The 144,179-nt window shown below is 41.7% G+C and overlaps 1 protein-coding gene, 1 long non-coding RNA gene and 22 other non-coding genes across 25 annotated transcripts; 9 read left to right on the top strand and 15 right to left on the bottom strand.

Moving 5' to 3' along the window:
* Positions 1–20,873: 20,873 nt before the first annotated feature.
* trnae-uuc (transfer RNA glutamic acid (anticodon UUC)) lies at positions 20,874–20,945 on the bottom strand. The gene has a single exon. It is a non-coding gene; the product is annotated as a tRNA-Glu (tRNA).
* Positions 20,946–21,416: 471 nt separating this feature from the next.
* trnaa-ugc (transfer RNA alanine (anticodon UGC)) lies at positions 21,417–21,488 on the top strand. The gene has a single exon. It is a non-coding gene; the product is annotated as a tRNA-Ala (tRNA).
* Positions 21,489–24,644: 3,156 nt separating this feature from the next.
* Positions 24,645–24,717, bottom strand: trnak-uuu (transfer RNA lysine (anticodon UUU)). Its single transcript has one exon. It is a non-coding gene; the product is annotated as a tRNA-Lys (tRNA).
* Positions 24,718–25,959: 1,242 nt separating this feature from the next.
* trnak-uuu (transfer RNA lysine (anticodon UUU)) lies at positions 25,960–26,032 on the bottom strand. Its single transcript has one exon. It is a non-coding gene; the product is annotated as a tRNA-Lys (tRNA).
* An 812-nt stretch (positions 26,033–26,844) lies between these two features.
* trnay-gua (transfer RNA tyrosine (anticodon GUA)) lies at positions 26,845–26,932 on the bottom strand. Its single transcript is given in 2 exon segments — positions 26,845–26,880; positions 26,896–26,932. It is a non-coding gene; the product is annotated as a tRNA-Tyr (tRNA).
* A 7,236-nt stretch (positions 26,933–34,168) lies between these two features.
* On the top strand, positions 34,169–34,250 carry trnal-aag (transfer RNA leucine (anticodon AAG)). Its single transcript has one exon. It is a non-coding gene; the product is annotated as a tRNA-Leu (tRNA).
* A 16,851-nt stretch (positions 34,251–51,101) lies between these two features.
* trnae-uuc (transfer RNA glutamic acid (anticodon UUC)) lies at positions 51,102–51,173 on the bottom strand. The gene has a single exon. It is a non-coding gene; the product is annotated as a tRNA-Glu (tRNA).
* A 2,644-nt stretch (positions 51,174–53,817) lies between these two features.
* trnay-gua (transfer RNA tyrosine (anticodon GUA)) lies at positions 53,818–53,905 on the top strand. Its single transcript is given in 2 exon segments — positions 53,818–53,854; positions 53,870–53,905. It is a non-coding gene; the product is annotated as a tRNA-Tyr (tRNA).
* A 29,131-nt stretch (positions 53,906–83,036) lies between these two features.
* On the bottom strand, positions 83,037–87,263 carry LOC116675839 (mannose-binding protein C). Its single transcript, XM_032507385.1, has 5 exons — positions 87,229–87,263; positions 86,416–86,581; positions 84,791–84,841; positions 83,585–83,641; positions 83,037–83,475 (listed from the first exon to the last, which is right to left on the bottom strand). The coding sequence occupies exons 1-5, from the start codon at positions 87,235–87,237 to the stop codon at positions 83,093–83,095; spliced, it is 666 nt and encodes a 221-aa protein (XP_032363276.1). The 5' UTR covers positions 87,238–87,263; the 3' UTR covers positions 83,037–83,092.
* Positions 87,264–89,590: 2,327 nt separating this feature from the next.
* LOC116675840 (uncharacterized) lies at positions 89,591–92,779 on the bottom strand. 2 transcript variants are annotated; one of them, XR_004328559.1, is made up of 4 exons: positions 92,704–92,765; positions 92,095–92,172; positions 90,726–90,984; positions 89,591–89,836 (listed from the first exon to the last, which is right to left on the bottom strand). It is a non-coding gene; the product is annotated as an uncharacterized LOC116675840 (long non-coding RNA). The 2 variants fall into 2 exon arrangements; XR_004328558.1 differs by lacking the exon at positions 92,095–92,172 and having other exon boundaries at positions 92,704–92,779.
* Positions 92,780–105,044: 12,265 nt separating this feature from the next.
* On the top strand, positions 105,045–105,132 carry trnay-gua (transfer RNA tyrosine (anticodon GUA)). The gene is given in 2 exon segments: positions 105,045–105,081; positions 105,097–105,132. It is a non-coding gene; the product is annotated as a tRNA-Tyr (tRNA).
* Positions 105,133–106,623: 1,491 nt separating this feature from the next.
* Positions 106,624–106,706, bottom strand: trnal-cag (transfer RNA leucine (anticodon CAG)). Its single transcript has one exon. It is a non-coding gene; the product is annotated as a tRNA-Leu (tRNA).
* Positions 106,707–107,325: 619 nt separating this feature from the next.
* On the top strand, positions 107,326–107,398 carry trnaa-agc (transfer RNA alanine (anticodon AGC)). Its single transcript has one exon. It is a non-coding gene; the product is annotated as a tRNA-Ala (tRNA).
* A 12,330-nt stretch (positions 107,399–119,728) lies between these two features.
* Positions 119,729–119,810, top strand: trnas-aga (transfer RNA serine (anticodon AGA)). The gene has a single exon. It is a non-coding gene; the product is annotated as a tRNA-Ser (tRNA).
* A 1,857-nt stretch (positions 119,811–121,667) lies between these two features.
* On the bottom strand, positions 121,668–121,749 carry trnas-uga (transfer RNA serine (anticodon UGA)). The gene has a single exon. It is a non-coding gene; the product is annotated as a tRNA-Ser (tRNA).
* Positions 121,750–122,567: 818 nt separating this feature from the next.
* trnat-cgu (transfer RNA threonine (anticodon CGU)) lies at positions 122,568–122,641 on the bottom strand. Its single transcript has one exon. It is a non-coding gene; the product is annotated as a tRNA-Thr (tRNA).
* A 223-nt stretch (positions 122,642–122,864) lies between these two features.
* trnaq-uug (transfer RNA glutamine (anticodon UUG)) lies at positions 122,865–122,936 on the bottom strand. Its single transcript has one exon. It is a non-coding gene; the product is annotated as a tRNA-Gln (tRNA).
* Positions 122,937–124,421: 1,485 nt separating this feature from the next.
* trnaf-aaa (transfer RNA phenylalanine (anticodon AAA)) lies at positions 124,422–124,503 on the bottom strand. The gene has a single exon. It is a non-coding gene; the product is annotated as a tRNA-Phe (tRNA).
* Positions 124,504–124,688: 185 nt separating this feature from the next.
* Positions 124,689–124,760, top strand: trnaa-ugc (transfer RNA alanine (anticodon UGC)). Its single transcript has one exon. It is a non-coding gene; the product is annotated as a tRNA-Ala (tRNA).
* A 2,060-nt stretch (positions 124,761–126,820) lies between these two features.
* On the bottom strand, positions 126,821–126,892 carry trnaa-cgc (transfer RNA alanine (anticodon CGC)). The gene has a single exon. It is a non-coding gene; the product is annotated as a tRNA-Ala (tRNA).
* A 470-nt stretch (positions 126,893–127,362) lies between these two features.
* trnae-uuc (transfer RNA glutamic acid (anticodon UUC)) lies at positions 127,363–127,434 on the top strand. Its single transcript has one exon. It is a non-coding gene; the product is annotated as a tRNA-Glu (tRNA).
* Positions 127,435–128,382: 948 nt separating this feature from the next.
* Positions 128,383–128,454, top strand: trnaq-cug (transfer RNA glutamine (anticodon CUG)). The gene has a single exon. It is a non-coding gene; the product is annotated as a tRNA-Gln (tRNA).
* A 4,733-nt stretch (positions 128,455–133,187) lies between these two features.
* Positions 133,188–133,259, bottom strand: trnaa-ugc (transfer RNA alanine (anticodon UGC)). Its single transcript has one exon. It is a non-coding gene; the product is annotated as a tRNA-Ala (tRNA).
* Positions 133,260–133,505: 246 nt separating this feature from the next.
* trnaa-ugc (transfer RNA alanine (anticodon UGC)) lies at positions 133,506–133,577 on the bottom strand. Its single transcript has one exon. It is a non-coding gene; the product is annotated as a tRNA-Ala (tRNA).
* Positions 133,578–144,179: the final 10,602 nt, after the last annotated feature.

Here is a 144,179-nt window from a genome sequence, read left to right as displayed (position 1 = left end):
TTTTGATGCCTATGCAGATAGAGCAAAAAGATTTGGCAGCGTGCTATGAGGGAACCGTGGGACCAGTCCGCCGCCACAGTGGCGCTGTTCCGCCATGGGGTACTAGGGGGATTACCCACAGCAGTTCAGACACAGTTAGGAGGAGTAGTAGGCCTGCAAACAATGACCGCTGCAACATGGGGCGAGAATGTGCGTCATTTCCTGTCAAACAACACCAAAAAGAGCAGAGCAACAAGAAGATGAATTAAAAAGACTACAAACTCAATTGTTGAAGAACAACAACTGGAAGAATTAAACAAGCCCAAGCCCAGCAAAGCTAAACAAATGACAGTCTCTCACAGAACCCCCAACAGTCAGAAGCCCCAGTGTTGGAAGCAGTCACTCAACTCTTACAGAGAGCACAAGCTTCCTGGCCACCACCCCCACAACCACCATGGCCAGCGAACACGAGCCAGCAAAATTGCCCCCACAAGAGGAAGAGGGCGAGGTTTTCAGAGAGGAGGAGGAATGACTAGGTCCAGGCTGGAGGAAGGACCTCTCAGCCCTACTTCCTTTGCTACAACTGTGGTCAGCAGGCCACTATGCAAGAGAATGCCAAGAGCCCCCAGCACAGCCCCCTAGAGGGCCAGGGAGAAATCCCTCACCCCAACCATACCCCGGTGAGCCATGGCCACTGTCCCCCGCTAATCAGGCCCTACAACAGCAATGGTATTGACCAACAGGTCCACAATGAAGTGTCTCCCACTGATTTTCATTTTGGTCTGACCACAGAACCCCTCATTACCCTCACTATTCAAGGTAAACCACATGTAATGCTGGCAGACACAGGAGCAACGTTCTCCTGTCTAAATTCCACCTACTTCCCTCCTTCAGCTCAACTCAGTCAGTTATGGGAGTCAGTGGACCCCTATCTTACAGCACTTCACACAGCCATGTTAACCGAATAACTCACAACACACACACATTCTTTTTTGCTTCCCCTGCATCCCAGTAAATTTATTAGGAAGAGATCTTATGTGTAAATGAATCTGTGCATATGGATGAATGTGGATGGCATTCATGTCACTCCTGTTCCTCCAGTATCCACTCCTGATTCCCCAGTCACCATTCTCTCCCTCACACCAACCCCAGTGTCAGAACTACACAATATTATTTGGTTACGCCTGCTTCCCAAGGCCCTGACCACCCTCCATTCAACATGCATTCAACATCCTGAAACCAGCCATATACAGACTGCACCCCTACATGTCCCCACCCACAAGTACACTGTACTCTACATGTAGCTGACGACCTGGACACCCCATATCAAGATGACTGGGAGACAAACATGCAGGACAGCACCCACTTCTCTTATGCAGAGGCATATATTGTGGTAAAGAAGGGGTGGCTGCTTCTGTGGTCTTAACGCACTCCTCTGAAGACTGGTACACACTCTGGGACTCTCTTCCCACATGTCACACTCGCAGTAGGATTTGGCCAGCAGGCCAGATCCCTGGGCCCTATGATAAAACGTGCACTAACATTTAAATGGCTCCCCACCTCCACACCTGGCCTTCTAAAAGCTGACACTGACCTGAAGACAGTGGTGCTTTAAAGGGCTCACACACAACAGAGAAACATTGCCTGAAGTTCTCCCACTCCCCAGAGAACATGGACTCCCCTGCACTGACCATCCCAGCGCAGCTACCGCCCTACTAACTCTTCCCCAGCATCTGTTCACCACCGGCCCATATGACACTGGACTCTTAGAAACACATCCTGTGACTGTTACAATCAGACCGCAGCACCACACAGTCATTCACAGACCACAGTATAGACTCACCCCTGACCATGTCCAAGGCATAGCTCCAACCATTCAGGGACTCTTAGAAGCTGGTGTCATATATCCCACTCGTTCTCCCTGGAACACTCCCATTTTACCTGTCCCCAAAGCTGGAGGAAAAGGATGGCGCATGGTGCAGGACTTCAGACCCATTAATGACATACTGTCCCAGCTGTGCATCCTGTCCCAGACCCACATGTCTCTTTGACATCACTTAACCCTCCTTCACCCACTTCACAGTGGTTGACCTGGCCAATGCTTTCTTCTCTGTGCCCCTACACCAAGACTCACAGGAGTACTTTGCATTCACTTTCAATGGTCAACAATACACGTATTCCAGTTGCCACAGGGATACAGAGACTCACTGGACTGTTCAACAGGATCCTCAAATCTCATCTTCTGCAGCTGCAACTCCCCACAACTGTGGTCCTCATACAGTATGTGGACGACCTTCTGCTGGCTGCTACAGATCCCCTCACCTGTGTGGAACAGACAATGGCACTGCTGACATTCCTAGCCTCAAAGGCTACAAGGTCAAAGGGACAAAGTACAAGTTGCTAGGGACAAGTCCTCTTTCTGGGCAGACAATTTCACTCAGCAGGCCTTGGGGTGTCCCAGCCATAGACAGCTATTCTGCATCACCCCTTCCCCTCACAGTTGCAGACATGCTGTCTTTTCTGGGCCTCACAGGATACAGCCGCTCACATATCCCTGACTATACCAACAGAACTACATCGCTCAGGGAACTGGTGGCTGCTGCTGGTCATCGCTGTCTCACCGCCCCCCTCCTATGGACAACAGAGGCCGAGGCCGCCTTCTCTGACCTCAAAAGTGCCCTAGCAAGGGCAGAGACACTCACCCCCAGACTACTCACTCCCATTTCATATGGATGTTTCTGAAAACAATGGCTTTCTCAATGCCATTTTATTTCAGAAAAAGGGGGAGACAGACATGTACTGATGTACACACATCAGGCTGGATACAGTGGAAAAAGGACAGACAACCTGTGCCCGCTATGTAGCGGCGCTGGCAAAATCCATTGACAAAACAGCACATATGTATGTGCCATCCAATAACAATCCACACCACACATGGTGTCACAGCTTTTTTGGCCAGCAAGGAATTTGCATACAGTGCCACAAGGAGAACAAAACTGCAGACTGCCTGTACCCAACCGCACATCACCTACTCATCAGAAGGAATAAACATGGCCAACAGTATGAGTAGACAGGGAGTGCCACATGTTTGCGAGGAAGAAGCAGCCCAAGAAAGCAGAATAAGGTCAGATCTGGAAAACGTACCAGACATGTCGGCTGACATGGGCTCTACACAGACGGATGTTGCTACAAACAAAGGATGGGACTAACAAAGCATCATATGCAGTAGTCCAACAACACCCAGATGGAACACATCAGACATTGGAAGCAGGAATAATAAACCAACCAGCGTCAGCACAGAAAGCAGAAATAAAAGCTCTGATCGCAGCCCTTCTGCTAGCCAAAGGAAGAACAGTGAACATTTTTACAGACTCTGCTTATGCTCATGGAACAGCACACTTGGACGCGATCATGTGGAAAAGGCGAGGATACGTCACCTCTGCAGGAATGCCATAAAACATCAGAAGGAGATAATGGAGCTAGTGGAGGCTATTGCCGCTCCACTAAAGGTGTCCATAATGAAATGCAAAGGACATGACGCAGGGCAAGGAAGAGTAAGTGCAGGAAACGAGGCAGCAGATTCTGCAGCAAAAGAGCGGGAGGATACTCCCCAAAACAGATGGTACTATCGAAAGAGATAGAATCACAACCAATGGCACTGGAGCCTAAAGACATTCTAGAAATGCAGAAAAAGGCAGGAGCCTATGAATGGAATCAGTGGCAGCGGAGCGGCGCACAAAAGACAAAGAGTATGGATGGATATGGAGGCGTCCATCAGGAAAGATAGCAGCATCAGCCAAGATGTGCAGAATGTTGCTACCTGAGGCACACAGACCCACACATGAAGGAAGAAACAGACTCTCCTGAATCTGTCTGAGCTGTGGTGGCACCCCATTTGAGGACATGGTGACACATTTTTGTCAGGAATGCAGGGTGTGTGGAGAGCATAATGTTCAGAAACCATACACCACACTAAAAGGAGCGTACCCAGTCCCCACAGCTTGTTTTCAAGATATCAGTATAGATTATACTGATATGGCGCAGAAAATGTGGTAGGGGGAAAAAGGTATCTTCTGGTGATGGTAGACAGGTTCTCTAGGTGGGTAGAAGCCATTCCCACAGAAAAGAGGACGCAAAAACAGTGGTGAAATGGCTCAAAACTGAACTCATCCCGAGGTATGGGTCCCCAGGCAAATAGGTCAGATAATGGCACACATTTAACAACAACTACTAAGAGAAGTAGAACAGGCCCTGGGAATCACTCATGCCTTCGGATCAGTTTATCATCCACAGTCACAGGGAATGGTGGAAAGAGCAAACCAGACATGAAGGCTAAGAAGTATAAGGCATGTGCAGGAAGCAAGTTAACATGGGTAGAAGCGCTCCCATTGGCCCTCATGGCTATGAGGTCCTCAGAAGGACGAGAAACACATTGACCCCACACGAAATAATGACAGGGAGAAAAATGCCAGGACCTCACTAGATGGAGGCCACATGCCAATGTTAGATGTTCAGCAAATAGAAATGACAGACTATATGAAAAAGCTAACATCTCTGGTTTCAGCCCTTTCTACGCAGGTCCAGTTGGCGAACAGGAAACCGCAGGAGGAAGCAACACTACCTGTCAAGGTAGGCGACTGGGTCAGGGTCAAAGTTCACAAGAGGAAGTGGACTGACCCCAGGTGGTCCGGGCCGTACGAAGTGAGGGAGGTTACTTCACACTCGGTCCAGGTTAAAGGAAAAAGGAGCACCTTGGCACCACCTGACACATTGTGCCCCAGCCGCACCTCCTAGCCGCCCATTGGCAGAAATTAGAAAAGCAATCCAAAATGTATAGAGGAAGAGATGTTTTGGCGGGGAACAGCCCCCGCGTAGTACACCCATAACTTGGAAGGCAATGGGTTTTGGAAAAAGACAACAGTTGTCCTAGCAGTAGTAGTAGTAGTGGGAGTTGCAGCATTAATTCTGGGGTTGGAACATCGTATGGGGACCGAGACCACAAAGAACAATCACCCGGTAGTCCAACCACCTCTCAGTAACAAGGAAATGAAACTAGACGAGAGAAAGAAGAGCAGTTTGGGCAGTAGTGAAGCAACACACTAGGGCCCATCCCCAAGGTGCGGTGCCAGATTGACTCCCCTATGTGAGAGACTCAACCACGTCATTTACCTTTGATTTGTGTCAGGCTATAGACTGCGGGGGGATAATAGTTTTCTAAAAACACAGATGTGTACATCTGTGACGACTATCAAAGGTAGAGGACTGTGAAAGGAGCGCTTCCGGACAGGTGAAAGGTAGTCTCTGTAACAGCTGTATGACGCGGGTTGGACAACAGGAGGGTGGAAACCATGGGCGAGGTTGACAGACAAAAGAGATTGGTGGGTACAACAAGATGAATGGGAGATATATCTATACAGCGGGACTATAGTTCAGACCCCACGAAAAATCCATAACCCTGTCAGTAAATAGAGCAATTGGGAGCAGGAACGGTCAGGATGTGTGGATGTTAGCCATAGGGTGTATGGATAGCAGGAAGTGACCAGATAACCCCCTGCAGATAAATATTTTGGATCCCCTCACGCACACACACAGAATGACACTGACATGGCAGAGACTACAGTAAAACCCCCCCTGAAGGGGAAGACGTAATAGTGCAGGACTTCTCTAAAATGAGGGTGGAAGATGTGTTAGAGTTATCAGCAGGTGCAGGCCAGGACATTTATGGATCAGGTGGCTAATACAGAATGCCAAAGAACAACACATGGAAGGGTGCGTGGCCTGTGCCACAGCTAGACCAGTCATGTTCACTAACCCGGCCCCGTTGTTTCCTAATGAGGACCCAGCAGGATATGCATGCATGTTGAACTTCACACACTCTAAGACAGCTTCCCGCAATTGTACTACCCTAGCATCCCTCTTTCCCCCAGGCTTTGAAAAACCAGGGTATTTTACCGCCATAAAGGGGGAGGGTGCAAGATATCTGTTTCAATCTCACCGGATCAAGCAAGCCCACAATCAAACTAGGTGATATACCCCCAGACTGGTGTAATACAACTGTACAAAACAAAACAGCCCTAGGCCCAGTGGCTAGAATAGGACTATTCTACTATTGTGGTGTCTTAGGTTGTACTCCCAGATAAAGTCCCAAATCAAACGTCAGGAGTTGTGCTATGGTTAGATTAGCTATGCCCATATCTTTGGTGGGGAGTAGAGTCCACTATACCCACCATAAGGCTGTGCAACTGACCGTAAAGAGAAGGCGCAGGGCCCGTAGTATGCAAGGCCCGGCTTTTGATCCATGGGCGGGAACCCCAACCTATATAGACAGCATAGGATTCCTAGGGGTGTCCCGAATGAATACAAATTGGCAGATCAAATAGCCGCAGGATTTGAGAGTATACCACTGCTTTCAGCCATCTTCCCCGTCACTCCCAGCAAAAATGTAGATAGGATAATTTTGTGCATTATAATGTTTTACGCTTGAGCAATGCAACTAGGGATGCCATCGAAGGCCTGGCCGAGCAGATGGCCCCAACGTCCCTCATGGCGCTCCAGAATAGGATGGCGCTGGACATGCTGTTGGCTGAAAAAGGAGGAGTCTGTTCCATGTTCGGAGAGATGTGCTGTACGGTCATCCCTAACAACACTGCCCGGATGGGAAGGTCACCAGGGCTTTGAACCAACTTCGAGCCCTTTCCCAGGAGATGCATGACGCCTCAGGTGTATCAAATCCATTGGAGGGGTGGATGACAACCTTTTTTGGCAAATGGAAGAATCTTATCACTGCTTGTTTGACATCTATTGCTGTTTTTCTCGCTATTCTAGTTACCTGTGGGTGTTGCTGTGCCCTGCCTGCGGACCATGATATCCCGCTCATCACCACTGCCTTGTCCAAAGAAAAAGCGCCGCCTCCCTATTCCGCTGGGATGCTGCCATTACTCACCATGCCTGAGGACGGGGAGGACGTTGAGGCACTGCAGTTAGTGTAAAAAGTGTTCGCACCTAGTAGGTGCGAAAAGGGGGAATTGTGGGGAAAATAATACAATGACTGAGGTGGTGATGAACAGGGCACTCAGGAACGGCACGTAAAAGCTGGCTTAAAGTATATACTGAATTACCAAAGACTAAATAAGAGTGTTGTGTGTGTGACATATTATACATTATGCTTTGCAGCTGGGGTACAGCTAGGAGGGAGAGAACAGGAGGGCTATCTTAGTCAGATAAGCTACAGTGAGCACGAGAGAGGAGATGGTGAGGCCAAGGACTGAAGTTCGAGGACGGTCTGATAACTCAGAGAACAGGACGTACAAACTAAGAAGGGAGTGAACATAGCTGTCTTGTGAAGTAAATGATAACTGAAAATAATAGACAGGCAAGAAGGAAGAGGGAAGAGGCAGAGCAGGGAGTGTGCCCCAGCAACAGTATAGCTGACCAATCAGGCCCCACAAGGGGAACCAAATAACCCTGAGCACGCTATTGTTAAAGTGCCTTTTGGGGAACCTCTGTACTAGACAAGTTTCCATCAGGTCCGTGCACGTAAAACTGCCCGGAAACGCATTTCATTGTTGACCACAAGAATAAACGCTGTGTTAATTCATCATGGAGTCAGTTGTCAGTTTATAGAAGGATTTCTCCAACATTAGTAATAAGAATAATATATATTATATATATATATTATTTTGTATTATAATATTATATATATATATATATAATTATATTACCTTGTATTACAGAATATAAAGTAAGAAAAATAAAAATTCAATAAATATGGAAAAACTGAGTACCATATAGAATATTGGCAGTGTGGAAACTTTATAAGAATAGTAAGAATAAGTATGTGTAGACTAAATAGTATGAAGAGCAGTAGAATATGGATATGTATAGATGTATCTTACCAGTTAATTTACAATTAAAAAAATAGGACATAGAAATTACAAGTAAACCTCATATAGCAAAAATATTTTAAGCTTAAAAAATAAGAGGAAGGATGGATCCCCTATTTTTTTTTAACATCAGTACTTTAATAAGAAATATGAAGATAACAAATCTGATTAAACCATAAAACAACACATATAAACACATCCAACAATGAAAAATTTAATTAATTCAATAAATTGTTCCATGTGTTAGTCTTAATTGTATAAAGTGCTTGACCATGCAGTATGACAATCTTTTTTTGTAATTGTAGTATGCTTCAAGGGACCAGATGTCCCCGGCACACCCTGTTCCCCAGTTAATGGATGCAACAACTGGGGTGATGACAGTGGTGCCGGGAACATCGGCTGAGAAGGGCTGCCGAGAGCCGGGAGCGGTGGCTCCAAAAACAACTGGAGCGTTGTAAGAGGAGAAGGAGGCGGCTGAGAGGAAGGTGCAACAACTCCAGCAGGAGTTGGAGTTGTTGCACCTTGCTGCAGCCTTCAATAGAGATGGTAAGTGTTTAGTTGCGCTGCATTGTCACAGCTATTACTGTGATAGTATGGGTGTGAAATACAGGATCTGGAGCTCACCGACCATTTAGCACATGTAGTGTGTGAAATACAATGTTTTTGTTAATAGGGTTATTAGAAGATTATTTTGTACACAAAGCATACTTTATATTTATCCTTTTTCTTGCAGATGCAGCAATGCAGGCAGAAGAAGAGGAAGCAGAGGAGGAGGCAGAGTAGGGACAGGAAAGAGAACAGGATGGCAATTAATTTTTTTTTTTAAGTTTTCTTTTCTATTTTTTAAAAATCACTTTTTTTTAAATAAAGGTTTTATTGATGATGAGTTTCACATGTATTGTTTTGGTTGAAATTGAGGTTGTTGTCTCAAACTAGCATCATACTGTGTATCAAATTAACTACAAACCTTTTTCTTAGAGAAAATACAAACACTCAGCCTTTTTTATTATTAACAAATAAAATTACAAACATTCAGATATCACAATTCAAAACATAAAGTTATAGTAAGCAAACTGCAACTTATATAACATAAGATCAGGTATCCACGGTAAAAAAAACAACATATAAAACAAAACCATGAGGTAGACAGCGTAGTAATAATAAAAAGAAATATAATGGAAATAAATGTGACAGATTTGCAACCACGTATATACATATATATATATATATATATTATATATATAATATATATATATATATATATATATAGCTAGACATATAGACAGATAGACAGTATGATAGATCTATTTAGAGAGAGAGAGAGATAGACAGCTATAGCTAGCATACCGGTATAGCTAGCGAGCTAGCTAGCTGTCGGTTAGCTAGCTAGGTAGTAAGGTCGGTACAATTTGTCCGTGTTAGGCGGGCAGATTCATTGTATGCACTGCTGCGTTGCTAAATAAAGGAGATAAATGAAGGAGACTTCCCCACAAACTTGACAATTCCTCATTTGCCCTCTCACGTCTGTCAGGTTTGTGATTATACAGCTGCTGGCCTTCCTCCCTTCCTCATCCCAGTCAGTCGTCGTAGTTCTAGTGCCAGGCTAAGACTTCTCTCCCCAGTGTGACGCCATCGCAGAATTGACTTCATAAACCCGCGAATACCAAAAATGACCAAAAACTAACTTTTAAAACTATTGGAGACATTTTTAAAAATGGTATAATATCTTGAGTGTTTTTGTACCCAATAATCAACAGTGGTGGTTAACTGCAACATGGGCTTTAAGTCCAGTACTTGAGTAAATGTCTCAGTCCTAGTCCACCTCCAACTGATTCATTAAGTGAATGTGGAGCTGTTGTTCCCCTCCTGACTCCAGGCGGCGACTTTTTTCATTTTGAACTTTAATCTGAAAAATCCCTGACTTGGAGAAAACCGGAAGTCTTGTTGCTTCACTGTGATCTCGGGCTGGCGGAGGGAGAGCTGTGTGTTCTTTATTAGTGAGTTTTAAGAAGACAGAGCTCCAGGTGAACCCGCACACACTCAGGTAAACTCTTTAACAACTGCTCTTTACTCGCCAGTGTGTTGTAGCTTTTGTGTGTGTGTTGTAGCTTTTGTGTGTGTATTGTAGCTTGTGTGTAGTGTTGTAGCGTTGTGTGTATTGTAACTTTTGTGTGTGTGTTGCAGCTTTTGTGTGTATGTGACCTGTGTCTGCGTGTTGTAGCTTTTGTGGGTGTTTTAACTTTGGGTGGTGTGTGTGTGGTGTGTGTGTGTGTGTGTGTTGTAGCTTTTGTGTGTGTGTGTGTGTGGTGTGTTGTAGCTTTTGTGTGTGTGTTGTAGCATTTGTGTGTGTGTTGTAGCATTTGTGTGTGTGTGTTGTAGCATTTGTGTGTGTGTTTGTAGCGTTTGTGTGTGTTTTGTAGCTTGTGTGTGTGTGTTGTAGCTTGTGTGTGTGGTGTAGCTTTTGTGTGTGTGTTGTAGCTTGTGTGTGTGTGTTGTAGCTTGTGTGTGTGTGTTTTAGCTTTTGTGTCTGTGTTGTAGCTTGTGTGTGTGTGTTGTAGCTGGTGTGTGTGTGTGTGTGTGTGTGTAGCTTTGGTGTGTGTTGTAGCATTTGTGTAAGTGTGTGTTGTAGCATTTGTGTGTGTGATGTAGAGCTTTTGGTGTGTGTGTTGTAGCTTTTGTTTGTGGTTGAGCAGGGCGAGGGGGGAGGGGCTGGTGGTCTTATTGTAATTGATGTTGAGGGTCGTTGAAGGTGGCAGGCTGGGGGGGGGGGGGGGGGGGGGAGTAGGTTAGGGGAGGTGTGAAAGAGGGGGCTGGGGGGGGGGTTGAAGAAGGCGAGGAGGCAGAGTCCAATCTGTTAAAACCAGATCCAGCTCATCTGCCCAGTCCTGGTCTCCGCTGGCTTGGTCCCCCCCCCCCCCCCCCATCTCTGCTGTGGCCTGAGATGTTCTGCAGCCCTCTCCAGACGTTCCTGGCTTGTTCTGTTCCAGACTCTTTTCTACTTTCCTCCATAGGTGACCTTCCTTCTCCTGATCTGAGTCTTGAGTTCCTTCTGGACTCTGTGCAGCTACAGTAAATCCAAAGTTGTGACGACCCTGGTGTGGCATTTAACATACTGGGTGAGGGGGAGGGGGGGAGCAGAGGACAGGGAAGCATGATTGAAGTCCCCAGAGATGAGGAGGAGGGTATGGGGGTGCTGGTTTTGAAGTTTAGAGACAACAGTCTGAATCTGATATGTAGCTGTAGCAGCAAAAGTTCACACAGCCACGTCTCAGTGAAGCACACGAGGCTGCACCCCCGCTACTCCCTCTGCAGCCGGGTCAGCGCCGTCAGCTCCTCCAGCTTGTGTGTGCGTGTTGTATCTTTTGTGTGTGTGCGTGTTGTATCTTTTGTGTGTGTGTGTGTGTGTTGAACCGTGTGGGCCACCGTAGCAGTGTGAGGGGAAGTGACCTAATAAAGTTGTGTGTGTTAACTCCAAAGTCCATGTTTTCCCTTTAGATTTATTCCCGGTGTAAGCAGCCACAGTGGAGATCTGCTGGACTTCAGGACCAGAGAGGAATGGAGGAGGACAAGCAGGACCAGGAGCAGCGGAGCAACGAGGTCCCCAGAAGACCAGCAGCAGACTGGGCCTCTGATAGCAGCCGTGTTCAGGTCAGTGTTCTCCTATCATATAACCTTACTGGCTTGGCCCTGGTGTCTGCCACTGTTCACCCAAATGCTTGCTCGTGTCAAAACTCCTTAAGTGAAAGAAAAAAAAATGCAAACAATGAAGTGACTTTTAGATATTTATTTTAGTCCTTAAAATGGAAATGTCTCATTCACAGGATCTCAAACATAACATTTTCATTTCATTTCATATATTTATTATACAGGAAAGTTAGAAAAAGTAACATTACATTACAATATAAAAACGGGCCTGACTCAGTTTAAAACTGGTTTTCAGCAGGTTCCTGTTCTGCAGAAACATAAAACATGGTACAGCACGTCAGGACAAACATTAATACAAGACATCAATATAGAAAAATAGATTTCGACAAATTAAATCCACAATACAGTTACATAAGGACAAAAGAAATTTATACAAAACATCAGCAGGGCTGAACAAATACAGTCAGTGCAAACAAGGCTTGGACAATACAAAAACAATTTTTTTAATGTGTGCAAGTGTAACTGTTAAAAAGGAGCTGTTTGTATGCCTTTTTAAAATATGTGATACATGATAGTGTTCTGATGTGATACGGAATGTCATTCCAAATCTTTGTATATGTATAAAAAAAAGATTTCTGACCAAAGTTGTTTTTGTATGAGGGAACTGGGATAAGGGCCTGCGAGACGACCTAGTGAGGTGACCTGGTCTCACGTGTGTCGGAAAAGGTGCAACAAGTGCTGGTAAGGCGGTATTTTGAATCTGAAAATAAAATGCAATTGCGTGGCTGTTTCTAAAGTTTTCATAAGTCAGAGCCTTAGAGCGTTCAAGAGCAATACAATGGTGAGACCACTTTGGAAGGTTACAGTGAATCTTGAGAGCTCGATAGTATAGTCGAGCTATTGGTTCAGTGGTTTCCTTTGTGGTAAGTGACCAAATGGGAAGACAGTAGGACATGGTTGAAAACACAATTGCATGTAAGTAGGTTTCAGAAACAGAAGAAGAAAGATATGATCTGATCTTATTATATACATAAAGTTTTGATTTAACTTTTTAGTTAAATTAGACACATGTTCCCGGTATGTAAGGTGAGAATCAGTAGCACACCAAGATATTTGTAAGTCTTTGAAACAACAAGTTCTTGGTTAGCAACGTTATAGGATCAGTAAAAGAAAGACATTTTCTGGAGATAAAAAATACATACATTCAGTTTTCTGAACAGATGGTTAAATGATTATTTTCAACCAGTCATGTATAAGATGAAGGTCAGATGATAATTTAGAATTTATGATATCAGGATTTGAATCAGAGAGAAAAATAACAGTATGTCAGCATACAGTAGACATTTTGAATGATTACACACTTGAGGGAAATCATTTAATGTACAAAAGAAAAGTAAGGGTCCAAGAATGCTGCCTTGAGGAACGCCCATATCAGAGATTTCAAGTTGTGATTTTGCATGATATATTTTAACAACTTGCATCCTGTTCGTTAGGTAAGACGAAAGCATTTCTATCACAGATGATGACAAATTAAAGAGTGAAGTTTATTAAGCAAAATCTGGTGATTCACTGTGTCAAAAGCTTTACGAAAGACAATAAAAATAGCTCCAGTAATGTGACCTTTTGTTAAGAGAGTATAACATGTAACATTGCTGTTGTTGATCAAGCTAAAATGTTGATTACCCCGGTCACACTAACAGGTAGAGGCTGGTCACCAACCTCAGACATTTTTAGAACATATCGCTGAATGAAATCTGGGTGTTCTGGCTGCCCATCCAGTCTGACCACTGCATGGGCCCTTAGAGTGGGCACAGCCCTCCAGGCAGAGACATTGTGGAGTTGTACAGTAGGACAGGGTGACGGTGGCTGATCCTGCAAGAGATATCACATCATAATGTAGTATTCACTCAGTTACATTGCAGAAATCTACCACAAACATTCATAAAAAGATTTGGTAAAAAAACACACACACACACGTTCTGTGTTGTCATGAAGAAAACTAGGGACAAGAAGATTTGAATCTAGTAAAACATGGTCAGCTAGAATTCACTAACACCTCCCATTAGTTCTTCTAACCCTTGTATCATTATCTCTACATGTTTCCTCCTTGGGTCTACCAAAGGCGTCCTCAGCAGGCGGCAAGCTGGCGACCGGAGCAGTAAAGGAGGAGGAGCCTGCAGAAGCAGTGAAGGAGGAGGAGGAGGAGTATGTGGTGGAGAAGGTTTGGACCGCAGAGTGGTGAAGGGAAGAGTAGAGTTTCTGCTGAACTGGAAGGGGTTCTCAGAGTAAGTATGAGTCTATAATATTAATATGGTGTTCTGGTCCTGAGATATATAATTTATTTACATATTGCAAATAAGTGTCAGCATGGTATCATGCCCTCAAAGTTGAAGGTTTGGTATTTTGACTCTAAGTTGCAGACCCACAAATAACCTTAGAAATACAAAAAAGGAATAATAGAATGATTTTTAGAGTGAGAATGTATTTCCTAAAAAACAAGTGTGAGGAGATGTTCTTCTGTCTGCACTCACCTTTCCAGTGGAGGATAACACACTGGGAGCCACAAGACAACCTGGACCTGGACCTTATCACCGAGTACATGCCGAGACACGAGGAGAGGAGGAGGAGGAGAGGAAGAAGAAGAAGAAGAAGAAGAAGAAGGAGGGCAAGAGGAGAGTGTCAGGGAGGAGGAGTGAGTGAAGGAAAGAGGGTACTCCAGACTGAAGAGTCACAAAAATCTATTCAATCAAATTTATTAACACACAAACACAGCGTAAACCATGGTAAACAGCAGTGGAACTTAGACACAGACATGCTGTGAACAATGCTTCTGGTTTTACTTAGCTCGCTCCACCATGGCGCCTTACAGACTCACTCACTCTGTCTACAAACGCAGATCAATAGACATGCCAGGGATGGTGGGGGGTCGTATTAGGCCACCCCCATTTCCACCAATCATTAATCTTTGTATCCAAAACCTTTACATACAGTTGTGTCAGAATAACAAAAGTGTTTTTAAAGAAGTGAATAATGCTCAAAAATTAGAATAGCTTTAATTCCATAATACAATACATTGGGAACACTGCCCATTCATTTCCAAATCAGAACAAGACCAACATTGATCAATTTGTGTCCTACCTTTACAGGAAGTGAAGACAAAGGAATATTAGCAGTATTTGCATTTTTCTTTACAAACTCAAATGTTACTGTATAAACTGAAAAGTATGTCAGGGTTTGAATCCCTGCACTAAATTTAGTTGCAGAACCATTATTTCTGAGAATTGCTTCATATCTGTGTTGCATGGAGTCACCTGTGAACAGGTATTCCAGCCCAGGACCATTGAAATACATCCCATAATTCCTCGCCTTACGGGTTGGCCTCAGAAACAGCATTTATGATGTCACCTACAAGGTCTCTGGGATTGAGGTCGGGGGTTGGGCTGGCCCCTCCATAACATCCATCTGGTTCATCTGGAACCAAGACTTTGCTCCTTCCTGTTGTGTTTGGGTCTTTGTCTTGTTGAAAGACCCGTTTCAAAGGCATTTCCTCTTCAGCATAAGGCAACATGACCTCTCAAGTATTCTGATGTATTGGAACTGATCCATGATCCCTGGTATGTGATAAACAGGCCCAACACCACAGTATGAGAAATATCCCATAACCAGCATGCTTTGCTGTCTTCACAGTGGACTGGGGCTTGATTTCAGTGCAGGGGGGTCGGAAAGACAAACTGTCTGCTTCTCCTTGACCCAAAAAGAACAGTTTCCCTCTCATCAGTCCCCAGGATGTTGCTCCATTCTCTGTTGGCCAGTCAATGTGTCCTTTGGTTGTTTCCCACGTCGGTCAGGCGTTGGATGCCATTTCAAGGCATTTTAAATCATTTTGGCTGAGCAGCTTATTATCTTCTGCACTTCTTTATATGTTTTCCCTCTCATATCAACTTTTTAATCAAAGTCCTCTGTTCCTCAGAGCAATGTCTGGAACGAGCCATTTTGCTGAGTATTTCAGTGTCAAATGCACTATAACCAGCATGCACAACATGTTCTTCCTTCCTTCCTACCTTCCTTCAATATGTATATATACAGGATATAGATTAATTATTTGCCATAACTGACACCTGTTTCTTCACAGAATCAATCAGCTCACTAATTGAACACAACACTGCTATTATTTTCAACATGCTCCTTTCAATTACAGATTCAATTCCACAGAATGAGCCGCATGCATGTCAAGACTGTTGGTTTTCTAGGACTTTTATTATTATTTAACATGTAGAAATATCACTTTTACCAAAAAACATGATTTATGAGTTAGTGATGTTATTATTTTGAACACAACTGTACATCAAAGCTATTTTTTTAAACATCCATGACCACAACATGTGTTTTTCAGAGAAGTCAGTGATGCTCAGCAGTTTTATTCCAGAGTACAGCAGAAAGCTCTGCTGAGCTTCAGAAATGCTTGAGGAAATGTAGCTTGTGTGGACAATACCACATTACACTACAATATTACTTACTTACACAATACTGCTGGCTATACAAGTTTCATTTAGCAAAAACGACAAAACAGAAAGTCAAAGGTCAACTGGTGCCCCCCATTGCTAATGCCTGTCAGGGACAATGGTTCTAATTTACTTTACTGGAGTTGAGCTGTTTCAGCAACATGAAGACAACACGGTAAGCCCTACGGATAAAAGTGAGAGCTAAAACTCTGTGGGAATATGTTACATTTACAACTTTCCCGGTACTTAAATCCAAGATGATCCCCCATTTGTTACAGGCAGGCAACAAAATATAGGCCACACATAAATTGATCAAAAGTAGTTCATTTATCACAAAGTAACCGACACTGGATATTACATTTCCCATACTGCAACTCCATAATAGTGATGTTCGTAGATAATTAAGAAAGGTAATGCGTCAGTCAAACAATGTTCCATAGACATGCTCTAAATGTTGTTTCTAGTTTAAGATAGAGCTCTACAGCATGGCACCTCACTAACTCACTCTCTTGGTTTTTCTCTGTTGATAGAAACGGAGAGGAAGAGGAGTCAAACGTCACCGCTGTCAGCACTGTGACAAATCCTTCACATCAGGATATTTAAAGATTCATCAGAGAGTTCACACTGGAGAGAAGCCTTACAGCTGTGAACAATGTGGGGAAACATTTTCTCAGAGGGGACACCTTAAAACTCACCAGCGCATTCACACTGGAGAGAAACCGTACAGCTGTGATCAATGTGGGGCAGCTTTCGCACTACAGAGTAACCTAAAAAGCCATCAACGCATTCACACTGGAGAGAAGCCGTACAGCTGTGATCAATGTGGGGAAACATTTTCTCATAGTTTTACCCTTAAAACTCACCAGCGCATTCACACTGGAGAGAAGCCGTACAGCTGTGAACAATGTGGGGAATCGTTTTCTCATAGTAGTAACCTTAAAACTCACCAGCGCATTCACACTGGAGAGAAGCCGTACAGCTGTGAACAATGTGAAAAAAACTTTATTAATAGTAGTACCCTTCAAAGACACCAGCGCATTCACACTGGAGAGAAGCCGTACAGCTGTGAACAATGTGGGGAAACCTTTTCTCATAGTAGTCACCTTAAAACTCACCAGCGCATTCACACTGGAGAGAAGCCGTACTGGTGTGAACAATGTGGGGAAACCTTTTCTCATAGTAGTCACCTTAAAACTCACCAGCGCATTCACACTGGAGAGAAGCCGTACTGGTGGTGAACAATGTGGGAAAACCTTTTCTCAGAGTGGTAACCTTAAAAGACACCAGCGCATTCACTCGGCCTCGTTGTGAACATGTTTCAGAGCCAAGCTGTTTCCTCCTCCTCATGCCCTGATAGCTGTGTTGTTATATTCTGATCTTCTCTCCACATTGAAGGCTGACCAGCAGTAACTTTATCTTCTGATCAACATGTATGTTATTGTGGATCAGCTGGACTGTTTTCTGCCTGTCCTCAGAAACCCTTTACTATTTAGGCACCAGAATCGCTGCCTGAACCCATCCTTTTAAAAATACAGTTTTAAATTTATATATTTTAAAAATGAAGGGCACAAAAAAAGAAAGTCAGCAACATTAAGAATGGCTTGTTTATTGCTATATGGTCCAAAACATTGTTGTTGCTAAATGACAAAAACAACAACTAGATGGAAAAAGGCAAACCAAAATCCCGCTACTATTCGCCGATAGATACCGGGTGTAAGGCACCGGTGCCGTACTAGCACCGGGTTTTGGTACCCAACCCTAACCACAATGTACCCACCGTGGGAAGGAGAAGGCCCAAAGGAGAAAACATTAAGACGTTTAAAGATGTTTTGGTTGGAAAACGTAGACATGTTTGAAACTTTTTTTATTTTGTAAAAACTTCTTCTCATCTCTAGAAACATCCAAGTTTTTTTTGGGGCTGACAGGAAGTCAGTACAATTTAATTTTTGGAATACTTTTTGTCACCCTTGTATATTTCTTAAATCCCAAAAGTTGGCAAAAACTCTAAACTTTGAGCATTGGGAGTTTAGTAAGCGCAAATTCAATATTTGTGTATATTAGTCCAAACAGTTCTCATCATACCAACATACTAGAAGTTGACCATTTTAATTGTGCGCTCTCAAGTTATTTGTGTTTTATAGTTTAACATCATTGTTTCCTACTTTGTGGAATTTCATTTAATAATCTTTGTCTGACATTTATATTTTCTGTGACTGAATGTGGTTTTAAATCTGTTGAGGTCTGTTCAGACTGAAAGTAAAGACACTGATGATGTCATACAAAATCAGAAAATAGAAAGCAAACAGCTGATTTTTTCATCGACTTGTGGAATAACATCAGTGATTGAATTGTTTTAAATGTTTTGCAAGTAGGACTCAAAGTATTTCTGATTCTGAACAATTAAATACAAAATAAAAGAAATAAATGAGGCCTCGTGCTGATTATTTGTGACTTGATTTGGTGGATTTATCCTTACTGCCGTTTCTGTGGTTAAAACTCCTTGATAAGAGAACGTTTCCATCCACTAAAAGTGCTGAAAGACTCAGATTATTATTCTAAGTGTGTGACACCATTATGGGATGGATCCCTACAGAGATAGCGCTTTAGTTAGAGGAGTAAGATCCTTTTAGTTTAACATGAAACAGCCCCGACATCACCATCACCAAACCCACCATGATCAATGCAAATGATCTGGGGTCTCATTTATAAAACTGTGCGTAGGATCCTTAATGAAAGTGTACGGACACCTAAAAGCCTAAAATAAATCAGATTATGAAACCGTGTGCATGCACATCTGTATGTAATGTTCCATTCATAAATCATCAAAGTGTGCATTTGTGAATCAGCCTCTTATCCCTCCCTGTACAGGCCCCAATATTTAAAGTATAACTTGTGTATATTCAACCTGGACTCCATCCCCCCCGTGGTTCTGTGTATGCAGTAGCATTTTGAAATACATTCTTTGAGGGGCAGGAAAACAGAGTAAAGACCTCCGAACTGGAGTGATGTGAACACTGAGTTACAGTTTTTCTCCATTGGTTTGGCTCATTTCTTGAAACAGAAATTACATTCTCAAAACTCTAAGATCATTTGGCAAAACATTCTTTCAGTTTAGCACAACACTATAGCTCACTTGCAAAAGCTCATATCTCTCCCAAAACAGTTCACTCATGCTTCAAAACTAAATTCATTTCTCATGTAAAGAGTCAGTGCCACCAAAATGGCAAAGATCCTTCTCAATTGCTTCGCTCATGTCTCGAAACAGACCGGACGTTCTCCACACTCTTGGTGCTTTTGCCAAAATACGTGGATGGTTCGGCACAACACCATGGTTCACATGCAAAAGCTCCACCTCTCCCAAAAACAGTTCACTCATGTGTCAAAACTAAATTTCCTTCTCATTTCACCAGTCAGTGCCCCAAAATGCTTTGTCCCTTTAGCATTATGTAAGCACTGCAAGTCAGAATGTTTAGATATTTTGTCACTATGGCAGAGGACATGGAAGTATATCACTCATATCCACCTTTCAGTCTTAGCCCAGTCCTTCATTAACAATGGTGACACCCGACAATGCGTGAGCTTAGAATTGTAAGGTTCTATCTCCGTTTAGGGTAGTTCTGAGATATTGAGCATCAAAGTTTTACATCCAGCTGACAAACCGTTATGTAGTATAATCTTCTATTATAGCCTTATCTATTACATGTAATCTTTTTTTTTTCTTTTTTACAAAAATAACACCACACAGGCATTACTGTAATAAACACCTAATGGATCAGATTGTGTCAAAAACTCAATGTCGACCATAAGTGGAGATATAACCTTTAATTCTAAGCTCACGAATGGTTACTGTACAGTTTTTTTGTGCTTACACAATACAATCGTGTATAAAACTGAAAAAAGAAATAGGATTTCACAAAAATATATACTGTAATACAGAATTTTATTATCATTCACACACATACTGTAAAGTAACTTCTATACATCAGAGTAAAAAGAAAATGTATACAGCATAACACTGTAATATAAACACACAAATAAAAAATCAATGAAAATTATATACAGCCTACAGCGCCCTCACCCTCCCTCTCCTGACCTATTCCACCACCACGCACCCTTCCTCCTCCTCCTCCTCCTCCTCTTCCTCCTCTTCCTCCTCTACCTCCTCCTACTCGAGCAGGCAGTTGCTCTTGTTCATTTACCTGGCCAGGTGCCTCCATGTTCAGAAATTGTGCTGGTCTTGCATTGTCAAGATCTTTCTATACATGTTTGGGAGCATTCACAGTCATGGACAGCACCTGTCATGTAACTAAACATACTGTTTGATTGGTCATCTGAGATGTGTAAAACTCCTCCTTCGTTAGTGAAGTTCTAGTTTCACTTGACTGTCAATTGCTGTGAAAAAAAAAAAATTATTATCAAATGTTCCAAGGGATTCATATGTGGTATTCATGGTATTATGTTCTTGACTCATTTTGACAATTGAACAGACTATTGTGCATGTAATGGCTATACAATGAAATGATGCTGACAAGTTTTGGAGGGAACAACCATTAGACCGAGAATCAACAATCAGTTTAGATCAGCAAGATCTATTCACTTGGAAATTGTGCTAAATGTAGGCTACCTGTACTTAATCATTTGCAAAGATGTACTGAGACATTGAGGCATGTACTTAGGCATTTGCAATTTGATGAAATGAATGAGGAACTCATTTCTGTTGTGAACAATTGCCAAGTAGTTTGGAGGTTTGTCCATGTTGTTTTGAGAATGTCATTTCTGTTTCAAGAAATGAGCCAAACCAATGGAGAAAAACTGTAATACATCTTACATATCTTGCTGCAGATCTTCATCGGCTTGATAACAATTCCCATACCGGGAGTTGAACCCGGGCCACCTGGGTGAAAACCAGGAATCCTAACCACTAGACCATATGGGACTGGTTATGTGTTAATAACAGGGATTTCATGAATCAATTCATAGTCTGGCTGGAAACAGGCCTTCTCTTGAACGTGAATTAAGAAGCTTCTTAAGTAAGTTTTATCTTGAAGCTTTATAGTGTTCTTTAGGTTTTTATCTGCTTTATCTATTACCGGACAGCGGGGGCAGAGGTGAGCGGTCGTTAGGGAGGAATCCTCCTCCGTGTTCAGCTCCATTTTGAACCTGTAAGCTCACTTTAAACTAGATGTGGAAAGTTGAAAGGTTGATCATTTTCACCTGTGCTGTGGCTTAAAAACAGGTTCCACTGAGATTTGAACTCAGATCACTGGATTCAAAGTCTAGACTGTTGACCATTACACCATTGAACCTTTTAAAGTGTTGCTAGTGTTTGCTTGGCAGTTTCTGTCATAATAACCACATGTGTGATATTGAAGGCACAAAAAAATCACAACAAATCTGAGTGCATTCAGGGGATGTAGCTCAGTGGTAGAGCGCATGCTTTGCATGTATGAGGTCCCGGGTTCAATCCCCGGCATCTCCAACAGGTGTTATTGTCCTTACTGTAAAAGAGGTAGAAGAGATCTAATTCTGAACGAGAAAATGAAATAATGCAGCAGCAGGAATTACAAAACAATAAAGTGCATTTTTAACTTAAAAAGTGACTACCAATTTTGCATTTTACCCATGTCCTGTTTTACTCAACAATTGAGAAGGATTTGAGCACACTGTATAGCACAGTGTTGTGGGTTGTAGTGACCTCCTTGTGTTTATGGTACTTAATACAAAAATTCCATGTTAACCTGAGGTTCAACGATTGTGGAAACCTTCCTTTCCAGCACTATGGAGTAGAAAATAAATAATCGTGATCTCCATATTTATCAAAATTATCATGATTAGAATCTTGGCCATAATTGTGTAGCCCAAAGAGATCTAATGTTTTATCAAACCAGTTTTGGCAAGTAACCTTTCTGCTGACTTCTTGTAAAATAAAGCAAGAAACACCACTCAAAGAAAGCTACTGCGATGGCTGGGAACACTGGCACTAGCACAAGAATGGAATGGAGTTTGTCATTCTTTGGTTATTTCTGAGATTGATACAATGAAAGGAATTATTTAATGAAAAGGGTTATAGAAGATATGTAGTATGTCCTTGGACACACTATCCAAGCAGGGAGATGAGCCAACAACAAAATAAGTTACCATAGTTATGCGGACGACACACAAATTTACATAACCTTATCGCCAGGAGACTATAGTCCAATACATAAACTGACTAAGTGCATTGAACAAATTAACGGCTGGATGTGCCAGAACTTTCTGAAATTAAATGAAGGAAAAACTGAGATTGTTGTTTTTGGAGCAAAAGAGGAACGATTAAAAGTCTGCGCTCAGCTTCAAACAACAATGTTAAAAACAACAGACAAAGCCAGAAATCTTGGTGTAGTCATGGACTCAGACCTGAATTTTAACAGCCACATTAAGACAATAACAAAGTCAGCCTATATCAAGAGTTAAAGGACTCATGTGTCAACAGGACTTGGAAAAACTTGTCCATGCTTTCATCTTCAGTAGACTTGACTACTGTAACGGGGTCTTTACAGGTCTCCCTAAAAAATCAATCAGACAGCTGCAGCTGATTCAGAACGCTGCTGCTCTGGTCCTCACTAAGACCAAGAGACTGGATCACATCACTCCAGTCCTCACTAAGACCAAGAGACTGGATCACATCACTCCAGTTCTGAAGTCTTTACACTGGCTTCCTGTGTCTCAAAGAAGTTTCCATATCAGAAATTTGGGTTAACACTTTCATTGGATTTGGGAGTTTTGGGTTCCTTTTATAGCATTTGGAGAAAAAACATTTGGTAAAAGAATTTTTTTTTAAGTGTAAAAAAGAGACAAAAATGTCAACAAATGTGAAAAGTGAAGTGCAAAAAAAAAAAAGCTTTAAAAATGTTGGGAAAAACCCACAAAGATTTAAGAAGGAACATCAGAGGGAGAAGACGGGGACAGATCTGTGGGAGAAGATGGGGACAGATCAGAGGGAGAAGACAGGGACAGATCTGTGGGAGAAGACGGGGACAGATCAGAGGGAGAAGACAGGGACAGATCTGTGGGAGAAGAAAGGGACATATCAGAGGGAAAAGACGGGGACATATCAGAAAGAGAAGACGGGGACAGATCCGTGGAAGAAGACGGGACATATCAGAGGGAGAAGATGGGGACAGATCAGAGGGAAAAGACAGGGACATATCAGAGGGAGAAGACGGGGACAGATATGTGGGAGAAGATGGGGACAGATCAGAGGGAGAAGACAGGGACAGATCTGTGGGAGAAGATGGGGACAGATCAGAGGGAGAAGATGGGGACAGATGCGTGGGAGAAGACAGGGACATATCAGAGGGAGAAGACGGGGACACATCAGAGGGAAAAGACGGGGACAGATCCGTGGAAGAAGACGGGACATATCAGAGGGAGAAGATGGGGACATATCAGAGGGAAAAGACAGGGACATATCAGAGGGAGAAGACAGGGACATATCAGAGGGAAAAGACAGGGACAGATCAAAGGGAGAAGACGGGGACAGATCAAAGGGAGAAGACGGGGACTGATCACAGGGAAAAGACGGGGACAGATCAGAGGGAAAAGACGGGGACAGATCAGAGGGAAAAGATGTGGACAGATCCGTGGGAGAAGACGGGGACAGATCAGAGGGAGAAGACAGGGACAGATCAAAGGACCAACACACAGAGACTTTTGTCCTTATTTCTTGTTGGCGAACAGAAGAACTCAGTTTTGTTTTTATTTTCTGTTTGCGTCCGTTTTAAAACCCGAGCACCTTATTTAAGTTTTGTTGCATGAATGTTTTATTTTGAAAGAGTGTAAAACCACTTCCTAATAAAACAGGTTGAACTATCTGAGGTTTATTCATAAAGTGTGTGTGCGTGTGCGTGTGCGTGTGCGTGTGCTTGTGCGTGTGCTTGTGTGTGTGCGTATGCTTGTGTGTGTGTGTGTTTGTCAAAAAAAACAATGATTCATTTTGAAATACATTTTCATCCACAAATTAATTTTAGTCTTCAAAGCCTTGTAGTAACTCATAGTATATAGTACGTCAAAATATTCATAAAAAGTCATAGTATAGTATGTCAAAAAAAGTCATGGTATAGCGTGTCGAAAATTTTGAAAAAACATAGTTTAGTGTGTCAAAAATTCATAAAAGTCACAGTATAATATGACAAAATATTTTATAAAAATTCATAAAATGTCATTAAAAGTCAGAGTTTAGATGAGGAACAGCTGAGTGGATGACGGAACGTAGATGGAAAGCCACGCCTCTAGATCCCCTGGAACGCCCTCACGGCAAGACAGACAGGACACACAGAAGAAAGGGAAGACACAACACAGGTTGGGGAATGCAGCAGACCACAACACTCAGCCCTCGTGACAGGAAAAATCCACCAGATGACCTTCTATCCAAGCAGGGAGATGAGCACAGAGATTTGGGTGCTAGCAAGATGGATGTAGGTTGCCTATTGTTCATTTAGACTTACCAGCAACATTGTTATGATACTAACCTGCTTGAAAAACAGCCACAATTCTTTTTAAAGAATTACACATGGAACACAAGTGATTGGGAAGTATTTTTGAAGCATTCAGGCATGCTAAATGGACAACTCATCTAGCAGAATGTGCAACTCTACGCCTGAACAGGGACTTGAACCCTGGACCCTCAGATTAAAAGTCTGATGCTCTACCGACTGAGCTACCCAGGCTTCTGAAATTGCCACCTGTTGAAAAAACAATCTCCTGAACTACAAAATGAAGTAAGTGGTCACTGTGTCCAAACCCTTGTTATAGAAGTTATATATCATAACTTTAAAGATAATTGCAAATTGTTGACCCAATTTTCAGTTTATTTTTCCATCTGGCAGGGACATTTCTGGATTCAGGTGGACATTGTGGACAGAAACATTGGTGGATCTTGATTCCCACCATAGGATTTAGCCTGTATTGCTCATTGCCTTCACATCCCATGCAATGTATTGCCATTGTCAAGCACAATGCCACCCTGGTGACTTTCTTCCATGTCTCCATGTCTTCATATATTTGGGCTGACAGTTGAGAAACCTTCCCTTGTTAATTATGACATGGATGACTGAGAACCTACTATATCATGACATGTTTAATTTACTATATTATAATTTTTGAGACAGGTCCTACTGAAAATCTGCTGGAGCAGTCAGGATGGCCGAGCGGTCCAAGGCGCTGCGTTCAGGTCGCACACACTCACCACTGATTAAACTGACTACCACCATCATTGAATTATCATTTCTTTTGTTGTGGTCATATTCTTGAATTTCATTCAACCTTTGAACACAGTCTTTTGTCTCCCCTTTTCATGGGGTCATGACAAAGCATCTAGGGTCAATCTTAGCCTTTGTGTGAGTACATATGTTTCCGAAAACATTGTTTTTATTGAGATTACAGATCAAATTGTTCCTATTTCCAAAATTTTCCCAACCATTGCAACAGCTTTCATACCCTCGTTGGCGCAGTAGGCAGCGCGTCAGTCTTATAATTTGAAGGTCTTGAGTTCAACCCTCACACGGGGCATGTGTTTTAAAAAAAAAAAAAAACACAACTGATGCTGAAAATACAGTAACATTCAGGTGGTTGAACACTAGCACATGAATGGAATTTGTCATTCTTTGGTTATTTCTGAGATTGATACAATAAAAGGAATTATTTAAGAGTGGTAGCAAACCAATGCAAAGGGTTATAGAACATATGTGGTATGTCCTTGGACATACTATCCAAGCAGGGAGATGAGTACAGAGATTTGGGTGCTAGCAAGATGGATGTAGGTTGCCCATTGTTCATTTAGACTTACCAGCAACATTGTTATGATACATAACCTGCTTGAAAAACAGCTTTTTTTAAAGAATTGTGCATGGAGCACACATGATATGACTGTGTCTGAAGTGTTCAGGCATGCAGTAGAATGTGCAATTTTACACCTGAACAGGGACTTGAACCCTGGACCCTCAGATTAAAAGTCTGATGCTCTACCGACTGAGCTACCCAGGCTTCTAAACTTGCCACCTGTGGAAAAGACAATCTCCTGACCTACAAAATGAAGTAAGTGGTCACTGTGTCCAAACCTTTGTTATAGAAGTTATATATCATAACTTTAAAGATAATTGCAAATTGTTGACCCAATTTTCAGGACCCAGAGACCGGTCCTACTGAAAAACTGCTGGAGCAGTCAGGATGGCCGAGCGGTCCAAGGCGCTGCGTTCAGGTTACAGACTCCACTGGAGGCGTGGGTTCAAATCCCACTTCTGACAACTATTGTTTTCATTTGGAACTAGCATCTAAGACATGATATTGGGAATAAAGAACATAGCAGTTCTTCGTATTTAAGAGGACATGAATGTGCACGAGAAACACAATTGAAAGTATAGCGTTTTGTGAGCATCTTTATTGTCAACACATGTAAAGTTACTGACTGAAGGTTTTTGGTAAAAGTTATCTTTTGTTTTGTAAAACTTTGGGTTGTGTACAAAACAGGAGAAAAGGGTTCTTTGTTGCATCCAGGTTGTTATGTATAACAGATAAAAAGAGCAAATTGACATCATTCCATCCAATACGGGCCAGACGGGGTTGACAGATAGATTTTAAAATCCACACAGATAAACAGTCATCGTAGCTGTTTGCAGGATTTCTGCCATGAGTGACAAAATGTGTGTGTCCTGAAAAAAGGTTCTTTAACTCTACCTCCCCCACCTCTTTTTTTTGTCTCGGCAAGAAGTATTATGCTTTTGGGTCGCCTGTCCATCTCTACATCAGAATCAGAAATACTTTATAGAACCCCAAAGGAAAACTCTGGAAAAGACTACTCCTTCGAGCCAGATTTGAACCAGCGACCTAAGGATTTCAACTTTATGCCTCTACAGTCCTCCGCTCTACCAACTGAGCTATCGAAGGGAGCGAATACAGTAACTGGTGACCAAGTTCCTTAGGTTAAGAGATGGCTAGGTATTAATGTTATGGAGTAGATCAACCATGTATTAGGATGGGATGGACTGAAGCAGTAGCGTGGGAATTGACAACCCTATATAAAAGGTGGGATTTGTGCTCTTGGGAGGAGAGAGGGAGGTGAGGTTGTGCTGCCAGGAACACGTGCCTGTTATTGCTGCTATTAGTTTAATGTGCCACTGTCTTTAAGTTTGATGGGTTAATTATCTGTGTACTGCAGACCATGGACATAAACTAATCACCTTTGAAAATGTGCAATGTTTGAGTCTGCCTACCTACCACCATCTTAGCCACTCTGGCTAACTCTCCACAAATGTGTAAAACTAAAAAGAAGACACACAAGACCAAAAACATACAAATTAACTACAGCTGTTCTGATATTCCTGACCAGTCTGAAGCCTGTTGGCCAGTAACCCCCCCACATTTCATCAGTGTCCTGTATCAAAACCAACAACAATACACAAGTGCATGAACAGGAATTAATTACAAATGATTGCAATAATACAGTACCAATGCAATAATGAATGGGTAGCTACAACATGAACACAGGATTTAAGAAACGTCTGCTCGTTTTCAGCCCAAAAGTGGATCAGCTGCTGTGTCCTCCTGTGTGATACAAGGCGGTGTATGTAAAGCACGTAACAATGAATCATAGACCGTTAATATTAAAATATATAGTCTATGCGATGTATACAGTCCATTTAAGGCAGAGAAATGTGGGACTGTTGTAAAAATCAATGTTAACGTTAGTGGTTAGCAATTAGCGTTAGCAAAGCAAGCTAGCTATTTTTAAAAAGTTTCAGTTAGGAACATGGTTGCAAGCATGTATGGACAGGACTGTATAGAACACAAAACAAGACTGTCGTACTTTTTAAATCAATTACTTAAGCCGAAAATACCAGAAATGCGTCTCTCTGGTCGATGCGGTAGCCATTGTTAACTGTTGCACCATGTCTATCCTACCCCCTCGGTTTCAAGTAAGTTGGCGTTCTCCCTAGATTTTTTTATTCATTGTCAATGGTTCCTAGGGCCTTACATCCCTTACCCCTCGATCAAAAAAATTATTGGGACAGCACTCGTTCTCACGTGAACGCGCAAGACGTAGGGAAAGGGGTAGGTTATGGAACATAGTGGTAGACCAAGGACTCCTGTGGTAATCTGACTTGAAGGGATTTGGAGCGTAGTGGTAGACTAAGACCTCCTGTGACACAAACTAAGCAGGATGCTCTCCCTTTTATACCTCAAGCTATTGTAGACAGCACAACAAGCACTTTAAACATACACATTTTACATTTACATGTACTGTATTTAGACAGTATTAATGCTCATATTTTTTATGGGTGTTAAAGCGGGTATGAGCACTGTAATTTCCATTTTAATGGATGAAATAAACATAAAGAACATACTCTTCAGCAGGTGGAGGCCTTTCACTTCAGGTACAGATGCATTATTAATTTTCAACAGCCTGGAAGTAGACTTGATACGGAGACAAAGCACAACAATTAGCAGAGGATGGTTTCGATCCATCGACCTCTGGGTTATGGCCCAGCACGCTTCCACTGCGCCAAAGCTGGGGAACGATAGTCTGTAAGGGGGGGGAAGAAGAGGAAAAAAGGGAAGAGGGAGGGAAGAAGGAAAAAGAGGAAAAAGGAGGAAAAAAGAAGAAATTAGAGAAAAGATGAGAAAGATGCTAAATTACACACATAGTGTAAGAGTTTTATAGTTTCTATTAAGTCAGATTTTAATTTAATTGCTGAAATTGGAATGTTTCTGGGAAATAAGGGAAGTTTAACGTAGATTCAAAGGTCACAGGTTCAATCCCCACCTAGCACCAGATCTTAGGTTCAATCCCCACCTAGTGCCAGAAGATCCAATTACACTGTCCACAACTTTATTGTTCTACTAAACAAAGTTTTGGAGGAATAAGATATTAGTAAGGTTGGGAAACAATTTAAACAAATAATTTATAACGTTTAGATTGACTTTTGAACAATATATCTGTTTTTAGTACTGCATACATTTAGTAATCGTGCTATATTTGGTCAATATTAAAAGTTAGTCTTTATAATAAGCATTGTTTAGTAATAATAATTTTCTTTTTCTTTAAACAATGTATGACAGGTAAAACCAAGCATTTTTACTTCTCTTTTCTCTAAAAGCTAGTATTTCTTACAGTAATCATTGCAGGGAAGTAGGGTGTATAAGGCAAGTCATATGCTCAGCAGTGTGTACACTATCATTTGGAATAATCTTGAAATGAAGCCATTAATATAATACATGCCAACTTTATTACATTATTGATCTCAACAAAACAATATGTCTTTAGGTAACGAATAATATTGTTTAGCACAAGAAATGACTGACTATACAAAGGTTTTTACACCAGGGAGGAAAATAAGAGAATCAACAAACTAATTATGTAGAAAGAGTAAAACACACATAACATATAAACCACAATACATCATAGTATTGTATGCATAGTAAAATCTAACTATTTACATTTTCTATTTACATTATACATTTACATTTTTGATTTTTTAATGTGATCCCAATCCCAATTTAACTTTACCTTCTTAGTGTGAAATCCACACGTGCAGACCTGTGCTCCACCAAAAAGAGACATCTGCCCCCGCTGCTGGAGTGGACACTTCTCTATCTGTAATTAACCCAAATTAAAATGCACCAGAATGTTACATGACATTAATTAATTGTTGCTAGTTGTTAAAAAATATATGTAATAAGCTGTACCTTAAGATAGAGCTCATGCCATCTCTTTTGCCTCGGGGCCGGTCTATTCCCAGCATCAGTAGACCAGACCCCTGTAGCGGCAAACGTCCTCAGCCGGGACAGCCATTCATCGTCCCCGATGGCACGATGCCTCTTAGCCTTAGATGCCATCTGAGATTAAAACTCAATAGGACAATAGGGCAATAATGTCAATAGTTAGACACTTAATAAGGTCCCTTTATTGTATCCAAAAAGACAAAACTATAGTATAAGATTTAATCAAATAATTATATATTACAGGCATGACCATGGAATAGCTCATTTCTATCATCTAAATCTATCTACCTTCATCTTATAGTAAAGCATGTTGTAACATTGCTAGTACAGGGGCTTGAGTCATAATTGAGGCTTATATATAATCATTATCAACATTAATATTATTATATACAATTATATTTTATTGTCAACAAATACTACAGTGGACTGAAGTTGGGGTAAACGTTTGAATGCTAATCTTAAAGTAATATAAATTATAAGGGACTGATGTCAATTCAATCAATTTATCAGTTCTCTCTCTCTCTCTCTCTCTCTCTCTCTCTAACGCTACTAAAGATTATAAAATATATTATAATAATAATATTTTAAAATAAAAATTAAATTACAGCTAACGTTAACTTAAGATCCTGACGTTACTTAACATATTGATGTTACTTTATACATAAAGTGATACACGTAACGTAGCCTATCCTGTTGACTACGTTATACTCTCTCAACTAGAAAAGTGCACCGCAACATGACTTCGCAGGCAATAAACACATAGCTACATACATTACGTGAACATGTAACAGGTTTAATGCACAACATGTCACGGTGACGTTTGGCCTAACGTTACCGTAGCGTTAATACACTAGCTACTACTGCTTACAGTAGCATAACGTTATAAGCTTGTTCTTAACTAGCAAAGTGCACAACAACATGACATTGCGGTCAAACAAATACATCAATTACATGAACTTTTGACAAGTTTAATTCATGAGATTTGGTGCCAGTATAACTTACTTTATTTTCCGTGGAAAAATACCGAGATGAGTCGTCTTCTCTTGCGATTGCGGCAAAGCTGCCATCGAAGCAGAAAATGCGTTTTGATTGGTAGGAAATGGAGATGGGCGTTGCCAAGAGAGGCGCTTTTTGATTGGCAAGAAATGGATATGAAGTCTCTCAGGATTGGCAAAAAATGGAAGGGAGCTTTGGTTTGATTGGTAAGAAAAGGAGATGAGAAAGTGGACAAATACGTTCTGGGAGGCGCCAAAGCTGGGGAACGATAGTCTGTAAGGGGGGGGAAGAAGAGGAAAAAGGGGAAGAGGGAGGGAAGAAGGAAAAAGAGGAAAAGGAGAAAAAAGAAGAAATTAGAGAAAAGAGAGAAAGATGCTAAATTACACACATAGTGTAAGAGTTTTATAGTTTCTATTAAGTCAGATTTTAATTTAATTGCTGAAATTGGAATGTTTCTGGGAAATAAGGGAAGTTTTAACGTAGATTCAAAGGTCACAGGTTCAATCCCCACCTAGCACCAGATCTTAGGTTCAATCCCCACCTAGTGCCAGAAGATCCAGTTACACTGTCCACAACTTTATTGTTCTACTAAACAAAGTTTTGGAGGAATAAGATATTAGTAAGGTTGGGAAACAATTTAAACAAATAATTTATCACGTTTAGATTGACTTTTGAACAATATATCTGTTTTTAGCACTGCATACATTTAGTAATCGTGCTATATTTGGTCATATTAAAAGTTAGTCTTTTATACAAGTATTGTTTGTAATAAATAATTTTCTTTTTCTTTAAACAATGTATGACAGGTAAAACCAAGCATTTTTAGTTCTCTTTTCTCTAAAAGCTAGTATGTCTTACAGTAATCATTGCAGGGAAGTAGGTGTATAAAGGCAAGTCATATGCTCAGCAGTGTGCACACTATAATTTGGAATAATATTGAAATGAAGCCAATTAATATAAACATGCCAACTTTATTACATTATTGATCTCAACAAAACAATATGTCTTTAGGTACAAATAAATATTGTTTAGCACAAGAAATTACTGACTATACAAAGGTTTTTACACCAGGGAGGAAAATAAGAGAATCAACAAACTACTTCTGTACAAAGAGTAAAACACACATAACATATAAATCACAATACATCATAGTATTGTATGCATAGTACAATCTAACTATTTATATTTTCTACCGCGATGAGTAATCTTCTCTTGCGATTGCGGCAAAGCTTCCATTGAGCACAAAATGGGTTTTGATTGGTAGGAAATGGAGATGGGCGTTGCCAAGAGGAGGCGCTTTTTTGATTGGCAAGAAATGGATGTAAAGTCTCTCATGATTGGCAGAAAATGGAAGGGAGCTTTGGGTTTGATTGGTAAGAAAAGGAGATGAAAGTGGACAAATACGTTCCGGGTGGCGCCAACGAGGCTATGAAAGCTATCGCAATGGTTGGGAAAGTTTCAGAAATACTAACAATTTGGTCGTCATCTTAATAAAAACAATGTTTGTGGAGACCTATGTATTCACACAAAGGCTAAGACTGACCCTAGATGCTTTGTCATGACCCAGAACATTTGTCCACTTTTCTCATCTTCTTTTCTCACCAATCAAACTCAAAGCTCCCTTCCATTTTTGCCAATCCTGAGAGACTTCAAATCCATTTCTTGTCAATCAAAAAGGCGCCTCCTCTTGGCAACGCCCATCTCCATTTCCTACCAATCCAAACGCATTTTTCTGCTTAAGAGAGACTTTGCATTTATAATTTGGAACTAACGAAGGCAAGGAGGTCTTCTCTGATATTATCTCTGGAAACAATAATAATTCACGTGCTTTGTTTGCTACTGTCGATAGGTTAACAAACCCTCCAGTACCAGTAGCATCTGAACTGTTATCTACCAAGGCCTGCAATGACTTTGCCTCCTTCTTCATAGACAAAATCCAGAAGATTAGACAAATAGTCAGTGCCTCCATATCCAGTACAGGATATGTGTTGTCACAGTGTTCAAGCAAAACTAGTTCCAATATGAAAGAATTTCATACAATCAACCATAAAAACCTGTGAAGCATGCACGCTACCACTGAGCTACATCCCCTAAAGAGTGTCAGATCCAGGGGGGCCCCGTGTTATCACATTCACAGAATGAGAAGTGCGTATGGCTATGGTAGCTCCGTTCGATAGCTCAGTTGGTAGAGCGGGAGGACTGTAGAGGTATAGAACTGAAATTCTTAGGTCGCTGGTTCAAATCCGGCTTGAAGGAGCACCTTTTTTTCCAGAGGCTACCTTCAAGGATCAATAAAGTGTTTTTGATTCTGATGTACAGATGGATGGTTGACCTAAAAGCACAATACTTCTTCCCGAGACATAACAAGAAACAAAAAAGAAAATAGGTGTGGGAGACAGAGTTAAGCCCTGACAGAATAGAGAACTACAGACAAACCATGTGAAATAGTGCCAAGTGTGACCAGAAGAACTGGAAAAAAACTAGAACTAAAGTACAAACCTTTCTTTAAGAAATCTTTATTGTGCTCACAAGGGCCCTTATTTATGAAATGTGCATACGACCTAAAACAGGCGTAGGACGGGGGTACGCCGTTCCTACGCAGAGTACGGCATTTATCAATTTGAACGTGAGCGTGGGCTGCGAAAGAAATCTCACGTCTGGTCCCACCTTCATGAGCCGTCTCTCTGCCTGCATATTTGAGTGGGATGCAGGGGACCTCTCTCTGTTACGAGCAACTAGGAGGGGCAAACGGAAGGGACCTCATGGTGGTTCCACTGCTGGACCAGGTGCGCATGGAGCACATCAAGAAGGGCACTATCAAGAAGGGGGGTGTTGTCCTGACCAAATATGGCTGTGCCAGAGGGTCCACGTCTCTGGAATTCTTTCATTGCCACCTGACCAGGTTCATTCTGTCTAAGTAGTATGTGTTTCATGATTGTACTTTTGTTTTTGAATGGTAGATGAACAACTGTGCTGGAATTTGTAATCAAAAACATGACCTTTCCCATTTTGACAAACTGTTTTGATCACTTGAGGTATTTCAGTGAAGTCTTGGTGTTGGACAGTTACCTTCCAATCTAAAACTGTATATCCTATTGTCTCTGGAACAATAGTTGGCAGTTGGAGGAGTAATGGCTCTTTACAGTGAATATGCAATAGAAGATGTTCACATATTCAGCCCAGGTAAATGCTCAGCCCATGTTCACACAGACCTAAACCTACTCACTTAATGCTGGTTACAAAATTCTAAACTCAACAATGCCAGAGAAAATGACAAAGAGTGACAACATTTTCCAATAAAGTATTGGCTTTTTCCTTGCGAAAGTTTTATTCCAATGACATTGACAAATATACCGTTAGTTACGGTCCATGTGTGTCTCACGATGTGGAGAACTGATACATGCAGGTAGTGTGGCCGAGTGGTCTAAGGCGCTGGATTAAGGCTCCAGTCTCTCTGGAGGCGTGGGTTCAAATCCCACCACTGCCATTTGCTGATGTTACATAGGATGAAGACAAACCATATGTTGACTTGAATTTGTATCAGTTACATTATACTCTTATGACATAGCTTGGTGAAGTGACTAAAGTCATTAGTGACTCCTTGCTGAATCTGTTGTTTTTATCTTTACTGGCAATTCCCTGTTTTTAAATGAACACCCAATCTTAAGTGTTCAATGTGAAATACTCATTCATCAACAAAATTGTCGGTAACTATGACGGGGCGCATACGCTACCAATACCATCCAAAGACTGAGACTGCAGGTATATGTTATATGCCCGTATATGTTTAACGTGTTCATATGTTCTGTTAATTTTCACAATATTTAAAATCTTCAGTTAACCTAGTCATTCTCCATTTCCCCACAGTAATCCCTCAGCTTTCTTGTGCGCACATTTTAACATCTAAAACTACGGTGCCATTCCTCGCCTAAAACAATATGAGTCATTCCATTAAGGGAAAAGGAAACTCACATCTACAAAGATAAATTTGCTATATGTGACTCCCTGATGGTCTAGTGGCTAGGATTCGACACTCTCACCGCCGCAGCCTGGGTTCAATTCCCGGTCAGGGAATGGTCAGGACTTGACAGATACAGATGTAACATTTGAAAGAGAAACCTTTTGGTTAACTTAGATATGTCAAATTCTTCCTCATTAGTTTAACGCTAGAACCCCAACACTTTTAAAGAGTATAATTTCCTTTAAATCAGACCCCCGACAACTGATGTATCCTTTTGTTGTCTTTGATATAAATACTTCATCTGCAATTACATCATAATTCATCTAACAATTATTTTCCTTTTTCAAACAGTAACTAAACCCCTGACCAACATTTTTTACCTGAAAACCAATGTATATGAGTGTCAAGTAAAGTTATTGTTGGATTCAGGTCCAAATGTGGACATTTTAGTGCAATGCAAAGGTGCATAACAGATTTCTACTTACCTGGAGCGATGCAAAGCAGGGGGGGCCAGTCAAGGAACAGCAAGAGACTTGGTATTTAAGACTACAAACTGACTATGTGACAGATGTGTAATCTGTCATCTCCTGCCTTCTGAAGTCAGGCGCCATTCCTCTTCACCATCTACACCACAGACTTCAACTACCACACACACAGAGGGGGACGAGGCTGAGTACAGAGCTGTGGGGGGGGGGACTTTGTCACATGGAGTGAGCAGAACCATCTACAGCTCAACGTGACAAAGACCAAGGAGCTGGTGGTGGATCTAAGGAGAGCCAAGGCAGCAGTGAGCCCTGTTTCCATCCAGGTAGTCAGTGTGGACATTTTAGAGGACTACAAACATCTGGGAGTGCACTGGGACAATAAACTGGACTGGGCCAAGAACACTCAAGCCCTCTACAGGAAGGGCCAAAGCCGTCTCTACTTTCTGAGGAGGCTGAGGTCCTTCAACATCTGCAGGACGATGCTGAGGATGTTTTATGAGTCTGTGGTGGCCAGTGCTATCCTCTTTGCTGTTGCATGCTGGGGCAGCAGGCTGAGGGTAGCGGACGCCAACAGACTCAACAAACTGATTCGCAAGGCCAGTGACGTCGTGGGGTGGATCTGGACTCTCTGTCGGGTGTGTCAGAGAGGACGCTGTCCAAACTACATGCCATCTTGGACAATGTCTCGCACCCACTCCATGGCTTGCTGCTCAATCACAGGAGCACTTTCAGTGACAGACTCATTCTCCCAAAATGCACCACAGAGCGCCACAGGAAGTCATTCCTGCCTGTGGCCATCAAACTTTATAACTCAGAGAGGTTGAAACTGGACAATATTATCTGTATTATCTGTTTTGTGCAATAACACTGGCCTGACATGTGTGCAATACTCAACTGCTACAATTATTATTATTATTATTATTATTATTATTATTATTATTATTATTATTATTATTATTATTATTTTACTTTTCACCATTGCAATTCCTAAATTATGTTAATTACGTAAATAATGTATAGTAACATTCTTTTAACTATGTAAATACCGTACATGTCCACACTCCTTATATTTCTTTGTTTGTATTTCTACTCTGATATTTATACTATTTGTGCAACTGCAACACAGAGTTTCCCTTCGGGGATCAATAAAGTATTTCTGATTCTGAAGGCAATTAAAACTGTTAACATATGGTCTTCATTATCTTTGTAACGGCCTTTAAGCTTCCCCTGGCAACATTGTATTGTATTATGTTTATTATGTTTGTATTATATACTTTTATATGTCATTAATGTTCTGTTTCCTATTTTTGCAATAAAGATGACATGAAAAAAAAACTCACTGCTGAACAGCTTTGTTTTCATAAATCACATGTGTGAACCTGCTGGCTCTGGGAGGCGGGGCTTAGGCTCCCATTGGATGTTCCTATCACGCCATGAACCCTTGGAAAGGGAACGTGATTGGCTACAACTGGCATGATTGACGTGTTGATAGCCAATGAGAGCTGTTTCTAAGATGGCCGCTCAGAGAGATGACGCAGCGTATTGGCGCTCCACAGTGGGAACGCTTGCTGGACGTCGGGGGCTGCCCCGGGGTGAAAACTAAACCGAAAAAGGCGGGGATAGTTTGATTGTGTAGGCAGCAACATGAGGAATACAAACATACCCAGCAACACGGTGCAGGGCGAGGAGACGGAACGAGGTCGGCACGTGAAGTTAGCAGCTAGTTAGCACGGACTCTACAGGACAATACTCCCAACCTGGATGAATTCTTTACACCTGGGGACACTTCCGGACTACAGGAATATTAATAAACCAGGAAAGAACGGGGGGTGAAGGTTTAGGAGCGCCTACAGGTAGGGAAGAGGCATCATTTTCTCATTTTCTCCTTCTTTTCTTCAGTATTATGAGCACTAAGATGATGAATAATGTTCCAGTAAATGAAGTGAATGGTTGAACTGCAGAGAATGGACCAATCAGACTGGAGAGGCTGTAATAATGATAATAATGTAATAATGATAGCCACTGGCCCAGCAGCACGAGGCTTTGAACGCACCTTTGTTCCTTTGATGTTGATCCGGTGTTATGTGCCTTCTGGGTTTTCTCTCAGTAGAACAGGAATCACAGTTTAACAGAGCAAACCGAAATAACTTGTTACCTTGATTTAAGCTTAACTTCATAATTAATTAAATCGTGCACTATAACCTCCTGCTACACCTCTGCGCTATCCATGTGCAAGGACTCGGCATAAATTACACCAGGCAGCACGCAATCGGTCTAAAACAACTGGTTACCCTGGGCTGGAAACGCGAGATCCAGAGGCTCTAAATCAGCTACAACAAGTTTGAATTTATGAGAAGATGCAATATTTCTATTTACGTGGATCAAATGCATACATCTACGTTTCTAATTACAACGTTAGGTTTACGACGGAAAGACGCATTTGAAACCCCTACAATACAAAGTTCTGTTTAAGAAATAATAAAAGGTTGTGCACAACCTTTGAATTGTTGGTGTTGTAGCAAAGGCTATATACTATACTACTTATCCAATATCAGCAAATCCGTTTTTAAAGTGGTGTAAGACGAAAGGTGAACGTTGTTTAACATATTTGTCCTATGAGTGCTCCCGATACTTCACACAGACAGAAGCGTTTACGTTCAGTAACGTTCAGACAAAAATGCAAACAATGAAGTAAGATTCCAATGTTTCATTATTGTCAACGAGGTCGGCAAAACTGCACAACAGAATCCATAGAAATGCAGGAATTTAGTTTGTAACGACAGTAACCACATAACCTGCCCTTTCCTGTATGCTGTCCCATTTACTTGATAGGAAAATAGCGGCCCAGTTCAAACGGGTTGTTGTAGCTGATTGAGAGCTTCGCGATCACACGTTCCAGCCCCAGGTAACCAGTTGTTTTAGACAGATTGTTTCTCAAACCGTGTGCTGCCTGGTGTAATTTAGACGAGTCCTTGCACAGGATAGAGCAGAGGTGTAGCAGGAGTTTATAGTGCACAATTTAATCATGATTTTAAGCTAAATCAAGGTAACAAGTTGTTTCGATTTACGCTGTTAAATGTAATTCCTGTTCTACTGAGAGAAATCAAAGTTGTTTCAGTATAAACGTGACTGATGCGATGGTGTAGTGGACGGTGCAAAGGACTCTTATGTTGTTATTTTTTGCCGAGAGGGTTTGAACCCAGCGCGACACGGATCATCGTAATTTTTTAAACACAATTTTCCCGCTGTACAATGTTATTGTAGTGTCGTGCTCAGATATTCAGTTCAGTACAGTTTATATTGAGGTGTGACATGCAAAGGCCAGTAAAATGTTTATGAATTTGTAGCGAATCTGTCGAAGGGGTAGCCGTTGAGGTTTATACAGCATCTGGACAGCCTCGGAAACCAGTAGGTGGAAAAATTGTTATCATGATTATTTTGATCAATATTGTGATCGCGATTATTATCGCGATTATTTGTTGATTTTGAACTCAAACTAATTTTATTGTCACATAGGGTATTTATAACTGCTTTCACATCCATATAATCCTACATTCTTCTTATGTTGAAGTTAAATATTGTACATGTACAGCTGCAACACATGGAAATAAAAATTATCTGAAATAGCCTAGGATATATTTTAAAAAATATATATCTCTGTGAAAGCTCCTTCACTTGTTTTAAACATAACTGAAACGGCTGACTCATGAAACGGCTGACTCCTTAGGAATGGATGGGGGTGGGGGCGATGGACGTACTCACAGAGAGACGGCGGACTCATTATGACTGGATGGGGGGGGGGGGTGGACGTACTCACAGAGAGACGGCTGACTCATTAGGAATGGATGGGGGGGGGCAATGGACGTACTCACAGAGAGACGACTGACTCATTATGAATGGATGGGGGGGGGATGGACGTACTCACAGAGACGACTGACTCATATGATGGTCCAGCTGGTTTTGTCTCACATGCTGTCCCTCTACGAAGACAGGTTTGTCCCTCATATTTAACAATATACAGCTGTGTTATTTAATAACAGTTAAAACTGTGGACAAATGTCAGAAGCGTGACACCGGCTCTGTTGCCTCTCTGTTGCTGGGGAGCTGTTAGTGAATGGGGGGGGTCTGCGCGGAGAGTAAGAGGAGAGAGAGTAAGAGGAGAGAACCAAACACAGACAAAATGTTGCGTTTACTGGTAAACTGGTAACCTTGAGACCGCCATATAACCGACTGTATCTGTGGAGTTTTCCTCCCGTTACTCTGTCCTCTGTGACTATCTCCATCTAGAAACTAAGCTGCGCGGTGCGGGGAACTACTCTGACTGGCTCATGATCAGACAGTGGTTTACGGAGCGGTAGATGGGCTTTTGCCAAAAACCCGGGGCGTTCTATGAAATGAAAAAAAAATCGCTTGATTACGCAAATTTCATCGTGGGAAGCCAAAATTGTGATCACCTCAAACTTGCCCCAAACGGACCCCACTGTATTCCCTTAAAGAAGCGACCAGGCCTGCCTTGGGTTTAAATATAGTAAAACACAGTCAACTAGAATTCACTCACACCTCCCATTAGTTCTTCTAACCCTTGTATCATTATCTCTGCATGTCCCCCCCCCCCCCATGGGTCTACTAAAGGCACCTTCAGCAGACGGCAAGCTGGCGACCAGAGCAGGAAAGAAGGGCAAGAAGGAGGAGGAGGAGGAAGAGGAAGAGGATTATGTGGTGGAGAAGGTTTTGGACCGCAGAGTGGTGAAGGGAAGAGTAGAGTTTCTGCTGAAATGGAAGGTTTCTCAGAGTAAGTATGAGTCTAGAATATTAATGCTTGGTGTTCTTGGTCCTGAGATATATAATATATTTACATATTGCAAATAAGTGTCAGCATGGTATCATGTCCTCAAAGTTGAAGGTTTGGTATTATGACACTAGGTTGCAGACCCACAAATAACCTTACAAGATGGCAATAGAAAAAAGGAGTAATAGGAATGATAATTAGAGTGAGAATGGATTGTCTAAAAACAAAGTGTGAGGAGATGTTCTTCTGTCTGCACTCACCTTTCCAGTGAGGAGAACACATGGGAGCCACAAGACAACCTGGACCTGGACCTTATCACCGAGTACCTGCAGAAACACGGAGGACGGAGGAGAAGAAGAAGGAGGGCAAGAGGAAAGGTGTCAGGGGGGAGGAGGTGAGTGAAGGAAAGAGGGTACTCCAGACTGAAGAGTCCCAGAAATCTAATCTCAATATTAATGAATGCACACCGAGGGTTTAACAAATGTCTTTTAGGATTTATAGATCATACCGTCATTCCTCAAAGAAAACCGGTAGTCAATTAAACTGCGGCCCTCTGATACGGGTCGGGGGGGGGGTAATACTGATAAAGGCCGGGAAAAATCAGTGTGGATAATCTCCTCGGTGCCTTTCATATAATGTGCAGTCACATTTATCGTAATGTACATTTCTACCAATTTAACTTAACAGATTCAACAATATATTCATGCTTTGTTTTTCTGGATTATGGTTGTAATGTAGAGTATTTTTTGTGATCAAATTTTTATTTTTGATCTAATTAAGAAACAAAGAGTGCCAACCAATCCCCTGAGTCTGAGAGGCTGATGACCCCTACAGATACTAGATCAAGTTCAACTGGGAGTCAAACACTCCCACAAAGAAAAGTTTCCAGCACTACCAATCCCAGACCGTCCCCCGGTTGTTACCGCCTGGCTCATGGCCGCCAACAAAAAGGCCACACAGATATATCAATCCAAACTTTATTAACACACACACACACACACAGAGCGTAACCATGGTAATGCAGCAGGGGAACTTAGACACAGACATGCTGTAAAACGATGCTTCTGGTTTTACTTAGCTCGCTCCACCATGGCGCCTTACTAACTCACTCACTCACTCAGTCTACAAACGCAGATCAATGGACATGCATGTATTGTTGGGGGGGGTGTATCAGGCCACCCCCCTTTCGACCAATCATTACATCTTTGTATGTAAAACCTTTACATCCAGTTGTGTTCTGAATAACAGCAGTGTTTTTAAAGAAGTGAATAATGCTCAAAATTCTTAGAATAGCTTTTAATTCCATAATACCAATGCATTGGGAACACTGGCCATTCATTTCCAAATCAGAACATGACCAACATGGATCAAGTCTGTGTTCTACCTTTACAGGAAATGGAGAAAAAGGAATATTAGCAGTATTTGCATTTTTCTTTACAAACTCAAATGTTTACTGTATAAACTGAAAAATGTGTCAGGGTTTGAATCCCTGCACTGATATTTAGTTGCATAACCATTATTTCTGAGAACTGCTTCAAATCTGTGTTGCATGGAGTCACCTGTGATCAGGTATTCCAGCCCAGGACCATTGAACTACATCCCATAATTCCTCTGCATTACTGGGTTTGGCCTCAGAAACAGCGTTTATGATGTCACCCTACAAGTGTTCTCTGGGATTGAGGTCCGGGGGTTGGGCTGGCCGCACCATAACATCCATCTGGTTCATCTGGAACCAAGACTTTGCTCCTTCCTGGTGTGTTTGGGTCCTTGTCTTGTTGAAAGACCCGTTTCAAAGGCATTTCCTCTTCAGCATAAGGCAACATGACCTCTTCAAGTATTCGGATGTATTGGAACTGATCCATGATCCCTGGTATGTGATAAACCGGCCCAACACCACAGTATGAGAAACATCCCATAACCAGCATGCTTTACTGTCTTCATAGTGGACTGGGGCTTGATTTCAGTGCAGGGGGGTCGGAGGACAAACTGTCTGTGGCCCCTAGACCCAAAAAGAACAATTTCCCTCTCCTCAGTCCCCAGAATGTTGCTCCATTTCTCCGTTGGCCAGTCAGTGTGTCCTTTGGTTGTTTCCCACGTCGGTCAAGCGTTGGATGCCATTTCAAGGCATTTGAAATCATTTTAGCTGAGCAGCTTATAATCTTCTGCACTTCTTTATATGTTTTTCCCTCTCATATCAACTTTTTAATCAAAGTCCTCTGTTCCTCAGAGAAATGTTTGGAACGAGCCATTTTGCTGAGTATTTCAGTGTGAAATGCACTATAACCAGCATGCACAACATGTGCTTCCTTCCTTAAATATACAGTATATAGATTAAATATGGGCCATAACTGACACCTGTTTCTTCACAGAATCAATCAGCTCACTAATTGAATACAACACTGCTATTATTTTGAACATGCTCCTTTCAATGACAGATTCAATTCCACAGAATGAGCAGCATGCATGTCATGACTGTTGTTTTTCTAGGACTCTACAACACTTACTAGTAAATGATTTGCCATGTAGAAATATCACATTTACCAAAAAATATGATTTATGAGTTTACTGATGCTATTATTTTGAACACAACTGTACATCAAAGCTATTTTTTAAACATCCATGACCACGACATTTGCGCCTGTGTTTTTTAGAGGCGTCAGTGATGCTCAGCAGTTTTATTCCAGAGCACAGCAGAAAGCTCTGCTGAGCTTCAGAAATGCTTGAGGAAATGGAGCTTGTATGGAGAATACCACATTACACTACCATATTACTTACTTACACAATACTGTTTGCTATACAAGTTTGATTTAGTAAACACAACCTAAAAAACAAAAGGTCAAAGGTCAACTGGTGCCCCTCATTGCTAATGCCTATCAGGGACGATGGTTCTAATTTACTTTACTGGAGAAGAGCTGTTCCAGCAACCTGAAGACAACACAGTAACCCCTACAGATACCAGTGAGAGCTAAAAATCTGTGGAAAAATGTTACATTTACAACTTTCCCAGTACTAAAATCCCAGATAATCCCCTTCTTACCGGCTGGCTAAAGGGTGGCAACAAAATGGAGGCCACACATAAATTGATCAAAAGTAGTTTATCTCAAACTAACACTGGATGTCATATTTCCCATAATGCAACTCCATAATAGTGATGTTGGCAGCTAATTAAGAAAGTTAATGCATCAGTCAAACAATGTTCCATAGACATGCTCTAAATGTTGTTTCTAGTTTAAGATAGTGAGGTGCCCTGCTGTAGAGCTCTAACTCACTCTCTTGGTTTTTCTCTGTTGATAGAAACGGAGAGGAAGAGGAGTCAGACGTCACCGCTGTCAGCACTGTGACAAATCCTTCACATCACCAGGATATTTAAAGATTCATCAGAGAGTTCACACTGGAGAGAAGCCTTACAGCTGTGATCAATGTGGGGCAGCTTTCACACAACAGAGTACTCTGACAAGACATCAACACATTCACACTGGAGAGAAGCCGTACAGCTGTGAACAATGTGGGAAGACCTTTTCTCGTAGTGGTAACCTTAAAACTCACCAGCGCATTCACACTGGAGAGAAGCCGTACAGCTGTGAACAATGTGGGGAAACCTTTTCTCATAGCGATAGCCTTAAAAAACACCAGCGCATTCACACTGGAGATAAGCCGTACTGGTGTGAACAATGTGGGGAAACCTTTTCTCAGAGTGGTAACCTTAAAACTCACCAGCGCATTCATACTGGAGAGAAGCCGTACTGCTGTGAACAATGTGGGGAAACCTTTTCTCAGCATAGTAGCCTTAAAATGCACCAGCGCATTCACACTGGAGAGAAGCCGTACTGGTGTGAACAATGTGGGGAAACCTTTTCTCATAGTGGTACCCTTAAAAGACACCAGCGCATTCACACTGGAGAGAAGCCGTACTGGTGTGAACAATGTGGGGAAATGTTTTCTAATAGTAGTCACCTTAAAAGACATCAGCGCATTCACACTGCCTCGTTGTGACCATGTTTCAGAGCCAAGCTGTTTCCTCCTCCTCATGCCCTGATAGCTGTGTTGTTATATTCTGATCTTCTCTCCACATTGAAGGCTGACCAGCAGTAACTTTATCTTCTGATCAACATGTATGTTACTGTGGATCAGCTGGACTGTTTTCTGCCTGTCCTCAGAACCCTTTACCATTTAGGGACCAGAGTTGGTGCCTGAACCCATCCTTTTAAAAATATATATTTTTAAATGTATATATAAAAAAAAGGAGCACAAAAAGACAGTTGACATTTAAGAACGGCTTCTCTATTGTTATATGGTCCAAATTAAATGTAAAAAAAAGAAAATGTAATATTTCTCAAGTAAATTGCTGCTTAATGACAAACAACCACTAGATGGAAAAAGGCAGCCCTGGTGTTTCAGTAGCACCAAAATCCCCGTTTCTATTCGGTCCGATAGATACCGGGTGTTAAGGCACCGGTGCCGTACTTGCACCGGGTTTTGGTACCCAACCCTAACCACAATGTACCCACCGTGGGAAGGAGAAGGCCCAAAGGAGAAACATTAAGACGTTTAAAGATGTTTTGGTTGGAAAACGTAGACATAGACATGTTTATTTTCTTCTCATCTCTAGAAACGTGCACATTTTTTTGGCTGACAGGAAGTCAGTGTAATTTTCATTTTAGGAATACATTTTTGTCACCCTTATATATTTCTAAACTCCCAAAAGTTGGCAAAAACTCTAACCTTTGAGCATTGTGAGTTTAAAAAGCGCAAATTTAATATTTGTGTAAATTGGTCCAAACAGTAGAAGTTGGCTATTTTAAATTGTACGCTCCCAAGTTATTGTTGTTTTGTAGTTTAACATTATGTTTTCCTACCTTGTGGAATTTCATATTTTCTGTGACTGAATGTGGTTGCCTAAATGTAAAATTGCCTAAATGTTTTAATAAGGCCAATAAAGTGCAATTTGTGTACCTTGTTATGAGTGAAAGGCTTTTTCCCAGTTAAAAGAAAACAAGGTGCTCTTCTGAAAATGCAAAATCTTAATCGGTTCAGCCGTGACTCTAAGTCGTTATGTGGTTGTGTTTGCAAAATGTAAAGTGATTTCCTCTGGGAGTTCAGAGATATTGCATTCACAAGAATCGGATGGACAGACATGAGGACACAGTCAACTTAAACCTTTGACCTCCAAAATCTCATCAATTGATCTGCAAGTTCCAGTGAAAGGTTTTGCAAAATTTGAAGAAATTCCTTCCTCCCTCGTGTGTTGTCACGTTCACAAGAATGGGAAGTGTATACGTATGTAGAGATGGACGACCCACCCAAAAGCAGAATACTTCTTTGCAAAACACGTCATTTTCACATTACATGGTCTACACAGTTCTCTGCATCATGGACTCTAGACGTCACGGGCGGGGCTTCCAGTACCTGGTGGACTGGGAGGCTGACGGTCCTGAGGAGAGGTGCTGGATACCTCGGCGTCAGATCCTGGGTGCGGACCTACTCTGGGACTTCTGTAGGCTCCATCCTGGTGCTCCTGGCAGTCCGCCCGGTTGCATTCGTCGGAGGGGAGGTACTATCATGACTCCAGCATCATGACTTGGTGTTGCCGGTGTTGTGGGTATCACAGCTGATTCTCTACTACACACACCTGCTGTCACCTGCAGTCTGCACACCTGGTCCTGATCACCACCTCTGCTCCATTTAAGCCATGACTTGACATCCATTCCCTGTCAGATCGTAAGCGTAATCATTTCATCCGTCAACTTCAACTACAGTGGTGTGAAAAAGTGTTTGCCCCCTTCCTCATTTCCTGTTCCTTTGCATGTTTGTCACACTTAAGTGTTTCGGAACATCAAACCAATTTAAACAATAGTCAAGGACAACACAAGTAAACACAAAATGCAATTTGTAAATGAAGGTGTTTATTATTAAAGGTGAAAAAAAATCCTAACCATCATGGCCCTGTGTGAAAAAGTGATTACCCCCCTTGTTAAAACATACTATAACTGTGGTTGTCCACACCTGAGTTCAATTTCTCTAGCCACACCCAGGCCTGATTATTGCCACACCTGTTCACAATCAAGGCATCACTTTAATAGGAGCTGCTTGACACAGTAAGGTCCACCAGAAGATCCTTAAAAGCTACACATCATGCAGAGACCCAAAGAAATTCAGGAACAATTGAGAAAGAAAGTAATTGAGATCTATCAGTCTGGAAAGGGCTTTAAAGCCATTTCCAAAGCTTTGGGAATCCAGCAAACCACAGTGAGAGCAATTATCCACAAATGGTGAAGACATGGAACAGTGGTGAACCTTCCCAGGAGTGGCCGGCCGCCCAAAATTACCCCAAGAGCGCAGCGACGACTCATCCAAGAGGTCACAAAAGACCCCACAACAGCGTCCAAAGAACTGCAGGCCTCACTTGCCTCAGTTAAGGTCAGCGTTCATGCCTCCACCATCAGGAAAAGACTGGGCAAAAATGGCCTGCATGGCAGAGTTCCAAGGAGAAAACCACTGCTGAGCAAAAAGAACATAAAAGCTCATCTCAATTTCTCCACAACACATCTTGATGATCCCCAAGACTTTTGGGACAACATTCTGTGGACCGATGAGACAAAAGTGGAACTCTTTGGAAGGTGTGTGTCCAAGTATATCTGGCGTAGAAGGAACACTGCATTTCATAAAAAGAACATTATACCAACAGTAAAATATGGTGGTGGTAGTGTGATGGTCTGGGGCTGTTTTGCTGCTTCAGGACCTGGAAGACTTGCCGTGATAAAAGGAACTATGAATTCTGCTGTCTACCAAGAGATCCTGAAGGAGAATGTCCGACCATCTGTTTGTGTACTCAAGCTGAAACAAACTTGGTTTCTGCAGCAGGACAACGATCCTAAACACACCAGCAAGTCCACCACCGAATGGCTGATGAAAAACCAAAATGAAGACTTTGGAGTGGCCTAGCCAAAGTCCTGACCTGAATCCTATTGAGATGTTGTGGTATGACCTTAAAAAGGCCGTGCATGCTCGAAAACCCTCTAATGTAACTGAATTAGGACAATTCTGCAAAGATGAGTGGGCCAAAATTCCTCCAGGACGCTGTAAAAGCCTCATTGCACGTTATTGCAAACTCTTGGTTGCAGTTGTTGCTGCTAAGGGGGGCCCAACCAGTTATTAGGTTTAGGGGGCCATCACTTTTTCACACAGGGCCATGATGGTTTGGATTTTTTTTCACCTTTTAATAATAAACACCTTCATTTACAAATTGCATTTCGTGTTTACTTGTGTTGTCCTTGACTATTGTTTAAATTGGTTTGATGTTCCGAAACACTTAAGTGTGACAAACATGCAAAGGAACAGGAAATGAGGAAGGGGGCAAACACTTTTTCACACCACTGTACATTCCTGGACCTGCACTGTCCTCCTACCACCCATTCTATCCACTGCCTACCTTCCGGACTGACCCGTTGCTACACTGCTTTTTTTCAATAAATACTCACCTTATTATTCATAAACACCTTGTCCTGATCTGCTTCTGGGTTCCTGTTTTGACTTATCGTGACAGCATCAATGATCTCTTTCTATTCCACATTCTTCCAACGGCCTAATGCAGGTTTTTAGGCTGCCAAATAGGACACAAGTTACTGCAAATTTGTTTGTAGTAGTAGTTTATTTGAACATGTAAAATATTAAAATAAAAAAATATATATGCATACATTCATGCATACATATATATAATTAAAATGACAGATAAATAAGGCCATGTACTTCTCAGCACAATCTTCCAAAATTGAAAGTCATTCAAACAAAACAATTCCCATGTTCAAAAAGAAGTGGGAAGAAGTTCATAAACAACTTATCAGGTCCGACCCCCTTTCTCTACGTTTATCCTTTAGTAAATACAAAATCTTATGCTTTACTTATTTACACATCATAGACACAGATGCATACATACATACCTTCACACATTTACACGGTTTGTGTTTCTTTTCTTCCCTTCGTCCTTCTTTCTATACCCTCTATCTATAGCAGATTAAATAATAACAATTTCAATCTCCACCTCTGAAAAGTGCAGCTTCTTAGCCGGATTACGTCTGGCATTGTCATTAATTGTAGGGGCTAGGCCTCAAAACCGAGAATATATTGGGGCGTGATATTTAAATTGCATTTATCAATGTACGATCATTCTTACGCTCTGATTGGTGTGATATAAAAGTTTCATGAATCTCACGTGAAGCCTGTCATAAGAGGATTTCTGCGCTCATATCTGCTCTGGTTTCTACGTTAGGTTGATAAATGAGGGCCATTAGCTCTAAGGATGTGCTTCAATACATAACTGAAGTGGACACACTAATGAGTAGCACAATGGTGCAATTTGTTTACCTTGTCATAAGCTAAAGCCTTTTCCAAGACAGAAGAAAACAAGGCGCTCTTCTACAAATGCTCTGCTGGGAGTGCTTGAGAGCACTTTTGCGGTGCAGTGTGAGTTTTGGCTAAGATGCTTCGGGTGGTCAGGACACGTGCTGCAGCAATTTGGATCAGCTGAAGAGTCTTCATGGATTTTTTCGAGCAGCCTGATACTAAAGATTTGCAGTAATCCATCTTAAAGTAACAAATGCATGGACTAGTTTTTCTGCATCAATTTTAGACAGGATATTCCTGATCCGCTCATCGAGAGACGGCGGTGTCTAACTCACACATAGGCGCCCGCGCTTGTCAAAGCCGTTGTCACAGCGAGGAGGTCCTGCGGTGGCGGCACAGTCACAAGGGGCCTAGAGGAGGACGGGGATTCTGAACCGGACACACCAAGGGTGCAAAGCAAAAGGAAGCGGTGTCAGCTCTGTCCAAAAAGAAAGGACCGCAAATCACACATTGCGTGCGGTGGCTGCAAGAGATACATCTCTGCTCTGCTTTCCATGTCTTTTGTAGCAAGGCCAAAAACATACAGTTGTAAGGTTGTCTGCTCAGCAAGTGCAAATATGAGTCACAGGTAACTGATGTGCCTAGCATTCAATCTATTTCCTTTGGCCACCTAATAAGTCTGTCTTTTTACAAACGTTACCTCGCTCCTAATTTTCAGCTAAACCATGGAAATTCAGATTTGGAAATATTATTTTTGCTTTTGAAAACATGTGGCCTAATGGACAAGGCGTCTGACTTCGGATCAGAAGATTGAGTGTTCAAGTCCCTTCGTGGTTAGAAACTTCTGTCTACCTCCAGAAACAGAATGGTCGCATGTCGCATCTTGGTTTGGACTCTAGCTATGCTTTCCATGTCTATTTTGCAAGGCCAAAAACATATGCAGTCCCTACAAACCATACACAACCGGGAAGCCCATCCAGAACTGGAAAGTCAACATTACTACAGGTTCTTGACAGGGTAGTGAATGTCGATTTGTCAAAATGAACATGATTTGCCTACTTTTCATGGTGCTGTCATGAACTTTTCCAGCAGTTGTATCATGATTCATCTCACCATGGAAATCAGGCTGAGGGTCATAATCTCTTGATGCATCACCCTTTCAGAGTGTCTTCCATTGTGTCACCAGCAAAACCAAGTTAGCAGAGGATGGTATTGATCCATTGACCACTGGGTTATGGACCCATCATGCTTCCACTGCAGCACTCTGCTGAGAATCGCCCCAGACGGGACTTAAACCCACAATCCCTGGCTTAGGAGGCCAGTGCCTTATCCAGTTCAGAGATATTGCATTCACAAGAATCGAATGGACAGACATGAGGAGACAGTCACTTTGACATTGAACCTTTGACCTCCAAAATCTCATCAATTGATTTTGGTTCGCGAGTTCATATGAATGTTTTTGCAAAATTTGAAGAAAGTCCCTCCAGGGGGTCCTGTGTTGTCACATTCACAAGAATGGGAAGTGCATACGTATGTAGAGATGGTAGGACGAACCAAAAGCATAATACTTCTAGCAACAGCTGGCGCCGAGACACAACAACAGACAAAAGATGTGAAATAATGCCAAGTGTGACCAGAAGAATTGGAAAAAAAACTAGAACTATAAAGGAAAAACCTTTCTTAAAGAAGACTTTATTGTGCTCACATGGGCGCTCATCTATGAAACGTGCGTATGACCTAAAACAGGTGTGGGACGAGCTTACACCGCAGCTCTGGCGAGTCATTCCCCAGTGTCTTTTGTTCTTTTTTCCCCAGCATGTTTCCTTGGATCAGGGAGGCTCCAAAATCATGCTTGCAGCTGTCGCCGTGGTCCTGCTACGAATCATGCGATGCCCTGTTACATCCTGCTACGCTCTGCTTTGCCTTGTGATACCGTGCAGTGCCCTGCTATGCCATGAACTACTACAAACTACTATCTCTATGGCAAGTCATTCCCCTGAGTCCTTATGTTCTTCTTCCTCCTGCGATCAATAAAGTCATTGGATGTCATTGTAATCACATTTGGATTGTGTCAAATGGAGACACTGATGATTACTGTGTTCATAAGTGCTTCTCTTTGGGGTTGTCTTGGTAGTGAGTTCATCATCAGACATATCTCTGAACAAAATGCAGAGACAGTCTATTTCACAATTCTTCCCAACACTAGTAAAATGCATTCATCTGGCACCAGAGCTACCCAAACACAAGCACTGACTTGAGTTATGTATGCAGTAAGTGCTACTTGTTGGGGTAGTTTTGCTGACCTCTGAAGTCCAGCATTTCCACCATAAAGAAATGTTTTAAAAGGATATTCTCCATTACTGGTTGAACAATTCTGAAATTTTATTTTATAAAGATATTTTATTTTTTCCATTTCATTTCTATGCTTCTATAACATGAACTAACAATTTTATTTAAGTATGTATTATTCACCTACAGTAGCACTACTGCTGTTGTTTTCCAGCAGACCATTGCAAATTAAAAAAAATACAGTAAATCACTGTAAATGAAATGTTACTACCCATAATGCAATGTTCATGACAGTAATGAACTGGAAAAGAAAATTAAGGTATTTTACTGGGCATTTTGTGGGAAGTAACTGTAGAAATTACAGCAAAGTCTAACAGTGCTGGGTACATGAGGAACTACAGCGCTGATTTAACATAGGACTAAAGTCAGAGATCATATAGGTCTTTCTGTAGACCTTCACCAGCTAAACACCGATTCCCATACCGGGAGTTGAACCCGGGCCACCTGGGTGAAAACCAGGAATCCTAACCGCTAGACCATATGGGACTGACTACATATTAATAACAGGGATTTCATGAATCAATTCATAGTCTGGCTGGAAACAGGCTGACAGAGAAATTCATTTTTATAAGTCTTTTATTTCATATTTCTTGTAGTAGTGTCTTAAAATATTATGTCTTTCATTTATAGCTTTCATGATTATTATATTCATACCTTGATTTTACTATATTTTATAATCTTAAATGCACATTTAACAAATACTGCTTTTCTTTCAAACTATGTCTGTGTTTTCTTTAGTTGCTGCTGCATGACCAAGGGCAGTAAATGTCTCACTGTGGTATGTTACAGAGATAACCAGTGTTTTAGATTCGAGGTCAGTAAGAGGCCTGCACTTTTACCCTGGTTCCTTTAGGTAGCCATAAACCAAAATAGCAGATGTCCTCTCCTTGTTATCTCTATGTGTCTGACTTTCAATAAAGCAAGAGAACTGCAGAGAAATCGCTGAAGTTCCCCGAGAGTGATGCTGGAGATAGGTTGCTCTCTTCGCAGGGTTCTTCCCTCTTGCAATTGTCTATCAAACTGATCATTACCGTCTGCGTGTCGTTTTTCTTGCTTGACCGTGTTTATTTAGTAAGTTAAAGTGTTATCGACCTGACACAGGCCTTCTCTTGAACATGAAGAAGCTTCTTAAGTAAGTTTTATCTTGAAGCTTTTGAGTGTTCTTTAGGTTTTTATCTGCTTTAACTATTACCGGACAGCGGGGGCACGGAGCAGAGCAGAGCGGCCGTTAGGGAGGAATCCTCCTCCGTGTTCAGCTCCATTTTGAATAATGTGGTCATTAATGTAATCAGAAGGAGCTCCAAATTTGACAGTATTTACTGGAAGTGATAGGCTTTGATTTACATGGGGGATAAACACTTTGCATTCAGTCTTGTAATCACCATATAAATTTGGTATCACTGAAATCTGAACTTGTGTTGCTGCAGTCAGAGTATACAGTGTTCACCCTGACTGGGCCAGTATAGTTCATCAGGATTGCTTGTTGAATGGTCTGTTAGCTTTGGAACCCCCCTTTCCCCACAGCTTTCAACTGTCAGGTAGGGGAGTGGGCACTGTGTCCAATACTTTCTGTGTAAAAAAACAACTAAAGAAGTCTCTTGGATGAGAGACAAAACTTCTACGGAGGACCTTTTACCAAGTCCAGTTCCCTTGGCCTAGTTGTGATCTTTTGGGTAATACCATGGATCAGGAACCAAAACTGACACATCTGGACTCAATGTGGGCATTGTACGGCAATATTTGACACATTTAGACCATGAAGACAGTTATCAGTTTATTTCCCATCTGGCAGGTGTATTTGTGGATTCAGTTGGACATTTTGAAGATAATTGCACAATGTTGACCCAATTGTCAGTCTATTTCTCATCTGGCAGGGACATTTCTGGATTCAGTTGGACATTGTGGACAGAAACATTGGTGGATCTTGATTCCCACCATAGGATTTGGCCTGTATTGCACATTGCCTTCACATCCTACGCAATGTATTGCCATTGTCAAGCACATTGCCACCCTGGGGACTTTCTTCCATGTCTCCATGTCTCCATATATTTGGGCTGACAGTTGAGAAACCTTCCCTTGTTAACTATGACATGGATGACTGAGAACCTACTATATCATGACGTTTGATTTACTATATTATAATTTTTGAGACAGGTCCAAATTAACTTCTGTAGGATCAGTCAGGATGGCCGAGCGGTCCAAGGCGCTGTGTTCAGGTTGCAGTCTCCGCTGGAGGCATGGGTTCAAATCCCACTTCTGACAACTGCTGTTTTCATTTGAAACTGATGTCTGAGACATGATATTGGGAATAAAGAACTACGCAGTTCTTTGCATTTAAGAGGACATGAATGTGCGCAAGAAACGCAATTGCAAGTAAAGCATTTCGTGAGCATCTTTATTGTCAACACATGTAAAGTTACCATGTGTTTGTACACAGTAGACATATCTTCTGCTGTATTCACTGTCTGTGGCAAATCCTTTAAAACCTGTTCTTGTATTGCTTTTTCCCACATCCTCTGAACGCTTAGCTAACTAAATGACTTAAGTTGGCCAGTAATTGTTGCCTTTTCATCTTTGTTGTGATTGTTGTGTGCCTTTAATATCATACATGTGGATAATATGAAAGAAACTGCCTAGCAAACCCTTGTAACACTTTTAAAGGTTCCATGGCATCAATCACCATGCTGAGATTGTTCCTTGTTAACCTGAGGTTCAACGATTGGTGAAACCTTCCTTTCCAACACTTTGGAGTAGAAAATCAACAAATAATTGTGATAATCTCTATATTGATCAAAATAATTGTGATTATCACTTTGGCCCAAAGACATCTAATGTTTTATCAAACCAGGTTGGGCAAGTAACCTTTCTGCTGACTTCTTGTAAAAAAGCAAGTAACATCACACAAAGAAAGCTACTGCGATGGCTGGGAATCAAACCCAGGTCAACTGCTTGGAAGTCAGCTATGCTCACCACTATACCACCATCACTGGGAAATACAATGTTCACTTCAAATCATCTAATACATCTGGGCATTGAGACTGAAAATGCACTCTATCACTGAAAGTCCCTCCAGGGGGTCCTGTGTTATCACATTCACAAGAATGGGAAGTGCATGTGTGTGTGCTAGCTCCCTTCGATAGCTCAGTTGGTAGAGCGGAGGACTGTAGAGACGTAAAGCTGAAATCCTTAGGTCGCTGGTTCAATTCTGGCTCGAAGGAGAGGTTTTTTCCAGAGTTTCCCTTCAGGCCACAGCAGAGGGTCAGATCCAGAGGTCGGGAGGAGTTGAGCGACCTTTTGTTTTGACCCTTCTTTGCCGGTTCGCAGCGCTACGGTGCTGTGTGGACAGGAGATAATGCTGCTGAGTGGGAGCATCTGAAGATCTAATCAAGATAAGATCAAGAATTTCTGATTCGGATGTAGAGATGGACAGACGACTCAAAAGCATTATACTTCTTGCCAAGACATAACAAGAAACAAAAAAAAGAGTTGGGGTAGATATGAGCGCAGAAATCCTTTTACGACAGGCTTTACGTGATATTCATGAAACGTTTGTGTGAGACACTCTTTTCCATCATATTCAATAAATAAACCAGATTATTCAATCCATTCCTCTACTTGTATGCAAAGTAGTCTCATCCAGGACCTATCACACCCTAAGTAAGAATCATAAACCTAGACCAATGAACAAGGAGAGTCATGTCCTGCTCATTGTTCCTCATATCTTTTCCCAGTTTTTTTCTATTGCGTGCAGTTGAAGCAGGATATGAAAATTGCCAACATGCTGTACTACAATTGTGCTGGCTCCTAATCTGGGTTAATTTAACAATAAACTGGATTTTAAAGTATAGAGTAGGGTTGAAACAGCACATAGCGTCAGGGCTCGTCCGGGAGTTGAACCCAGGACCTCTCGCACCCGAAGCGAGAATCATACCCCTAGACCAGTGATTCCCAAAGTGGGGGTCGGGACCCCCAGGGGGGTCGCGAGCCAGAGAGGGGGGGTCGCGAGTTGATTTCCAGAAATAAAATAAAAATTTAAAAACGATTAGAAATAGCATGTTAGCCATGATTTTAACACAAGATAAAACTAGTGGCTAAATTTAAAATAAAACCAAGCAACTAAATAAAAAGGGAACAGCTGTTTTGATTTTCTTTCTTTCCGAGTAGCGTCTCCAACATTAACACCACAACTGCCGGGATTCCAAAAGTACTGGAACCTTCTAAACTCTATAATCTGTCACGATAAATACCTAATTGAAATTGTATTGCAGGTACTGTGTTAGGATATCTTTAGAAAAACGAAATAACACCAAAATGTACAATTTAACGTGTTTAATTATACACTTGAGTTGCCCAGGTGCTTCAATAACTCATATCATGGCATAGTAAAACGTAATTATTTCATTCACATCTGAAAAATATGGTATGTAAACATGCAAATAAAACCTAAAAGTATTTTCTTTGAACATTTATAACCTAACCTAACCTGTCACTGCCTCCGTGTTGGTGTCTGCTGTGGTGCGCATTGCTCCTCGGACCGCGCCCCCCCCCCCCCGCTGCTCGGACCGCGCCCCGCTCCCTTTCTTCCTCTAAACTCGTGTCTCAGCTCCTCTGCCAGTTGCTGCCTGAACTTCCTCCAGACAATGTCCCTGCTGGTGCCCTCCTTGGAGAGGATGTGTGTGATTCCAGCCAGTTTGAGGATGTATAAAGTTGTATAAACACGTAGGCAGCCACCGGCCATCTAGCTCCGTGTACCGCTCCTTCCACAGAGCGAGCGCCCGGCGCTGCCTTCTGGTCCAGAACGGAGTCCATCCACGCCGTACTCATGGTGGTAGCCTGCGTTACCAACCCGGGCTTTACCTTCGCCCCATCGCTGATGCCCACAGTTGTTACTCCAGACCGATTAAAACCAACACCACGAAATACCGAATACTGTATGGCCGAAATAGGTAAAAGGGATTTTCTTTCTTTGGCCTAGTGTGTAATGTATATAAAAACTATTTTAAATTAAAATATAGAGGTTTTTAACTTGCTATGCTCCTAACATACTGCACATCCACCTCATTAGGTGAGATTAAGTTCAAATTAAAGTAATGAGTAAATTACTGTAGAATAATGTCATGGCTGTTGTGTTATTTTGTGTTGTCAATATGCTCATGTTTGGATACGCCTGTAGTGCGTGCGCGGTTGCGCGCAATGTTTATAGTGGGGGGGGGGGGGGGGGGGGGGGTCGCGAGTCACTTGCACCGTTACTTTGGGGGTCGCGGGCTGAAAGTTTTGGGAACCCCTGCGATAGATACCGGGTGTTAAGGCACCGGTGCCGTACTAGCACCGGGTTTCAGTACCCAACCCTAACCACAATGTACCCACCGTGGGAAGGAGAAGGGCCAAAGGAGAAACTTTAAGACGTTTAAAGATGTTTTGGTTGGAAAACGTAGACATGTTTGAAACTTTTATTTTGTAAAAACTTTCTTCTCATCTCTAGAAACATACAACATTTTTTTGGCTGACAGGAAGTCAGTCTAATTTTATTTTAGGAATCCATTTTTGCCATCCTTATATATTTCTAAACTCTCAAAAGTTGGCAAAAAACTCTAACCTTTGAGCATTGTGAGTTTAATAAATGCAAATTTAATATTTGTGTAAATTGGTCCAAACAGTCCTCACCATTACCAACATACTAGAAGTTGGCCATTTTTAATTGTACGTTCCCAAGTTATTGTTGTTTTGTAGTTTAACATTATGTTTTCCTACTTTGTGGAATTTTATATTTTCTGTGACTGAATGTGGTTGCCTAAATGTAAAATTGCCTAAATGTTTAATAAGGCCAATAAAGTGCAATTTGTGTAACTTGTTATGAGTGAAAGGCTTTTTCCCAGTTAAAAGAAAACAAGGTGCTCTTCTGAAAATGCAAAATCTAAATCGGTTCACCGTGACTCTAAGTCGTTATGTGGTTGTGTTTGCAAAATTTAAAGTGATTTCCTCTGGGAGTTCAGAGATATTGCATTCACAAGAATCGGATGGACAGACATGAGGACACAGTCACCTTAAACCTTTGACCTCCAAAATCTTTAAAATTGATCTGCAAGTTCCAGTGAAAGGTTTTGCAAAATTTGAAGAAATTCCTTCCTCCCTCCTGTGTTATCACGTTCACAAGAATGGAAAGTGTATACGTATGTAGAGATGGACGAACGACCCAAAAGCATAATACTTCTGGCCACGGCTGGCGCTGAGTCATAACAACTGACAAAAAAAAAGAGGTGGGGTTAGACAGTGTTCAGCCCTGACAGAATAGAGAATGTTGTTAAAGTTTCTGTACAGCAGGAGAGGAATTGTTTTGGAGAGTGAGACTTTGTTGAAACAAAATAAAAACAGCTGTGCAACTGAGTCAAGGTTTAGAACATGGTGAGATTTAATTATTCCCTGTAGAGAATAACCAAGTGGGAAGACAGTTTTCACAGAGTTAACGCAGTAACAGTGTGACAACCTCTTTCAAAATTAAAACAGTAGCATCCCCGTCTTATATCCTGTTTCCCCTAGAGAAGAAAATGTTTGGAAAACACGTCATTTTCCCTTTACATGGTCTACACTATTTGCCGCATCATGGACTCTAGACGTCATGGGCGGGGCTTCCAGAACCTCGTGGACTGGGAGGCTGACGGTCCTGAGGAGAGGTGCTGGATACTAGGGGTGATCCGAGTATCCGGCTGAAACAAGTATCCGGTACGGATAAAGCACTTTTGCAGAGTACAAGTATTATCCGAGTAATATGAGTCAATATCCGTGCTCGGATTGAATAAAACTCCTCAACTGGCCGCGCAGCGTTCTGTGATAATCACAGCCCCCCCCGCCTACAAACACGCTCGGATCAATCACACACACAGAACAAGGAGAAATGCTTTCTCTCGGCCTCTCTCTCTCTCTCTCTCTCTCTCTCTCTGTCAGGCAGTCGGGTCTGCGGATCTGTTCCGTTAACGTTTAGGGTTTCTTCAGCTTCAGGTTTGTTTTTAACTTTGGTTTATAGTCCTTACAGACATAGTAACCAGTAGATTTCTGGTGAACGTGGGTTTCAGACATGCTGCTTAGTTTAAATGAAACTCCCGTTGCGTCTCTGCCATCGGAGATTTTTTTTTTAAACTGTCAGCTGCCCCCCGGCCCCTCTCTCTCTCTGTGTCGCTCTCTTACTCACACACACACACACACACACACACACACATATACCTGGTGTGGAAATAAAAATAAAAAAAAGAACCAAAAAAAAAATCACACTGATCATAAAAAAATAAAAAGTTAAAAAAAGAAAGTTATATTGAGTATGAAAACTCTTGTTCATTACATTTTACTTCATAATTGCGACCCATGTGTTGTATTCATTGTTGCAAAACGTTCTGTATATAGTTTGTTTGTTACCATGACAACACCATTGATCTGAAGCTTGATGCTGTCATGTAAATAGTTTTCAAATCAGCAATAAATATAACAATTTCTGATCAACTCATATCAATTGCATGCTCAAATAACATACCGGTTAAAGCCCCGCCCATTTCAAAACAACCCGACCCACTTCCGGGTTAGGCCCCGCCCAGTCCGAGTACAGATACAGATAATGCTGTACTCGCTCATCCCTAATAAACATAAACCCACAGTTCAAGTGACTAAGCTGGGCCGAGGATGTGGCCAGCAGAGAGTGGTTGCTATGGTGCAGAGTTGATTAGTGGATGTGTTGCAGCTGTGCAGCTGGGAGCAGGTGAATCAGCTTGGCAGCAATCAGGAGTTGGGGGAGTGACGTGTAGCTCACTTTTATTAAGTGAGGGCTCTTCTCCTGACTTCAATAAAATGGCATCTGTGAGACTAAACCTTATGACATTCACTCTGAATAATGACCTGGTATTATCAATTAAAGGTGCCCTGCCACATCAAACCGTTGATAGAATTTTCTAGTGTGCAGTGTTATGCTTTCCCCTTGTTCTTGGTCTTCTTCTCCCTCTCTGCCTATCTCAGGTGTTCCTGATTGAGCCATTAGTGGGTGGCCCCACCTCCTGTACATAAGGAAGGCTGGGAGCCAGAGAGCTCTCATAGTCAGACTGAAGTAGTCCGTGCATCAGTGTGTCTGCACCTGTCTTTCTGGTAGCTTTATTTCTTTAGAGGACGTGAATCTGGAAGTTTAATTTTCTTTATTAGTTTAGAAACATGTTATATAGGTTACGGGGGTGCTGGGTCTGATGGGCCCTATGGGGGTTGGCCCAGGCTTCGTCCCTTCTTTTGTTGTTTTAGGCCAGCCCTTCATACAGTTTTGGTAAAATCTTCAGTAAGAAATTTATGTGCACGACCACGCACTGTACCAGTTTGTGGGGCCTCGGCGCTGGAAACAGCTGTGGTGACATCACTGTATGGTGTGCACCAGGAACGCTGTGGTTACTGTAAACCTAGTTTGAGTCCTTCAGGACTGGTGGCTCAAAAGAGGGGCATGTCCCAATGGCCTCCTGCAGGGAGAACCAGGGCCAACTGGCTGTAGTGCCCCCCCCCCCCCCCGCCTGTCCCAGTGGGTAGATACTTAAGCTCTTGGAAAATATGAACGTAGGGATTTATAGTAAAAGTGTGGAAACACTGAAACCACTAGATATGTCTTGCATGGTAAGGCCTAACACAACAGTCCCTTTACATACTCAACAAGTAAACTGATCTCCTCATAATTAATATCTCGCCTGGTATTTCCTCTTTAAGTTGGCCCACTTTTTCCTGGCCTGTTGAGGGGTGAGGCAGCTGCCAGATGATTTCCTTGTGGAGGACAAAACATGTCAACTAATTGTGAATCAGTGAAAGAACATTTGATGTTGATGTGATACTACCAGGCCATATTCACCTGTGGAACTTGATTATTCAGATTGAATGTCAAAAGGTTTATTTTCACAGATGCTATTTTATTAAAGTCAGGTGAAGAGCCCTCACTTAATAAAAGTGAGATACACATCACAACTCCTGATTGCTGCCAAGCTGATTCACCTGCTCCCAGTTGCACAGCTGCAACCCATCCACTTATAGCTGCTGTGTGTTGTGCTTTTAAAACTTTTTCAATAAAGGGTTTAAGCAGGGCCGGCCTGTGGCTTAGGCAGTATAGGCAAATGCTAAGGGCGCAAACCACCAGGGGGCGCCCGGCCTGTGCTGTACCTATAACGTAGGGTGACCAGACGTCCCCGGTTTCCGGGGACAGTCCCTTATTTTGGCTACCTGGCCCCGGCTGCATCTGTCCCGAAATGTCCCCGGTTTTCACTGTGACTGAAAGACCCGAAATTGGAATGAAAGAAAAAACGTAGCCGATAATCGCACACCCAACACAGGCTCCAGACCCCCAGAGCCAGCGGTGCTCAGAGATGTTTTAGAAGCCGTATTTTACGATGTTAAAAATAACTGATTATTTACATGGAGTCTGGTGCGTTTAGCGAACGCAATTTCGCGGACTTTTATGTTTTCTTTAACAGAAAGGTCGACCTCCTTAGAAATCCTTCCCATAATGTTGTCAGACATTTAGAATATTAATCTGAGTCTGTCAGCAGCAAAACAAGCACTTTTATGAACGTAAATACAAGCTGGACAATTATCCTATTAACTTACATTGCAGCGATCTCGTTTAATACTGCATCAATGTCAAAGGAAAATATGTCCTCAATAGTTTTTATTGTATCTGATTCTCAATGAGCTGTTGCAGAAACAAGCCTTGAGCAGTAAAGCAAAAGCTGTCAGATAAACGTAGTTCAGTAAACATTACAACATTATGAAATATTGAGACTTTCTATCTTGAAATATTAAGACTTTCTATCTTGAAATATTAGGACTTTCTATCTTGAAATATTAGGACTATAAGGACTTTCTATCTTGAAATATTAAGACTTTCTATCTTAAAATATTAGGACTATTAGGACTTTATATTTTGAAATATTAAGACTTTCTATCTTTAAATATTAGGACTTTTTATCTTTAAATTTTAGGTTTTTTTATCTTGAAATATAAGGACTTTCTAGCTTGAAATATTAGGACTTTTTATCTTGAAATATTCAGGCCTTTTTATCTTGAAATATTAGGACTTTTTATCTTGAAATATTAGGACTTTTTATCTTGAAATATTAGGACTTTCTATCTTGAGGTGTAGTGTAGTGGAGTAGGAAGTAGCAGCAGGGGTGGGTCTAGGATGATACCCTGGTGGGGGGGGGGGCTCAGCCCCTAATGGGAACAGCTCTCTAGTGTCCCCGTTTAAAGTTATACAAAAATAAAAACATTACTTGTTTTGGAGGTAAATACGCTTCTGAGCTGAAAATGTCCCCGGATTTTGTCTGAGAAATCTGGTCACCTTACTATAACGTCACCTTAATTAAAAAAACAAGCCCGACTTCTTTTACCTGCATCTAAATCTCATAATGTCAAAGCATCCTAAACTGTCTGGTGCCCAGGGGAGGAAAAAAAGAAAAGTAGAGGAGGAAAAAACGTGACAAAGACAGAGGTAATGTTACAGTAAAGTTGATGATGATAATGATATTATTTTGCTGTTGCAGAACAATGATCGATAATAGCATCAGCCGTTAGTATGACATAGTTGGCTAATCAATAAATAGCGAGCGTTATCTGTTAGTTTTAACATCAGTTAACTGTACAGTGATGCAAGGGGGCGCCACCTAAAATCTTGCCTAGGGCACCAAATTGTTTAGGGCCGGGCCTGGGTTTAAGTGTTGTATGTAATCGTTTGTTTGTGAACCAAAGCAGCACTTTACACAGTTCATTACTGAATTACCTTTTTGGATTAATTTAAAACCCTAAACTTTCAGTAGGAATGATGAGAATCACTGGGTCATGCAGTGTTGACGAAGCTCACTAGGCCAAGGAATAACAACGTCTTAGAAATAAGTCTTAGATGTTTTATTTTGCATATGGGTAAAATAAATCAGAAATATACAAAATATATTACAAAATATATACTAACCACTAGGGATGAGCGAGTACAGCATTATCTGTATCTGTATACCACATGAATTATCTGTATCCGGATCCGTACTCGGACTGGGCGGGGCCTATACCGGAAGTGGTCATATTTAACCCGGAAGTGGGTCAGGTTCTCTTGAAATGTGTGGGGCTTTAACCGGTATGTTATTTAAGCATGCAATTGATATGAGTTGATCAAAAATTGTTATATTTATTGCTGATTTGAAAACATGACTGCATCAAGCTTCAGATCAATGGTGTTGTCATGGTAACAAACAAACTATATACAGAACGTTTTGCAACAATGAATACAACACATGCGGTTGCAATTATGAAGTAAAATGTAATAAACAAGAGTTTTAATACTCAATAACCTTCTTTTTTTAACTTTTTATTTTTTTATGATCGGTGTGATTTTTTTTTTTTTTTTGGTTCTTTTTTATTTTTTTTATTTCCACACCAGGTATATGTGTGTGTGTGTGTGTGTGTGTGTGTGTGTGTGTGTGTGTATGAGTAAGAGAGAGACACAGAGAGAGAGTGGGCGGGGGGCAGCTGACAGTAAAAAAAAAAAAATCTCCGATGGCAGAGACGCAACGGGAGTCACATTTAAACCGAGCAACACGTCTGAAACCCCACGTTCACCAGAAATCTACTGGTTACTATGTCTGTAAGTACTACAAACCGAAGTTAAAAACAAACCTGAAGAAACCCTAAACGTTAACGGAACAGATCCGCAGACCTGACAGTGGGAGCGGGAGCGAGAGAGAGAACATTTCTCCATATTCTGTGTGTGTGTGTGTGTGTGTGTGTGTGTGTGTGTGTGTGTGTGTGTGTGTGTGTGTGTGTGATTGATCCGAGCAGGTTTGTAGGCGGGGGGGGGGGGGGGGACGCTGTGATGCGCGGCCAGTTGAGGAGTTTTATTCGAGTACGGCCGATAAGGCAAAATAGTGTTTACAAAAATAAATGGAATTAATGAAAGTCAAAACAATTTTACCAAAAGTAAACGTAATTGACTCAACACTGTTTCTTAATGACCTAAGACAAGTCATTCCAGAGAACATCCGACAGACTTACGTCCTATAGCCTCCGTTTCCCTCATGCTCTCCTCTAGAACACACTCAACTGCCTCCCTATATAGGCCTGAAGCCCAGCACTAAAATTGGATCATACCAATTCTACCATGTAGGGGTGGCTCAGATTACTAGACAGTTAAAAGGCTACATACAGCCAAAATGAACCTAACATACTAGACATTCACACCTTATACATACAATTCACATTAACAATGAGGAACGGCTAGGCTAACAGGTGATTTTAATTGATCATTAACATAAAATATGAACTCACTAAATCAACTTATAAACAGGCATCAAGCCAGGTCTGTCTTTGAGGGCTAATTTAGGTAGTGTATAGCTACCGTGATGGCAGCCATGCGCCCCGCCATTTAAAAAGAAAAAACTTGGTAACATTAAGTAACAGATAACATGTGAAGCCTAAAACAAAGTATTGTGGTTAGGCATTCCAAGCTCTACACATACAAACATTCATTTAATCTTCATAAAGAGGTGCAGTAGGGTAAAGAACTGCCTTCTGTGCACAGTGGAAAAGCTCTGAAATGCTTTGCAGAACACTTGAAAGAGGAGAAAAAAGTTCTAGGCAAACTTAAGGCCAGACAACGTGAGTATGTGTAAATACTTACATGTCAAAGCTAGTTATAGTTCATCAGCAGAGGTCCTGGGGAGTGCCAGGAGCAGGACCCCTCATACTAGGCTGCCTTCATCCCTATCTTAGCAGAGTCAGCTATCAACATGGGTACGTGGATCAAGATTATGAAAATGATCGTGCCATTTAGTGCTGTCACACGTAACGTGTTTAATCACTTGTTTGGTTCATTTGAAACATTAGTGGCGTTAGAAATGACTGGTGGTGCGGACCGTGATTTCCCTTGGTTTAGTATGAGAGGTTGCAGTGAGCTCAGTTTACCTGCTAGTATGAGGGGTCCTGCTCCTGGCACTCACCAGGACCTCTGCTGATGAACTATAACTAGCTTTGAGATACAAGTATTTACACATACTCACGTTGTCTGGCCTTAAGTTTACTTAGAAATTGTATCTGAAATATCTTTTTTTTTCTCCTCTTTCAAGTGTTCTGCAAAGAACCTGAAAAGCCTTTCAGAGCTGTTCCACTGCACAGAATGTAGTTCTTTACCCTACTGCACCTCTTTATGAAGATTAAATGAATGTTTGTTTGTGTAGAGCTTGGAATACCTAACAACAATACTTTGTTCTAGGCTTCACATGTTATCTGTTACTTACCAAGTTTTTTTTTTAAATGGCGGGGCGCATGGCTGCCGTCACGGTAGCTATACGCTACCTAAATTAGCCCTCAAAGACAGACCTGGATTGATGCCTGTTTATAAATTGACTTATTGAGTTCATATTTTATGTTAATGATCGATTAAAATCACCTGTTAACCTAGCCTTTCCTCATTGTTAATGTGAATTGTATAAGGTGTAAATGTCTAGTGTGTTAGATGCATTTTGGCTGTGTGTAGCCTTTTAACTGTCTAGTAATCTGAGCCACCCCTACATGGTAGAATTGGTATGATCCAATTTTAGGGGTGGGGTCCAGGCCTATATAGGTAGACAGTTGAGTGTGTTCTAGAGGAGAGCATGAGGGAAACGGAGGGTATAGGACGTAAGTCTGTCGGATGTTCTCTGGAATGACATGTCTTAGGTCATTAAGAAACAGTGTCAAGTCAATTAATTTTACTTTTGGTGAAATTGTTTTGTCTTTCATTTATTCCATTTATTTTTGTTAACACTATTTTGCCTTATCGGCTGTACTCAGGGTTATAATAAATATCCCCTCTTACCAACTGCAACTAGCTCAACTCCTGGCTACATCTACCCACAACATGGACATAGACAGTTTATATTAAATAATTATTAAAGGGGTGACAGTTCCCTCACTCACCCGGCAAGTCAAGACAAAATCAGTTGAATTTAAATCTTTATTTTTCCGCCAGTAAAAAAAAATAAAAAAACTCTCCCTGGCCTCTCACATGTATATATATATTGATAGACAGTGCATCCGGTTTGGCAAAGTGCTGCAAGTGTGGAAGTAACTTCAACGTGCATGTCAAGGCTAAATGTGCCCACTATAAACTGACAGGGCAAACAGTAGCACAACATTATTGTAGTATTATAGTTATTACAGTTAACCAAACGTTTTAAGAAACTTGGTTATACATGTGCTAATAGTTGGTTTTAGGTAATAAGCATACGACAATCTCCATTTTGCATTTCGCTGACGCTACTTTAAATTCAGAAAAGTAAACTTTGATTTGTAGAAAATTAACGTTAGCATGTTTTACCATAGCTAGCTAAGTGGCAAGCTAACTTTACAGATAATTTACATGGTAACTTACAGATACATTTACTTTACAATGGGACTCCTCTTCTTTGTAAAAACTATAGGACAAAAATATACTTACTGTTAGGTCTGCTGCTGGTAGCGCTCTGTCTCTGCCCGCCCTCCCCTCGTTCTACCCTAAATTGCAGGAGTGAAGCCTGGTGTGCGGGAGGCAGGGTTCCAGCTGCAGCTCATCATCTCTAATCACCTCTGCTTCAAATACCCGGTCAACCTACCACTCTTCGTCAGGTCACAGTCAAGACAACTACGTTAGTCTCTACTGGCGCTACTGGTTTGCGTTTGTGTTATTTGCTTGTCCTAATTATTCTTTGTCTTCCACATTTCCGTGAACCTGACTCCTGCTACTTCACTCCTGCTCTCCACACTAGATCTCTGGATTATTGGACACGGACCCTCAGAAACACGGTACCACATGCTCTGTACCCCGGATACCCATTGGATTTGGACTTGGCTTTTCCCTATTGCATCCCATAACTAGAACATTGGAATAAACCAGTTAAAGTGTCATTTTTCATCTCTGTGTTGTCTGCATTTGGGTTCAACCTAGTTCCACATGTAACACTTACAATTTAGCAAAGCTAAATCTCACCTGGAATTACGTAGGCCAGCTTTCAGCAGCAGTTTCATCCAGATTGGCAGTGAAAGTGCGTAACGTAAATAGTAAGAGTGAAGCAGCGTTGCTAACTATCAGCTAACGTCACAGTTAGATCCCACCCGTAGACTGTAAATCCCACCCACTGGTCTGTCCTCCCTCATCTCCTCCTTCTCATCCAAAATGATCACATCCACAACCAGGATGGCTGCACCCATAACTACAAACTTGACCACTCATATCAGATCTCCACAGACTGATGAGTGACGTCACACATGCCCTGTCCGTTAATTTTAACAGTCTATGGTTAGTCATGACAATTAAGGAAACATTCAAAATTAGTTAATTACCATTGTAATACTGCAGCGTGTCTGACTCTCTGTCAAACAGAGAGGAAACATGAAACAACACGTCAGGATCCTCTTATTGGGGGAGCGTAAGTCATTGGCCCTGAAAGCTGGAACGTATATCCCGAGCTAAAAGACTAACACACAGCTGCTGGAGCTCGTTACTCCCGCTGGTTTATAGTTAGTTCACTGTGTTGGGGAAATCCTTCTATAAACTGACAACTGACTCCATGATGAATTAACACAGCGTTTATTCTTGTGGTCAACAGATGAAATGCGTTTCCGAGCAGTTTTACGTGCACGGACCTGATGGAGACTTGTCTAGTACAGAGGTCCCCCAAAAAGGCACTTAAACAATAGTGTGCTCAGGGTTATATTGGTTCCCCTTGTGGGGCCTGATTGGTCAGCTATACTGTTGCTGGGTTACACTCCCTGCTTTGCCTCTTCCCTCTTCCTTCTTGCCTGTCTATTATTTTCAGTTATCATTTACCTCACAAGACAGCTATGTTCACTCCCTTCTTAGTTTGTACGTCCTGTTCTCTGAGTTATCAGACCGTCCTCGAACTTCAGTGTCCTTGGCCTCACCATCTCCTCTTCTGTGCTCACTGTAGCTTATCTGACTAAGATAGCCCTGCCTGTTCTCTCCCTCTTTGCTGTAACCCAGCTGCAAAGCATAATATATAATATGTCACACATACACACACTCTTATTTAGTCTTTGGTTAATTCAGTATATACTTTTAGCCAGCTTTTACGTGGCCGTTCCTGAGTGCCCTGTTCATCACCACCTCAGTCATTGTATTATTTTCCCACAAATTCCCCCTTTTCGCACCTACTAGGTGCGAACACTTTTTACACTAACTGCAGTGCCTCAACGTCCTCCCTGTCCTCTGGCATGGTGAGTAATGGCAGCATCCCAGCGGAATAGGGAGGCGGCGCTTTTTCTTTGGACAAGGCAGTGGTGATGAGCCGGGATGTCATGGTCCGCAGGCAGGGCACACAGCAACACCCACAGGTAACTAGAATAGCGAGAAAAACAGCAATAGATGTCAAACAAGCAGTGATAAGATTCTTCCATTTGCCAAAAAAGGTTGTCATCCACCCCTCCAATGGATTTGATACACCTGAGGCGTCATGCATCTCCTGGGAAAGGGCTCGAAGTTGGTTCAAAGCCCTGGTGACCTTCCCATCCGGGGCAGTGTTGTTAGGGATGACCGTACAGCACATCTCTCCGAACATGGAACAGACTCCTCCTTTTTCAGCCAACAGCATGTCCAGCGCCATCCTATTCTGGAGCGCCATGAGGGACGTTGGGGCCGTCTGCTCGGCCAGGCCTTCGATGGCATCCCTAGTTGCATTGCTCAAGCGTAAAACATTATAATGCACAAAATTTATCCTATCTACATTTTTGCTGGGAGTGACGGGGAAGATGGCTGAAAGCAGTGGTATATTCTCAAATCCTGCGGCTATTTGATCTGCCAATTTGTATTCATTCGGGACACCCCTAGGAACTCCTATGCTGTCTATATAGGTTGGGGTTCCCGCCCATGGATCAAAAGCCGGGCCTTGCCTACTACGGGCCCTGCGCCTTCTCTTTACGGTCAGTTGCACAGCCTTATGGTGGGTATAGTGGACTCTACTCCCCACCAAAGATATGGGCATAGCTAATCTAACCATAGCACAAACTCCTGACGTTTGATTTGGGAACTTTATCTGGGAGTACAACCTAAGACCACCACAATAGTAGAATAGTCCTATTCTAGCCTCTGGGCCTAGGGCTGTTTTGTTTTGTACAGTTGTATTACACCAGTCTGGGGATATATCACCTAGTTTGATTGTGGGCTTGCTTGATCCGGTGAGATTGAAACAATGATATCTTGCACCCTCCCCCTTTATGGCGGTAAAATACCCTGGTTTTTCAAAGCCTGGGGGAAAGAGGGATGCTAGGGTAGTACAATTGCGGGAAGCTGTCTTAGAGTGTGTGAAGTTCAACATGCATGCATATCCTGCTGGGTCCTCATTAGGAAACAACGGGGCCGGGTTAGTGAACATGACTGGTCTAGCTGTGGCACAGGCCACGCACCCTTCCATGTGTTGTTCTTTGGCATTCTGTATTAGCCACCTGATCCATAAATTGTCCTGGCCTGCACCTGCTGATAACTCTAACACATCTTCCACCCTCATTTTAGAGAAGTCCTGCACTATTACGTCTTCCTCCTTCAGGGGGGGTTTTACTGTAGTCTCTGCCATGTCAGTGTCATTATGTGTGTGCGTGAGGGGATCCAAAATATTTATCTGCAGGGGGGTTATCTGGTCACTTCCTGCTATCCATACACCTATGGCTAACATCCACACATCCTGACCGTTCCTGCTCCCAATTACTCTATTTACTGACAGGGTTATGGGATTTTTCGTGGGGTCTGAACTATAGTCCCGCTGTATAGATAATATCTCCCATTCATCTTGTTGTACCCACCAATCTCTTTTGTCTGTCAACCTCGCCCATGGTTTCCACCCTCCTGTTGTCCAACCCGCGTCATACCAGCTGTTACAGAGACTACCTTTCACCTGTCCGGAAGCGCTCCTTTCACAGTCCTCTACCTTTTGATAGTCGTCACAGATGTACACATCTGTGTTTTTGTAGAAACTATTATACCCCCGCAGTCTATAGCCTGACACAAATCAAAGGTAAATGACGTGGTTGAGTCTCTCACATAGGGGAGAGTCAATCTGGCACCGCACCTTGGGGATGGGCCCTTAGTGTGTTGCTTCACTACTGCCCAAACTGCTCTTCTTTTCTCTCGTCTAGTTTCATTTCCTTTGTTACTGAGAGGTGGTTGGACACTACCGGGTGATTGTTCTTTGTGGTCTCGGTCCCCATACGCATGTTCCAAGCCCAGAATTAATGCTGCAACTCCCACTACTACTACTACTGCTAGGACAACTGTTGTCTTTTTCCCAAACCCCATTGCCTTCCAAGTTATGGATGTACTATGCGGGGGCTGTTCCCCGCCAAAACATCTCTTCCATCTATACATTTTGGATTGCTTTTCTAATTTCTGCCAATGGGCGGCTAGGAGGTGCGGCTGGGGCACAATGTGTCAGGTGGTGCCAAGGTGCTCCTTTTTTACCTTTAACCTGGACCGAGTGTGAAGTAACCTCCCCACTTCGTACGGCCCGGACCACCTGGGGTCAGTCCACTTCCTCTTGTGAACTTTGACCCTGACCCAGTCGCCTACCTTGACAGGTAGTGTTGCTTCCTCCTGCGGTTTCCTGTTCGCCAACTGGACCTGCGTAGAAAGGGCTGAAACCAGAGATGTTAGCTTTTTCATATAGTCTGTCATTTCTATTTGCTGAACATCTAACATTGGCATGTGGCCTCCATCTAGTGGAGGTCCTGGCATTTTTCTCCCTGTCATTATTTCGTGTGGGGTCAAATGTGTTTCTCGTCCTTCTGAGGACCTCATAGCCATGAGGGCCAATGGGAGCGCTTCTACCCATGTTAACTTGCTTCCTGCACATGCCTTGGCTATCTTAGCCTTCAATGTCTGGTTTGCTCTTTCCACCATTCCCTGTGACTGTGGATGATAAACTGATCCGAAGGCATGAGTGATTCCCAGGGCCTGTTCTACTTCTCTTAGTAGTTTGTTGTTAAAATGTGTGCCATTATCTGACCTTATTTGCCTGGGGACCCCATACCTCGGGATGAGTTCAGTTTTGAGCCATTTCACCACTGTTTTTGCGTCCTCTTTTCTGGTGGGAATGGCTTCTACCCACCTAGAGAACCTGTCTACCATCACCAGAAGATACCTTTTTCCCCCTACCACATTTTCTGCGCCCATATCAGTATAATCTATACTGATATCTTGAAAACAAGCTGTGGGGACTGGGTACGCTCCTTTTAGTGTGGTGTATGGTTTCTGAACATTATGCTCTCCACACACCCTGCATTCCTGACAAAAATGTGTCACCATGTCCCTCAAATTGGGGTGCCACCACAGCTCAGACAGATTCAGGAGAGTCTGTTTTCTTCCTTCATGTGTTGGTCTGTGTGCCTCAGGTAGCAACATTCTGCACATCTCGGCTGATGCTGCTATCTTTCCTTGATGAGACCTCCATATCCCATCTTTGTCTTTTGTGGCGCCGCTCCGCTGCCACTGATTCCATTCATAGGCTCCTGCCTTTTTCTGCATTTCTAGAATGTCTTTAGGCTCCAGTGCCATTGGTTGTGATTCTATCTCTTTCGATAGTACCATCTGCTTTGGGGAGTATCCTCCCGCTCTTTTGGCTGCAGAATCTGCTGCCTCGTTTCCTGCACTTACTCTTCCTTGCCCTGCGTCATGTCCTTTGCATTTCATTATGGACACCTTTAGTGGAGCGGCAATAGCCTCCACTAGCTCCATTATCTCCTTCTGATGTTTTATGGGCATTCCTGCAGAGGTGACGTATCCTCGCCTTTTCCACATGATCGCGTCCAAGTGTGCTGTTCCATGAGCATAAGCAGAGTCTGTAAAAATGTTCACTGTTCTTCCTTTGGCTAGCAGAAGGGCTGCGATCAGAGCTTTTATTTCTGCTTTCTGTGCTGACGCTGGTTGGTTTATTATTCCTTCTTCCAATGTCTGATGTGTTCCATCTGGGTGTTGTTGGACTACTGCATATGATGCTTTGTTAGTCCCATCCTTTGTTTTGTAGCAACATCCGTCTGTGTAGAGCCACATGTCAGCCGACATGTCTGGTACGTTTTCCAGATCTGACCTTATTCTGCTTTCTTGGGCTGCTTCTTCCTCGCAAACATGTGGCACTCCCTGTCTACTCATACTGTTGGCCATGTTTATTCCTTCTGATGAGTAGGTGATGTGCGGTTGGGTACAGGCAGTTTTGTTCTCCTTGTGGCACTGTATGCAAATTCCTTGCTGGCCAAAAAAGCTGTGACACCATGTGTGGTGTGGATTGTTATTGGATGGCACATTACAATATGTGCTGTTTTGTCAATGGATTTTGCCAGCGCCGCTACATAGCGGGCACAGGTTGTCTGTCCTTTTTCCACTGTATCCAGCCTTGATGAGTGGTACATCAGTACATGTCTGTCTCCCCCTTTTTTCTGAAATAAAATGGCATTGAGAAAGCCATTGTTTTCAGAAACATCCATATGAAATGGGAGTGAGTAGTCTGGGGAGGTGAGTGTCTCTGCCCTCGCTAGGGCACTTTTGAGGTCAGAGAAGGCGGCCTCGGCCTCTGTTGTCCATAGGAGGGGGGCGGTGAGACAGCGATGACCAGCAGCAGCCACCAGTTCCCTGAGCGATGTAGTTCTGTTGGTATAGTCAGGGATATGTGAGCGGCTGTATCCTGTGAGGCCCAGAAAAGACAGCATGTCTGCAACTGTGAGGGGAAGCGGGTGATGCAGAATAGCCTGTCTATGGCTGGGAGACACCCCAAGGCCTGCTGATGAAATTTGTCTGCCCAGAAAGAGGACTTGTCTCCTAGCAACTTGTACTTTGTCCCTTTGACCTTGTAGCCTTTTGAGGCTAGGAATGTCAGCAGTGCTATTGTTGTTCCACACAGGTGAGGGGATCTGTAGCAGCCAGCAGAAGGTCGTCCACATACTGTATGAGGACCACAGTTGTGGGGAGTTGCAGCTGCAGAAGATGAGATTTGAGGATCCTGTTGAACAGTCCAGGTGAGTCTCTGTACCCCTGTGGCAATCTGGAATACGTGAATTGTTGACCATTGAAAGTGAATGCAAAGTACTCCTGTGAGTCTTGGTGTAGGGGCACAGAGAAGAAAGCATTGGCCAGGTCAACCACTGTGAAGTGGGTGAAGGAGGGGTTAAGTGATGTCAAAGAGACATGTGGGTCTGGGACAGGATGCACAGCTGGGACAGTAATGTCATTAATGGGTCTGAAGTCCTGCACCATGCGCCATCCTTTTCCTCCAGCTTTGGGGACAGGTAAAATGGGAGTGTTCCAGGGAGAACGAGTGGGATATATGACACCAGCTTCTAAGAGTCCCTGAATGGTTGGAGCTATGCCTTGGACCTGGTCAGGGGTGAGTCTATACTGTGGTCTGTGAATGACTGTGTGGTGCTGCGGTCTGATTGTAACAGTCACAGGATGTGTTTCTAAGAGTCCAGTGTCATATGGGCCGGTGGTGAACAGATGCTGGGGAAGAGTTAGTAGGGCGGTAGCTGCGCTGGGATGGTCAGTGCAGGGGAGTCCATGTTCTCTGGGGAGTGGGAGAACTTCAGGCAATGTTTTCTCTGTTGTGTGAGGCCCTTTAAAGCACCACATGTCTTCAGCGTCAGTGTCAGCTTTTAGAAGGCCAGGTGTGGAGGTGGGGAGCCATTTAAATGTTAGTGCACGTTTTATCATAGGGCCCAGGGATCTGGCCTGCTGGCCAAATCCTACTGCGAGTGTGACATGCGGGGAAGAAGAGTCCCAGAGTGTGTACCAGTCTTCAGAGGAGTGCGTTAAGACCACAGAAGCAGCCACCCCTTCTTTACCACAATATATGCCTCTGCATAAGAGAAGTGGGTGCTGTCCTTGCATGTTTGTCTCCCAGTCATCTTGATATGGGGTGTCCAGGTCGTCAGCTACATGTAGAGTACAGTGTACTTGTGGGAGTGGGGACATGTAGGGGTGCAGTCTGTATATGGCTGGTTTCAGGATGTTGAATGCATGTTGAATGGAGGGTGTGTCAGGGCCTGTGGGAAGCAGGCGTAACCAATATACATATTGGTGTAGTTCTGACACTGGGGTTGGTGTGAGGGAGAGAATGGTGACTGGGGAATCAGGAGTGGATACTGGAGGAACAGGAGTGACATGAATGCCATCCACATTCATCCATATGCACAGATTCAATTTACACATAAGATCTCTTCCTAATAAATTTACTGGGCATGCAGGGGAAAGCAAAAAAGAATGTGTGTGTGTTTGTGAGTTAAATTCGGTTAACAATGGCTGTGTGAAGTGCTGTAAGATAGGGGTCCCACTGACTCCCATAACTGACTGAGTTTGAGCTGAAGGAGGGAAGTAGGTGGAATTTAGACAGGAGAACGTTGCTCCTGTGTCTGCCAGCATTACATGTGGTTTACCTTGAATAGTGAGGGTAATGAGGGGTTCTGTGGTCAGACCAAAATGAAAATCAGTGGGAGGACACCTTCATTGTGGACCCTGTTGGTCATACCATTGCTGTTGTAGGGCCTGATTAGCGGGGGTCAGTGGCCATGGGTCACCGGGGTGTGGTTGGGGTGAGGGATTTCTCCCTGGCCCTCTAGGGGGCTGTGCTGGGGGCTCTTGGCATTCTCTTGCATAGTGGCCTTGCTGACCACAGTTGTAGCAAAGGAAGTAGGGCTGAGAGGTCCTTCCTCCAGGCCTGGACCTAGTCATTCCTCCTCCTCTCTGAAAACCTCGCCCTCTTCCTCTTGTGGGCCAATTTTGCTGGCTCGTGTTCGCTGGCCATGGTGGTTGTGGGGGTGGTGGCCAGGAAGCTTGTGCTCTCTGTAAGAGTTGAGTGACTGCTTCCAACACTGGGGCTTCTGACTGTTGGGGGTTCTGTGAGACTGTCATTTGTTTAGCTTTGCTGGGCTTGGGCTTGTTTAATTCTTCCAGTTGTTTCTTTAACAATTGAGTTTGTAGTCTTTTTAATTCATCTTCTTGTTGCTCTGCTCCTTTTTGGTGTTTTGACAGGAAATGACGCACATTCTCGCCCCATGTTGCATCGGTCATTGTTTGCAGGCCTACTACTCCTCCTAACTGTGTCTGAACTGCTGTGGGTAATCCCCCTAGTACCCCATGGCGGAACAGCGCCACTGTGGCGGCGGACTGGTCCCACGGTTCCCTCATAGCACGCTGCCAAATCTTTTTTGCTCTATCTGCATAGGCATCAAAATTTTCATCACTTAGTCTTTTTAAATCATGCCATGCTGCATGATCCCCAACTGTGGGATACATGCGGTGCAGCTCAGCCCAAATGCCAGGGGTTACTGCTGATGCAGGCACTGATGCGGGAACAGTGGGTCCAGCTCCCCCTCTGGTGAGGGCAGCACTAGCTTCATCTGCTCCCATTACTCTACCCAATACTGCTCTGAGATCTCCCAAACACAGCTGCACTCCTGCTGTAAGACTATTAAAAGCTGTGAGGAAATGCTCAGCCCCTCCTGTCAGGGAGGGGAGTTTTGCACACAGAGCATCTAAGTCACCAAAACTGTAAGGGGTGTACATCAACAGTCCTCCTCCTCCTCCTACTGGGCGGAGTGGGCATTGTAGCCCCGCCTCTGGTGTGTGGCGCGTCTGCTCTTCCTCACTGAGCTCATTTACTGTTAGACGCAGCTGCTCTTGCTGCTCTCTTATCTCTCTGAACTCTTTGTTAAGTCTTTCCCTTATTCTAGTTGATTTTCGCAGCATAACTTCGTCAGGGTCCTCGTTGGTAAATTTACCTTTAAATGTGCCTGCTACAAAAACGTCTTGAGGACTTTGTGATCTAGATCTGGGCCTGCGTTTATGTCGTTTTTTAGTCCTTTCCCTAGAGCTAGAGCTTCTGTCTGTTTGCTCACTTTCCCTGCTGCTGTCTGACTGTTCGCTATCTTCCTTACTTCCTGAGTCTTGTGGGGTACTATGGTGAGGTGGACTGGGTCCTTTTACTGACATGTGAAAATGCTCTGGATTTTGTTGGCAAAAAGACGCTGAATATGGGGTACTAGCTTTGCTTGGGCCGGCTGGGACTGTGGCCGCTGGTTGTGGTGGAGCCGCTGCTGCTCCCCCTGACGCTGACTGTACCATTAAATTTAGATAACATTCTAAATCCTGTACGCGGCCCTCTAATGCCGGTATCAATGGGTCCTGTGGTACGTCTATTTGTAATGCATTTGGCTGTAAATGGGCAGTTACCACTGGGGCTTGGACTGTGGGTTTTGATGCCGTTGGACCTGTATACGGCGGCGGTGGAGCGGAAATTCTTAGGTTTCTTATGTCTGGATAAAAAGGGTTTGTTGGCGGGGGCGCCTCAGCGGGCAGCGGGGTTTTCTCTGCGCTAGCGGTTTTATTCTGTTCAGCTTCTGTCTCAGTTTTTGGTGAACTTTTGTCATCTTGTTTTGTCAATCCCAATTGTTTCTGTATTGCATTTGTCATTTTCAACCCCACCCCATATTTCTCTTTCTGCGCTTCATACTCCTTCTGCTTTGGTTTAGTCAATTTAAACCATTTTCTTTTCTTTTCCTCCTCTGCCTGCCTTTCCGCATACTCCAACTTACTTTTTTCATACTTCACTATTTCATTCACTTTCTCCGGGGACGGCGCCCCTTCTCCCTCAATCCATCCTCCTCTCTCCCATTCTTTCACAATCTCTTTTGCTACTTTCTCCTCTCCTTTACTGCCATACTTTTTCACTGCCCCTACTAACACTTTACCATAAGGGGTCGTCATTTTACAACAAATAAGCAGTGAGAAAAAATCCAACAAGCCAAACTACAACAAAAATCACACATGCAACAACAAACAACTTTTTCATTAAGACTCCATCTAGAGCCTTTTTATGTACATCTCTATAATCTTTACAACTTAAAAAGTGACCTCTCACTCCTTCGCACAAATACACTCGCGGTGGACTCGTAATATTACAATGACAATCTGTTAACTGCAATTCTTTCTCAGGCTGTTCACACAGAACCAAGGGTGGCAATTCACAATCACTCATCTGAACTATCTGTCCTTAGCAGTCTCCTACCTCGTCAACCATCTGGACGTATTTTCCTCTGACTATTTGTCCCTTTTCCTCTCCTACCGCCACCCGTATTATTCAACAATTCTCTCACAACTCTCTAGTTGTTTTTCTCTGTTTAATCACATCACATGCCCCAACATTTCATCTGTTTATATCCCTTTAATTACAGCACATTCAATCAATACTTTTCGCTTAGAACAACACTTACGACAGTTGAAATGTGATCACATCAATTTAGTTTTCAGCCAATAACAGAATTTTGATTTTAAACAGGCTTCTGCGTACCTTTTTTGTTGAGAGCTCTCAGTGATCACACCAACGAATCCCAGTGTCGCCGCTCAGTCCCCTTCACGGGCTGCGGGATGTCAGTCCGGTGGCTGAGCTGAACCGGACCGTGGACACAATGCCAAGGTCCAGTTGGATTCCCCTGTCCAATTACGTTATCACGTCGGGGTCACCAAATTTGTTGGGGAAATCCTTCTATAAACTGACAACTGACTCCATGATGAATTAACACAGCGTTTATTCTTGTGGTCAACAGATGAAATGCGTTTCCGAGCAGTTTTACGTGCACGGACCTGATGGAGACTTGTCTAGTACAGAGGTCCCCCAAAAAGGCACTTAAACAATAGTGTGCTCAGGGTTATATTGGTTCCCCTTGTGGGGCCTGATTGGTCAGCTATACTGTTGCTGGGTTACACTCCCTGCTTTGCCTCTTCCCTCTTCCTTCTTGCCTGTCTATTATTTTCAGTTTTTATTTACCTCACAAGACAGCTATGTTCACTCCCTTCTTAGTTTGTACGTCCTGTTCTCTGAGTTATCAGACCGTCCTCGAACTTCAGTGTCCTTGGCCTCACCATCTCCTCTTCTGTGCTCACTGTAGCTTATCTGACTAAGATAGCCCTGCCTGTTCTCTCCCTCTTTGCTGTAACCCAGCTGCAAAGCATAATATATAATATGTCACACATACACACACTCTTATTTAGTCTTTGGTTAATTCAGTATATACTTTTAGCCAGCTTTTACGTGGCCGTTCCTGAGTGCCCTGTTCATCACCACCTCAGTCATTGTATTATTTTCCCACAACTGTCTTAGGAAAATAGAGAAATGGATGCATTTTTTGCACTAATTGTATGTTATTTAAACTTTAACGTAATTAATTACCATAGAGAAGTTACGTTAGTAAACCTGTTATTGTTATTTTGTCGTCTAATCAGCTGCCATCTACTGAAAGCTGCATTACACAATAAACAACGGTAACGTTACCTAAGTATTCTGCGATTTAAAACATTTAGCTAAGTTAGAGCGCATAGACGTGCTAGCTGACTGTTAACCGGATAGAAGCTAGCTGTTATGAAGTAGCTAACGTTAGTAGGCTACTATAGGTTAAGGAGCGTTGCCAACAAATGGACACAAAATACATGAAAACGTGAGAAATCTGCGAAAAACTGTGCAAAAATTCTTTACAGACTTTAATGGGAAATCTTTGGGAAATCACTCAATATCGCTCAAAACAACACCTCTTTGGGGCTATGCTGCATTGCCATGCTTTAACGTAGAAACATAATTACAAGTTACAAGTAATTAAAACTGGCGTGTTTTATTTATGTATATTTTGCTTAGGCTCGCATGGCTAAACCCACCAGACTCCATGTAAATAAATAATAATTTTAGCTTTGTATTACACACTTCATTCGAACTGGACAGAAACCAAATAAAACTATGAAAAGCTGTTTTTGGGTCTTCTCTACACTTTTTCTAACCATCACAACTTTAGTGTTGGTGGAAATAAACACATATGTTACTCATTTACATATGAACATATGTTGGCTGTATGTCGGTCATTTAAAGATGAAATGCAGTCAATACACATGCTTGGTCTGCAGATTGTTTATGGATCAACATGTATGCATTTGGCTTGCCGTCTGCCTACAGCAGAGCTCTTCTGCAGCCCGTCATGGCGTTCATAATTTGTGCGATTAGAGTGTGACGTCACTTCCAAAGGGTCTAAACATATGGCGCAGTTTGATATATTCATGCTGTATATTTTTAAATTAGTGAGATATTAAAAAAATAATTATAGAATATTAAAATGATTTATTTCCTTTATATTTCTTTTTATTATTACTACGCTGTCTACCTCATGGTTTTGTTTACATTGTTGTTTTTAACCGTTGATACCTGATCAATATATAAGTTGCAATTTCCCTTACTATAACTTTATGTTTTGAATTGCGATGTCTGAATTTTTTTAATTTTATTTATTGATAAAAAAACAAACATGTTTGCATTTTCTCTAAGAAAAAGGTTTGTAGTTAATTTGATACACAGTATGATGCTAGGTTTGGGACAACAACCTCAACTTCAATCAAAACAATACCACGTGAAACTCATTATCAAAACCTTTATTTAAAAAAAAAGTGAAAAACAAAATAGAAAAGCAAAAAAAATGTAGCTGTCCACCACCGTCACTCCTCTCCCGGCTCTGCCTCCATTGCTGCATCTGCAAAAAAAATCAATATCAAAGTATGCTTTGTGTATCAAAATAATCTTATAACTCTATTAACAAAACCTATTTCACACACTACATGTGGTAAATTGTCGGTGAGTTCCAGATCCTGTATAGGGGTGTTTATAATGTCAGTTCCTGGACAGTAAATGTCTGTATTGCTGCTAGTCACATTTGTTAAGTTGATTTTGAGAAACATAACATAATAGCCTATTTTTTTAAAAGAGTAACAACCATGTAACATGAGCTATCACTTGAGAACATGCAGGAAAATGCATGTTTATTTATGAATTATAGACCACAATGCACATGTACTGTACGCTGACTCTTACTACAGTGTACTATGTCACTAGTGATATTGATTGTCTATTCATGTTTATTCTGTTACTACTTTATAACTTTTACATATCCATTGACTTTCTTACACTTCACTTTGCGCTGGCCTTATAATACCAAATAAATCTCTACTTTATGTGTCCTATTGGAATCTGTAATATTGGATTTTATTGTATGTGGAACAATAAGTTGTCTTGCACGTAGGGCTGCACAATTAATCAAATTTTAATCGCGATCACGATTTGGACTTCCCACGATCAAATTTGCGTGATCGAGCGATTATTTTTTATAAAGCGTCATTTCATAGAACGCTCCGTGTTTTTTGCAAAGCCCATCTCCCGCTCCATAAAGCCGTCTGCTCATGAGCCAGTCAGAGTAGTTCACTGCACCCCGTGCAGCTAAGTTTCTAGATGTAGACAGTCACAGAGGACAGAGTAGCGTGAGGAAAACTCAACAGATAGCAGTCGGTAATACGTCAGTCTCAAGGTTTACCAGTTTACCAGTAAACGCAACACTTTGTTCCATTTGTTGTTTTTCAGACAACAGCAGTGACCAGTGCTAGTCAGCGTCTGTTAGCTGTTAGCTAATAGCGTCTGTTAGCTGTTAGCTAGTAGCAGGGCTGCCAACTCTCACGCATTGGCCGTGAGACACACGCATTTGACTGGTTTCACACGCTCAAACGCCACACCCCCGATTTCTCACGCTGAAGTGTCAACCCGGTCGGTCAAATTTCTGAAAGATGAGTTTATCTATAGATTTAGCTGTTGAACCACTTATGATTGACTAGTTGTGCTTCAGAGACTGTGAGGGGGTTCAAGAGCGCTCCCGTTCTGTGGAAGTTTTGAATTGTCGCAAACTGAGAAATTTTTTTTTACGATCCATCCCATTTCCCCGGCTCCAGGTATGAGCTCTGAGTATCACAGACCCGTCCGTCGCTTCGTGTCCTCTCTCTCTGTAACAGAGGTGAGCAGCGCGGCTGGTAGCGTGGCAACTTCAGTTCATGTTAGTGGACTCGCTCTGGGGGGGCAGTGACGCGTTGGATCCGTCTAGTCCTCCGATAATGAGCAGCGTACAGCCGCCTATAAACTTTGTCAGCGACCAGAGACCCAAATGGGCCTCTGTGTCCGTCAGACAGTCTGAGTGAGATCCACCATCAGCGGAGCAATAACACGCACAGCAGACTATATTACAACTCTCCAAATCTCTGACAACAGAGATGGAGGAGTTATATTCTGAATGTGCACAAAGTTGTAAACATGAGCAGGAATCTGATGAAACACATCTGAGCTATACTATATATACTATACTATATATACTATATATATACACTAGGCCTATACTATATATACTATACTGCAACGTTGGGCCACTATTGTGCTTCTTTAACCTCGTTGCATCTCTAAATGTAACTGTAAATAATTAATTTGATGTTTTATAAAATGAACAAATAGTCTTTTTTTCCCAAAAAGTAAATCCAGTAAGGGGGGCCCAGAGGATGAGCGCCAAACAATACTGAACCTTGGCACAAAGGTTAAAGGATAAGAATTTATGTAGATCAGTGGTTCTTATTCTTTAGACTTTCAGTGGTCTTAGTTGATCCCTCAACATTAATTTAACTTTGGGTCCCTGGTCCCTACACCAGGGACCCCTGAACCTGTTCCCCACAGACCCAAATCTTCTCAGCTGTTGATGAGATTTGCTACTGTCTCTTCATGTGGCTCATTATGTTTGGCACATTGTCTGGGTCAGTTCTTATATCATAAGAAGTTAATAATGTATATAATGTAAATGCTGAATGCCCTAAAACCTGTTGATACTACAAAAATGCAAAGGCTCTTAACCCTAGTTTTGCACATATCATGTAAGACTTGATTTCTCCATTTTTATGCAAAAAAACTCTCCAGAAAGTGCCATTTAATGGTTTATTTTTCAATTTTTTTCCTGGGGGGGCATACCCCCAGACCCCCCTAGGGAGAGCCCCACCCCCCCACATATAACAAATCCCAATTTAAACCCTGAAGGATAAAGACCCAAAGAAATTGCTTTGTACGTGGCAAAATATGGGTTGGCCCCCCCAAATCTCACTCCAAGGTTTTGGGAAAAGTTGGCAGCCCTGTGAATGGCGTATATTAAGAACATGGATATCTTTTACACAGATTTATTACCTGTTTGGTTGAGTCCATCTTTAAGATGGAGCCAAATGTGGAGGTGATGCTGGCCTTGATATGGTACAGGCAGGAGAGGACCGCCCAGCCATAGACGGTCAGCAGCCAGTAACTGCTGTTACATCAAGTAACCTGTATACCAATGACCGTAAAGAATTACCTGTACATGGTTTGAAGAACTATAAATCCAAGAGTTGACTCACACCAGGTTATTCAAGCAACAAACGTCCCTGGGTGGACTTGAACCACCATCCTTTCAGTTAACAGCCGACTGCGCTGACCTATTGCGCCACAGAGACTTGTCTGGCAATGTTGGTATAGTGTTGAGCATAGCTAGTTTTATGAGCGCTTGATCTTTCAGCCACAAGCATTTGCTTTATGGCTTCTTAAATTTGAGCTGCACATGGGTGCTCTTCCGGCTATTTTCCTGTTAATCAGAAATTGGGGAAGCTGACTCATGCGGAAATGTAGAAGCCGGACGTGCATTGTATTGGTCTTACATGTTAATTGGATTCTGACTTTGAATTCAAATATTTAGCATCCAAGATTTTGGAACTGATGATGTATCAGTCATGTTGCTGGTGGTTTCTTGGTCACAGCAACAAGCTTGATCATTGACATACAGTTGCACGCCACTTATCACAAAACTGTTGGGTGGGGCCTTATGTATTTGCTTGTATTACATCAAGTGACCTGCACACCAATAACCGTCAGAGATGGCAAAAGTACTCACTGCCCGTACTCAAGTAGAAGTACAGATAAGTGTGTTAACAAATACTCTGGTAAAAGTAGAAGTACTGATTTAACTTCTTTAATCAAGTAAAAGTCACAAAGTACAGACTTAGCAATTTACTTAAAAAGAGTAAGAAGACTCGCACCAATGGTGCTATTAAAAACCTCCTTCACCATTCTGGCGGGGACAATGTCTAAGGGACAGTTGGTAGGTTTCATGTGTTGTACAACCTCACTAAGTTACGTCAGAGAAGCGGGCTACAAATTCCTCAAACACAGCTGAGTGTGTAGGAGAAGCAGATAAAAAGACCTTAAAATTAGCACTAGGTTATTTTCCTGATAGATGCTACTTTGTCAATAAAATAAGCGAGACATTTCTCACATGTACTAATTGACACATCTGTCGGAGCAGAGGTGCATGGATTTATGAGTTAATCGTATTAAACAACAATCTAGGTTCATGGCGATTGCTAGCTATGACAGAAGAGAGATGCTGCATCTTCGCCACCTCCACAGCATTCTGATATGTGATAGACTGTCCCTTAATACACCCAGTGATACGTGTAGATTGTCTTTCCATCTATGTTCAGCTTGTCTGCAGTGTTGCCTAAGGGCCCTTGTGGTGTCATTTAGCCAGGGGTCCACCTTAGGTTTAACAGCATAAGGGGCAATAGAGTCTAGGATTTCAGTGCATGTGGAATGGAACTCAGAGAGAATGTTATCTGGGGAAGAGGGAGAGACCAGACCATTCTTGGCATTAAACTGTGAGCTCACAAACGCAGATGCAAACTCTCCAGCTGAAGAGGAGGTGATGCAGCGGTGCCTAGAAGCTGAGGAGACAGGTTTAATTGCGGGTGTTGGAACATGTCTATTTCTGTGGATCCTCATAGAGGCAACTTGATTGATTGTTATGCTCCCTTATTTGTGCGATATTACCGAGATCAAATTTTTTATCAAACAGGGTTGGGAGAGTAACCTTTCTGGTTACTTTTTGACAAATAAAGCAAATAACGTCACTCAAAGAAAGTTACTGGCTGGGCATCAAAGCCATATCAACTGCTTAGAAGGCACAAAATAAGAAAAAGCCTATTTTTAAACTGAAATAGTTTGGTTCAGATAAATCAGCTTTAACAGACAAACCCCTCGAACTGTAAATTACGGGAGTGAAAATCCCCCTACAACTTAAAATAAATGCATACATGAAATGAGACCGCACCATTGCTGAATGTTTTATTGTGTCATACATGCTTGTTTCAACACACCCCATTTGAAAAGTTCTTACACAGCCATAAAAAGTATTAGTGTAATAATTTGCTAGAATTCTTTTTAGTGGAGGAAGGTTTGCACAAGAGTAATAATGCCACATTGCTGATGCAATCAAGATGTGTTTTTTTGAGGGATTAAGATACATATCACAAGGATGTTGGTGGGAAACTATAACATTGGGTTATTGTTCCTTAACCCGGACCTTGAAGTTTCCATGAAATCTCCATCAAAATGAGAATAAAGATAAAGTCATTATTTTTGATTTACAGGATGAGAGTATGAGACTACATTTGTTTAAAGCAATATCTAAAACATGACTTGCAAGGCAACAACAACTTTCTACATCTGACAAATGATGTAAGCCTTCAGAGAACAGTCGTGTGTCACTCTCCAGAAGGCGTTTTCTGACAGCATGGTGCAGCTTGTATCTTGGATGGATTTGTCTGGCTGCCCTTCTCCCCATTTTGTAAAGGTCAGAGGTCGGTTTTTCATATCAGCCTCAAAATCCCCCTCAGCTTTGTTAGTGTTGACGTTGATCCAGGCTGTTTTGTTATCATCCCCAAACACCTGAGTGAGTATGTTGTTCTCCTCCTCGTTCTGGGGCAAAGCCAGCTCTAAGCCTCGTTGGGAGCAGAACTCGACGGCCCTGGAGAAAGAGTCTCTCTTCTTGTAGGACACAAAGTATTTCTGACCAACTCTTCGGACAAAGTCATAGTTCACAACTGAAATGTAAAGAGAACAACATGGGACAAATCAGAAATGAATAAAGTGAAAACAATTGTTCAAGAACTTCCAAACTGTATTATCATCTTGGTCTTACAGGATACTTACCCAGCTCTAACTTAGCGAGGCTGTTCTTTAAGGTTTCAAGTTCCTGACCAGAGACACCTGGATCAAACAGATCAAGTTCAGTTACCAATTAGACCTGAGTCCACATTTTGTAAAACATACATTCTCAAATAATTTAACTTTGCCTGCTACAGATTTCCCAGCGTGGTCAGAAAACATAGAGTCTAGCGTTGCTGCTCGTTTTGAAGCTAATTGCTGTCACTCTCTTACTCCTCCCTCGCTCTATCTCACACACACACACACACACACACAAACACACGCACACACATGCAAGCACGGCTCGAAGCACACAACAGCGCACAAGTAAAAACATCAGGGCACTCATGTTATTTGCACTACAAAGAGTGTATATATTTTGTATGTTTGTATTAAGTGTCCATTTCATTATAATATTCAGATTTACCGTACATAATTGAACATGCACATGTATTTTAAGTTCCATTAAAGAGGGGGGAGGTGGGGTCACATTTGAGCATTTTAAAATGTACTTGAAACTAACACATTAGTTACTTCTGAAGTCTCTAATATAGTTACATTTGAAAGAACTAGTAACTCTAACTTATAACTTTTTAAAAGTAACTTGCCCAACACTGGTAAAGTGTATCTTCTCTTCTTCTATCTCTGAACTCTCTGAATGATGAGTTAACCAGAATCCATTAATGTTCACTCTTTTCTGACATTTATGTATCTTGATGTATGTGTCTCAGACAGAGTTTGACCGTTTATTTGAGTGTGGTTTTAAATGGGTGCTTTATAGAAGAACTTTAGACCAAAGATGGGTCTCAAGTAGGGTTGCATGATATGAGAAAAAATGCAATACAGTATTCAAAACATTGTTGACTATCGTGGTAACGATATTACGATATTACTATAGATAAACAGATACTGAAGTGTGCTCAGTTCTGCATTTCTGCTGGTTACAGTATTCTGCAGAAATACAACAAATTTATTGTTGGAATTAAAACAAATCAAATTCTCTGAGTATCTTTTGCGATATGTCCCAGCCTTTAGATATATGTTTATTACGCCAGTTAATATTGCAACAGCATGTGGCTGGGTTAGCTCAGTTGGTAGAACAGGCGCACATTTATAGAGGTTTGGTACTCGAAGCACCTGCCGCTGGATGGACTCCGACCTGTGAAAGTAATTTCATGAAATATGCTCTTTAGAATCCAGAAAATATATAACCTCGTCCACAGAATATAGCAGATCCAGGCGGTCCAACTGGTCCCCTCGCTCCTGTTGGTCCAACAAATCATGTGTACAAGAGCAGGGAAAGAGACATACAAGATGATCAACAATCTAAAGCTCATTGAGGCTATTACAATACATGCCATTTAGCTGATGATTTTATCCAAAGCAACTTAAAATTGCTATATATCAGAGGTTGCACACCTCTGGAGCAATTAGGGGTTAAGTGTCTTGCTCAAGGACACATTGGTTGATGTAACACAGTGGGAATTAAATTAAATATGTTATATACATTGTGCAATCACCACCACCTATGTTTGTTGTGTTTGATGTCTATTTGAAAAACAAAATATTGTATGGATAGAACATTCAGACAGATTTTTGCTTTATTACTCATAAAGATCTGAGTCACAAGGTTCATTCTCTGGTGAGCATTAAAGTTAAAATACATTGGGCCCATCACTGTCATTGTTTCATGAAGTTTCTCACAGCTGACCAGACTGTTCTCTGAAAACACCAACATAAGTTGTTTGTTCACTTAGCAATTACAACTCATATTTACGTTTATAGTAGCTGTAGTAGTCAATGTAAGATTGCCAAGTACTACATAAGGCGACAAGTTGGGGTATGGATTGGTCAAACGAACACAGGCTTTTCACCCAGGAGACTGGGGTTCATGTCCACTTTTGAAAATTAAAGTAACTGGGGAATTTGTTTTGTACTTTACAGAACAAACGGAGCTATGTCACTGTGGAGACTGAACAAAGTTATATTGTATGAAAACTGAACTGAGTATTATTGTTTAAAAGTTATCATGTGAATATTTTGAAACCTTGAGAAATGAAGAAGAACACCAGCCGGACACTCCTGGCTCTGGCCAGTAGGGTAAGATAAGATTAATTTGCAGCTGTGACTGTGTGAATGAGCTATTGTTTCTTTATTAAAACGTCAGTGAACTGTGTTAACCTTAAAACTTGCCTAATACACCCAGTCTCTCTTTAACCAATAGTATAGCATATAATATGATGTACTAACCAACTTTTATGTAAAACACTGATGTTTAAGCCCACATTTATGTTAAACAACTATATACTACACCCATTATGTAAATCATCTTTCTGTATACACCCACTAAATAAAATGGCTGAGCAGGGAATGAAAGTTTTGGAAGACTGCTGAATGCATTTCAGCTTTATTCTCCTTTATACCCAAACCACAATCCTTTTCTAAACTTAACTAAGTAGTTTTGTTACGCAGACAAAACAAAATAAGCATAAACCTAACTAAACTGTAAGTGTTTCACAGTGTTAACAATGTGTTTAAAACTGTGACAGTTGTGTTTTTTTGGTTTTGATATGAGGACAGAAATTGCTTGTGTGGGTTGTATTAGAGTGTTTTTATTATGGTTCGGAGGACTTGTTGCAGCTGACACAGAAAGTCAAATGAAGAAAATATATAAGTGACCTCACAAAGCTCTTGGTAGATTGGATAAAGCTTGTGGTTAAAAACAAACTGATCTGCCTGGCCAACAGAGGGGTGCCAGAATTCAGACTAATAATGATTAGAGTTTGGTCAGAATGAGTGTTCCAAGGAGCGAGATTGTGGAAGTCAATATTACCCACCAGGTGCCCCAGGTGGCCCAGGTCGCCCAGCTGGCCCAGGTGGCCCAGGTGGCCCAGCTGGCCCATCATGTCCTGGGTCACCTTTAGGACCAGGAGGTCCTGGAAGCTGACTGTAGCCAGTAGAAGACATCAGGCAGAGGACGCAGAACAGTAGGAACATCCTCATCTTCAGAATGCAGAGCATCATAACATTTATTGGAGCAATAATTTTTTATTCTTTCAGTATATTTGATCACTAGAGCAGGCAAGATTTCTGGTACAAAGAGGTAAACTTTACCTTAACATTACTGATAACCTGTTTGTCACTGGGATCAAACATTCTGAAATTTAAATGTCTTTAAGTCCTTTGAAATCTACAGTAATAGAATTATAGTTAAGATTTTGCCCTTTTTCAGGCTACATCAGGAATATTGTTGTATCATAGACCATACAACCACTGGCTCAAAGTCAGTCACATGAAATCAAAGGTGGTTATTTAATAACTCAATCTTTGGCAAATAATGTCAACCATAAATGATGTCAGAATCAGAATCAGAATCAGCTTTATTCGCCAGGTATGAGGACACATACGAGGAATTTGTCTTTGGAGCATTGTGTCTCCGGTAGTCTTCTGTTCGTTGTAACACTTCAGAAAAACTGATGAGATTTTCATTGCAATATATACAGATGTGGTGAAGAAAGACTGAATTTCCAAAATGCAAATTACAATTCTATTACAGCCTGTGTTCAGTGCAACACCAAGTATGCTGTTGTATAAGAATTTAAATTACACTAAATCTAGCACCAAACAGTGTTAAACAGAAAGGTACTCACATAATACATGAAAAATGATCTGCAGAATGTGCTGTTCTTTGGTACTTCCAAAGAAAAGTGATAGAGGACGTGGTGAGAGTGCATTTGTATAAGAAATATGAGTGTGTTTTGAGGAGTGATTTTAAACGAAGCACCGCTTCAACATGTCTGATCAGAAAGGGCATTCCAAAGTCTGGAAACAAACATGTTGCAACACCGTGAGTGCATTTTCAATCCACATGAAACACAAGCAAAGCATTTTTAGATTTGTATTCCATAAAGAAAGTAGGAGCAAGCCAATGGTGGATGAAGTACTGAACTTCAGTAAAATCTTAAGTAAAAGGATAAATAACCAGAGACATATTTACTTCAGTAAAAGTATAAGTACCACAAGGACAACCCTACTTAAGTAGAAAGTAAAAAGTAGGATACCCGATTTCAAATTAAGTATTAAAAATACTTGCATAACAATTTATTCTCTCAATGTGTGGGGCTCAAATGTTTGGGCACCCCAGGTAAAAATTTGTGTTAATGTGCATAAAGAAGCCAAGAAAAGATGACAAAATTTCCAAAAGGCATCAAATGACAGATTAGACATTTGTATAATATGTCACAAAAAGTTAGATAAGATTTCCATTATTTACACTTTCAAAAAAACAGAAAACAAAAAAACGGCATCTGCAAAAGTTTGGGCAACCTACGGAGTTGCACCGCCACTTTTGGGACTCTTGGACTCAAGACCATTTTTCAGTGGACTCGGACTTGTCTCGGACTCGGTAGTACTTGGACTCGGACCTGTCTCGGTCTCGGCCACTGGTCTTGCCCAATATGACTTTTGGTCTCGACCGAGTCCAGGTGTCTTTATTATGTTGATGATAATATTGGAGGGAAAGTGAAACACAGTCCAGGTGGGGATATTGTTCGGCTTTTTACAAGTTTAGACAGCTAGCTAACGCTACGCCGGTGTTTGCTAACGTTAGCACACCAGCGTTAGCCTAGTCCACGTTGTCAACATAAGACCTGTGGCGTTAGTGCTCCTTTTGAGCCATCAATTTATTACATGAAATAACCTTTGCTCCTACAACATGGATGGGTTTTTGTTACGTTATAAAAAAGCTAACTTGCTATAGTTAGCCCGTTTGTATGCTAGCGGACATTAGCTAACGTTGCCGAGCCAGCTGTGTGTGTGTGTGTGTGTGTGTGTTCCCTAAACAACGTCTTCCTGATGGATTTATTTTAAAAAAATTGCAATTTGTCTCAAATCAAACGAATAAATCTTAAATTACACTGTTCATTCTTGTTTAACAAAACTTTAATGCTTTCTGAAAATACATGTATAAATATATGTATTTATATATGTATAAATACATGTATTTCCCATTAACCCATGTCCAAATAACATATACATTACAATACAATACATTTTAGAGAAGCCATAAACCAACCATAGGGCTACACTCTGTAATACTGGTCACTTCATTTCTACACTACATCTTGAGTGAAGCTATGTTGTAATTTAGTTGTTCAAATGCTCAGTACTAGTACTACTGTAGCAGTATTGTCTATGTTGCTATTATGAGTTATTACCATATGATATCAAGGGGAATGGCTGTACTCATAAATCCAGGGTGTTCTGACACTGTTTTTGCTTTTCTATCAACAAATAACCCAAATTGATTGTCTTGATACTGCATAAGACCTTTTTTTCTGTCCTGGACTCGGTCTGGACTCGGACTCAAACCTCTTTGGACTCGGTCTTGACTCGGACTCGACTAGTTCTGGTCGGACTTGTCTTGGTCTCGACAAAGGTGGTCTTGACTACAGCCCTAAAAACAAGTGACATGAATGTGATTTATTTCCTTCAGCAGAATAACAATGTCTTGATCTTACATATTATTAACATATTATATATATAATATCTCAGATATTTCTAAGTAGATCTTCTAGGGTTTATTCTTATTAAATCCTCTGATTATTGGTCCCCCCCCCAACTGATTATGAGGTGATCTAATTTACAGGTAACTGGAGACAGGTAGAGAAGGTGTTCTAATCCACAGGTAACTGGACACAATGATGTTAATTTTTAGAATTAGGGTCTTGTTTTCAACATCTACAATGAAGTTGGGGGTGTTTTAGGGCGTGGCTAGGATGTGATTGCCAGTGATGTGAAACGTAACGTGGCCCCTCCCTATCTTCTCCCTCTCTCTTCCCTCTCTCCTCCCTCTCTCTCATCAGCAACCAGGATGGCTGCGCCCGTAACAGTGACTCAGCAGATCTCCTCAAACCAATGGGTGACATCACACCTGCTCTGTCCATTAATATACAGTCTATGGTATTTCACTCCTTCCTGCCAGTTCAATTCTCGTCCCAGAGTCCTCTGAAGATCAGCTGATCTTTGCTCCAAAGTCTCACACGTCATCCTCATTCCTTCCAGGTCCTCCTTCAGCCGTTCTATGGTCTCCATGAAGTCTTTCCCAGCTCTTCTCTTTCATTGTTTTTATTATATTTACAACCACAGCTCATCTTCTTCCTACTAGTGCTCCTGCTGCAGCTCCTCCTGCTACTGCCAACACTGCTGCTGCTGCTAGACTGACCCTCCCAGTGACCAGAGCTGCAAGGACCAGGAGTCCTAGTCCTCCTTCTGCAGCTGCTACTGCTGCATCTTCTGCTGCTATTGCTCCTCCTCCTACTACTCCTCCTAACACCGCTAAAGCTTCTGCTGCTAATGTTGCTAAACTAGCCCCCCCAGTGACTGGAACTGCCACTACCAGGAGTCCTATTCCTACTGCTGCTCCTACTCCTCCTGATGCTGCTCCTGCATCTTCTTTTTCTGCTGCTGCTCCTCCTGCTCCTTTGTCTTCTGCTGCTACTGCTCCTCCTGCTAGTGCTCCTCCTGCTACCACTAATGCTCCTGCTCCTACTGCTGCTAAACTAACCCTCCCAGTGAATGGAGCTGCAAGGAACAGGAGTCCTACTCCTCCTGCTGCTCCGACTCCTCCTGCTACTGCTCCTATTCCTACTGCTGCTGCTGCTAAACTATCCCTGCCAATGAACGGATCTGTAAGGACCAGAAGTCCTACTCCTGCTACTGCTCCTCCTGCTACTGCTCCTCCAGCTACTGCTAACAGTACTCCTGCTGCTAGACTAACCCTCCCAGTGAACGGAGCTGCAAGGACCAGGAGTCCCACTCCTACTGCTGCTCCTACTCCTCCTGCTACTGCTCCTACTGCTGCTGCTGCTCTTGTTGCTGCTGGCTGTACTCCTGCTACTGCTACTTCTGCTACTGCTGCTACTGCTACTGCTAACGCTCTTGCTGCTAAACTACTCCCCAGAGTGGACTGAGCTGCAAAGAACAGGTGTTCTATTCCTGCTGTTGCTCCTATTCTTGCTCCTGCTCTTCTTGTTACTGCTCCTCCTGCTATTGCTCCTCCTGCTACTGCTAACGCTCCTGCACCTACTGCTGCTAGACTAAACCCCCTAGTGGAAGGAGCGGCAAAGACCAGGAGTCCTACTCCTACTCCTACTGCTGCTCCTACTCCTCCTGCAACATATCCTGCTGTTCTGTCTTCATCTCTTCTCTTCTTCATCTTTCTGAATGTATGTTTGTCCTTTGATCCAGACAGGTGAGGAGGGGGGTCTCTGCTCTGGGTTCTTAGTGTTGACTCCGTACCCCCCATCTTCAGGTCCCCTGGTCCTCCTGAAGTGTTGAGATGTCCTCTTCAGAGGGATGAAGAAGCTGATTTTAAATCAAACTGTGCTGATGAGATAAGAAAGACTCTGTGGAGACAGCAAGAGACACACATTAGAATACACACACACACACACACACACACACACACACACACACACATACTCAACACACACACACACAGTAAAATCCAAACTAACTCATCTTATATTCATGAGATCTTCTGGTTTCTTTCAAAATAAAGAAAATATGATCAGTATGGACTATAGAGGAAACAACACCTACATAATGTATACGTAAAATATATATGTATATATATATATATATATATATATATATATTCATCTCCAGAGATAATTATTTACAGCTATGAAAATAGAAGTACTAGAGAGAGAGTTATAGATACGTAACATGTTCATATATAATCCTCGTAAACTAATATAGTGGTCCTGATATCTGGTTGGGGGGGGGGGGGGGGGGGGGGAGGTTGGGGGAAATGCAGACTTATGTTTGAATGGAATCCTGTATGGGGCTCCAGTGGGGGACTCCATAGTTCTGCTGGGGGACTTCAACGCATACGTTGGCGATGATGGAGATACTTGGAGAGGCGTGATTGGGAGGAACGGCCTCCCTGATCTAAACCAGAGTGGTTGTCTGTTGTTGGACTTCTGGTTTAGTCATGGACTGTCCATCACAAACACCATGTTTAAACATAGGGATGCTCATAAATGTACGTGGTACCAGAGCACCCTAGGGTGCTTATAAGTGTACATGGTACCAGAACACCCTAGGGTGCTCATAAGTGTACGTGGTACCAGACACCCTAGGGTACTCATAAGTGTACGTGGTACCAGAGCACCCTAGGCCGAAGATCAATGATTGATTTTATAATTGTTTCATCTGATCTGAGGCCGTATGTTTTGGACACTCGGGTGAAGAGAGGGGTGGAGCTGTCAACTGATCACCATCTGGTCAATTACCACAGAGAAATAATCTACCAAACACAAATGTCCTTACTTTTTATGTTAAGTTTATGTTTACTGTATATATACAGTATATACAGTATATACACTGAATGATGAAGACTGCTTTGTGTTATCTGCCTTTTATAGAGTTACCATCAAGGGGGTTTCCTGGGACACTTCTGTAGGATGAAGAGCTGCCTGTCTCTCTGTATGTCTGTGTGTGTGTGTTCTTACCTGTGTGTGTGTCAGCTGTGTGAGGCAGTACAGGTGAAGCAGCAACTGAGCGTGCTCAGTCTCTCTTGAGCTGTTTCTCTGAAATCACATGACCAGAGTAACAGCGTCTCACCTCAACAACAGCTGACTTTAAAAAGTAACTTAAGTTTTATTATCTGACAACATTAAGGATACTACATGGACAAAGCTTTTACCATGAAACCATCCCAACACGTCTCCTTGTTAGTCTGCTAAATAAAACTTTGTGTTTAACATCTTCCAACCATAATCATTAACGTATCTGGAACTAAGTTGAGTCAGACGTTTATGCAGTGTAGATGTGGACATGTTTTATTAGAGTATTCATAGAGGTCCATCCAACTGTGTGTGTATATGTGTGTGTGGACATGTTTTATCAGTGTATTCATAGAGGTCCATTCAACTGTGTGTGTGTATGTGTGTGTGAGTGTTTTCTGATGATGGTTTAGGGGTTTTATCAGTGTATTCATAAAGGTTGATTCAAATGCAACAAGTCCAATAAAGTTTGCTCCAGATAGTTATACCACAAAAAGATCTACAACTAGTTAAACTTCACAATATGTGTGTGTGTGGGTGTGTGTGTGTTCTGACCTGTGTTTCTGTCAGCTGTGTGAGGCGGTGCAGGTGAAGCAGCAACTGAGCGTGCTCAGTCTCAGCTTTAAGTCCTCTGAGTGGTTTCTCTGAAATCACATTTCAACAAGCCAGATCTGATTGGCTGTAAGGTTTGGGACGTTAGGGTGGGACGTCCCACAGTGATGTCTCTATAAGACATTAGGGTGGGACGTCCCATAGTGATGTCTCTGGTCTCTGTGGAATTGACTGGCTCTGTGCCATCAAACCAGTCCCACGGCCTCTAGTTCAGATCAGGGTGTGACAGCAGCTCAGGAATGAGGATTGGTGGGGACATAACAGGTAGATGCTCAGTCTTGGCACTGGTTCTGTTTGTTACAAGGTTCACCAGGGGCCTGTTGCACGAAACTAGGATAAGGGATTAAGCCGGGATATTCAAGTTATCCTGGATGAATTTAGCTTTGACTCGGTTGCACGAAACCAGATTGAATTAAGCCCAGCCAAGTAACCATGGAGATTTATTCTTTGCGGCTAGCCTGGTCCAGAGCAGGCTAACAGCCGGGCTAAGATTAATCTTGGAGTCTCATGTGTCAAATCAGCTGCCGTCTGATCCCAAATAAACGTGTTTAACATTTTTTCTGTTGTCTTCTGCATGTGTTCTGCTTTATTTTTATTAACATGCATTAGCTACTTGTCACTATTGTTGTCGCGAGTTGGATTTAAACCCTACGGTTGTTTAGATGTTAGAAATGGTTGCCCTGGCACCCTGATGGAGTGGGACTTTTCCCGGTGGGACGGTACTGTCTCGAGGCTGCCTGGCGTGCGGCCGCTGCCCGGTTGGTGGCCGGCGCTGCCCGGTGGTGCGGTGGCCGGTGCCCGCTGTCCGGTGCCCGCTGTCCGGTGCCCGGTGGCCGGTGACCGGTGACCGCTGCCTGCCAGCAGACCTGCGAGTCGCGTCAGCGTCTCTCTCTCTGTAAAAGTAGAGATGAGCAGCGCAGCGTCCGTGGTCTCAGCTTCAGGTTTATAGGACGCGCTCCGGAGATTAAGTGTGACGATATTAATGTAGCGATATTCCCAGATGATATTAATGGCAGACTGCTCAGAGACCAATACATATGATTTAATTTTCTTATTGCTTGTCCTTCTCTAATAAAGGGTAGTTTGTGTTACTCCGTAATAAGTGGGCCTATTGTTTTTTTATTATAGCTTACATTGGTTTCATAATCTTCTCAATAAGTCTCACATCCCTGGACCAATAACGTGGTCTATATACAGCACGTATGTAGTGTAGTTTACATTCATCACACCAGGAACACCACAATGCTTCTTAAGCTTTTTAGTTTGGTGCGGCCACTGGTCAGAAGAATAAAAAAACATGAATATTGTTTTAAATATATGCTCACAGCGTGTATTGAAGTCACTTACTTCTTTTTCTAGTTGTTGAACAATCATGATTGTTCTGTATGAACAATAATTGCACAAAGAATTAGGAATATCTTATAGTGATTTGTGCATGGTTGTAAAACATGTTCTCACGTTGTGAATAAGGGTTTGAAATTAAGCCTAAAGTCCTTGGTCCATTTCCCGAGGAACATTAGTTCCCTCTGCTCACTTTTGAGGCAGAGGCTATATTTTTAAACCCCCACATATTCAGTCGGGTCCGCTATTTGGGATTTTTTTTTCCGTTTGATTAGAGCCGTATTTCCCTTTTTGCATATTCTTCCCTCCTCGTTACTATCCATTAGAAGCTGCTGCTCATTGGGTGAAACATTTGGCGCATGCGTCTTCTCATCTCTGCATCAATCTGTGATCGATACCGTGGTCTATCTGAGAAAGCCGTGAACGTGCACTTATCCCAGCTATCTACACCTGGCTTGACATAGCTCCACCTTCTCATCCTGGCTCGGAAACGTGCAACCGATTAAGCCGCGATGAGCAGATCACACTAAGTCAAGCTGCGCTTTTTAACTTATCCTGGATATCTTTATTCTACTTTCGTGCAACAGGCCCCAGGTTTTGAAGGACTTGCCACAGACAGTGAATACAGCAGTAGATAAATCTACTGTGTTCAAACACATGGTGACTTTACATCTGTTGACAATAAAGATGCTCACAAAACACTTTACTTGCGATTGCGTTTCTTGCACACATTCATGTCCTCTTAAACACAAAGAACTGCTAAGTTCTTTATTCCCAATATCACATCTCAGACATTAGTTCCAGATGAAAACACTAGTTGTCAGAAGTGGGATTTTAACCCACGCCTGCAGTGGAGACTGCGACCGCTCGGCCATCCTGACTGCTCCAACAGAGGATCAATAGGATAATATAGTAAATTAATTGGTGTGGTTGTAGTGGAGGATGATGTCAGGTTTGGCATGCCTGCCGAAGCAAAAAGTGCAGCAGAGCAGAGTGGCGCAGCGGAAACGTGCCGGGCTCGTAACCCAGCGGTCGATGAATCGAAACCATCCTCTGCCAATTGTGTCAGCATTGAGACTGTTGATGTTTAACAAAGCAAGTGGAATACAAGATACACCTGCAAGTCAAGTTTATTTAATCCATAAAAATGGAAATAACAATAACACACATAAAAACTGGAGCAACTGAAACAAAAAATATACTACACAACATTACTATACAAAAATACGGTACAATAAAAACTGTAAAATATGTACATGTAAAGTGCTTGTTGTGCTTTCTGGCTTCAAAACCTGTAAATGCAACTGCGGTGGCTGGAAATCAAACCTGGGCAAAATGCTTGCTATGGTATAAAGGGAGCCTATCAATTAAGCTGCCTCCACAAGGATCCCCAGACACAGGCAGTGCACTACGATTTGCACTTTGCCCGTGTCTGGTAACTACTACTAACCAATTGAAAAGTTTCTGAACATTTGTCCAAACAGGTATATATCTGCTTTTCAGGTTGTCGTGGCCGAGTGGTTAAGGTGATGGACTAGAAATCTATTGGGGTCTCCCCGCGCAGGTTGTAATCCTTCTGACAGCAAAAAGCATTCTTTAAGAGTGGCAGCAATCCAATGACACATCACAGGATATCAGATTGCAGATCTGCGTCAATGAACAATGTTGTGTTATCTCTAAGGTACTGGAAGCAACCAGTCTCCACTATTCATTTTCAGGGTAAATCCTGTCCACTTCCGGGAGAGGCCCCGCCGAGTCCGAGTACAGATACAGATAATGCTGTACTCGCAGTTGACCTGGGTTGATTCCCAGTCTTTGCATTAGTTTTCGTTGAGTGATGTTACTTGCTTAATTTTTCAAGAAGTAACCAGAAAGGTTACTTGCCCCACCTGGTTAAATACAATATAAGATCTCTGTTGTGGTACAAATAAGTACCTATAAATAAATGCTCACACGGACACTCTTTGTGAGCGGACTCTCGTTGCTTTGTCATTCTGCTGAGCGACGCTGTACTGAAAACAAGCACTCGTCTCCTGCTAATATTTTCTCCTGTTACACAGGTTTGTGAAGCTTCAAAACTTGTATACTTCTACAGATATGGTTAAACAGTTAAAATTGTAACCTTAGATCGGTTTGGTGGAGGGAACATATTACGTTTTATATGGTCTGTGTACAAGTAGCTAAAAAGTAGTATGGGCCTTACTATCGCGGCTGTCACAAGATGGCGCCGACAGTGAACTTTCCGTTGAGATCAAAGGAGTGAAATAAGATTTAAATATTTCTTAGTTTTTGGCTCCAGGGCATTGCAGGTTGGTTTTAAATACATATTTGTGGTGAGAAAACAGCTTGTGTTAAATGAATGTTGTTGTAATGTGATGTATATGTTTGATCAAAGTTAAAACTTCATCAGTCTTCAGCTCAAGCAATGGTACAGTAATGACAGCCGTTAGTGGCAAGGTAAAAGTGTGTTTTCTTAATTTAACTAACGTTTTATTAGTTGATGTTAAAAAAAGGTGAACAGCCTATAAATGCTGTCTGTCTAATGGTACTTTCTGTTAGTGGTAAATGCTAGCTCAGTTATAGGACTGAATGAAGTTAAATGTATCAGGACATATTTGAATTGTAAATTGTAATGGTTTAATTTGAAAGCTAAGGAGGAAGCTAACTAGCTAAGGTATTTTGTTTTGTTTTGAACTTTGTGTTGATGCTGAAGTGTAAAAGAAATCTGGAGAATTACAAGTATTTTTGCATATCTGCAAATAAAAGATTCTGCTGAGCGACGCTGTACTGAAAACAAGCACTCGTCTCCTGCTAATATTTTCTCCTGTTACACAGGACATCATATCTGCCTACAGCGTCTCAATCTGAGACCTGTAACAGATTTTGGGGGCTCGTCCGGGATCTACAACACCCATGGTTGGAGAACGTTGTGGATCCAGTGATATCTGAACCTGTGGACCATCGTGTGGCACGTCATCAGAGCGAGGGCTGCTAGAATCCAGGACGTCTGACTGCTGCCAGAGCAAGGGATTTCAAGGGCCGAGGACATCTGATGAACGTACACAATGGCAGACGAAAGGAAGAAGCTGGTTTGGATGGTGAAGAAGGGACTGTTCCGCCTTTCTGCTGAGGAGTTGTTCCAGGTTACAACAGCTATCCCACAGACACCGGACCAAGACCCAGCTAAGTTAAACAAACATGACGAAGAAGCCTGTATGGATTATGTTTGTTCATACATGGAAAGTACAGTTTTACTGGAGTTAGAGGATGAGGGCATGTTGCAGATACTTTTCCTAAAAGATATGATTGGTGAAATGATTAGCAACCGTAAGCAGGGTGAACCTTCCACAGTGGGTGGGGGAGATTTTACTGTGCCTGATGCTGATGTTTTGCAATCTTTACCATCTGATGTTGGTCATGTTAACACACATCCTACAGGTACACACACTGAAACTACAACAACAGCTGTAGCTCCTCAAACCGACGCACTTGAATCACAGCTAAGTAAACTGCTCTGTAGTTATGATGAGTTGTGTCAGAAGCTTAAACCGGGTAGTGCCCCCTTAACTCCACACACGGCCAACACTCAACCAACTGACAATGACAGTAACCAGTCAGTCAGTACACATGTCATGCAGTCACCTTGCTCAAACGCTGACCGACACTTCACTAGCACCACTGAAAGCGTGATTGCTCTTAAAGACCTTCCCCTCTTGCAGAGGAAAGAATTCAAGATCCATGGTGGACAAATTGGGGATAACACATCTGAGATCAGCTACAGTAGTATCAGTAAACAGATTGATCAAGGATTAAAGGAAAAGCACACCAAAGATGAAATCACCAGAGCAGTGTTTCGTGTCATAAAGCCTGGCAACTTCAAGGAAATGCTCGCCAGCAAAGATGAAATGACAATAACGGAGCTAAAGAGCTTCCTACAATCACATTTAGGGGAGAAGAGCAGCACAGAACTGTTTCAAGAACTGATGAATGCCAAACAACATGAGCATGAAACGCCGCACCAGTTTCTTTACAGAATTATGGGACTTAAACAAAAAGTGATATTCACATCAAGGCAGACGGATTCCGACATTAAGTATGAAGCACGAACAGCACAGAATGTATTCCTTCGCACAGTCTATCAGGGCTTGGGTGAGAAACATGATGACATCAGACGGGAGTTAAGACCCCTTCTCTCAGACCCCACAGTCACTGATGAGGCTCTTCTGAGGCAAGTTACAAAAACAACAAGTGAGGAGAGTGAGAGGAAACGACGCTTGGGACGCAGCAATCGCCCAAAATTAGCTCACGCTCAGAGTAGTGAAGTGGGCATCAGTGAGGTTAACAAAGGACAGTGTACCACTGATACCAGTGGCAAAGATGAGCTACTCCACCAGCTGAGCGCTCAAGTACAGGCCCTGACACAGGCAGTAAGCTCCCTACAGTCAAATGTTACAGCAACAGCAAAGCCGTCAACATCTGAGCCTCAATCCCAGTGTACCTGCCAGTGTCTCAATAAACAGAACAGACAGTTAAGAAAAGAGAGACCACATGGCTGCCCTAACTGCATTGCCAGTAATCGGACTAACTGCAATCACTGCTTTGCATGTGGGGAAGAGGGGCACCGTGCTGTGGGATGTTTGAAAAAAACCAAGCCGTCGGGAAACGCCCCCCGGTCATGGCAGAGGGACAACCAGTGACCGACTGTAGTATTCAGTCCCACCCAGATCCAAACAAACCAGTACCAGCACAGGTTAACCACAATCTCATTGACTGTCCTCCATCAACAGAAGCCATGTCTACGTCACAGCGAGTAGCTAAGCTAATTGGAAAAAAATGTTTATTGAAATGTAACCTGAGTGGTTATACTGTGACCGCCCTGCTAGATTCTGGCGCCCAGGTTAGCATCATCGACCAAACATGGAAACAAAAATACCTGCCTCAACAGGAAGTGCACCCACTGTGTGAGCTTATGGGAGATCAACGGCTGGATCTCACAGCAGCTAACGGAGAACCAATCCCATACGATGGATGGATGGAAGTCACCTTTAACTTACCTGGCAACGATGATCCAAATCTTGCCATCAGAGTACCCTTCCTGGTCAGTTGTGTGAGCCTTGTGAGACCAATATTGGGCTTCAACGTGATTGAAGAGCTCATCCTAGGGCAGGAGAGTGAAATTGAAGCCATTGCCATTATTGTGAAATTGCTGAGGGAGGCTATGCAAATTGAAAATGACAAAGCTGAGGCAATTGTGAACTTTGTACAGACCCAGGAACCAGTCCATGACAATGGGCTTGTGAGAGTTGGTCGGCATGAGGTCGTTGTCCACCCAGGTCAAGTTGTCCACGTCAAATGTAAGGTGCCAGCTGATTTCACTGATTCTGTGGCGTTGTTCGAGGTCAACCATCCAGACCTGAGGCTGGACCAGCTAGATATTGGGGATGGTCTGGTTGAAGTTCATCACACCCAGCGGCCTTATGTTGAAATCCCGGTGTGCAACTACACCCAACACAACATTACCTTGGGCAATTTCACAGTGTTAGGCAGTATCCAGCCAATTGACAAGATAGTGGGAACAGACCAATCAGACTGCATTGAAGTTCAAAATGTCAACTCACTTGTGCCTATTGGGGGGGATAAGGGGGACGAAGGTCAAACAGAGCAACGGTCCCAGCTGTGGCATCCCCCCGTTGATGTAAGCCAATTGAACGATGAACAGCAAGCAGTAGTGAAGAAAATGCTCTATGAGGAGTCAAATGCATTTGCTCGGGATGAGAACGACATAGGGTGTGTTCCAAGCCTCCAAATGAGCATAGCTTTGAAAGACGACATCCCGGTGCAGCGGTCCTATGCAGCGGTTCCCAAGCCTCTCTACAAAGAAGTCAAGGAGTACATACAGGACTTACTGGCAAAGAAGTGGATAGTAAAATCAAAGTCCCCATACTCCGCTCCAGTGGTTTGTGTTCGCAAAAAGGACGGAAGCTTGAGGCTGTGCATTGATTATAGGCTCCTGAACCAAAAGACAGTCCCAGACAGACACCCCCTGCCACGGATTCAAGATGTAATTGACACGCTTGGGGGATACAGCTGGTTCTCAATTCTAGATCAAGGGAAAGCGTACCATCAAGGCTTCATTGCAGAGGGATCCCGTCATATGACAGCATTCATCACTCCATGGGGTTTGTATGAGTGGGTGCGCATCCCCTTTGGGCTTTCGAACGCCCCAGCCGCATTACAGAGGAGCATGGAGGAAATGCTCAACTCCCTGCGAGATGAATGCTGCATTCCGTATCTAGACGACGTCCTCTGCTATGCTAAGACATTTGAAGATCATGTTGAGGTACTGAGACGCGTCCTGAGGGCCCTTCAAAAGCACGGAGTAAAGCTCAGGCCAACTAAGTGTGAGCTTTTCAAGAAAGAGGTGCGTTACGTGGGAAGGCTGGTCTCTGCTGATGGAGTGCGGATTGACCCCAAGGATCTGGAGGCCATTCAGGCGTTGAGAGGTAAAACCCCTAGCACTGTTGGAGAAGTTCGTAAACTAGTGGGATTCCTCAGCTATTATCGGGCGTATGTACAAGACTTCTCTAAAATTTCCAAGCCTATGTATGAGCTCTTGCAAGCCAAACACACTGCCAATGTGATGCCTCAGCTCAAGCAAAAGAAGGGAAAAGGGGTACAGCTGTCATCCAGGACCCCAATACATTGGATGGAGGAGCACCAAAGAGCCCTAGACCATCTTGTAGCTATCCTGTCCAACCCACCCGTGCTGGGTTATCCTGACTTCGACCTCCCTTTTATACTACACACAGATGCATCAGAACAAGGGCTTGGTGCTGTGCTATACCAACGTCAGGGAGGGAAGCTCAGAGTAATAGCCTATGGATCCAGAACACTGACACCCGCAGAGCGAAATTACAACCTTCACTCAGGCAAACTCGAATTCCTGGCGTTAAAGTGGGCGATAAGTGAGAAATTTCGAGATTACCTTTTCTACGCACCCCACTTCGTTGTCTACACTGACAACAATCCGCTAACTTATGTGATGAGCACTGCCAAGCTCAATGCTGTCGGCCACCGATGGGTTGGTGAGCTTGCCGATTTTCGGTTTGAGGTGAAGTACAGACCGGGGAAGTAAATGTGGATGCTGACACACTCTCCAGATTGCCATTAGACATTGACAGCTATGTAGAGTCATGCACAGAACAGCTGCCCAGAGACACCATTCTGGCAACATGGGACGGCAGTAGAGCAGCTAAACAAGGAGATGTTGCTTACGTTGCCGCCCTGAACATGTCAAAAGAGAGTTTGCCCTTACAGTCACCGGAGTTACTCCCAACCATAAGCTCTGACGAGCTCATCAAATCCCAGCGAGAAGATCCGACCATCAGTCAAGTCATCAGACTAAAAGAGACTAGCAACACTCTGACCAGTGACATGAGAAGGGGAGTTAATGGTCCTACAAGGAAACTTCTGCATGAATGGGGGAAACTTCACCTCAAAGATGGGTTGCTGTACAGAAAAACCAGCCACAGGAGTCAACTAGTCTTGCCCGCCCAGTACCGACCCTTGGTCCTGAAGTATCTCCATGATGATATGGGTCATATGGGGACCGAAAGAGTCCTCGGCCTCACTAGAGACAGATTCTATTGGCCATACATGAAACAGGATGTTGAGGCTTATGTGACAAGAAAGTGTCCCTGCATCAAGCAGAAGAAACCTGTCTTACCCATCAGAGCGCCAATGGGGAGCATTACCACCAGCTCACCACTTGAGCTGGTGTCTATTGACTACCTACACTTGGAATCTAGCAAAGGGGGCTTTGAGTACATTCTGGTAGTTGTAGACCACTTTACCAGGTTTGCACAAGCTTATGCTACCAAAAACAAGTCCGGAAAGACAGCTGCAGAAAAACTCTTTGATGATTTCATTCCACGATTCGGTTACCCATGGAAACTACATCATGACCAAGGGAGAGAATTTGAGAATGAACTTTTCCAAACCCTGCAACAGCTCAGTGGAGTGGGTCACTCAAGGACCACCCCCTATCATCCTCAGGGAAATCCGGCAGAGAGATTTAACCGTACTTTGCTTCAACTGCTCAGAACCCTGGAGGAGAAGGAAAAGGAGAGATGGAGAGAACATCTGCCACAAGTCGTCCATGCCTATAACTGTACCAGGCATGAGGCGATTGGGTTTTCCCCTTTCTACCTAATGTACGGCCGACACCCACGTCTGCCTGTGGATATGATATTTGGATTGGCTGCTGATGAAGAAGCCACCTCTCCAAGAGGCTATGCGGAGAAATGGGCCTCTAGAATGAAGGGAGCTTACAAACTCGCCTCTGAGAATAGCTTAACAGTCAAGTTCTCGGGGAAAGAAATACTATGATCGACACCTGAAGGGCGTTGTCCTTGAACCAGGGGACAGGGTGTTGGTGCGTAACTTGAGTGAAAGAGGAGGTCCCGGTAAGCTAAGATCGTACTGGGAAGGCATGATTCATGTTGTGAAGGAGAGGATTGCTGAGGGGCCTGTCTACAAAGTGACACCGGAAACAGGAGGAGACAAGGTACGAACACTACATCGCAACCTGCTTCACTTGGTCAATGACTTACCTGTAGATTTACCCCAGCAGTCACAGAAATCTACAACTAGAGAAAAGAGAGACTCAACAAGACACCTATCCACTCTGTCAGAAGAACCACAATGTCGACGGAGAACCAGAAACAGGCAGTCAAATGCAAAGGAACAGAGAGAATGGATCTCAAGCAGTGGCTCTTCTGAGGATGAGGATGATGTACCACAATACTGGCTAAGAATACCTGTAAGAAAAGGAACTGAGAGTACACAAGAGCAGCCTGTATGTGAGCCTCAAAGAAACCCTAATCATGCAACAGCCACTGAGAGATCTGGAGAAACCCGACCACTCAGACCTGAAAGAGACATCAGAAGGGGTGGACGCGTCAGTGTAGAGAGCGAAGGAACTAGACACAGTAAACCTGGAGAAGAATTGACTGAAGTGGAGCATTTTCCTCTTAACCATGCAGAATGTGAGCAGGAAGATTGGATGCAGCAAGAGGATAGACCAGTATCCCCCCAGATAATAAATGAGCGGCCCTATGATGAGCAAGCTAATCATCCACAAACAAGGAGGTCCACTCGTGAAAGAAAACCTACCCAGATGTTCACATATGAATCGTTAGGGCAACCTTCCTCCCAACCCAGATCAGTGTGCAACACAGTGGGGGCTGTTAGACCACCTTCAATGCCAATCTGGGAAATGCAGACATACCCTATAAACTACCACACCCCGTTCAGCATAGTGCCATTCCCCCCACCATATCAAATCCTATCTTACACTCCAGTCGTGCCATACACTGCACCACCACAAGTTGTATACTGATTGGCACACATAGGCATACACATACTTACACCCACACATACTTACCTGGAACTTACCTTTGGGTATTGAAAGTGTTCATTGAATGTAAATGTTTTGAGGTTAAGAGTTTAGAAATGTCTGGAGCCATTTTTATTTTTTTTTGTCCGGGAGCGTGTGACGCACACGAAATGTATGGTCACATTTTATGTAATTTTGTCTGTTTTATCTTAGGTTATTATTTAAATGAAAGAGAACCATTTGATATAAGCCATAATGTTTAATCATTTATTTTTGCTAAGAGTACAAGGCTCTTTATAGAACAGCATTCTGGTGCTGCCAGCAGGGGGCAGTGTGGCGCTGTGCTTTGCTCTCACGGACACTCTTTGTGAGCGGACTCTCGTTGCTTCGTCATTCTGCTGAGCGACGCTGTACTGAAAACAAGCACTCGTCTCCTGCTAATATTTTCTCCTGTTACACAGGTTTGTGAAGCTTCAAAACTTGTATACTTCTACAGATATGGTTAAACAGTTAAAATTGTAACCTTAGATCGGTTTGGTGGAGGGAACATATTACGTTTTATATGGTCTGTGTACAAGTAGCTAAAAAGTAGTATGGGCCTTACTATCGCGGCTGTCACAAGATGGCGCCGACAGTGAACTTTCCGTTGAGATCAAAGGAGTGAAATAAGATTTAAATATTTCTTAGTTTTTGTCTCCAGGGCATTGCAGGTTGGTTTTAAATACATATTTGTGGTGAGAAAACAGCTTGTGTTAAATGAATGTTGTTGTAATGTGATGTATATGTTTGATAAAAGTTAAAACTTCATCAGTCTTCAGCTCAAGCAATGGTACAGTAATGACAGCCGTTAGTGGCAAGGTAAAAAGTGTGTTTTCTTAATTTAACTAACGTTTTATTAGTTGATGTTAAAAAAAGGTGAACAGCCTATAAATGCTGTCTGTCTAATGGTACTTTCTGTAAGTGGTAAATGCTAGCTCAGTTATAGGACTGAATGAAGTTAAATGTATCAGGACATATTTGAATTGTAAATTGTAATGGTTTAATTTGAAAGCTAAGGAGGAAGCTAACTAGCTAAGGTATTTTGTTTTGTTTTGAACTTTGTGTTGATACTGAAGTGTAAAAGAAATCTGGAGAATTACAAGTATTTTTGCATATCTGCAAATAAAAGATTCTGCTGAGCGACGCTGTACTGAAAACAAGCACTCGTCTCCTGCTAATATTTTCTCCTGTTACACAGGACATCATATCTGCCTACAGCGTCTCAATCTGAGACCTGTAACACAAGCAACATCACTCAAAGAAAGCTACTGCGATGGCTGGGAATCAAACCCAGGTCAACTGCTTGGAAGGCAGCTATGCTCACCACTATACCACCATCACTGGGAAATACAATGTTCACTTCAAATCTTGTAATACATCTGGGCATTGAGACTGAAAGTGCGCTCTATCACTGAGCTACAGCCCCTGATGAGTCAGAAATTCCCTCCAGGGGGTCCTGTGTTATCACATTCACAAGAATGGGAAGTGTGTGTGTATGTGCTAGCTCCCTTCGATAGCTCAGTTGGTAGAGTGGAGGACTGTAGAGGTGTAAAGTTGAAATCCTTAGGTCGCTGGTTCAAATCCTGCTCGAAGGAGCAGTCTTTTCTAGTGTTTCCCTTTAGGGATCAATAAAGAATTTCTGATTCTGATGTAGAGATGGACAGGCGACCCAAAAGCATAATACTTCTTGCCGAGACAGAACAAGAAACAAAAAAAAGAGGTGGGGGAGATAGAGTTAAAGAACCTTTTTTCAGGACACCCACATTTTGTCTCTCAATATGGCGGGCATTCTATGCATCCAGGGCCAAATGTTTTACCATTTCATCCACTACGGGCCCCTAAGGAAAAGTGTGACTGTGAACTCTTGTTACCCATAGCAACGACAGGTAACAACGAGTGGAAGTACTTCTCTCTTTTTGTATAATCGCCACTATACGGCCCAGTTTAATCTTGGTAAACTTTGCGGAAATCCTGCAAACAGCTACGATGACTGTTTATCTGTGTTGATTTTGAAAAATCTATCTGTCAACCCCGTCTGGCCCTTATTGGATGGAATGATGTCAATTTGCTCTTTTTATCTGTTATACATAACAACCTGGATGCAACAAAGAACCCTTTTCTCCTGTTTTGTACACAACCCATAGTTTTACAAAACAAAAGATAACTTTCACCGAATCCCTCAGTTAAATCACAGCAGTAACTTTACATGTGTTGACAATGAAGAGGCTCACGAAACGCTGCAGTTGCAATTGCGTTTCTCGTGCACTTTCATGTCCTCTTATATCCAATATCATGTCTCAGACATTAGTTTGAGATGAAAACACTAGTTGTCAGAAGTGGGATTTGAACCCACGCCTCCAGTGGAGACTGCAACCTGAACACAGCGCCTTGGACCGCTCGGCCATCCTGACTGATCCAACAGAATTTTCAGTAGGACCTGTTTAAAAAATAATATTATTATATATTATTATAAACACATCATGATATAGTAGGTTCTCAGTCATCCATGTCACAGTTAACAAGGGAAGGTTTACAGTCTAAACAATGAAGGACATTAAACCTGTAAGCTTACTTTAAACTAGATGTGGAAAGTTGAAAGGTTGATCTTTTTCACCTGTGCTGTGGCTTAAAAAAGGTTCCACCAAGACTTGAACTCAGATCGCTGGATTCAGAGTCCAGAGTGCTAACCATTACACCATGGAACCTTCGAGAGTCTTGCAAGGGTTTGCTAGACAGTTTCTATCATAACAGCCACATGTGTGCTATTGAAGCCACACAACAATCACAACGAAGATGAAAAAGCAACAATTATAGGCCAACTTAAGTCATTTAGTTAGCTAAGCGTTCAGAGGATGTGGGAAAAAGCGAGTGAAGAACAGGTTTTAAAGGACTTGCCACAGACAGTGAATACAGCAGTAGATATATCTACTGTGTACAAACACATGGTAACTTTACATCTGTTGACAATAATGATGCTCAAAAAAATAGTTGACTTGACATTGAGTTTCTTGCGCTAATTCATGTACTCTAATTTCTTTATTCCTAATATCATGTCTCAGACATTAGTTCCAGATAAGAAAGCTAGTTGTCAGAAGTGGGATTTGAACCCACGCCTCCAGTGGAGACTGCGACCTGAACGCAGCGCCTTGGACCGCTCGGCCATCCTGACTGATCCAACAGATATCCAATAGGACATGTCTCAAAAATTATAATATAGTAAATTAAACATCTAATGATATAGGAGGTTCTCAGTCATCCAGGTCATAGTTAACAAGGGAAGGTTTCTCATCTGTCAGCCCAAATATATGGAGACATGGAGACATGGAAGAAAGTCACCAGGGTGGCAATGTGCTTGACAATGGCAATACATTGTGCGGGATGTGAAGACAATGTGCAATACAGGCTAAATCCTATGGTGGGAATCAAGATCCACCAATGTTTCTGTCCACAATGTCCACCTGAATCCAGAAATGTCCCTAACATTAGATCCCTGCCAGATGGGATTTAGACTGACAATTGGGTCAACATTGTGCAATTATCTTCAAAATGTCCAACTGAGTCCACAAATAAACCTGCCAACGTGTCAAATATTGCCGTTTGGTTCCTGATCCATGCTATTACCCCAAAAGTCCACAACTAGGCCGAGGGCAACTGGACTTGGTAAAAGGTCCTCCACAGATGTTTTGTCTCTCATCCAAGAGACTTCTTTAGTTTTTTACATGACTTTTTATGAGTTTTTGACATACTCTACTATGAATTCTTTCGACATTCTATGACTCATTGAAAAAGGGGAATTAGCTCAAATGGTAGAGCGCTTGCTTAGCATGCGAGAGGTAGCGGGATCAATGCCCGCATTCTCCAGAGGACTTTAGATTCTTCTTGCTTTACAACAAGAACTATAAATTTTGACTTTTTACAGCGTACTACACTATGACTTTTTAGGAATATTTAGACATATTATACTATGACTTTTTTATGTCATTTTATGGATATTTTGTCATACTATACTATGACTTTTATGAATTTTTATGAATATTTTGACATATTATACTATGACTTTCATGATTCTTTTGTCATACTATACTATAACGTTTTATAAATATTTCGACATACTATAGTATGACTTTTTATGACTTTCGTGAATTTTCGACATATTATACTATGACTTATGTGATGGGAAAATTACATAGACAATGATTCTCTACATAGGCAAGGACTGCTTATCTGTGTGTTTATTCACTTCCTACGCATTCGTAAAAGTAAATCTGTGCTTTAGGTTAAATCACCACAATGCCTCTTAACATGTATCTCCCTAGTTCACCCTTGCCTCATAAACAATGTGTCTGCTTCCTATGACACCTCCTCCTGTTTTAGGGCCCTCAGTCCCCAGGGACAGCAACTGGTGTGACTCTGTTTATCACCGGAATAAACAAAAGGAATTTGTGAATGAAGGAGAGACCTTGTTGAAACAAAAATAAAACACAGGCTGTAGACTGGATTAAAAGTTTGGATATCGGTGAAAGAGTTTAATTATTTTCTCGAGAGAACAATCAAACAAAATGACGAGAATGGCAGTTCACAATGAAACACAGTAACAAGTGACACCACAACATTCTGGTGTCTGTGTAACACTGGACAAACCCTTATATCCTCTTCTGCCCCCTGAGGAAAGCCCTATCATGTTTTGGAAAAAACCCTTTGATTCTAAACAAAACACTTCATCTTATTCTTCAGACCTGACGGAGCCAGTCGTTGTCTCTGTCCTTATGGTTATTGCGTCAACAGATGGCTGTAGCTGTCTTTCTGCCTTAGAAGTTAAGAGATTTATCTTTTCCATAGATTAGTTCCGTTTCTGACCTAGAGTTTGGGCAACCTGACCTGACTAACCTGACCGCCTGCATCTGTTCGCCATTTGTTTATTCCGGTGATAAACAGAGTCACACCAGTTGCTGTCCCTGGGGACTGAGGGCCCTAAAACAGGAGGAGGTGTCATAGGAAGCAGACACATTGTTTATGAGGCAAGGGTGAACTAGGGAGATACATGTTAAGAGGCATTGTGGTGATTTAACCTAAAACACAGATTTACTTTTACGAATGCGTAGGAAGTGAATAAACACACAGATAAGCAGTCCTTGCCTATGTAGAGAATCATTGTCTATGTAATTTTCCCATCACACTTACTAGTACTACAACTAAATTTGGACTTGTTACGACATACTACACTACGACTTTTTAGGAATATTTCAACATACTATACTATGACTTTTTAGGTTTTTCAACATACTATCCTATTACTTTTATGACTTTTTTGAGATACTATACTATGACTTTCATGATTTTTTCGTCATACTAAACTATCACTTTTTATAAATATTTCGACATACTATACTATGACTTTTTAGGATTTTTTTGTCATACTAAATTATGACTTTTTATGACATTTTATGAATTTTTGTCATACTAAACTATGACTTTTATGAATTTTTGACATGTTATACTACGACTTTTTTTTTTTTTTTTGAAAATATGTTTATTGATTTTCAAGAAATGAAAAACCTGACAAAAAAAGAAAGAAAAAGAAACAAAACCCCCCCCTAAATTTACTGAACATAAAGAACACAGCACATCAAGGATTACAATAATGTTTCACGGTCATGGTAATGATGGATACTATAAACAAAAACATCTTGAGATAAAGTTAAACAAATAGATATTTTCAAATCACACAAATTATCACAGTGAGGTCTTATAAAATAGTTAACGTCTAAGGGTTCACATTTTTAAGATGATTCAGTATCGGGTCCCATATCTTCTCAAACTTGTCTCCTCTGTCTTCATTATAAAATCTCAGTCTTTCCAGATGCAAAGTATTTGAAAGTTCTCGCAGCCACATACTATATGAAGGCACAGAATCCATTTTCCATACATGTAGAATTAACTTTTTTGCAATCACCATCCCAAATTGAATGGCTCTTCCTTCAGATTTATTGATGGAGTGGAGGACACTTGTGGCCCCCAGGATTGCTACCAAGGGGCAGGGTACCAGATTCCTACCAAAAGCCTCAGAAAAGAAAAGAAAAATGCCCTTCCAATACGAATGAAGTTTACTACATGCCCAGAAAGAATGTGCTAGAGTACCTAGCTGGGACTTACATCGGTTGCATACTGGTGAGATATCAGGGTAAAATTTGTGTAACTTTTCTCTTGAATAATATAATCTATGGAGCGTTTTAAACTGTATCAGATTGTGTCTAGTATTAACTGAACACCTTTGCACATTACGTAGACATTCTCCCCAAATTTCGTCATTTAATTCCATATTCAACTCCTCTGCCCATGCCCGTTTATACACCTCCGTGTTTATCGGAGCTCCACCGTGAAGCATACAAAGGAAAGCAGAGATTGCCCCCCTGGAGCCCGGTTCAAATTTGTTAATTGCCTCAAGGGTATCATGTTTATTTAGAACTTCAAAGTTTGGTATGTTTTTTTTGACAAAATCTCTAATTTGCAAAAACCTGAAAAAACTTGAGGCCGGTATTCTATATTTGGCTTGCAACTGCCCAAATGAGGCAAAATTTTCCCCAATATACAAATCACTTACGCTTGTAATGCCTTTCTGCTTCCAAGCAGAAAAAGTAATATCATTTATGCCGGGTACGAAAGCATGATTTTCACAAATTGGAGTATCGGTATATACACTCGGCACCTTGATATGGAGCTTTATTTGCTCCCATATGCGCATGGTGCCATTGATTACAAAGCTATTACCATAGTGTGACTTACTAACTTTGATGGGGCTGTTGAGCATAGCCAGAAAAGAAGTCTTGTTACAAAGCATTCGTTCTATGCACAGCCAAGCAGGGCAGGAATAAGAAGAGGAGGGGGGTCCTTTTCTCCACCAAGCAAGTAAAGACAGATGAGCCGCCCAGTAGTACATTTTAAAATTCGGTAAAGCAAAGCCACCAACATTTTTTGGTTTACATAGATGTTTCTTGGAGATCCTGATGGCTTTGTAGTTCCAAATAAAAGGAGCAATAATTGAATCTAATTGTTTAAAGTAGTACTGGGCAATGTAACATGGAAGAGACTGGAAGAGATGCAAAAAACGTGGCAGTGCAACCATCTTAATTGCATTGATCTTACCAACAAGAGAAATAGGAAGAGTCTTCCAAAATTGTATACTCTATTTAAGTTGCTCAATCTTTTTAGCCCAATTTTTCCGTAAAAGGTCATCAGGGTCTTTAGTCACAGTTATACCAAGATATGAAAAGTCTTTAAAAGCTTTTTTAAAAGGAGTAGATTGTATAAATGTCATATCGGCTTGGTTGGAAATTGGCATTAACTCACTTTTATCCCAGTTAACAGAAAACCCGGAGAATCTGCCAAAATTACTAATTAAAGACAAAAGATGAGGTATTGAGGCTTGAGGGTGGGAAATGAATAAAAGAATGTCATCCGCATACAGTGAAATATGATGCTTTTGTCCATAAATGTTGATGGGAGAAATTAGACGACTTTGTCTAATACTGATTGCTAGCGGTTCAATAATAATTGCAAACAGGAAAGGGGAGAGGGGACATCCCTGACGAGTTCCACGACCGATTGTAAAAGGGCTTGAGACATTTTGGTTGGTTATTACAGAGGCGGTAGGGTGTGAATAGATAATCTCAATCCACTTCATAAAGGATGGCCCAAAACCAAATTTTTTAGGAGTAAACAACATATAGGGCCATTCCACTTGATCAAATGCACGCTGTGCATCTAAAGAAATTATTACCATCTCTTCAGTGTGTTCTGTATACAGAATTTGAAACAGGCGGCGCAAGTTAAAGTACATATGCCTACCTGGCATGAACCCTGATTGGTCAGGATGAATAATGGAACAAATGTGAGGCGGTAGGGTGTGAATAGATAATCTCAATCCACTTCATAAAGATGGCCCAAAACCAAATTTTTTAGGAGTAAACAACATATAGGGCCATTCCACTTGATCAAATGCACGCTGTGCATCTAAAGAAATTATTACCATCTCTTCAGTGTGTTCTGTATACAGAATTTGAAACAGGCGGCGCAAGTTAAAGTACATATGCCTACCTGGCATGAACCCTGATTGGTCAGGATGAATAATGGAACAAATGTGCTCCTTTAATCTATTGGCTAAAACCTTCCCAAGAATTTTTGTTTCGATAGGTAGCAGGGAGATAGGACGATACGAAGAGACCTGATTGGGGTCGCGTCCAGGTTTGGGTATAAGCGAAATATTGGCCTTATATAAAGTGGGAGGCAACCTCGAGCTCACCAGCGAGTGATTCAGCATTCGTAAGATAAGTGGGGAAAGTTTATGACTTAGTACCTTAAAGAATTCGATACTAAAGCCATCTGGTCCTGCTGCCTTGTTGTTGGGGAGAGAGGAAATCACTTCTTTTACCTCACTCAAATTGATGACTGCATCCAGTGAGGAAGAAGATTCCCTTGACAAACTAGGCAGTTGCAGATCATCAAAAAAATCCTCTACAACCTCTGGATCAGATCCACCCTGCGACTGGTAGACCTTTTCATAAAAATCAGCAAAACAGTCATTGATTCTCTTTGGATCCGTCAGGGGAGTCCCATCATTCCCCTTGATAGAGTGTATGGACCTGGAAGCCTGAGATTGTCTTAACTGGCGGGCAAGTAACCTTTGGGGTTTATCACCAAACTCAAAATACTTTTGCCGTATTTGGGCCAGTAAACGTGAAATATTTTTGGACAATATAGAATTGTACTCATATCTCAATGTTGTGATTTTCTTCAGTACCTCAGGTTTATTGTCCACTCTATATAGTGCTTCCAAATCTGACAGCTGACTATCAATTTCTATTAACCTAGCTTTAGATTTCCTTTTTTCCATTGCTTCATAAGCTATAATGTGGCCTCTAAGAACAGACTTCATTGCCTCCCAAAGTGTGGAGTCGCTAACTTCACCGTTATCATTAGTGTCAATGTAAAGATCAATTTTACTCGAAAGGTAACAACAAAATTCCTTCTCTTTCAGTAAAGAATTGTTTAGCCGCCAGTTAAATACCCCCCGTTTAAGATTCAGATTAAGTCTTAAGGAGACCGGGGCGTGGTCTGAAATGAGAATGTTATGGTAAGTGCAGTCTACCACTTGTGATAAAAATTTAGAATCCAATATAAAATAATCGATCCTAGAGTAGGATTTATGAACGGCTGAAAAATAGGAAAAATCTCTTGCTGCGGGACTAAGAAGCCTCCAAATGTCCACCAGATTATGAGACTGCATCAGGTTATTAAGAGCAATACAACTCCTCGATGCATTAACTTGAGTGCTGCCGATCAAGGACTGGATCCAGAACGCAATTAAGGTCTCCACCCAAGATTATATTTGTGTTAGACATATTAGATATAGTGTTAAAAAGGTTCTGGAAGAAAATGGGATCATCAAAATTTGGGCCATATACATTTATGAGAGTCACAGGTACCGAGTTTAGCTCCCCTTTGACCAATAGATATCTACCTCTATCATCAGAAATGGTTTGCATATGCACAAAGGGAGTGTTTTTCTTAATAAGAATTGCCACCCCTCTTGCTTTTGTGCTAAAGTTTGATTGGAAGACATGTGACGCCCATGAAGGGCATAATACTTTAGCAGCAGTTTTTTTTATATGAGTTTCCTGAAGGAAACATATATCAGCTTTGAGTGTGCGTATATGAGCATACACTTTTCCCCTTTTTAAAGGGCTATTCATCCCCCTTACATTCCAGCTGATTAGATTACAGTGGGTACGGAAAGTATTCAGACCCCTTTAAATTTTTCACTCTTTGTTTCATTGCAGCCTTTTTCCAAAAATCAAAAAAGTTCATTTTATTTCTCAGTAATGTACACTCAGCAACCCATCTTGACAGAAAAAAACAGAAATTTAGAAATTTTTGCATATTTATTAAAAAACAAAAACTGAAATATCACATGGTCATAAGTATTCAGACCCTTTGTTCAGTATTTAGTAGAAGCACCCTTTTGATCTAATACAGCCATGAGTCGTTTTGGGAAAGATGCAACAAGTTTTTCACATCTGGATTTGGGTATCCTCTGCCATTCCTCCTTGCAGATCCTCTCCAGTTCTGTCAGGTTGGATGGTAAACGTTGGTGGACAGTCATTTTCAGGTCTCTCCAGAGATGCTCAATTGGGTTTAAGTCAGGGCTCTGGCTGGGCCATTCAAGAACAGCCACGGAGTTGTTGTGAAGCCACTCCTTCGTTATTTTAGCGGTGTGCTTAGGGTCATTGTCTTGTTGGAAGGTAAACCTTCGCCCAGTCTGAGGTCCAGAGCACTCTGGAAAAGGTTTTCGTCCAGGATATCCCTGTACTTGGCCGCATTCATCTTTCCCTCGATTGCAACCAGTCGTCCTGTCCCTGCAGCTGAAAAACACCCCCACAGCATGATGCTGCCACCACCATGCTTCACTGTTGAGACTGTATTGGACAGGTGATGAGCAGTGCCTGGTTTTCTCCACACATACCGCTTAGAATTAAGGCCAAAAAGTTCTATCTTGGTCTCATCAGACCAGAGGATTTTATTTATCACCATCTTGGAGTCCTTCAGGTGTTTTTTAGCAAACTCCATGCGGGCTTTCATGTGTCTTGCACTGAGGAGAGGCTTCCGTCGGGCCACTCTGCCATAAAGCCCCGACTGGTGGATTGCTGCAGTGATGGTTGACTTACTACAACTTTCTCCCATCTCCCGACTGCATCTCTGGAGCTCAGCCACAGTGACCATTGGGTTCTTCTTTGCCTCTCTCACCAAGGCTCTTCTCCCCCGATAGCTCAGTTTGGCCAGACGGCCAGCTCTAGGAAGGGTTCTGGTCGTCCCAAACGTCTTCCATTTGAGGATTATGGAGGCCACTGTGCTCTTAGGAACCTTAAGTGCAGCAGAAATTTTTTTGTAACCTTGACCAGATCTGTGCCTTGCCACAATTCTGTCTCTGAGCTCTTCAGGCAGTTCCTTTGACCTCATGATTGTCATTTGCTCTGACATGCACTGTGAGCTGTAAGGTCTTATATAGACAGGTGTGTGGCTTTCCTAATCAAGTCCAATCAGTATAATCAACACAGCTGGACTCCAATGAAGGTGTAGAACCATCTCAAGGATGATCAGAAGAAATAGACAGCACCTGAGTTACATATGAGGGTCACGGCAAAGGGTCTGAATACTTATGACCATGTGATATTTCAGTTTTTCTTTTTTAATAAATTTGCAAAAATTTCTACATTTCTGTTTTTTTCTGTCCAAGATGGGGTGCTGAGTGTACATTACTGAGAAATAAAATGAACTTTTTTGATTTTTGGAAAATGGCTGCAATGAAACAAAGAGTGAAAAATTTAAAGGGGTCTGAATACTTTCCGTACCCACTGTAACTCCACCATCACTGTGCTTACTAGGTCCTCTTAACATATATAGTATCTACAATGCAAAATAGCTTATCACATGACCATGGCGTATAAGATCGTATGAAAAAAGATGTGCTGAAACAAAGAGAACCCCAAACAGAACGTATGTACATACCACAGAGGGAAAACAAAAGCCACGTGCGGTGTTACCATACCCCAAATTAAAAGTCAAAGCTAAACAATGGCGCCGAGTTAAGGCCCAAATTAGCATAACTACTTGTCTCCCTAACTACTAAGGTGCAAACCACCTGAAAATGTTCACTATATAATAAAACATTTAACCTCACCCAGATTATCATGCAATTATCGGTCAAGGATCAGTCCATAACATGACTCGATCAAATGTCCGTGTCCCAGTCATGAGCCTCGCGACTCAGGAATTTTTCGGCTTCAGCCGGGGTATTGAAGGTGCCCGTGTTATCATTAACAGTGACCACGAACCTCGCCGGATGCCTAAAGCCACACCGAATCTTCCTGGCTCTGCATTTCTCCTTGATATGTTGGAATAACGCCCGCTTCTTCATGGTTGCTGATGTTAAGTCAGGAAAAACGAACACCGGACGCCCGTCATATAGTAGCGGTGCCTTCTCCCTCGCGAGCCTGAGTACCAGCTCCTTTACCTGGAAGCGGTGCAGCCTGGCGATGATAGCTCTCAGTTTCCCGTCTTTTGCTGGTGCCGCGCTTCGGTGGGCCCGGTCCACATCCACGGGAGAATCAAAGTGCTCCTTCCCCAGTAGCTCCGGTAACAATTTGGTGACAAACTCCGTTGGCTTGCCGTTCTCGGCTTTCTCCTTTATTCCGATTATACGGATGTTTTGCCTGCGGGAGCGGGCCTCCAGGTCATCTAATTTAGCTTGCTGTAGCATGCACTGGGAAGCTAGGCTCTCGTGTCGCCTCTCCAGTTCATCCAGGCGTTTTTCATGCGATTCAATTGCGTCTTCTGTTGTGGACACACGTTCGCTAACAGCTGTCAAAGCCGATTGAAGGTTGGAAAGGGACCCGTTAAGCTCGTCGAACCTGTCGTCCACGGCACTTTTCATTTTGTGTATTGCCGCTAAAATGTCGTCGTTAGTAGCCGGGAGCACAGTGCTACCAACATTAGCACTAGCTGCAGTAGCACTTGCCAGCTCCGCGGTCTCAGCTTCGGCATCTTTTTCGACCAAATCTTCTTCACAAGAACCTTTTTCGGCCCTGAACCCCTTGCTTTTTTTCGTCATTTTCCTACTGCTCGACATACGACCGTTAGTACTCTGTTTAAAGACTTGTGGGTGAGGTGTATAAACACGAATAGGTGGAGCAACCTGCAAACACGTCTACTCCTCAGCGCGGTCCGCCATCTTCCCCATACTACGACTTTTTATGAATTTTTGACATACTATACTCTGACTTTTTATGACATTTTATGAATATTTTGTCATACTATACTAGGACTTATATGAATTTTTGACATTTAATACTATGACTTTTTTTGAATATTTGTCATATTATACTATGACTTTTTTTGAATATTTGTTATGTTACACTATGACTTTTATGAATTTTTTGACATACTAAACTATGATTTTTAATACATTTAATGAAAAGGGGAATTAGCTCAAATGGTAGAGCGCTTGCTTAGCATGCGAGAGGTAGGGGGTTTCGACGCCCGCATTCTCCAGAGGACTTTAGATTCTTCTTGCTTTACAACAAGAACTATAAATTTGGACTTTTTACGACATACTATACAATGACTTCTTATAAATATTTTGACATACTATAGTATGACTTTCATGAATTTTCAACATATTATTCTATGACTTTTTATGGAATTTTTCAACGTATACTATGACTTTTTATGAAATGTTTCGACATCTTATACTATGCCTTTTTATGACATTTTATGAATTTTTGTCATACAATTAATTTTATGACATTGTATGAATTTTTGTCATATTATACTATGACTTATGACTTATAAAGAGCGCTTTCTTAGCATGTGAGAGGTAGCGGGATCAATGCCTGCATTCTTCAGAGGCCTTCAGATTCTTCTTGTTTTACAACAAGAACTATAAATCTGGACTTGTTACGACATACTACACAATGTTTTAGGAATTTATCGACATATTATACTATGACTTTTTATGTTTTTGTCGACATACTATCCTATGACATTTATGACTTTTTTGAGATACTATACTATGACTTTAATGATTTTTTTTGTCAAACTAAACTATGACTTTTTATAAATATTTTGACATACTCAAAATTGACATTGACATACATACTATGACTCTTTATGATTTTGTTGTTATACTAAACTCTGACTTTTTATTACATTTTATGAATATTTTTTCATACTATACTATGACTTTTATGAATTTTTGACATGTTATACTATGATTTTTTTTGAATATTTGTCATATTATACTATGACTTACTAGTACTACAACTAAATTTGGACTTGTTACGACATACTACACTACGACTTTTTAGGAATATTTCAACATACTATACTATGACTTTTTAGGTTTTTCAACATACTATCCTATTACTTTTATGACTTTTTTGAGATACTATACAATGACTTTCATGATTTTTTCGTCATACTAAACTATGACTTTTTATAAATATTTCGACATGAATTTTTTTGAATATTTGTCATATTATACTATGACTTTTATGATTTTTTTGACATATTATACTATGACTTACTAGTACTACAACTAAATTTGGACTTGTTACGACATACTACACTACGACTTTTTAGGAATATTTCAACATACTATACTATGACTTTTTAGGTTTTTCAACATACTATCCTATTACTTTTATGACTTTTTTGAGATACTATACTATGACTTTCATGATTTTTTGACATACTAAACTATGACTTTTATGAATTTTTGACACGTTATCCTATGACTTTTTATGAATATTTTGACGTACTATACTATGAGTTACTACAAGGCTTTGAAGACTAAAATTAATTTGTGGATAAAAATATATTTCAAACTGAATCATTTTTTTTGACACACGCACACGCACACACGCACACGCACATGCACACACACTATGAATAAACCTCAGATAGTACAACCTGTTTCATTAGGAAGAAGAAACAGAAAAATAAAACCAAAACTGAGTTCTTCTGTTCTCCAACAAGAAATAAGGACGAATAAAAGGATCTGTCTCTGTCTTCATGATTTTGGGTTGGTCGTGTGATCTGTCCCCGTCTTCTCCAGACGGATCTGTCCCTGTCTTCTCCCTCGGATCTGTCCTTGTCTTCTCCCACGGATCTGTCCCCGTCTTTTCCCTCTGATCTGTCCCCATCTTTTCCTTCTGATATGTCCCCGTCTTTTCCCTCTGATCTGTCCCCGTCTTTTCCCTCTGATCTTTCCCCGTCTTCTCCCTCTGATCTGTTCCCGTCTTCTCCCTCTGATATGTCCTCGTTTTCTCCCTCTGATATGTCCCCGTTTTCTCTCCCTTATATGTCCCCGTCTTTTCCCTCTGATATGTCCCCGTCTTCTCCCTCTGATATGTCCCCGCCTTTTCCCTCTGATATGTCCCTGTCTTCTCCCACGGATCTGTCCCTGTCTTCTCCCTCTGATATGTCCCCGTCTTTTCCCTCTGATCTGTCCCCGTCTTTTCCCTCTGATCTGTCGCCATCTTCTCCCTCTGATCTGTCCCCGTCTTCTGCCACCGATCGGTCCCCGTCTTCTCCCTCTGATTTTCCTTCTTAAATCTTCGTGGGTTTTTCCCAAAATTTGTAAAGCTTTTTTTTTTACACGTCACTTTTCACATTTGCACAAGGAAACTCACATCTACAAAGATAAATCTGATAGATGAGACTCCCTGGTGGTCTAGTGGCTAGGATTCGGCGCTCTCACCGCTGCGGCCCAGGTTCAATTCCCGGTCAGGGAATGGTCAGGACTTGACAGATACAGGCGTAATGTTTGAAAAAGTGAGTTCCTGGACTTATTTTTGGTTGATTTAGATTTGTCAGATTCTTCCTCATTAGTTTAATGCTAGAACCCCAACACTTTTAAAGAGTACCATTTCCTTTAAATCAGACTCTGCTGAAACTGGTCCTGGATTGGAAACCGGGCAGAAAACATGTTTGTTTTTTATTTTTATTTTTAACACTGAGTGAGACAATTAAATGGTTCAGTCGAGTCATCAGTGAGCCGGACAACATTTGGCACTATGTCAGCAAGAAGAAACAACATAGATAGAGAAAGAGTACAGGTTTCATTGTCTTCACTCATGCACATACATGTTTTAATTCAAATGTTTACATAACTCTTTAGCCTCATTTGTTGTTTTTGTGGATTCCTGGATCCTGAGGTAGGTGATCCTACGTCACGGTAAAGCTCTCTTTGACAGCAGGTACATGCTCAATGCTGATGTAAAGGTTTTGTCTATCTTGGACTATATATCATTTAATACTGTTTTCCTATAACAACGCATATCTGTTGTTATATTTAGGCCACGTATCCACACTACTCCAGCATTCAGACATAGCTCTGAACAAATGCAGAGACAAGTAGGAAGTAACCAGAAAGGTTATTTGCCTAACCGGATTTGATAAAACATTAGATCTCTCTTACAAAATAGCTCTTGTACAAATAAGGGAGCATATCAATCAATCAAACTTCATCCACAACTATCCACAGACTAGGATTTGCACTTTGTCCATGTCTCATATTACTAACCAATTGAAATGTTTATGAACATTCATGCAAACAGGTATAGGGATGTGTTTCAGGTTGTCGTGGCCGAGTGGTTAAGGTGATGGACTAGAAATCCATTGGGGTCTCCCCGCGCAGGTTCGAATCCTGCCGACAACGAGAGGCATTCCTTAAGAGCGGTAGATAACCAACAACATATGACATTACACCAAATTGCAGATATACCTTCATGTGTTATTTTATAACTACTGGAAGCCAACAGCCTCCAGCAATGTATTTCTTAGCATTTATTTTCAGTCTGTATTACAAGATTTGCAGTAAACGTTGTATTGTCCAGCAGAAAGGCAACAGATATGTTACTTTTTGACTATGAATAATATCATCAGTGCAAGCATTTTGCCCAGTTTTGATTTCCAGCCACTGCAGTTGCATTTACAGGTTTTGAAGCCATATACAACATTAACATTACACATTTTACCCAGGTTTCTTCTTTTACTCAATGATATTTCAATTTTCTTGCGGGAGTCTTCCCAAATGGATTAATAAAGATAAGTCTATCTCAGAAAAAAGTAAAAAACTCTGAAAATCTTCAGGAGATGTAGCTCAGTGGTAGAGCTCATGCTTTACATGTATGAGGACCTGGCATCTCCAGCAGGTATTATGGTAGAGTCTTTAAAAGAGCTGCAAAAGATATTACCTCCTGTGGTAATCTGACTGGTAGACAGCACAACAAGCATTTTAAACATACATGGTACTATTTACAGTATTTATTAAATGTAGTGTAATGTATTTATTGTTTTATGCTCCAGTTTTAATGGGTGTTACAGCAGGTATGAGCACTGTAGTTTCTATTTTTATGGATGAAATGAACTTGACAAACTATTAAGTTTACTCTTCAGCCGGCGGAGACGTTTCACTTCAGACACTAGCAGCAACAGACGCTATGTTAAACATCATACTGGAAATTATATATAAATTTTATATATTTACTGCTGGTACAAAGCATATGAATTAGCAGAGGACGGTTTTGATCCTCGACCTCTGGGTTATGGGCCCAGCACGCTTCCGCTGCACCACTCTGCTCTGCTGTTCATGTTCAGGTGTGTGTGTGTGGTGTGGTGTGTGTGTGTGTGTGTGTGTGTGTGTGTGGTGTGTGTGGTGTTGTGTGTGTGGTGTGTGTGTGTGTGTGTGTGTGTGTGTGTGTGTGTGTGTGTGTAGTTTTTAAATTTTTTCTTCCATCTTGTTCCATGTTCCATGTTCTTGTTTGGACACGCACACAGGGGACAAGCTTGTGGGCACGTACAGCTGCCTCAGGAAGATGGCGCGCTGGCCCCTCGATGTGTCCACAACATCCTCAACGTGTCCTCCTACAACGCCTTCGTGCTGTGGCGCCGTGCCGATAAACTGAGAAAAACAGGAGAAAAACCAAACACTTCTCGAGGTCCACCCTTACACATAGGAAACTGAAAAGTACTGAACCAACATCAACTTAATAAGACAACGTGTGGCCGGCTGGTTGGGAGGCGAGGAGGATGAGGAATGTCTGCTGGCCTCTTCCCCCCTGACGTCCGCCATCTTGCTTCTTTAAATATCCCATACTCAACAGCTGCAGCCAATCATGAGTTGGGTGTGGGCGTCCTTCACCAGTCATCCGCAAGCACCGGCACAGCGCTATTTCCATACAAAATAGAAAAACACAGGACATACGCACGGCAAAACAAACTAATACGACAGCAGTGGTAATAAGAATACATGGGGATATTATTAAAAGAAACTGCCAAGCAAACACTAGCACTGGCACTGCCTGATTTTAACGTCTTCAGTGCTGCTGGAATGAAAATAATACATTGATTATTTGATATTAGTTGACTATATCGCGATATGCAACTGAAAGAAGAATCACTGAGTCATCATGGATCTAAGAAGAGGGAGCCAACTCGTAGAGATCTGATGAACTTTAATTTCTCAAAACATCATCCTCCCCTATATCTCATTGAATTATTATTTGTTAGCAATCGCTGTGAGCAGGGTTTGAACCTGCGCAGGGAGACCCCATTGGATTTCAAGTCCAACGCCTTAACCACTCGGCCATCATAGCTGTAAAATATACTCTGTTTTTACAGCGGAGAACCCCTGAGGCCTGACAGACTCCATTACAGTTGGTACCATCAATCAGACAAAGATAGAGCCTATCTCACAAGTACCTTGGGCAGTTCTGAATGACTGATGGGGATTCCCAAGCACTTCAGTTCCAAAGGATCATTCGAATCTTGAGGGTATTTCAGGTGTAATGTGGGTAGTTAATCCACCCCCTTTAGATGATCTGATTCATTTCCGAACCAGTCCAGATTAACAATTAACAAGTTATTGAATCACATGTCAATGAGAAACATACATGTGTACAGACAAGGCTAGCAGTAACATCGCCTCGTCAGAAAAGTTTCTGGTGTGCAAAGACCAAGAAAATGCCACGCAACAGAAATGCCATGCTCACACCACGGCAGTGTGCAGGAGGCCTTACCCCTGACTTCCACCAACTGTGGATCCACTCCGCTTCGTGTCTGCTCCGTGATCCACAGTCTGTCAACACCCACCAGGTCCGGATTTGTTGCAGGCCATGACGGACCACTGAAGTCACAAGGACCCACAGGATCTCATGAATTCATGTAAGATCCATTCTAAGCTTCCAAGGTAAGACTGAAATTCATGATAATAAAAACTTTATAATCTTCACACTAAAGTTGCAACAACACCTCCACAACAAAAGGCTTTATTCGCTTTACATGGACACATGTAATGTTATGGTACAAAAACAAATTACACTGTCACTTTAGTGCTCTAGAAAATCAGGCTTCATCTTTGTTGCACATGTGTAAGGTCAGTAACAATGTGGAAACACTTTATTAAGTGATAACAAGGCACTGCTGGGAGATTTGGACCCAGGATCTCCTGTTTACGAGACAGGCGCTTAACCACTAAGCTACAGCGCCTCCTTGCGTCTTGCAAAAATATAATGACCTAGTGAAATATCTTTAATATGTTTCAACTAAGTCCTAAATTTGGAGCTCCTTTAGGTTAAAATGAAGACAGGTCACAGTCAACCAGCCACCACCAACATACTGTTTTCAGTCAAACAGCCAAGAATATTTTACCCGTTAGCCTAAAGGGTACAGGTTTTTGATTTTTAATTTCACCAGTGCTCTGGCTTAAAACCAGGTCCACCGAGACTTGAACTCGGATCACTGGATTCAAAGTCCAGAGTGCTTACCATTACACCATGGACCCTGTTCTGAAATGCAACATGGGTTTGCCAGGCAGCTTCTTCCATAATATTACACTTTGCTATTGAAGGCACACAACAATTACAGGCTAACTTAAGTCATTTAGTAAGCTAAGTGTTCACACAGGATGTGGAACAAGGCAAGTCAAGAATAGGTTTTAAAGCTCTTGCCACAAACAATGAATACAGCAGTAGATAGGTCTACTGTGTACACATGGTAACTTACATGGGTTGATAATGCAGATCTCACAAAAGGTGCGGCTGTACTTTCAATTCAGTATCTTGCGCAAAATAATGTCCACTACAATGTAGAGAATAGCTGAGTTCAAGCTTCCCAATACCATGTCTCTGAATTTGTTCTAGAAGGAAACAATTCATGTAAGAAGTGGGATTTGAATCCAAGCCCCCAGTGGAGACTGCGACCTGAAAGCAGAGCCTTGGAACGCTCAGCCATCCTATCTTTATCTTGTTTATCCTTATCTTCTTTAATAGTTTTTTAAATAAATTAATTCATAAAAAATATGACTAACGTGATTATTTTTAATGTTATATTAATAAATAATAATAAGTCCTCTGCTCTACCAACTGAGCTATTGAAGGTCAACAATGTTTATGAACGCACTTCCCATTCTTGTTAATGTGAAAACACAGGACCCCCCTGGAGGGAATTTCGGAATCATCAGGGTCTGTAGCTCAGTGATAGAGTGCACTTCACAGTCTCAATGCCCAGATGTATTACAAGATTTGAAGTGAACATTGTATTTCCCAGTGATGGTGGTATAGTGGTGAGCATAGCTGCCTTCCAAGCAGTTGATCTGGGTTTGATTCCCAGCCATCGCAATAGCTTCCTTTGAGTGATGTTACTTGCTTTTTTTAACAAGAAGTCAGCAGAAAGGTTACTTGCCCAACCTGGTTTGATAAAACATTAGATCTCTTTGGGCTGCACGATTATGGCCAAAATGATAATCACAATTATTTTGATCGATATGGAGATTATCACAATTATTTGTTGATTTTCTACTCCAAAGTGCTGGAAAGGAAGGTTTCACCAATTGTTTAACCTCAGGTTAACAAGGAACAATCTCAGCAAGGTGATTGATGGATGATTCTAGTTACTTCACCAAGTTCAGCCCAAATGAAATGTAAATGTGCTGTATTTATATAGCGCTTTTCCAGTCTTAACGACTGCTCAAAGCGCTTTTACATCTACAGGAAACATTCACCATTCACACACATTCATACACTGTGGCCGGGGCTGCCGTACAAGGAGCCACCTGCTCATCAGATAAACATTCACACACATTCACACTCCGATGCGCAGCACCGGGGGCAACTCGGGGTTCAGTGTCTTGCCCAAGGACGCTTCGACAATGACTGCAGGGGCGGGGATCGAACCACCAACCTTCCAATTGGCAGGCAACCGCTCTACCACTGATGACACAGCTGCAAGACATCACATCGGTTGGTTCCTGCTATGTAATAGATGCAAATGGCAGTGGTGGGATTTGAACCCACGCCTCCAGAGAGACTGGAGCTTTACTCCAGCACCTTAGACCGCCCGGCCACACTACCTGAAAACAAATGGCAGCTTTGATGGCGGCAAACGTGAGCCACTGATTTGCAAAGTCTATAGCTGTAAATCTGCTTCATCACCGCCATGTTTTGAAACCATATGCAACCTAAATATTACATATTTCACCTAGGTTTCTTCTCTTATTCAATGATCTCAGAAAAAGTAAAATGTCTGCGCACATTAAGGGGATGTAGCTCAGTGGTAGAGCGCATGCTTTGCATGTATGAGGCCCCGGGTTCAATCCCTGGCATCTCCAATAAGTGTGCTGCGAAAGCTCTTATTCTGAAAGACTAAGGCAATCTCCTTATGTTCATGGTAATTAATGCAAAAGTCAGTCTTAATGACCAGATTTAATGCAAGATTTGCAGTAAACAGTGCATTGCCCAATGATGGTGGTATAGTTGACAAACCTTTTTGATCACTTGAGGTATTTCAGTGAAGCCTTTGGTCTTGGATAGTTACCTTGCAATCTAAAATTGTATATCCTATTGTCTCTGGAACAATAGTTGGCAGTTGGAGGGGTAATGGCTCTTTACAGTGAATATGCAAAAGAAGATGTTCACAAATTCAGCCCAGATAAATGCTCAACTCATATTCACACAGACCTAAACCTACTCACTTAATGCTGGTTGCAACATTCTAAAATCAACAATCAATGCCAGAGAAAAATGACAAAGTGTGATAATTGTTTTTAATAAAGTACTGTTATTTTTCAATGAAGTATTAGCTTTTTCTTTGCGAAAGGTTTGTCCCAGTAATATTAACAAGCATACCATTAGTTACAGTCCCTGTGCGTGTCACGATGTGGAGACTCGTTGCATGCAGTTAGTGTGGCTGAGTGGTCTAAGGTGCTGGATTTATCCCACCAAAAAAAAAAAATCCCACCACTGACATTTGCAAAGGTTGCATTGCTGGAATGCAACTTCATCATTTGTGCTGAACTGTAATGTGTTGGTAAAGTAACTAAAAACATAAGAGGCAACTTGGCGGAGGATTGGCTGAAGCTTCCAGGGAGGCTGAGCAAAGTGATACGCAAGTTGCAAGGTCTACAAAATGTTAAACTTTGCCACCCGTAAGCTGTTGGAACCTTTGTTGCCACCTTCCCTCAAAATGTGAATCACAGAATTTCCATCCCATGAGCCTAAATAGCAGAGCAGAGTGGCGCAGCGGAAGCGTGCTGGGCCCATAACCCAGAGGTCGATGGATCAAAACCAACCTCTACTAAATCTCATCAATTGTATCAGCACTAAGTCTATTTCCAGTCTGTGAATGTTTATCAAAGTATCTGTTGCTGCAAGTGTGCAAGTGAAAAGGAAACTTAATGGCATGTCAAGTTTAAAATGCAAACTACAGTGCTGATACCTGTTGTAACACTGATACATCTGGAACATAATACATGTCATATTTATACAAATGTTAATTTTTGCAATATCACGTAGGTGAAAAGATTCCTCACAGTGGTGCTGGAGGCCAGGGTGATGCCATCCAGAGTAACTATCTCTTTGGATAATGTGTCACGGAAGTGCTTGGGCCCCAGAACAATAACTTAAGTTTAATCTGAGTTTAACATTAGAAAATTACAGCTCATCCAGGTTTTAATATCCTGAAGGCACATTTGAAATTTAGCTAACTGATTAGTTTCATCTGGCTTGATCGATAGATATAATTGAGTATCATCTGCATAACAATGAATGTTTGTGGAGTGCGGCCAAAATTATAACGACGATGAAATCTGGGCATTGACACTCAAAATGTGCTTTATCACTGAGCTACAGCCCCTGAAGACTTTCTGATTTTTTTTTACTTTTTTGTGAGATCACAGAATAATAGAAGAAACCTGGGTGGAATATGCAATGTTAATGTTGTATATGGCTTCAAAACCTGGTAGTGAATGGAAATCAAACCATGGCAAAATGCTTGCACTGCTATTGTATAAATCAAAGTTAAAAAGTAACATCACTCAAAGAAAGCTACTGTGATGGCAGGGAATCCAACACCGGTCATTTGCTTGGAAGGTAGCTATGCTCACCACTATACCACCATCACTGTTCACTGCAAATCTTGCAACACATCTGGTCATTAAGACTGATTTTTGCATTAATTACCATAAACACAAGGAGGTCACTACAACCCACAACACTGTGCTATATGAAAGTGCTCAAATCCTTCTCAATTGTTGAGTAAAGCAGGAAATGGGTAAAGTGCAGAGTTGGTAGACACTTGTTATGTTTTTGTTTTTTAATTCCTGCTGCATTGTTTCCATTTTCAGAATAAGAGCCCTTCTAGCTCTTTTACAGTCAGGACAACAACACCTGTTGGAGATGCCGGGGATTGAACCCGGGGCCTCATACATGCGAAGCATGCGCTCTACCACTGAGCTACATCCCCTGAAAGATCAATGATCTGTTGTGATATTTGTGTGTCTTCAATATCACACATGTGGCCAGTTTGTGCCAAGCAAACACTAGCGATACTTCGAAAGGTTCCATGGTGTAATGATTAGCACTCTGGACTCTGAATCCAGCAATCTGAGTTCAAATCTCAGTGGAACCTTTTTTTAAGCCACAGCACAGGTGAAAAAGATCAACCTTTCAACTTTCCACATCTAGTTTAAAGTGAGCCTACAGGTTCAAAATGGAGCTGAACATGGAGGAGGATTCCTCCCTAACGGCCGCTCTGCTCTGCTCTGTGCCCCCGCTGTCCAGTAATAGTTAAAGCTGATAAAAACCTAGAGAACACTCAAAAGCTTCAAGATAAAACTTACTTAAGAAGCTTGTTCATTCACGTTCAAGAGAAGGCCTGTTTCCAGCCAGACTATGAATTGATTCATGAAATCCCTGTTATTAACATGTGGTCAGTCCCATATGGTCTAGCGGTTAGGATTCCTGGTTTTCACCCAGGTGGCCCGGGTTCAACTCCCGGTATGAGAATTGGTATCTAGCCGATGAAGGTCTGCAGCAAGATCTGTAACATCTGTGTCATTGGTCCTGTATTAAATGAGAGCAGTATGTACCCTATGCCTGATATGCATTTCCCCAAGCCTAGCTCATATAATGATAATAAATAGACATAATATATGTTTTATGATCAAACATTGTAAAACTTTAACTAGACATGGTGGTGGAGAAAAGGTGAAAACCTAAATCCTTACTGCCGGACCACACTTCTTGCAGTGTTTTATCAACAAGTCATGTATGTATTTATGTGCCCTGTTCCTGGCATATCTATGGATGTATTCATAAAATCACTGTTATTATTCAACGTGTCAGTCCCATATGGTCTAGCAGTCTGGATTCTGCCTAAATAACCTTCACAGACATTCTTAAGGAGTCCTCTGGAGACTACAATCAGTAGATCTGAGAAAGCTTTCAGTTAGTTTGATTTTACATTCATTTGGCCTAAGTGGTGTCCAAAAGGTATTGGTTGCTGCTCTTAAAGACTTCTAATAGTAAGGAAAACCCTGGTTTTCACCCAGGTGGCCCTGGTTCAACTCCCGGTATAAGAATTGGTTTTTAGCTGGTGAAAGTCTGCAGAAAGATCTGTACGATCTCTGACATTGATCCTGTATTAAATCAGAGCTGTAGTTACGTACGTAAAAAGGAAAAAAAGTGGAGGATTAACTCAAGAAGTGTTTAATAAAGATGAGCAAGTACAGCTGTATCTGTTAACCATGTGAATTATCTGTATCTGTAACTGGCGGGGCCAAACCCAGAAGTGGACAGGATTTAACCTGGAAGTGGGTTAGGTTGTCTTAAAATGGGCGGGGCTTTAACCGGTATGTTATTTTAAGCATGCAATGGATATGGGTTGATCAAAAATTGTTATATTTATTGCTGAATGCCAGGGACCCGGCTGCAGCCTCAAGGGTAGTAACAAAAGGTTCCATGGTGTAATGGTTAGCACTCTGGACTCTGACTCCAGTGATCTGAGTTCAAATCTCAGTGGAACCTGTTTTAAAGCCACAGCACAGATGAAAAAGATCAACCTTTCAACTTCACACATCTAGTTTAAAGTGAGCTTACAGGTTTAATGTCCTTGGCCATTTAGACTGAAAACAGTATGTTGGTGGGGGCATGTTGAGGAGTCACCTGGTTGTTAATGTAACTTGAAGGAGCTCCAAATTTGACAGTGTTGACTGGAAGTGATAGGCTTAGGTACATGGGGGATACAAACTTTGCATTCAGTCTCGTAATCCCATAGAAATTAGGTATCACTGAAACATGAACTTGCTGCAGTCAGAGTACACAGTGTTCATCCTGAATGGGTCAGTATAGTGCTTCAGAACTACTTGTTGAATGGTCTATTAGCTTTAGAACCCCCCTTTCCCCACAGCTTTCAATTGTCAGATATGGGTGGGGGAGTGGGCACTGTGTCCAACCCTTTCTGTGTAAAAATTGAACGCCCATATATTTGGGCTGACAGTTGAGAAACCTTCCCTTGTTAACTATGACATGGATGACTGAGAACCTACTATATCATGAAATGATTATATCATAATTTTTTAAACAGGTCCTTCTGAAAATGTGAGTTTTCAGAGTGGTCCAAGGCGCTGCGTTCAGGTCGCAGTCTCCCCTGGAGGCGTGGGTTCAAATCCCACTCTGACAACTAATGTTTTCATCTGGAACTAATGTCTGAGACATGATGTTGGGAATAAAGAACATACCAGTTATTTGTATGTAGAAGGACATGAATGTGCGCAAGAAACGCAATTGCAAGTAAAGCGTTTTGTGAGCATTTTTATTGTCAACAGATGTAAAGTTACCATGTGTTTGTACACAGTAGACATATCTACTGCTGTATTCACTGTCTGTGGCAAGTCCTTCAAAACCTGTTCTTGACTTGCTTCTTCCCACATCCTCTGAACGCTTAGCTAACTAAATGACTTACAGTATGTGAGTGTCAAGTAATGTTATTGTTGGATTCAGGTCCAAATTTTGACATTTTAGTGCAATGCAAAGGTGCATAACAGATTGCTTTCTACTTACCTGGAGCGATGCAAAGCAGGGGGGGGGCAACTAGTCAAGGAACAGCAAGAGACTTGGTATTTAAGACTACAAACTGACTATGTGACAGATGTGTAATCTGTCATGTCCTGCCTTCTGAAGCTCTAGCCAGGAGCAATTCCTCTTCTAAAACAATATGAGTCATTCCAGTAAGAGAAAAGGAAACTCACATCTACAAAGATAAATTTGATGGATGTGACTCCCTGATGGTCTAGTGGCTAGGATTCGGCGCTCTCACCGCCGTGGCCTGGGTTCAATTCCTGGTCAGGGAAAAATCAAGAGTTGAAGGATTCAGGTGTAATATTTGAAAGAATTTGTTTTTGGTTGATTTAGATTTGTCAAATTCCTACTCATTAGTTTAACGCTAGAACCCCAACACTTTAAAGAGTACCATTTCATTTAAATCAGACCCCCGACAGCGGATCTATCCTTTTGTCATAGGATAAATGGCGTGAAGTCTGAAAGAAACAGTTTTCTAAAGCGGTGTTTATCACAGCAGGTCCCAGGTCGAGACCATAGCCTATCCACAGAGACAAGATGTTCTTTTTCAGATAAGATAGAATGACCGGTCAAGAAACTTAACGCAAGGAGGGCAGATTCAGAAATACTTAATAGAACCAACTGTCTGCCTGAAGTTTAAGATTAAACGGTTTTACATACCAGGGTTTTTTTTTTCCTCTGGGGACACTGGATATAAAGAAGTGTATTACTGATTGTATTCACGCAGAACTGTTACTCTGTAACTTGGTGCATTGTAAGAGCTGTTCTTGTCATTTTTGATTGTTCTCAGCAGAAAACAATTCAACTTTCACCGGAGACTAAACTTTGATCCAGTTTGCAGCCTGTCTTTATTCTGTTTCAACAGAGTCTCACTTCAAACCAAATTCCTCCCTCGCTGTTCAAGAAACGTCCACCACAAACTTGGCGTTGTCGGCAGGATTTCAAGGAGGGATCAGATCGGGACTCGCTGGTGACTGATGAGGGAACATCCAGGGGTCTGATGATCACCTGCCTCTAAACCTCGCCAAACATCTTTGAGAGACAGAGGGTCAGAAACCACTGAGGGCTCGCTGACTCCACTCTGAAATCCAAACGACAAGGAAGCAATTTCAAACAGCAGGGGTAAGTTAAAGTTTCAATTCTGTTGGATAAATGATTTAAATTGGACATTGAGATGGTTTGTGAGACAAATATTGACTGTGATTTAACTGAGGGATTCGGGGAAAGTTATATTTTGTTTTGTAAAACTTTGGCTTGTGTACAAAAACAGGAAAGAAGAGAAGCTAGTTTTTTTTCTCCAATTCTTCTGTTCACACTTGTCACTATTTCACATCTTTTGTCTGTAGTGCTCTATTCTGTCAGGACTTAATTCTGTCTCCCCCACCTCTTCTTTTTTTTCTTGTTCTGTCTTGGTAAGAAGTTTTATGCTTTATGGTCGTCTGTCCATCTCTACATCAGAATCAGAAATACTTTATTGATCTGTGAAGGGAAACTCTTGAAAAGACTGCTCCTTTGAGCCAGCGACCTAAGGATTACAGACTTACGCTTCTACAGTCCTCCGCTCTACCAACTGAACTATCGAAGAGCAAAAACTTATATGAACACACTTCCCATTCTTGTTGATGTGATAACACAGGACCCCCTGGAGGGATTTTCTGACTCATCAGGGCCTCTACCTCAGTGATAGAGCGCACTTCGAGTCTCAATGCCCAGATGTATTACAAGATTTGAAGTGAACATTGTATTGTCCAGTGATGGTGGTATAGTGGTGAGCATAGCTTCCTTCCAAGCAGTTGACCTGGATTCAATTCTCTGCCATCGCAGTAGCTTTCTTTGAGTGATGTTACTTGCTTTTTTTTTTTTTTTTACAAGAAGTCAGTAGAAACAAAGAGCAGCCGAAAACCCTAGTCGACCCAGTCCAAACCATCGCGGTAAGCCTCACTGGGTGTCCAAACTAAAATGAAAAGAGGCAACATGGTAGACTACTTACTGATGTTTATATCTGTACTCACAATGCCCTGTTTTAAAACACCAGCCAATCACAAGTGTTACATGTTAATTATCAATGTGTGAGTAATCAGGAAGCTCACATAAAAGATAGTTGCAAGGTCTACCAAATGTTTAACTTTACAACCCGTAAGTTGTTGGAGCCTTGGTTGCCACCTTCCCTCACAATGTCAATCACAGATTTTCCAGCCCGTGGGTATGCGCAGCATAGCAGAGTGGCGCAGAAGAAACGTGCTGGGCCCATAACCCAGAGGTCGATGGATTGAAACCATCCTATGCTTTGTATCAGCAGTAAGTCTATTTCTAGTCTGTTGATGTTTAACAAAGCATCTGTTGCTGCAAGTGTTTGAAGTGAAATGTCTCTGCCTGCTGAAGAGTAAACTTAATGGCATCTCAAATTTGCTCATGCCTGCCATTAAACCCATAAAAACTGGAGTGTAGTATAATAAATATGCTACTATATATACTACAATTTATTTATATTTATTTATTACATAGATACAGTAAAATAGAGACTGTAAAACATGCACATTTAAAGTGCTTGTTGTGCTGTCTGATAGTCTGAGGTATGAAAGAGAGAGCATACCTCTTAGTTTGTGTAACAGGAGGTCTTAGTCTACCACTACGTTCTATAACCCTACCAGTCAGATTACCACAGGAGGTAATATCTTCTGCAGCTCTTTTAAAGACTCCACCATAATACCAGCTGGAGATGCCAGGTCCTCATACATGGAAAGCATGCGCTCCACCACTGAGCTACATCCCCTGAAGATTTTCAGTTTTTTTAAACTTTTTTCTGAGATTGACTTAGACTTATCTTTATTAATCCTTTTGGGATGACTCCCGCAAGGAAATTGAAATATCACTGAATAAAAGAAGAAACTTGGGTAAAACATGAAATGTTAATGTTGTTTATGACTTCAAAACCTGTAAATGCAACTGCGATGGCTGGAAATCAAACCTGGGCAAAGTTATTGCACTGCTATGGTATAAATCATAGTTGAAAATTAACACACTTGTTGCCTTTCTGCTGGACAATACAACGTTCACTGCAAATCTTGTACCAGAGACTGAAAATAAATGATAAGAAATGCATTGGTGGAGATGGGTTGCTTCCACTACTTCTGAGATAACACTGTCTTTGCTACCACTCTTGAGGAACACCTCTCATTGTCGGCAGGATTCAAACCTGCGCGGGGAGACCTCAATGGATTTCTAGCCCATCGTCCTTAACCTTCTTAACCTCAACGTCCTTATTTGTACCATAACAGAGATACAAATAAAGCAAGTCCCCACGAAATGAAAACTAATGCGATGGCTGGGAATCAAACCCAGGTGAATTGCTTGGAAGGCAGCTATGCTCACCACTATACCACCATCACTGGGCAATGCAATGTTCACTGCAAATCTTGATACACATCTGGGCATTGAGACTGATTTTGCATTAATTACCATAAATGCAAGGAGGTCACGGCAACCCACAACACTGTGCTGTGCTATTCAAATATGCACTAATCCTTTTCAATTGTTGAGTAAAGCGCACCGAGTTTTTAGACACTTGATAAATTAATCATCCACTTTATGGCCTTTTAATACTCGCTGCATTGTTTCATTTTCTCTTTCAGAATAAGAGCTTCTGCAGCTCTTTGACAGACTGGACAAGGAATACCTGCTGGAGATGCTGGGGATTGAACCCAGGTCCTCATACATGCAAAGCATGCGCTCTACCACTGAGCTACATCCCCTCAATGTTTCCACATTTCTTTTACTTTTTCTAAGATCATTGAATAAGAGAAGAACGCTATCGGAAACCTGACTCGGTCAGTGGAGCCATGAAAAGACCCCATGACAATCTACCTGACCCTAGCCTTTCAAGTCAGTGACAAATCTAAGCTGCATTTCCTTTTTACCAAAATTCAATTTCGGTAAAATGTTTTGCGTCAAAAGTAGTTTTGCAGCTCTTTTACAGACTGCTGTAACAGAACACTTGTTGGAGATGCCGGGGATTGAACCCGGGGCCTCATACATGCAAAGCATGCGCTCTACCACTGAGCTACATCCCCTGAATGTTTCTACAGAAACCCCTACCCGGTAAAAATGTTGAAGTAAACTTGTTTGTTTTATTTGGATCCCCATTAGCTTCAGCATGAACTAATAGCTTTTCTTCCTGGGGTCCTACAATTCTTTCTTTGACAATACTCTTTATGACATTTCATTACACACACACAGACATAAATTAGAAAATACTAACCATAATTAAATCTTAAAGTTAACGCAATTAATACAAGAAATAAAATAAAAGACACTACTCCGAATAGATAAATCAATTTAAGAAATAAGATAACAAAAGCCCTATAACAAACTAATTTTAAATTACATATTTAATTCCTTGAGATAAATATGTCTTAAGTGATTTTTAACATACTGAGAGTTGTGTTTGATCGTCGTGGGAGAGAGTTCCATTCACACATCGCTCTGTACCCGACAGAACGCTAAATGATTTAGTTTTCACTTTAGGTAAAATAAAACTCCCTCCTACTGCACGCCCGTGGATAATGATGTGTAGCAGTACTAAAGGATAGTTTTCTGTTTGAAATAAAAGGTGTTTTTTATAACTTTATGTAAAAAAACATTAGCAATATACAATCTATTTTTAACTTTAAACCATAAGAGTTGTTCATGCATGTTATCAACATTTGATCTAAACCCACACGAGAGAGCCACATGTGCAGCTTTACTCTGAATCACTTGTCATTTTTTCATATTAATTGCTGAAGTGTTGGACCACACCACTGAGCAGTAATCAGATGTGAAAAAACCAAACCTGAAGAACTTTTTCACCTATCTATGGTGTGAAGAGGTTTGCACACCTTTAATAACTGACTAGGTGTTGCCCATTTAGTTACCAGCTTCTGAACTGTTTGTCCCAACACAATCTATATTTAATTACCACACCCAAAAGTTTAGCCTCTTCTCTTTGCTCTACAGATGTTTGCTCTATACTGAGTTCAAGTTTCGGTTGGAACATTGAAAAAAGGAGTTCCAACCACTAAACTAGTAGTTTTAGAGCCATTAACAATCAGTTTGTTACTCCTGATCCAGTCCACCACTGACTGTAGCTTTCTATGTAGTTTAGTATTTAGATCACCAATCTCAGTTCCTGATAAATATATAGTAGACTCATCAGCAAACATTGAAATGCTCGCTTTATCTAAAACAGATGGTAAAACAATTATATCAAATTCTGCAGTAAAATCAAGCATCACAACACCTATTATTTTCCTCTCGTCCATATCCTTAAACCAGTCATCAACCATCTGAGTCAGGGCAGTGGCAGTTGAGTGTTTTCCTCTGTATGTATGCAAGCTGAAAAACTGTAATTAAATTATTATTTAAAAAATAAAACTGAATTTGTTCATAAACAATTATTTCCATTATTTTACAGATAATTGGTAATATGCTTATTGGTCTACTGTTTGATCCAGAGAAAGGCATTTTCTTATTCTTTGGTATTGGCACAACTTTACATATGCTTGCAGACATATATTTTCCATAAAACACATATTAATTATATGAGTAATAGTAGGAACAATGATTGAAACTATTGGCTTAATCCACTTATATTCAAGATAGTCCACACCAGGTGGTTTGTTTTACAATTCATCAGAAATAATTCAAGTTTCAAAACACTGACACTCTTACATTTAAAGCTACATGTTTTACTTTCCATGATCTTATTTATCAATGTTTTTGACAAATCCGTGTTGTGTAGCTGTGTAATATTTTTAAGATTATTTATGAAATAATCATTGACACAATTTGCTATATCACTTGGTTTAGTAAGAAAATCACCTTAATTGTTGGTGATTTCGGGGCGGTTTCATGTTAAACCAAAAGAATCTTATTCTTTAACTAAAAGGTCTTTCTCTGTAGGGATCCATCCCATAATGTTGTCACACACTTAGAATAATAATCTGAGTCTTTCAGCACTTTTAGCGGATGGAAACGTTCTCTTATCAAGGAGTTTAAACACAGAAACGGCAGGAAGGATAAATCCACCAAATCAAGTCTCAAATAATCAGCACAAGGCCTTGTTTAATTGTCTGAACAGACATCAACAGATTTTAAACCACATTCAGTCACAGAAAATATGAAATGTCAGACAAAGATTATTACATGAAATTCCACAAGGTAGAAAAACATGTTGAAACTACAAAACAACAATAACTTTTTTTAAAACAATTAAAAATGGCCAACTTCTAGTATGTTGTAATGATGAGAGGACTGTTTGGACCAATTTACACAAATATTGAATTTGCACTTATTAAACTCACAATGCTCAAAGCTTAGAGTTTCTGCCAACTTTCGGGAGTTTAGAAATATATAAGGGTGACAAAAATGAATTCCTAAAATGAAAATTACACTGACTTTCTGTCAGCCAAAAAATTATTTGTATGTTTATCTCGAGATGAGTAGAAAGTTATAACAAAATAAAAAAAGTTCCAAACATGTCTACGTTTTCCAACCAAAACATCTGTAAACCTCTTAATGTTTCTCCGTTGGGCCTTCTCCTTCCCACGGTGGGTACATTGTGGTTAGGGTTGGGTACCGAAACCCAGTGCTAGTACTGCACCGGTGCCTTAACACCCGGTATCTATCGGACCGAATAGTAACGGGGATTTTGGTGCTACTGAAACACCAGCGCTGCCTTTTTCCATCTAGTGGTTGTTTTTGTCATTAAGCAGCAATTTACTGGAGAAATATTACTTTTTTTTGTAAACATTTAATTTGGACCATATAGCAATAAACAAGCCATTCTTAAATGTTGCCAACTGTCTTTTTGTGCTCCTTTTTTTTTTTTAAAATATACATTTAAAAAATGTATTTTTAAAAGGATGGGTTCAGGCACCGATTCTGGTCCCTAAATGGTAAAGGGTTCAGAAGAAAACAGTCCAGCTGATCCACAATAACATAAATGTTGCTCAGAAGATAAAGTTACTGCTGGTCAGCCTTCAATGTGGAGAGAAGATCAGAATATAACAACACAGCTATCAGGGCATGAGGAGGAGGAAACAGCTTGGCTCTGAAACATGTTCACAACGAGGCAGTGTGAATGCACTGGTGTCTTTTAAGGTTACTACTCTGAGAAAACGTTTCCCCACATTGTTCACACCAGTACGGCTTCTCTCCAGTGTGAATGCGTTGGTGAGTTTTAAGGCTACTGCTGCGAGAAAAGGTTTTCCCACATTGTTCACACCAGTATGGCTTCTCTCCAGTGTGAATGCGCTGGTGAGTTTTAAGGTTACCACTATGAGAAAACGTTTCCCCACATTGTTCACAGCTGTACGGTTTCTCTCCAGTGTGAATGCGCTTGTGTTTTTTAAGGTAACTAGTACGAGAAAAGGTTTCCCCACATTGTTCACACCAGTACGGCTTCTCTCCAGTGTGAATGCGCTGGTGAGCTTTAAGGTGACAACTCTGAGAAAAACTTTCCCGACATTGTTCACAGCTGTACGGTTTCTCTCCAGTGTGAATGCGTTGATGTCTTGTCAGAGCACTCAGTAGTGTGAAAGCTGCCCAACATGTATCACAGCTGTAAGGTTTCTCTCCAGTGTGAACTCTCTGATGAATCTTTAAATATCCAGATGTTGTGAAGGATTTGTCACACTGCTGACAGCGGTGACGTTTGACTCCTCTTCCTCTCCGTTTCTATCAACAGAGAAAAACCAAGAGAGTGAGTTAGTTAGGTGCCATGCTGTAGAGCTCTATCTTAAACTAGAAACAACATTTAGAGGATGTCTATGGAACATTGTAAGTAAGTAATGCATTGGACTGATGCATTACTTTTCTTAATTATCTGCCAACATATTATGGAGTTGCATTATAGGAAATGTAAGATCCAGTGTTGGTTAGTTTATGATAAATAAACTACTTTTGATCAATTTATGTGTGGTCTCCAGCTGTTTAGTAACAAATGGGGGATCATACAGGATTTTTAGTGCCGGGAAAGTTGTAAATGTATCATTTTCCCACAGATTTTTAGCTCTCACTGGTATCTGTAGGGGTTACCGTGTTGTCTTCATGTTGCTGGAACAACTCTACTCCAGTAAAGTAAATTGAAACCATTGTCCCTGATAGGCATTGGCAATGAGGGGCACCAGTTGACCTTTGACCTGTTGTTTTAGGTTGTCGTTTTTGCTAAATCAAACTTGTATAGCCAGCACTATTGTGTAAGTAAGTAATTTGGTAGTGTAATGTGGTATTGTCCACGCAAGCTCCATTTCCTCAAGCATTTCTGAAGCTCAGCAGAGCTTTCTGCTGTGCTCTGGAATAAAACTAGCTTTGATGTACAGTTGTGTTCACAATAATAGCATGACTAATCTCAAATTATTTTTTGGTGAAAGTGATATTTCTACATGGCAAATAATTTACTAGTAAGTGTTGTAGAGTCCAAGAAAACCAACAGTCATGATCTGCATGCTGCTCATTCTGTGGAATTGAATCTGTAATTGAAAGGAGCATGTTCAACTTAATAGCAGTGTTGTGGTCAATTAGTGATCTGATTGATTCTGTGAAGAAACAGGTGTCAGTTATGGCCCAAAATCAATCTATATACTGTATATATACAGTGGTGTGAAAAAGTGTTTGCCCCCTTCCTCATTTCCTGTTCCTTTGCATGTTTGTCACACTTAAGTGTTTCGGAACATCAAACCAATTTAAACAATAGTCAAGGACAACACAAGTAAACACAAAATGCAATTTGTAAATGAAGGTGTTTATTATAAGGTGAAAAAAAATCCAAACCATCATGGCCCTGTGTGAAAAAGTGATGGCCCCTAAACCTAATAACTGGTTGGGCCACCCTTAGCAGCAACAACTGCAACCAAGCGTTTGCGATAACGTGCAATGAGGCTTTACAGCGTCCTGGAGGAATTTGGCCCACTCATCTTTGCAGAATTGTCCTAATTCAGTTACATTAGAGGGTTTCGAGCATGAACGGCCTTTTTAAGGTCATACCACAACATCTCAATATGATTCAGGTCAGGACTTTGGCTAGGCCACTCCAAAGTCTTCATTTTGTTTTTCCTTCAGCCCATTCGGTGGTGGACTGCTGGTGTGTTTAGGATCATTGTCCTGCTGCAGAACCCAAGTCGTTTCAGCTTGAGTACACGAACGATGGTCGGACATTCTCCTTCAGGATCTCTTGGTAGACAGCAGAATTCATAGTTCCTTTTATCACTGCAAGTCTTCCAGGTCCTGAAGCAGCAAAACAGCCCCAGACCATCACACTACCACCACATATTTACTGTTGGTATAATGTTCTTTTTATAAAATGCAGTGTTCCTTTTACGCAGATATACTGGGACACACACCTTCCAAAGAGTTTCAACTTTTGTCTCATCGGTCCACAGAATGTTGTCCCAAAAGTCTTGGGGATCATCAAGATGTGTTGTGGAGAAATTGAGATGAGCTTTGATGTTCTTTTTGCTCAGCAGTGGTTTTCTCCTTGGAACTCTGCCATGCAGGCCATTTTGCCCAGTCTTTTCCTGATGGTGGAGGCATGAACGCTGACCTTAACTGAGGCAAGTGAGGCCTGCAGTTCTTTGGACGTTGTTGTGGGGTCTTTTGTGACCTCTTGGATGAGTCGTTAATGCGCTCTTGGGGAATTTGGGTGGCCGGCCACTCCTGGGAAGGTTCACCACTGTTCCATGTCTTCGCCATTTGTGGATAATGGCTCTCACTGTGGTTGCTGGATTCCCAAAGCTTTGGAAATGGCTTTATAACCCTTCCAGACTGATCAATTACTTTCTTTCTCAATTGTTCCTGAATTTCTTTGGGTCTCGGCATGATGTGTAGCTTTTAAGGATCTTCTGGTGGACCTTACTGTGTCAAGCAGCTCCTATTTAAGTGATGCATTGATTGTGAACAGGTGTGGCAATAATCAGGCCTGGGTGTGGCTAGAGAAATTGAACTCAGGTGTGGACAACCACAGTTATAGTATGTTTTAACAAGGAGGGCAATCACTTTTTCACACAGGGCCTTTAATAATAAACACCTTAATTTACAAATTGCATTTTGTGTTTACTTGTGTTGTCCTTGACTATTGTTTAAATTGGTTTGATGTTCCGAAACACTTAAGTGTGACAAACATGCAAAGGAACAGGAAATGAGGAAGGGGGCAAACACTTTTTCACACCACTGTACATATTTAAGGAAGGAAGGAAGAACATGTTGTGCATGCTGGTTATAGTGCATTTCACACTGAAATACTCAGCAAAATGGCTCGTTCCAGACACTGCTCTGAGGAACGGAGGACTTTGATTAAAAAGTTGATATAAGAGGGGAAAACAGAAGATTATAAGCTGTTCTGCCAAAATGATTTCAAATGTCTTGAAATGGCATCCAAAGCCTGACCGACGTGGGAAACAACCTAAGGACACAGTGACTGGCCAACAGAGAAATGGAACAACATTGTGGGGACTGATGAGAGGGAAACTGTTCTTTTTGGGTCTAGGAGCCGCAGACAGTTTGTCCTCCGACCCCCCTGCACGGAAATCAAGCCCCAGTCCACTGTGAAGACAGTAAAGCATGCTGGTTATGGGATGTTTCTCATACTGTGGTGTTGGGCCTGTTTATCACATACCAGGGATCATGGATCAGTTCCAATACATCCGAATACTTGAAGAGGTCATGTTGCCTTAAGCTGAAGAGGAAATGCCTTTGAAACGGGTCTTTCAACAAGACAAGGACCCAAACACACCAGGAAGGAGCAAAGTCTTGGTTCCAGATGAACCAGATGGATGTTATGGAGCGGCCAGCCCGATCCCCGGACCTCAATCCCAGAGAACACTTGTAGGGTGACATCATAAATGCTGTTTCTGAGGCAAAACCCAGTAATGCAGAGGAATTATGGGATGTAGTTCAATGGTCCAGGGCTGGAATACCTGATCACAGGTGACTCCATGCAACACAGATATGAAGCAGTTCTCAGAAATAATGGTTATGCAACTAAATATTAGTGCAGGGATTCAAATCCTGACACATTTTTTCAGTTAATACAGTAAACATTTAAGTTTGTAAAGAAAAATGCAAATACTGCTAATCTTCCTTTTTCTTCACTTCCTGTAAAGGTAGAACACAAACTTGATCATTGTTGGTCCTGTTCTGATTTGGAAATGAATGGCCAGTGTTCCCAAAGCATTGGTATTATGGAATTAAAAGCTATTCTAAGGTTTTGGAGTATTATTCACTTCTTTAAAAACACAGCTGTTATTCTGAACACAACTGTATGTAAAGGTTTTGGATACAAAGGTGTTAATATTCCTAGTTCTTCACTTCCTGTAAAGGTAGACACAGACTTGATCAATGTTGGTCTTGTAGGCAGTGTGGAATTAAAAGCTATTCTAAGGATTTTGAGCATTATTCACTTCTTTAAAATCACTGCTGTTATTCTGAACACAACTGTATGTAAAGGTTTTGCATTCAACGGTGTAATGATTGGTGGAAATGGGGGTGGCCTCATACACCCCCCCCCCCCAACAATACATCATGTCCATTGATCTCCGTTTGTAGATCAACAGAGTGAGCGAGTTAGTAAGGCGCCATGGTGGAGCGAGCTAAGTAAAACCAGAAGCATTGTTCACAGAATGTCTGTGTCTAAGTTCCACAGCTGCATTACCATGGTTACAGTTCTTTGTGAGAGTGTTTGACTCCCAGTTGAACTTGATCTAGTATCTGTAGGGGTCATCAGCCTCTCAGACTCAGGGGATTGGTTGGCACTCTCTGTTTCTTAATTAGATCAAAAATCCAAATTTGGTCACAAGAAATACTTTACATGAGAACCATAATCCAGAAAAACAAAGCATGAATATATTGTTGAATCTGTTAAGTTAAATTGGTAGAAATGTAAATTACGATAAACGTGACTGCACATTATATGAAATGCACTGAGGAGATTATCCACACAGATTTTCCCCGGCCTTTATTGATCCGTGTCTCCCCCCAGCCACTATCAGAGGGACGCAGTTTAATTGACTACCGGCTTTTCTTTGAGGAATTACGGTATAATACATAAATCCTAAAAGACATTTGTGAAGCCCTCTGTGTGCATTCATTAATATTGAGATTAGATTTCTGGGACTCTTCAGTCTGGAGTACCTTCTTTTCTTCACTCACCTCCTCCTCCCTGACACCTTTCCTCTTGCCCTCCTTCTTCTTCTCCTCCGTCTCCTTGTGTTTCTGCATGTACTCGGTGATAAGGTCCAGGTCCAGGTTGTCTTGTGGCTCCCATGTGTTATCCTCACTGGAAAGGTGAGTGCAGACAGAAAAACATCTCCTCACACTTTGTTTTTTAGGAAATACATCTCACCCTAGCTGCTAATTTGGATTATTCCTTTTATCTGTTGCCATATTGTAAACTTATTTGCGGGTCTGCACCTTAGTGTCAAAATACCAAACCTCAACTTTGAGGTATGGTACAATGCCACAAATTATGCTGTAGAATGTGTGGGTTGTGTGTGTGGTGTGTATATATGGACCAAGGACCCCAATTATTAATTCTAGGACTCTACTTACTCTGAGAACCCCTTCCATTTCAGCAGAAAACTGTACTCTTCCCTTCACCACTCTGCGGTCCAAAACCTTCTCCACCACATACTCCTCCTCTTCCTCCTTCACTGCTGCAGGCTGCTCCTCCTCTTCCTCCTTCACTGCTGCAGGCTCCTCCTCTTCCTCCTTTCCTGCTCCGGTCGCCAGCTGAGTTGCTGAGGCTCCTTTGGTAGAACCGGGGGGGGGGGGGGGATAATGATACAAGGGTTAGGCTTAATCTCATTCTCTGTCTTACCCTAACCCTTCCCCTGTTTTTGCGCGTTCACGCTGGACCTAGTGGTGTCCCAATACGTTTGTGATCGAGGGCTAAGGGGTGCATGGCCCTAGACAGTTAAAGAAAAAAATCTAGGGAGAACGCGGGCATACTTCAAACGAGGGGTTAGCATGACATGGTGCAACAGGAAACAATGGCTGCCGCATCGACCAGAGAGACGCATAAAATAAGTATTTTAGTCTTAAATAATTGATTTGAAAATACGACAGTCTTGTTGGGTGGTCTATGCAGGCCTGTACATAATACTTGCAACCATGTTCTTTAACGGAAACCTTTTAAAAATCACTAGTTGCAATGCTAACGCTAATCGCTAATGTTAACGTTGATTAGCACAAACAGTCCACATTTCTCTGCCTTGAATGGACTGTATACATCATCTATATATATATATACACAAAAATAAATATTAACGGTCTATGATACATGTGCTTTACAATACCATCCTGTAGGAGCACAGCAGCTGATCCACTTTAGGGCTGCTGAAAATGCAGAAGTTTCCTAAATCATATGTATGTTGTACCCATTCATTATTGCATTGGTACTGTATTATTGTAATAATTTTTTATTAATTCCTGTTCATGCAGTTGTATATTGTTGTTGGTTTTGATACGGGACACTGATGAACAGGAGGGGAGGTGGGGCACTTATATTAGACATATGAGTGCCTTTTTATGTGTGTGACATGTTAGGTATGGTTCTATTAGTTCTTAGAATGGTTCTGTAACATCATTTATGTAATGTTTTTGCCTGTTATGTTATTTATCGACAATAAAGACAGATTTTTGTTAAAATGTTTTTGTAAACATCAATGACATTCAAAACGGTGATAACTGAAACAGATATACAACACACATGTATACATGGTGTTACATGGTGTTACACAGTTTCTATGCCCTCATTCTGGAATAAACTCCCCGAAACCTGTAGATCCGCTGCTACTCTCAGTTCTTTTAAATCAAGGCTGAAGACCTTCCTTTTTGATGCTGCCTTTCTTTAAATGACTGCTCATTTCTTTAAATTTCTTATGCTGCACTGTAACTTTATTCTTGTGTTTTATGTGTCTATTTTTTTTTTTAAACTGTCTATTCATGTGTTTTACTGGTTTTTAATGCTTATGATTTTTAACTGTTTTTACTTGTGTTTTATCTGTTTAACTGATTTTGTGTAAAGACCTTTGAATTGCCCTGTTGCTGAAATGTGCTATACAAATAAAGCTGCCTTGCCTTGCCTTGCCTATACATGGTGTATATGTATGTATACATGATACATGTGTCTACACATATGTAATGCAAACAGACCTACATAAAATAACTATAAAATATATAAATGCATATGACACTGTTGTCCAAACCCACACAGTCGACAGAAAGAGACGGCATCTTGGAAGTTTGGGATCATTACTGTATGGTGATGTAACCAAGTGGTGTCCCATTAATAGGGGTATGTTTTTCAACCCTACCACTACCCCTTGGTTTCAAGGGGTGAGGGGTAGGGGTAAGGGCCAAGGGGTAGGGGTAAGATGGAGAAAGGGGATTCAGCCCTAATTTCAAACCTTATTCACAACGCGAGAACATGTTTTACAAACCATAGCACAAATCTCTTTAAGCTATGTCTAATTCTTTGTACAATTATTGTTCATAAAGAACAATCAGACAACTAGAAAAACAACTAGAAAAATAAGTGACTTCAATACACGCTGTGAGCATATATGTAGAACAATATTCATGTTTTTATATTCTTCTGACAAGTGGCCGCACCAACATAAAAAGATTAAGAACCATTT

This window comes from Etheostoma spectabile, unplaced genomic scaffold (assembly GCF_008692095.1).
Source record: "Etheostoma spectabile isolate EspeVRDwgs_2016 unplaced genomic scaffold, UIUC_Espe_1.0 scaffold00002315, whole genome shotgun sequence".
NCBI lineage: Eukaryota > Metazoa > Chordata > Actinopteri > Perciformes > Percidae > Etheostoma > Etheostoma spectabile.
Note: the sequence above shows the minus strand (reverse complement) of the source record. Positions and strands in the feature narration are given on the sequence as shown.

Coding starts and splice junctions, on each gene's coding strand:
- LOC116675839 (XM_032507385.1), bottom strand. Junction 83,642..84,790: donor TGCTATATTCTGTGGACGAG/GTTATATATTTT, acceptor TGTTTGATCCAG/GTGTCTCTGGTCAGGAACTT. Junction 83,476..83,584: donor CCTCGCTAAGTTAGAGCTGG/GTAAGTATCCTG, acceptor TTTACATTTCAG/TTGTGAACTATGACTTTGTC.